The sequence below is a fragment of the Ornithorhynchus anatinus genome, chromosome X2 (assembly GCF_004115215.2).
Source record: "Ornithorhynchus anatinus isolate Pmale09 chromosome X2, mOrnAna1.pri.v4, whole genome shotgun sequence".
NCBI classification, from domain to species: domain Eukaryota; kingdom Metazoa; phylum Chordata; class Mammalia; order Monotremata; family Ornithorhynchidae; genus Ornithorhynchus; species Ornithorhynchus anatinus.
Genome location: NC_041750.1, coordinates 16368260 through 16499212, shown reverse-complemented (window position 1 = coordinate 16499212; position 130953 = coordinate 16368260). Strand labels below are relative to the sequence as shown.

Genomic DNA, 130953 nt, shown 5'->3' with positions numbered 1-130953 from the left:
AAATGGGGGAGACAGCAAAGCAAAACAGAACAAAAGAAAAACAAGACAACATCATCAAGATAAATAGAATCAAGGCATAAGTTCAGGTTGGTGAGTGGGTGAGCTGGAGTTGAGCAGGTCAGCAGAGTTGAGGAGTGAATGGAAGCAGATGTCTGGAAAGGTCATAAAGAACATCCACGTGGATGTTGATGTTAATAATAATGGTATTTGTTAAGCGTCTACTATGTGCCAAGCACTGTTCTAAGCGCTGGGGTAGATACAAGCTGCTTGTTCCGAAGGATCAGGGTAGAGGAAGAAAAGGAGAGAAGGATGGTGAGAAAAGACATCAAAATTGCTCCAATAATTGGAAGTGCAGCCAAGAGGGTGGTGTATGATGGTAACATATCAATCAATCAATCAATCAAACAATCAGTTATATTTATTGAGTGCTTACTCTGTGCAGAACACTGTACTAAGCTCTTGGAAGAGTACAATATAACAGAATTGGTAGACATGTTTCCTGCCCATGACATGCTTACAGTCTAGAGATGGAGACAGACATTAAAATAAATTACAGAGATGTACATAAGTTCTTAGGGTGGGGTGAATACAGGGGAAAAATCCAAGTACAAGGGTGACACAGAAGGTAGAAGGAGTAGGGAAAATGAGGGTTTAGTCGAGGAAGGCCTGATGAGAAAGTCTTAGCGGAGAACAGGGTTTGAGTGGGAAGATGAGGAGTTCTGTTTTGGACATGTGGAATTTAAGATGTTGGCAGGACAAACAAGTAGAAATGCCCTGAAGGCAGGGGAAAATACAAGACTGCAGAGATGAAGAAAAAAGCAGGGCTGGAGGTATAGATTTGGGAATCATCCACATAGAGATGAAAGTTGAAGCCATGGGAGTGAATGAGTTCTCCAAGGGAGTGGGTGTAGATGGAAAATAGGAGACCCAGAACTGAACCCTGAGAGGCACCCACGGTCCCCATGGGGGTGGAAAAAATAGGAGCCTGCAAAAAGACTGAGACTGTGCGACCAGAGAGATAGCAGGAGAAAAAGAAGAGGACAGTGTCAGTGAAACAAGGTTAGATATTTCAAGGAGAAGGAGGCATGGTCCACAGGGTCAAAGGAATTTGAGAGGTAGAGAAGGATTAGGATGAAGTAGAGGCTATTGGATTTGGCAAAAAGGAGATCATTGGTGACCTTTGAGAGGGCAGTTTCTGTGGAGTGAAGTGGGCGGAAGCCAGATTGGAGTGGGTCAAGGAGAGATTTGGATGCGAGGAAGTGGAGGTGTTGGGTGAAGACAATGCCCTCAAGGAGCTTTGGAGGAGAAAAATGGTAGGAAGGAGTTGGGGCGATGACTGGAGGGAGTCATGGGGTCAAGCAAAGGTTTTGTAGGCTAGGGGTTACATGAGGATGTTTGAAAGCAGTGGAGAAGAAGCCTTTGGAGAGTGAACAGTTGAAGATGGTGGTCCGGGAGGGAAGAAAGGAAAGGAGGGGCGAGTGTTTTGATAAAGTGTGAAGGGATGGGGTCGCAGGTGTTTTGAGAGGAGGCAGGAGATCTCTTGACGATACTGCTGGGAAAAAAATGGGAGATTCGAAGAAGGGGCTGGAGGAGGGAGGGATTGGAGAGGAACGGGGAGATTTTTGGGAGATCATGCCTGGGGCTTTCAATTTTATTAATAACGTGTGTGGCTAATTTATTTGAGTGAAATATTTGTCCAATTTGGTGACAGTAGCCTAGTTAGCTGTGTGAAAGAGTGGTATGCTAAGTGTAAACAGTCCTGAGTCCTAATGGTGTCCTCTAGTAATAATAATAACAATTGTGGTATTTGCTAAGCACTTACTATGTGCCAAGCACTGTTCTAAGCACTGGGATAGATACAAGGTAATCAGGCTGGACACAGTCCCTGTCCCACATGGGGCTCACAATCTTTAATCCCCATTTTGCAGATGAGGGAACCGAGGCACAGAGAAGTTATGACTTACCCAAGGTCACACAGCAGACATCTGGAAAAACTGGGATTAGAACCCACAACCTCAGACTCCCAGGCCTGTTCTCTGTAGAGGTGGATGATGAGGGCTTCCAAGGAAGTGAAAGGGAGGGATGGAAGTGGGGGGATGGCATGAGGAGGCACTGGGGGGGTGAGGATCAGGCCGACTCCTCCCTCTTTCCACTTGAGTTGGTCGGGGTGGGGGGTGGGCAAGGGACCCCCTCAGAAGAGAATGGTAGGGGACACTGAATTGTTTGGAGTGATCCATGTCTTGGTGCTTGACAGGAGGAGTGACAGGGTCACAATGGAGCGGGGATTCCATAAGCTACATTTAGAGTGGGTTGAGAGTAGAGGAAGGGAGAGGGCATCGTGCGAAGGATGGGGATGGGTTGGATGGAAGTAAGCAGATGGTGTGTGATGCTGAGGATAGGTAGTTTAAGAAATGATGAGGGATGCGGTCAGCAGAGGGGAGACATAGGGGAAGTCATGGTGCAGTTTCTGGACCCTGAAGGACCAAGTGATTGCAGCTTTCAATTCTCAGGACGGAGACAGTGCAGCTTCTCAATGTTCTACAGACTGTGAGGTACACTGCGAGTGGTGAGGTGGGGGGGTGGGAGAGGGAGACCTCCCCCAGTAGACTGTAAGCTCCTTGTGGGCAAGGATTATGCCTACCAACTCTTCTATTGTACTCTCCCAAACACTTAGCACAGTGCTATGTACACAATAAGTGCTCAATAAATACCACTGACTCCATTTCATTCAATTCCACTCCTTTCAATCGTATTTACTGAGGGCTTACTGTGTGCATAGCCCTGTACTAAACGCTTGGGAGAGTACAGTATAGCAATAAACAGACATAATGATTGGGAGGGAGTGTGTTCTAGTAGCTGCTTATGCCACCCCATTCCTATAATCTCCAGGCTGCCTGGGTAAATCAGACCCCCAAAAGGGGCTGGGACAGATGTGTTGGTGTCTGTGACCGTGGCCTGGGACTTCTTGAACTGGAAGTTGAAAGTTGGACCTGGGGTGAGGGAGTGATCTTGTTTAACAGAGAAAGACTCTTCCCTGGTATGGGCCTCCCTTCCACTCTCCCAGCCTGACTCCTGCCCTCCCTCCCACCCTCTCTTCCTCATCCAACCTGTCAAGGTTATTTGATTGAAATGTTTGTCCAAGGTGGTGACAGTAGCCTAGTTAGCTGTGTGGAAAAGTAATATGCTAGGTGTAAACAGACCTGAGCCCTAATGGTGTCCTTTCTTTCAGTCTGCTCCTTCCTGTCCACAACATTTTGGCAAAGACCTGTATTTCCTGAATCCTAGTGTTCAGACTCAGCTTCTCCCAGGACACTGTGAGGTTCAATTTAGTTGGGCTGGAGGTAGTCTGCCCTTTTAATATGGGAGAAAACCATTTAGCCTCACCTCAGACCCTCGCCCACACTCTTAAAACTTAAAACTCTTAAAACTTCCTGTGGGATGTCACCAGTTTCTGAAGTCCTATCCCTAGCAGTTCTACTGAATGATCAGGCAGTGGGCTTGCTCACTCCTGACCCCTTCAAATCCACCAGACCCCAGCTCTCCCCATCTCTCAAAGCCTTTCTGAAATCCCACCTCCTCCAGGAGGCCTTCTGCTTGCGATGAGGGACTTTTCCTCAGGTTTATTCAGCCCTGAGTAGGTGGAATTCTGTTCCCCTGGGGGAGAACTGCCTGGATAGCCCCATCCCATCCCCTAGACAGTTTATTTGTTGTATTTTCCTGGCACCGTTGAAATTGGGCCATCAGGACTTCACCCTGGGTGAGCAGGCCTGCCCTGTCCATCGGGCTTTCCAGTCTGCTCCTTTAGCAGCTGGACTAGGGGAGGGACAAGGCAGGAAACAGGACTGGACCTGGATCCCTCTGGTCCCACAAACAGCACTGCCTCCTGATGCCCCCGATGTGCTTCCTCTTCCGTTCACCATAGGGACATCCTTGTTAAAGGGTTTCCTGTCATCCAATCTAGCTTCCCTATTGCTAGTTATCCACTCACGCCCACAAACCAAGTGGCCCCTGGGGGCAGAACTCTGTACTTGTTGCTGGCGGGGATGGAGAGGAGGGGGAACGGAGAGGAGGGGGCTGGAAGGACCGGGCATAGAGAAGATGTGTGTGGTGGATGGCACCTGGTGGCCAGAAGGGCAGACGTATCCAGAGTCCCCAGCCTGAGAAGCTGAGGAGGGCAATTGATTAAAATGTGAGATGCCAACTGAGTCAGCCTGGGAACTTCTGGGCCTCTCTTTCCTCTTGCCACAGACATGGGGTAGAGTGAAAGCAGCCTCTGTCCTGTTGGCGAGGGGAAGGAGAATGGTTTGCTGCTACCAGCCCAGGTTCCTTGGCCCAGGATTCCCTGAGTCTCAAACATTCCCCTTGTTGCTCTCATCTCTTTACATCAGGGAGCAAGTGATAGACAGCAACTCCTTTGGTCTGGTGCTGTGTCTGTTACCACTTCTCTCCCCCGCGCCCTGAGCAGGGGCCGTCCAAAGCTTGGGGCTGGCCTGACGCTTAGCTTGCTCACCTCCTGGGGGCTGCGCTCCCCCTGCACCTTCACTCCTGCACATTCTTCAGCTCCTAGAAACCACCCAAAGCCCTTCCCTTCCCTTCCCTTCATTCCCCTGCACGCATTCAGACAAGCCAGAGACCTTCTCAGACCAACGCCAAGGCCAATGGAGTTTCTGCTCCCAGGACGGAGGGGCCGGCAGAGCACTGGCAAGGAAAACTTTCTGGAGAAAAGTGGGGTTTCCGCCTCTGCCCAAAGATGAGGATTGAGCTACCGAAATGGGAAAAGAACTACTTCCTTCCCAAGTGACCTCTCTATCCACCCAACTGTCCCACTATAGTGGGAGAAGAAGATATCGCCGGTGAGGGTTGTCAAGAGCTATTAATTAGCTACCAGGAAAGAATAAAAGGTTTCCGCCAATCCAAAAACCCGACAGTGCCTCCAGGCTGGGTGGAGGTCAGGAGTGGCGGAAACTGATCTGTGATCTGCCCTGTGATTAGTCACCAGTCTCTGCCATAAGTAGAAGGGCAGAGTAATGCTGCTGGGCCTCCCCTCTACTTACCTGGAGGACGGGCCCCTCCTTTCACCATTCCTCTGCTGCAAGGCACAGCCAGGGGTGTCCATCGGCAACAGGGCTGGGCTGGGGGCCTGCCAGGTGGATTCGGCCCCCATCCCGTGACCAGATAGAAAACTCCACTCTGAGTTCCCCGATCCAGGTGCCGGAATGGACTGGAAAATGCGTTCATCGTCACACGATTGGCTGCTTCTGTCTGGGACCCTAGTTGTAATCTTGGGCTTTGGTAAGTCTTCATTCTAAGGCTGTGGGAAGGGAAAATCCGATTCTTTGATTAAACAGGCCAACCAGCGGGTTAATATATGGGCTCGGTAACTGAACCAGTCACTGCAACGTAGGTCCTAAAGGAGATGCAGGGGCGGTGCGTGTGTGTTGTGGGGTGGGGGGGGGGGGGGCGGGGAGGAGGGAGGAATGGGGGGAGAGCCCTCCAGGATTGTTCCATTCTCGGTGCCCTAAGGTGTGGGCTTCTCCCAGCATACCACACGGAGAAAAACCAACGGGGAAGGCTCATTCGATCTCATCGGAAAAATATCAGAGGAGTGGGGAAAGGCCAGGGAAATGGCCTTAAAGGTCACAACTTTGTCAGAGCTTCGCTAATTACTGGTATTTCACTTGACAAAGCTTGCAAATTGCACTAGAAGAATTCAGTGCAATGAGAAGCAGCACACCCTAGTGGAAATGCATAGGCTTTGAAGTCAGGGGACCCACCTCTGCCCTTTGCTGTGTGCCCTTGGGCAAGTCACTTACTTCTCTGGGCCTCAGTTTCCTCATCTAAAAAATGAGGATTCAAAATCTGATCTCCCTTCCCCTTAGACTGGTGAGCCCCAAGTGGGACGACGTCTGCATCTGATCTGGTTATCTTCTATCTACCACAGTGTTTGGCACGTAGTAAATGCTTAATAAATATGACAACTACTATTCCTCAATGGAAAACTAATATTTTGTTTCCTGAAACCCCTTCGTAATGGGGATAATGACCAAAGAATAGGTGTGCTAGTTTCGCCTAGGGTCTCGGGATACGATTTTCATTTTAACATTTAAGCCTCAAGTCTAAAGGAGGAACATTATTAGCCAAGAATGCTACTTATGGATTGCACAATGGACCCTTGTATGTTGGTTGATGTAGGTTGAGAGGCTAGCTCTTTGCAGACCGTAAGTTTCTGCACCTGCCAGTTAAGATGTAGCTCAGTGATTCAACTCAGTCTAGTGAGTTAAGCTCGGCAGACAGGTTTGGACTTGCATGCAGATCCCCAACTCCACCACTTGTCTGCTATGTGACCTTGGGCAAGTCACTTGACTTCTCTGAGCCTCAGTAATCTCATCTGTAAAATGGGGATTGAGACCGTGAGCCACACATGGGACAGACTGTGTCCAATCCGATTTGTTTGTATCCACCCCAGCGCTTAGTACAGTGCCTGGCACACAGTAAGTGCTTAACAAGTACAATTATTGTAATTATTATTATTACCCCTGCTGGCAGCCTGGGGTGGGGGGGTAGGGAGGGCAGGGATCCTGTGGGGGATTGTTCAGCCATGGGGAGGGGTTTCTGGGCCCTGTTCATGGTTCCCCAGGATTCAAGGGGGCTACAGGGAGAGTGGATGGGGTGCAGCCCACTAAAGCCCCAGACTCATTTTGCAATTTCTCCACCCCTCTTCTGGGCAACCAAGACCACACCCTCGGTGGGATTTGTTAAGTGGCTACTATGTGCCAAGCAATGTGGGAAGCACTGGGGTAGATAGAGTACAATCAGATTGGACACAGTCCCTGTCCCCCTGAGGGCTCACAGTCTGAGGTGGAGGGAGAACGGATATTGAATATTTTATAGACAGGGAAACTGAGACACAGAGAAGTTAAGTCCCTTGCCCCAGGCCACAGAGCCATCAAGTGGCGTGGCCAGGATTAGAATCCAGGGCTCCTGACTCCCTGTCCTACCCTCTTTACACCAGGCCACACTCCTCTTTCATGGGCATAATTTAATCTGTTCAGGGTCAGCTTGCTCCCACTCGTCCGAGTGGCTTTGGGAGTCTCCGACTCCATGCATCCCCCCTCTAGACTGTAAGCTCTTTTTGGGCAGGGATCATGTCTACCAACTCTTCCAAGGGCTTAGTACAGTGCTCTGCTTCCACTAAGTGCTCGATAAATACCTTTGATTGATTGATTGATTCTCTAGTGCCTAGGTAATTGGGCAGGGTGACCCACCCAGACTCCAGCAAAAAGTTTGAATCCTGGGGTTGTGGGACTGCAATGGGAGCCCATGCCAGGAAGTGAAAGAGTCATTTAGAAATTACTTGCATTGTGGGTTCCAGCTCCAGTGGGGCTTATGGTTAGGATGCATTGTCTATGGAGTATAATGCTCAAAGGTAATATTTGCTGGGCTTGAATCAAAGTACATTTTTGAAAAGATCTACATCACCTTGTGACAGGGAGTGTGGGCTGAATTGTCCCCAAATAATGTTGCTATAATAAGGGACAGGTTAACCATTCTGCCTCCAGGTGGATCTACCTCATAAAGTTTCATCAGACAATTATTAACTCTGAATAAAGCCTACCCTGGGCCATTGCCCATAACCCCATAGGGCTACTGATGTTGCTCTGGGGAGTGTGAGCTGGGACATCAGAGAGGCCTGGCTTCTCTCCTTGGATCTGCTTTAAACTCTCTCCCAGAGTGGAACCTGGAGTCCATCTGGGCCTCTGTGCCTTTGTTCGAAGGGAAGAAGTGGAATTGGGGTCCATTTCTGGGAAAGCCAAGATCTGGCCCTTTGGAACTCAGGTGACCACCTGGATCTGTGGCTCTCTGTCCCCCAGCTCCTGGCTCCCAGCCAGATTTTGTCCTCACCCATCATAACAAAATGACTCTCCCAGCTTACTTCATTCTCCACCCCGGCCTTCCTCCCCCGAATCTGAAAATAAGTCAGTCCCCACCTATTCTAAGGTCAGACCTGCCTGTGCTAGAACGACACACTTCATTCAGCATGTCCACTCCCACTCACCAGCCCCTTTGGTCTTGAAGCCCTCAGATTTCAGAAGGATTTTCTGTGGCTCCCAGAATCAGTATCACTTGACCCTCAATAGGCAATCCAACGTCTCCCCCTCTCCCCCGGCTCCTTCCTGTCTGGGTTGGTATCTGAATCACTTCAGCCCCCATTACCTTGGACCATCCCGTTTGTACCCATCTCCAAAGAAGGAGATTCCATAGCCTCCCGTGGGAGCCTTTTCCGGAGGTGGGGGGGGGCCTTTCTCTCTCCCTCTCTCCTTCCTTCCTTCCCTCATTCCCTCCAGGGTCTGTGAACTGCCCTTTAGAGACAGGGATGAAGAAAAACTGGAGGCTTATTACCGTTAAAAGGGTCTTCTAGAGCATTTCATTCTTACAGTAGGAAAAGATTCAGTATCCCCAGGATACTGAAAGGAATTGGAAATTAGTAATCGTGACCAAAGTGAGAAACTGCCGCTGGCATGTAAAAATGATTCATCATGTCTGAATGGCTGAAGATGGGCAGGGTTGGGAAAGTATGTCCATTTGGCTGGGTCATTTTCTGAGTTGTCCCGAAGGGTCTGTCCTTCTGTGGGCTCAGGGTCTTTAAAATGCTAGTGAGAGGGCTATTCATGTTCCAGTTTGAAGTCATCCTCTGAGGGGTTTGACATAGATAGGCAGATGTTATGGGGCAGGCTAGAATCTTTCTCCTTTCTCTTGTCCAAACTTCCTTTATTTCTTCTGGAGCTAAGCCCAGTGCTAGAGTTAAGGTGGAGTGGGGGTGTCAGGGGTCAGATCAGCTTGTGCAAAGTTTCAGGATGACTTGATTCACACTCTACAGCTCCCTAGAGAAAAAGAAATATTTGCTCAGTGCTGCCTGAAACAATGTCCTGTTCTTCTGAATTTATCCTCACCTGGGCCTCCAAACAGGAAACTAGCCAGTGTGATTGATAGGGTGTCCACAGTTTCTGAAAACTGAGGAGTCCTTTCTCGCTCACCATGCATCACTGAAAACAGAGTTACACCCAAGATGGAGTGAGCTCAGTTTGCTGTTTGATGAAAGTCAAAGACGTTTCCATTATTATCCCCCAACTGGAGAAGGCCAAGAAGACGGCCCAAGGTCACCCAGAGAGCCAGGGGTCTAGAGCTCCAAGACTCTCGATTCCTCATCCATGATATCCACACATTTTTGCTGCTTCCTGAAGGTTCCTGATTTATCACTTCCTGATGCTTATCGGACCTGCATGCTTGAGGTTTTAGTGCACCTAGCATCCCCATTTCTGGAATTGGAGCCTGTGATAGATGCTGCAATAATAACCACTCTGATTAATAACAATAATAATACTAAGAATTATGGTATTTGTTAGGTACTTACTATGTGCAAAGCGCTGTTTTAATCACCAGGGTAGATAAAAGGTAATCAAGTTAGACACAGTCCCTCTTCCACAAGGGGCTCGCAGCCTAAGTAGGAGGGAGAACAGGTATTAAAATTCCTCTGCCACTTGTCTGCTGTGTGACTTTGGGCAAGTCACTTTACTTCTCTGGGCCTCAGTTACCTCATCTGTAAAATGGGGATTAAGACTGTGAGCCCCACTTGGGACAATCTGATTACCTTGTATCACCCCAGCGCTTAGAACAGTGCTTGGCACATAGTAAGCACTTAACAAATGCCATCATTATTATCATTTTACAGATAAGCAAGCTGAGTCATAGGGAAGTGAAGTGACTTGCCCAAGGTTGCACAGCAGGCAAGTGACAGAGCTGGGACTAAAACTCTGGTCCTCTGATTCCCAAGCCCATGCTCTTTCCCTTAGGTCACACAGCTCCAAAAATCTCTTGGAAGAAATTCTCTATTATTTTTAAGAATTTTACAGCCTACCAGAGAATGTCTTTTATTAGACTTGAAATTGGCAGCAATCAGGATTATCCTTAAACTAAATCCCAGAAAACTGAGGCACAGAGGAGCCAGGAACCATAATTGGCAATAACCCAATTAGCACTCATCATCTTCCATGCAGAGAAGCAGCATGGCTTAGTGGAAAGAGCGTGGGATTGGGAATCAGAAGACATGGGTTCTAATCCCAACTCTGCCACTCATCTGCTGTGTGACCTTGGGTAAGCCACTTAACTTCTCTGGGCCTCAGTTACCTCATCTGTAAAATTGGGACTGTGAGCCCCATGTGGGGCAACCTGATTACAGTCTCTTTCCCACATGGGGCTCACAGCCTAAATAGGAAGGAGAACAGGTAGTGAATCCCTATTTTAGAAGTGAGGGAACTGAGGCACCCAGAAGTTAAGTGACTTGTTCAAGGTCACCCCAGGAGGCAAGCGGCAGAGTCGGGATTAGAAATGAGGTTCCCTGACTTCCAGGCTCATGATCTCTCCAGTAGACCATGCTGCTATTCTGAGAGCTGGAAGTCTTCTCTAGAGGCCATCTTATCTATCCCCCTGCCTCCAAGTAGGTGAATATCCAGGGAGGAGAATGATGTGTCCAACTAGGACAGATGCCTGTCTGTTTTTATTCTGTAGAGATTTAGTCTTTAAATAGTCTGTTCCAGTGTTTTGTCAGCCTGGAAATTAAGAAGTTTTTCCATATGTCTAACTGAAATCTTTTCTGCTTTAATTTAAACCCATTTCCTCCTCTTCTGTCCTCAGAGGGTTTGGAGAATTTACAGATCGTTTTTAGAATAGTGCTTGACACAAAATAAAGCTAAACAAATTCAATAATAATAATACATTAAGTAACTATTAGTCTTCTCTTCTCCATATTACATAATCCCCAAACTCTTTAATCTTTCCCCCCGGACCTACTTTCTAACCCATGCTTGAGAATAAAGTCTTTCTACACTGGCAGAGAGGATTATTGTTTGGGAAAGAAAGGGTTAATGTTGAGATGGCCCTGATGGGGGCGGGGTGGGGGAGGAGGGACCATTTCTAAGGGAACGTACTCCCCCAACTAACAAAAGGATTGTATGTTCGGAGATGGCAATATTCCAAGACGATAATGAGATAGAACATCAACTGGAAATTGGCTAGAAGCCGGCAGCCAGAGGAGCGAAGTTGTCCATCCATTAGCTAACCTCGGCCCTTGCCCTAGCAACGAGACATGCGCAGTGGCAAAGGTGATGATTTGTAGGGATGAGAAGCTCATCATGCTGGCTCCAGCTAAATCAGTGCAGTGGATTATGTGGGCAGGGAAACAAGTGGCCAACATCACTCCACCCTCTGGGCAGGGGTCACAAAACAGTGGGAGACTAAATGTGAGCCTGAGAGCAGGACGGTGCTTTTTGCCCCCAGGCTCACTCGTTAAGGCCCTCTTGCTCCCCCCCCCCCCCCCCCCCCCCCCCGAGTGCACCAGGGTCCTACGTCTCTTTTGGTTTTGGGTCTTTTTTCAGAGGGGGGTGCTTTTCCGGGGAACAAGAGTCTGTGGGGACCCAGCCAATAAACTTAGGTTTATTGAAGGAGCGTTGGCTTAGTGGATAGAGCATGGACCTGGGAGTCAGAAGGACCTGGGTTCTAAACCCGGCTCTGCCACGTGTCTGTGGCGTGACCTAGGGCAACTCACTTAAATTCTCTGGGCCTCAGTTACCTCATCTGTAAAATGGGAAAAAAGTGTGAGCCCCATGTGGGACAACCTGATTACCCTGTATCTACATAAGATATCCTATATCTAAGTGCTTAGAACAGTGCTTAGCACATAGTAAGCGCTTAACAAATACCGTAATTATTATTATTATTTCACTTCACTGGGTCTCAGTTACCTCGTCTGTAAAATGGAGATTTAGAATGTGAGCCCCATATGTTTATTGTTGCATTCTACTTTTCCAAACGCTTAGTACAGTGCTCTGCACACAGTAAGCACTCCATAAATATGATTGAATGAATGAGTGTATGCAATATAACAGAGTTGGTAGACACATTTCCTGCCCATGAGGATCTTACAGTCTAGAGGAGTGACAGACATTGAAATAAATTATGGTTATGTAGTTAAGTGGTGTGGGGCAAAAACCCCTCGATCCCAAACTTGAACTCTTCCTCTGGATGTTCAGGTCAAGTTCCCTGCCTATGGGAATAGAGGAGGCAACGTAGGGGGTAATGGGAAAAGCAGGACAGTTTAGCTGAAACAGGAAAGATAAAAGGACCTCGGAGAATAATCACTTGTAGCCCTGGATTACAAGTATTCTCTCTGCAAAAGCAATACTGTTTTTTGACCTGCTGGAATCAAGGTGTCTTCTGCAGGAATCTCTGATTTGGGCTCATTTGAATCATTTGTCAAATTCCTCTCTTTCTGGGTGCTCTCCCTTCTCGAGTATCACACAGATACTGATTTGTGTTTAGCATTGAACTAATTGACTCAGCGACTCACCTTCCTTGGATGGGAAGTGATCATGGTGACATGCAGAAAATCCTCTCTGTCCCTGACGGAGGGCAACCCTTCCTTTAGCAAGGTTCACTAAGTGCCTTTGGGTACTGTAGATAACATTTTCTGGGTGGTGCTGTAAAAGCATTTGCTGTTTGCCTCTGTACACTTAATGTGAAGTCCTTAATGTCTTTCACAATCATTGCACTTGGGTGGGACTTTCACACTGAAAGTGTCAAAAAAACATTAAACAGCCCCCTCGGGATTAAGCGGACTGCTCCGAGACATGGTGTGGGACAGTAGCAAAGGCTGTAATCAGCCCCCACTCCTAATTCACCTTGTCAGCCTTTAGACCTGTCCTCTTGGGTCTACCACCCCCTTTGGGATATCACATTGTATCACTTGGACTTAATGCCCCCTTAATGGCACTCTGAATGTCTGGGGACTCTGTGCCTCCCAATTCCCATTTCTCTGCATCCCAAATGGCACCTTAGCCATTATGACAGTGGGCGGGTAGGCCTGGTGTGAGAACTCCTGAGGTCACTGGGGAGAGGGGTTGGATGGGTTGGGGGGGCTCAGGACCAGAAGGCTCGTTGTGGGCAGGGAATGTGCCCGTTATATTGTTGCACTGTACTCTCCCAAGGGCTTAGCACAGTGCTCTGCACACAGTAAGTGCTCAATAAATACAATTGACTGAGTACTGCAAGGAAGAAGGGAGACATGGCAGAGCTAGGATCTTACACCCTGTCAATCAATCAATCGATCATATTTGTTGAGCATTTACTGTGTGCAGAACACTGTAGTAAGCGCTTGGAAAAGAACAATACAACAGAATTAGCAGACACGTTCTGTGTCCCATGCTATATGCTTTGAACCTTGGCAACTGCTGTCCCTGCAAGACACCCTCTCTAGGATAAGCCCATCAGACCCTGCTTGGGCTTGGGGACCAGTTAACTTGGTCTTGCAAGCTCTGAGTTGGCTTCCAGGTTGCCTAAAAAACACCACCCTGAATTTTCTCTCCAGCCTTGCATTCCAAGAGCCTGTAATCCTTTAATGGGTCCTATCTCACTTGTCCTCCAATTGGCCCGTGGGGGAAGCACGGAGCAGAGATTCTTCTTCCCATTTGCCAGGTGCCAGGCAAAGCACAGAATGAAGAACTGATTTGTTCAACTGTCCACGTTTTAATCTGCAGCTGAATCAGGATTAGAGCACAGGTCTTGCAGGCCTCAGGGCTTTGTCTTTGAATTAGTACCTCTTTGGGTTACAGTGTGTTGAGAAGCGAGAGATCCTTGGTGAGAAGGGGCAGGGGATAGGACAGTGGGTCTCAGAGAGGTAGGAAGACCCATGGGTCTCCACCTCCCACATGACCATTTGGATGCCTCAGTTACCTCATCTGTAAAATGGGGATTAAGACTGTGAGTCCCATGTGGGACAGGGACTATATCCAACATGATTTACTTTTATCTACCCCAGTGCTTAGTACAGTGCCTGGCACATAGTAAATGCTTAACAAATACACCAATTATTATCTATTGTACTCTCCCAAGTGCTTAACACAGTGCTCCACACACAGTAAGCACTTAGTAAATACCATTAATTGAGCTGATGGCCTAGCCTGTGGTCTCTGATGCAATGCAGGACTCCTAGCTTCTTTCTCCAGTTCTGCCCTTCACTGAGTTGTGACCTCAGCCCTGACCCTCAGTCTCTCAGTCTGACCTCCTCTCCCTGTCCCTTCCTTCTCCACCCAAGTCAAGTGGCCACCCCATCAATCAATAAATTATCATGCGCTTACTGTGTGCAGAGCACTGTACTGAACACTTGGGAGAGTACAATACAACAGAGTTGGTAGACATGTACCCTACCTACAACGAGCTTACAGTTTAGAGTAGGTCTTGTCTTATGCCGTCGAGTCATTTCTGACCCATAGTGACGCCATGGACACATCTCTCCCAGAATGCCCCACCTCCACCTGCAATTGCTCTGGCAGTGGGTCCATAGAGTTTTCTTGATAAAAATACAGAAGTGGTTTACCATTACCTCCTTCCATGCAGTCAACTTGAGTCTCCACCCTTGACTCTCTCCCATGCTGCTGCTGCCCAGCACAGATGAGTTTTGACTTGTAGCAGATTGCCTTCCACTCGCTAGCCACTGCCCAAGCTAGGAATGGAATGGGTAGGCCTCTGCTTGTCTCTCCCTCCCATAGTCGGGACTGATAGAGTACTGGAAACTCTCCAAGTGCGATCCTGAAAGGGGCCTAAAGGAGGAGACAGACATTAATACAAATCATTTATAGGAATGACCTGGAGACTGGAAATGAAGAACCCCTTCAATCCCAGGTATTGCCAGGTGGTGGGAGGGGAGGAGGGGGACGGTGGCCTGGCAATGAACTTTCATTCCTGAGGGTGAAAGGCAGAGGCTTGTTATTCTGAAAGTATGAAAAGGCTGACCCCACCCTCTATTGGAAGTAGTGTTGTCTACCCTGCCATTTGTCAGGGTCTCTGAATACCCAGGTATGTATCAGGACTGGTTCCTGTTGACCCACTCGGGAACCCCGCCCTTTCTCTGAATCCCTTCAGACATTTGTCACTAGAATCTCAAGCAACACAGGCAAAAAGAGGTACTTATGCAGTAAAAGGAGGGGTAAACCCCAGTTTCTCCCATCCCTTCCAGCTGGTTTTAGCAAAGCCCACCCCCATTGGACATTCCCGGGCCAGAAAGTCACTCATCATATTAGACCTCAGGGTCAGCAGTGAGTGTTTTGAAATGCTATTTAAGTGCTTACTATGTTCTAAGCACTGGGAGAGACCCATATTAATCAGGTTGGATAGAGTCCCTGTCCCACATGGGGCTCAAAGTCTAAGCAGGAGGGAGAATAGGTATTGAATCCCCATTTTGCAGTCGAAGATCTTGAAGTTATCCTGATGATGTTGTCTTGTTTTTGTTCTGTTTTGCTTTGCTGTCTGTCTCACCCATTTAGACAGTGAGCCCGTCATTGGGCAAGGACTGTCTCTATCTGTTGCCGAATTGTACATTCCAAGTGCTTAGTACAGTGCTCTGCACATAGTAAGAGCTCAATAAATGCTATTGAATGAATGAATGAAGCACAGAGAAGTTGAGTGACTTGACTAAGGTCACCTAGGCAAATAGTGGTGCCAGGATTGGGGGGTGGGGTGGGGGGAAAGTCCTCCGTCTCCCAGGCCCATGCTTTCTCCATTAGGCCACGTTGCTTCTCATCTGCAGACTTCCCATCTGCAGTGAGTCTATCCACAGACTCATGGTTTCAGGATTGGAAGCAGCGTGGCTTAGTGGAAAGAGTCCAGACCAGGGAGTTAGAGGATCTGGGTTTTAAACCCAGCTCTGCCACTTTCCTGCTGTGTGACTTTGGCCAAGTCACTTAACTTCTCTGTGCCTCAGTTTTCTCAACTGCAAAATGAGGATTCAATACCTCTTCTTCCTCCTACTTAGACCGTGAGCCCCAGGTGGGACAGGGACTGTGTTCAAACTGATTAACTTGTATCTATCCTATTGCTTAGAATAGTACTTGACCTATAGTAAGCACTTAGATATTATTATTATTGTTGTTGTTCCCCAAATCAAAGGCCAAGTTGTTTGACAGAAATCTCACCTTCATTCCTGGGGCTTTCAACAAAACCTTTATTCACAACAGGCAGGGGTGCTCAGAGAAAACCACAAACAGGAAGCAACCATATTTGAGAATTCCTCTTAAACATTTCAGAGTGCCCATCCTGATATGGAAGGAGAACCCAAACTTTCTTCTTCCCAGTGCTAGATCTACGAGGCCAAGGTGAACCTCAGTTGGGGGGGGTAAGGAAGAGCAAAGGGAGCAAGTCAGGGCAATGTAGAGGGAGCGGGAGATGAGGAAAAGCGGGGCATAGTCTGGGAAGGCCTCTTGGAGATGTGCCTTCAATAAAGCTTTGAAGTGGGGGAGAGTAATTGTAGGATTTGAGGAGGGAGGCCATTCCAGGCCGGAGTCAGGACATGAGCTAGGGGTCAGAGGCGAGACAGATGAGATAGGGGCACAGTGAGAAGGTTAGCACTAGAGGAGCGAAGAATGTGGGCTGGGTTGTAGGAGAGAAGTGAGGTGAGGTAGGAGGGGGCAAGGTGATGGAGTGCTTTAAAGCCAATTCATTCAATCATATTTATTGAGCACTTACTGTGTGCAAAGCACTATACTAAGTACTTGGGAGAGAACAGTATAACAACAGACACATTCCTGTCCACAACGAGCTCACAGTCTAGAGGGGGAGACAGACATTAATATAAATAAGTGAATAAATTCATAAATTAAAGATATTTACATATAGGTGATGTGGAGATCATACCTGATGCTTTCAATTTTCTCAGTTAAGTAGGTGGCCAGGTCATAATGTGAAAGAGATGGGGGAGGCGGGGGGAAGAGGGTTTGAGGATGGAGTTAGATGTCCTAATGTTGCAGTGAGATGTCTGCAACACTTGGTGAGGACTATGGGAATGAGTGTCAGTAAGGATGGAGAAATAATTTTGCTGGGCAGAGTTAAAGCACACAATGATGAACTTGAGGTGGACAAGGTCGGTTCTGATATCTGGATTTCCCCCAGTAGCGCTCTGCAGCTTGTGCACAGGAACAAAGGAAGGTGGAGGTGATCCAGGGCTGTGGGTTAGTGATAGAAGATTGACGAAGGGATAGGGGAGTGAGTCAGTTGAGTACAGTAGAGACATTGTTGTTGAGGGCGTCAGTTTGGTTATCAAGGGAAGGAAGTTTGGGCATGGAGGCTAAATGAGGTATGATGTCTTGAGATATATCGGAGGTCTCTATGGGAGAAAAGGACAGATTTGCCAGGGGTAGGTGTGTTTGTGGGAGAGAAGTTTGGTGAAGAGGTTGTGTTCAGATAGAGGGATTTCAGAGACTTTATAGTGACTGGAGGTGATGAGATTGATTGTGTGTCCAAGTTGGTGAGTGGGTGAGCTGGGTGGGAGCAAGAGGTCAGTGGAGTTGAGGAGCGAAAGAGAGTGGGCAGCGTCATCAGATACATCTATGTGAACACTGAGATCCCCAAGGACCAATGTAAAGATGGGGAAAGAGAGAAGGAATGTGAGAAAGGATCAAAATGATTCAAAAAGTTGGAGGTGGGGCTTGGGGGAGGACGGTAGATGACCGTGATTAGTATCTGGAGTGGGAAGTAGAGGTGGATGATATAGGCTTCAAAGTAAGGGAAAGAGAGGGGTGGGGGAGGTGGAATGGTGCAAAAGCGACATTGGGGCATGAGAAGGAAGTCAACACCTCCTCCGTTCTTATTGAGTTTGGGGGTGTGGGAGAAGATGAGGCCCCCTCTGGAGAGTGCAGCAGGGGAGATCTTGTCATTTGTAGCCAGCCAATTTTCAGTGATGGCAAAGTGGAGCAGTGATTGGATCAGGAACAGGTCAAGGGTGAAGGGAAGCTTCCCCATGATGGAGTGGGGGTTCCACAGGCCACACTTGGCTGAAGCTGTGGAGGGGGTAGCAGGGGAGGGGACATCAGGAGGGGTGGGGTGAGCTTGGATGGTAGTGAGCTAATGGGGGCCTGCACAGGGGGAGGGTGATGAACGGCGGTGCTGGAACAGAATGATAGAGATGGGGATGGGGAGTGAGCTGGGGAGGGGAAGGAGAAGGGTGCTGGGAAGGGAGGATAGGGATGGGCTGATTGGAGGGTGGGGATTAAGGGATCACGTTGAGGTCAGATAATTTTAAGGGTTGTTGTTGAGGTTATCAACAGCAATAACTGCTTCATCTGATGGTTTCCTGAGTAAATCATTGAACTGTGTACAGGTCATGGGGTCCTTGAGAGTGAAGAGGTGAGTGTTTTAGAAATGATAATAATTGTGGTATTTGTTAAGCACTTACTATGTGCCAGGTACTGTACTAAGCACTGGAGTAGATATAAGTTTATCATGTCGGACACAGTCCCTGTCCCACATGGGGCTCACATTCTCAGTCCCCATTTTACAGATAAGGTAACTGAGGCCCAGAGAAGTGAAGTGACTTGCCCAAGGTCACATAGCAGACAAGTGGCACAGTCAGCATTAGTACACGCTCCGCTCCTCTGCCGCCCACCTCCTCACCGTCCCTCGGTCTCGCCTATCCCGCCGTCGACCCCTGGGCCACGTCCTCCCGCGGTCCTGGAACGCCCTCCCTCCTCACCTCCGCCAAACTGATTCTCTTTCCCTCTTCAAAACCCTACTTAAAACTCACCTCCTCCAAGAGGCCTTCCCAGACTGAGCTCCTCTTCTCCCTCTACTCCCTCTGCCACCCCCCCCTTTACCTCTCCGCAGCTAAACCCTCTTTTTCCCCTTTTCCCTCTGCTCCTCCACCTCTCCCTTCCCATCCCCACAGCACTGTACTCGTCTGCTCAACTGTATATATTTTCATTACCCTATTTATTTTGTTAATGAATTGTACATCGCCTTGATTCTATTTAGTTGCCATTGTTTTTACGAGATGTTCTTCCCCTTGACTCTATTTATTGCCATTGTTCTTGTCTGTCCGTCTCCCCCGATTAGACTGTAAGCCCGTCAAATGGCAGGGACTGTCTCTATCTGTTGCTGACTTGTTCATCCCAAGCGCTTAGTACAGTGCTCTGCACATAGTAAGCGCTCAATAAATACTATTGAATGAATGAATGAATGAATACACATAATCTTCTGACTCCCAAGACCCTGCTCTATCCACTACACCATGCTGCTGCTGCTTAGGAGTAAACCTGAGACTGGGTTCATGTAAGGGCAGACAGCTGTTGATATGTAAAAATCCTGGTCCTTGTCACCTGGGTGTCAGACAATCACACCTAATAATAATAATGGTACTTATCAAGTGCTTACTATGTGCCCAGCACTGTTCTAAGCACTGGGGTGGATATAAATTAATCAGGGTTGGACACAATCTCTGTCCCACATGGGACTTACACTCTTAATTCCCATTTTACAGATATATAACCGAGGCTCAGAGAAGTGAAGTGACTTGCCCAAGGTCACACAGCAGACAAGTGGTGGAGCTGGGATTAGAACCCAGATCCTTCTGACTTCCAGGCCCATGCTCTGGCTGCTCGGAGGAGAGATCTCAGTGTCCTTGGGCAGGTCTCAGTCTCGGGTGACGATCGATACTCCATGCCGGTTTGAGGTCGCTCAGAGAGATCTCAGTGTTCTCAGGCAGGTCTCTTAGCACAGGTATCGAATCCCCATTTCACAGATGAGGGAGGTGAAGCATAGAAAAGTTGAATGATTTGCCCAAGGTCACATAGAAGATGAGTGGAAGAGCCAGGATTAGAACCCAGGTCCTCTGACTCCCAGTCCTGTGCTCTTCCACTGGGCCACAATAATTCTTGATAATAATATAGTAATACCTTGGTTTTCTGTAGCACTTCTTTTCCCCAAAAGGCTCTCACAATAATTATTTTATTACTCACAACAACCCTGTGAGGTAAATAGGAAAGGCAGGTATTATCCCCATTTTGAAGATGAGGAAACAGATTAAGTTGACTTGCCCATAGTCACTCAGCAGGTAAATGGCACAGCTTAGACTCAAACCTGAGTCCTCTGGCTCCTAGATTGGTGCTCTCTCAATAATTACATCCTTTGCCTGTTTGAAGTCTGAGCACCTTGGTTATTGCAGGGCACCAATATGGCTTTTTCAAACCAGACCCAACAATTCAAGCCCAGTTATAAGAAGAGTTAAAGAACCTTGCTACTTGTATGAGCAAGGATGATGGAGCTAGTCTATGGAGTCTGGTGTATCACACAGTTGATGTTTTAACCTCTGTGTATGGGTCAGTGTATGATTTTGTGGGTTTCTTTTTGGGTGTGTTTAACAGAAGAGTCTAAAGAAATACACAACTAAGTAGGAAGAAAAATAGAAGAAAACAGATGGGTCTAGGAAAAGGAAAAATGGGAAATGAGAGATTGGAGGAAAGAAAAGATTGAGGAGGAAAAGGAAAAAAAATTGAAGAGCAAACTCAAAATGCATTCAAAACCGCAACTTGAAAATTGAGCACTTTCTTGTAGAGATTTCATCAGTAAGTTGTTCATTTAGCTGAGGAGGATGTATAGTACCATATTTAAGCGATTTTTTTTCTTCATCAGGCTCTGTCAGCACTGGGACAGGGTCTACAGTGACTTTGAGAACAGATGAATCAACTTCAAGAACAGAGAGCATGACTGAGCAATCAGCAAATGTGCACAGCAGTAGCACAAGTGCAATCTTAACATCAGCAAGCACATTCAGTCCGACAGAATCCTCTGCAATTAATTCAGGAACCACGCCGTCAAAACAAAGTGCATCTTCTGTCACGAGTGTGCCCTCAGAGGCAAATTCTGCAGCTTCATCAATTAATCCACCTCTCTCAAGTGGAACTGCGAGTACTAGTATAACTGATTCCACATTACATTCTGTGACCTCCAATGGTTCTGAAAAATCGGCTATAGCTGAAACTATTGTGGATGAATTAGGGTCTCCCAGTAAATCATCTCCCAGTACATCTACCAACACACTAGCCTTTTCTTCCACAACAGGCTCTCCTACCTCACGAGAACCTTCCTCAGCCCCTTCATTGGTTAACACCAACCCACTGGAAGCATCAACCCTACTGAGTGCTAGGATGACAACCCTCAAAACACCAGAAAGATCCTCAGTAATCACCACATCAGAAAGTGTATGGACAACAAGTTATTACACAACTACTAACAAAACACCCGCCCCTGGTGACACTAGTGTAAGAATTTCACCTACCACACACAACTCACGGAGTGTGAGGGCATCCTTGACAACTGTTCCTTTGTATTCACTCAGGCAAGCAATGACATCTGAGAGCAGCAGCCAAACTCCTGAGAAAAACAGCACTCAGGGACAACCAGGGAGCACTCAAGTAAGTCATACAATTACAAATCCTACATCCTCAAGCAATTCCAGCAGAAAAGAATCCCCTCCGACTACCCAGATGATAACACACTCCACACCAAATGCTCTGCTCACTGTAAGTGCAGCTTCAGACATAGCCCCTATAGGGCCATCTACAAGTCCTTCTGTCACATCTGAGTCCACACAAAATTGGGCGACCACTACTGAACCTCAGATATCAGTGGGGGATAGTACGAATCCACTTGAAACACGCTCTTCTATTACACCTGACAGCACTCCATCTGGGTCTTCTACAGCACATACCCCTACATCACCAGAAATGACCACAGCTCTTCCAACAGCCTCCTCCACCATACTGCAAACATCAACCATATCCAGCTCCTCACTGACAAACCTCATAACCACAGAGACATCTGCAGTAACCACCACTTTGGAGAGCACCTCCAATCCAATTGCTGATAAAACCACTGAAAAAATGCCTGGTAGGACTCATGTTTCCATTTCAGCTGCCACAGCTAGCTCAACCAGTGCAAATGTATCCTCAGCAAGTGTTCCATTAGAATCAGCCAGTCAAACTATGACATCTGGGAGCAGCAGTCCACTGTCTGTGACAAGGAGCACTATGGCACAATCAGGGACCAGTCACATAAATGTTAAAAGTGCAAATTCAACATCATCAAGTACTTCCAGTTTAACAGAATCCTCTCCGGACATCCATGTGATTACACACTCAATACCAGATACCCGTGTCACCAGAAGTGCAATTTCAGATGTCACTTCTGTAGTGCCATCCACAAGTCCTTCTGATCTACCTGTGTCCACACCATATGTGGTGGCCACTAGCAAATCACAGAAATTGGGGATGGCTGAAAGGACTCCAGTTAAAATACAATCTGCAATGACATCTAGCAGCCCTCCATTTGGGTCTTCCACTGCCTGTACCCCTAAATCACCAGACCTGGCCACAACCATTCCGAAATCCTTCTCCACCACATTGCACACATCAATCATATCCAGCTCTGCCCTGACTACCCACGTAACCACAGAGATGTCTGCAGTATCCTTGACTTCTGAGAGCACTTCCTATCCGGTTGCTAACACAACTGTTGAAAAAACGACAGCTACCCCTGCTAGCACTAGTGTTTCTATTTCAGCTTCCACAGATAGCTCAACCACTGCAACTCTTTCTTTGGAATCAGAGAGTCAAACAACAACTTCTGAGAGCAGCAGCCCACCATCTGTGGAAAAGAGCACCGTGGCACATTCAGCGATGACTCACATAATTGGCACTAGCGAATCTCAAAAATTGGTGACTACTGGTAAGATTCTCGGTGAAACAAGCTCTATTATTACACCTAGCAGCACTCCATTTAGGTCTTCCACAGCACGTGTTGCTACCTCACCAGAAGTGACCACAGCCCTTCAAACAGCCTCCTCCACCACATTGCAGACATCAACCATATTCAGCTCTGAGCTGACAAACGTCATAACCACGGAGACATCTGCATTATCTACCATTTCTGAGAGCACTTCCAATCCAGTTGCTGACACAACCATTGAAAAAATGGCACCTACTCCCAGTAGCACTCATGTTGCCATTTCAGCTTCCAAAGCTAGCTCAACGAGTGCAAGTGTATCTTCAGAAACTGTTCCTTTGGAATCAGCCAATCAAATGACATCTGGGAGCAGCCATCCATCATCTGTGATGAAGAGCACTATGGCACAATCAGGGACCACTCACATAACTCGTACAAGTGCAAATTCAACATCACCAAGCACTTCCAGTTTAACAGATTCCTCTCCAGTTACCCCGGTGATCACAGGGTTGATACCAGATACCTTTGTCACAGTCAGTGCAATTCTGGATATCACTTCTGTAGTGCCATATACAAGTCTTTCTGACCTATCTGTGTCCACAAAACACACGGTGGCCACTAGTAAATCACAGAAATCGGGGACGGCTGGTATGACTCCAGTTGAAACACAATTTTCTATGACAGCTAAAGGCACTCCATTTGGGTCTTCCACTGCCCATATCCTTACATCACCAGAAGTAACCACAACCATTCCAACATCCTCTTCCACCACATTGCAAACATCAACCATATCCAGCTCTGCCCTCGTGACCACAGAGACATCTGCAATATCCACCACTTCTGAGAGCACTGCCAATCCAGTTGCTGACACAACCACTGAAAAAATGACACCTAACCCCAGTAGCACTCATGTTGCCATTTCAGCTTCCAAAGCTAGCTCAACGAGTGCAAGTGTATCTTCAGAAACTGTTCCTTTGGAATCAACCAATCAAATGATGACATCTGGAAGCGGCCACCCATCATCTGTGATGAAGAGCACTATGGTACAGTCAAGGACCACTCACATAACTGATAAAGGTACAAATTCAACATCACCAAGCACTTCCAGTTTAACAGAATCTTCTCAGATTACCCCGGCGATCACAGGGTCGACACCAGATACCCTTGTCACTGTCAGTGCAATTCTGGACGTCACTTCTGTAACCCCATCTACTAGTCCCTCTGATGTACTTGTGTCCACACCGTATGTGGTTGCCACTAGCGAATCTCAGAAATCGGTGATGACTGGTACAACTGAGGATGAAACACGATCTTCTATTACCTCTACCAGCACTCCATTTGGTTCTTCCACATCACGTACCCCTACATCACTCGAAATGATCACAGCCATTCCAACAGCCTCCTCCACCATATTGCAAACATCAACGATATCCAGCTCTGAACTGACAAACCTCATAACCACAGAGATGTCTCCAGTATCCACCACTGCTGAGAGCACTTCCAATCTAGTTCCTGACACAACCACTAAAAAAATGACACCTACCCCTGGTAGCACCCGTGTTTCCGTTTCAGCTGCCACATTTAGCTCAACCAGTGCAACTGTATCCTCAGCAACTCTTCCTTTGGAATCAGCCAGTCAAACAGCGATATTTGGGAGCAGCAGCCCACCCTCTGTGGAAAAGAGCACTACAGTACAATCAGAAACTGCTCACATAGCTAGTACAAGTTCAAATTCCACATCACCAAGCACTTTCAGTATAATAGAATCCTCTCTGATCACCTCAATGATCACACACTCAACACCAGATAACTCTGTTGCCATCAATGCAATTCTGGACACCACTTCTGTCGTATCATCTACAAGTCCTTCTGACAAACCTGTATCCATATCATATTCTATAACCACTAGCGAATATCAAAAATCAGTGACTGTTGGTAAGACTCCAGGTGAAACAAGCTCTTCTATTACACAAGTCAGTGCTCCAATTGGGTCTTCCACTGTCCATCCCCCAACATCACCAGAAATGACCACAGCCATCCCAACAGCCTCCTCCACCATATTGCAAACATCCACCGTATCCAGCTCTGCCCTGACTACCCTCATAGCAACAGAGACATCTGCAGAAACCGCCACTTCTGAGAGAACCTCTAATCCAATTGCTGACACAACCACTGAAAAAACTACACCTAACCCTGGTAGCACTCATGTTTCCATTTCAGCCCCCCCAGCTAACTCAACCAATGCAAGTGTATCCTCAACAACACTTCCTTTGGAATCAGCCAGTCAAGCAACAACATCTGGGAGCAGCAGCCCATCATCTGTGGAAAAGAGCACTACGGCACAATCAGGGACCCCTCACATAACTAGTACAAGAGCAAATTCCACTTTGCCACGCACTTCCAGTATAACAGAATCCTCTCTGATTACCCCAGGGATCACACATTCAACACCACACACCCCTGTCACCATCAGTGCAATTTCAGGCATCATTTCCACTATACCATCTACAAGTCCTTCTGACAAACCTGCATCTAAATTGTATTCTGTGACCACTGGCGATTCTCAGAAATTGGTGACGGCTGCTACAACTCCAAGTGAAGCACGATCTTCTCTTCCAACTATCAGCACTCCATTTGGGCCTTCCACAGTTCGTCCCCCTACATCACCAGAACGGACCATAGTCCTTCCAACAGCCTCCAACATATTGCAAACATCAAACATATCCAGCTCAGCTCTGACTAACCTCATAACCACAGAGACGTCTGCAATAACCACCACTTCTGAGAGCACCTCCAAACTAATTGCTGACATAACCACTGAAAAAATTACACCTACCCCTGGTAGCACTCGTGTTTCCATTTCAGCTCCCCCAGCTACCTCAACCAATGCAAGTGTATCCTCAACAACACTTCCTTTGGAATCAGCCAGTCAAGCAACAACATCTGGGAGCAGCAGCCCACCATCTGTGGAAAAGAGCACTACGGCACAATCAGGGACCACTCACATAACTAGTACGAGTGAAAATTCTACGTCTCCAAATACTTCCAGTATAACAGAATCCTCTCCGATTACCCTGGTGATCACTCGCGCAACACCAGATTCCCTTTTCAGTGCAATTTCAGATATCATTTCCACTGCGCCATCTACAAGTCCTTCTGACCTACCTGTGTCCACACCATATGTGGTCGCTACTAGCAAATCTCAGAAATCAGTGACAATCTATGAGACTGTGGGTGAAACAAGCTCTTCTATTACACCTGTTAGTACTTCATTTGTGTCTTCCACATCGTCACCAAAAATGACCACAGCCCTTCCAACAGCCTCCTCCACCATATTGCAAATGTCAACCGTATCTAGCTCTGCTCTGACAAACCTCATAACCACAGAGACATCTGCAGTATCTGCTACTTCTGAAAGCACTTCCAATCCAGTTGCTGATACAACCACAGAAAGAACGACACCTACCCCTGATAGTCATATTTTCATTTCAGCTTCCACATTTAGCTCAACCAGTGCAAGTGTATCTTCAGCAACTGTTCCTTTGGAATCAGGCAGTCAAGCAATGACATCTGGGATCAGCAGCCCACCATCTTTGACAAAGAGCACTATGGCACAATCAGAGACCATTCATAGAACTAGTACAAGTGCAAATTCAACATCACCAAGCACTTTCAGTTCAACAGAATCCTCTCCGATTACCCCGGTGATCACACCCTCAACATCAGATACCCTTGTCACCGTCAGTGTAGTTTCAGACATCACTTCAGTAGCACCATCTATGAGTCCTTCCTCCATGCCTGTGTCCACACCTTATGAGGTGACCACTACTAAATCTCAGAAATCGTTGACAGCAGGTAAGACTCCAGTTGAAACACTCCCTATTACAAATATCAACACGTCATTTATTTCTGCCTCAGTACCTACCCCTACATCACCAGCAAAGACCACAGCCTTTCCAACAGCCTCCTCAATCACACTGCAAACATCAACAATATCAAGCTCTTCCCTGACTAACCTCATAACCACGGAGATGTCGGCAGTAACTGCCACTTCTGAGAGCATTTCCAATCCAACTGCTGACACTACCAATGAAAAAACCACACCTACCCCTGGTAGAACCCATGTTTCCATTTCAGCGTCCACAGCTAGTTCAACCAGTGCAAGTATATCCTCAGCAAATATTCCCTTGGAATCAGCCAGTCAAACTATGACATATGGGAGCATCAGCCCACCATCTATGAAAAAGAATACTGTGGCACAATCAGGGACCACTCACATAACTAGTACAAGTGCAAATTCAACATCGCCAAGTATTTCCAGTTTAACAGAATCCTCTCCTTTTATTCCAGTAATCACACACTCAACACCCGCTACCTTTTTCACTGTCAATGAAATTTCAGACATCCTTTCCATAGCACCATCTACAAGTTCTTCTGACAAACCTGCATCCACATTGTATTTGGTGACCACTAGCGAATCTCAGAAATTGGTGACTGATGGTAAAACTGCAGTTGAAACCCAATCTTCTATTACACCTATCAGCACTCCATTTGGGCCTTCCACAGCACCTAACACTACAGCACCAGAAACGACCACAGCCATTCCAACAGCCTCCTCCACCATATTGCAAACATCAACCATAACCAGCCCTGCCCTGACTACCCTTGTAGAAACAGAGACATCTGCAGAAACCGCCACTTCTGAGAGCACCTCTAATCCAAATGCTGACATGACCACTGAAAAAATGACACCTACCCCTGGTAGCACCTGTGTTTCTATTTCAGCTGCCACAGCTAGTTCAACCAGTGCAAGGTTATCCTCAGCAACTGTTCCTTTGGAATCAGCCAGTCTTATGGCAACATCTGGGAGCAGTAGCCCAACATCTGTTACAAAGGGCACCGTGGCACAATCAGGGACCACTCACATAGCTAGTACAAGTTCAAATTCCACATCACCAAGCACTTTCAGAATTACAGAATCTTCTCCAATTACCCCTGTGATCACACAGTTAACACCAAATAACTCTGTCACCGTCAGTGCAATTCTGGATAACACTTCTATAGTACCATCTTCAAGTCCTTCTGACAAACCTGTATCCATATCATATTCTGTGACCACTAGCGAATATCAAAAATCAGTGACTGCTGGTAAGACTCCAGGTGAAACAAGCTCTTCTATTACACCAGTCACCGCTCCATTTGAGTCTTCCACTGCCCGTACCCTTACATCACCGGAAATGACCCCAGCTCTTCCAAAAGCTTCCTTCACCATTCTGCAAACGTCAACCCAATCCAGCTCTGCTGTGACAAACCTTGTAACCCCAGAGGCATCTGCAGTAATTGTTACTTCTGAGAGCACTTCCAATCCGATTGCTGACACAATCACTGAAAAAATGACAATTACCTCTGGTAGCACTCGTGCTTCCATTTCAACTCCCACAGTTAGTTCAACCAGTGCAAGTGTATCTTCAGCAACTCTTTCTTTGGAATCAGCCAGTCAAATAATGACATCTGAGAGCCGCAGCCCACCATCTGTAGAAAAGAGCACCATGGCACAACCAGGGACCCCTCACATAGCTAGTACAAATGCAAATTCCACATCACCAAGCATTTCCGGTATAACAGAATCCTCTCTGATTACCTCGGTGATCACACGCTCAACACCGGCTAAGCTTGTCACTGTCAGTGCAATTCTGGACATCACTTCAGTAGCACCATCCACAAGTCCTTCTGTCAAACCTGCATCTACATCATATTCGGTGACCACTAGTGAATCTCAGAAATCAGTGACTTTTGGTACGACTACAGTTGAAACACAATCTTCTATTACACCTAGCAACACTCCATTTGACTCTTCCACTGCCCGTGCCCCTACATCACCAGAAATGATCTCAGCCCTCCCAACAGCCTCCTCCACCATATTGCAAACTTCAAACATATCCAGCTCAGTTCTGACTAACTTCGAAATCACCGAGACATCTGCAGTAACCACCACTTCGGAGAGCACCTCCAATCCAATTGCTGACACAACCATTGAAAAAACGACACCTACCCCTGGTAGCACTTGTGTTTCCATTTCAGCTTCCACAGAGAGCTCAACTAGTGCAAGTGTATCCTCAGCAATTGTTTCCTTGGAATCGACCAATCAAATGACATCTGGGAGCAGCAGCTCTGTGGAAAAGAGCACTACGGCACAACCAGAGACCACTCACATAACTAGTACAAGTGAAAATTCAACATCACCAATCACTTCCAGTATAACAGAATCTTCTCCGATAACCCTGGTGATCACACACTCAACACCAGATACTCTTGTCACTGCCAGTGCAATTTCGGACATCATTTCCACTGCGCCATCTACAAGTCCTTCTGACCTACCTGTGTCCACACCATATGTGGTGGCTATGAGCAAATCTCAGAAATCGGTGACAACTGGTATGCCTCTGAATGAAACCAGCTCTTCTCTTACACTTGTCAGCACTCCATTTGGGTCTTCCACAGCACGTACTCCTAAATCACCAGAGATGACCACAGGCTTTCCAATAGCCTCTTCCACCATAGTGCAAACATCAAGCACATCCAGCTCTGCCATGACAAACCTCGTAACCACAGAGACATCTTCAGTAACTGACACTTCTCAGATAATTTCTAATCCAAATGCTGATACAACTGCTGTAAAAACAACACCAACCCCTCGTAGAAATCATGTTTCCACTTCACCTTCCACAGCTAGCTCAAGCAGTGCAAGTGTATCCTCAGCAACTGTCCCTTTGGGATCAGCCAGTCAAAGAACAATATCCGAAGGCAGCAGCCCACCATCTTTTCAAAAGGGCACTATGGCACAATCAGAGACCACTCATACAACTAGTACAAATGCAAATTCAATATCACCAAGCATTTCCAGTTTAACACAATCCTCTTTGATTACCCCAGTGATCACACGCACGATACCAGGTAACCTTGTCACTGTCAGTGCAATTTCAGACATCATTTCTATAGTGCCATCAACAAGGCCTGACAAAACTGTTTCCACACTTTATTTGGTGACCACTAGCGAGTCTCAGAAATCAGTGACGGCTGGTATGACTCTGGATGAAACACGCTCTTCTATTGCACCTGCCAGTACTCCATTTGGGTCTTCCACAGCACATAGCCCTATGTCACCAGAAATGACCACAGCTTTTCCAACAGCCTCCTCCACCATATCGCAAACATCAATCATATCCAGTTCTGCCCTATTAAACCTTGCTATCACAGAGATAACTGCAGTACCTGCCATTTATGAGAGCACATCCAATCCAATTGTTGACACAACCAGTAACAAAACGACACCTACCGCTGCTAGCACTCGTGTTTCCATTTCAGCTGCCACTGCTAGCTCAACCAGTGTAAGTGCATCCTCAGCAACTCTTCCTTTGGAATCAGCCAGTCAGACAAAGACATCTGGGAGCAGCAGTCTACCATCTGTGACAAAGAGTGCTATTACACAATTAGGGACCCCTCACATAACTGATATAGGTACAAATTCAACATCAGCAAGCACTTCTAGTTTAAAAGAATCCTCTCCAATTACCCCAGTGATCGCACAATCAACACCAGATACCTCTGTCACCTTCAGTGAAATTCTGGACATCACTTCTGTAGCACCATCTACAAACCCTGCTGACACACCTGCGTCAACACCGAATTCAGTGACCACTAGCGAATCCCAGAAATCGGTCACTGCTGATACGACTCTAGCTGAAACACCCCCTTTTATAACACTGGTCAGGTCTTCCACTACACGTACTGCTACATCACCAGAAATGATCACAGCCCTCACAACAGATTCCACCATATTGCAAACATCAATCATATCCAGCTCTGCTCTGACAAACCTTGTAACCACAGAGATGTTTGCAGTATCCATGACTTCTGAGAGCACGTCCAATCCAGTTGCCAACACAACTGATGAAAAAATGACACCTACCCCTGGTAGCACTCGTATTTCTATTTCAGCTTCCACAGATAGCTCAAGCAGTGCAACTCTTTCTTTGGAATCATCAAGTCAAACAACAACATCTGAGAGCAGCAGCCCACCATCTGTGGAAAAGAGCACTGTGGCAAAATCAGAGATGACTCACATAATTGGTACAAGTGGAAATTCAACATCACCAACTTCTTCCAGTTTAACAGAATCCTCTCCGATTACCCAGGTGGTCACAAGCTGGACACCAGATACCCTTTCCACTGTCAGTGCAATTTCAGACATAATTTCTGGAGCGCCATCAGCAAGTCCTTCTGACACAGCTGGGTCCACACCTTTTGCGGTGACCACTAATGAATCTCAGAAATTGGTAATGGATGGTATGACTCCAGTTGCAACAAGCTCTTCTCTTACTCCTGTCAGCACTCCATTTGGGTCTTCCACAGCACGGACCCGTACATCATCAGAAATGACCACAGCCCTTCCAACAGCCTCCTCCACCACATTGCAAAGATCAACTATATTCAGCTCCTCCCTGACAAACCTCATAACCATAGAGACATCTGCAGTAACTGCCACTACTGAGAGCACCTCCAATCCAATTGCTGACACAACCACTGAGAAAACGACACCTACCCCTGATAGCACTCGTCTTTCCATTTCAGCTCCAATGGCTGGCTCAACCAGTGCAAGTGTAACCTCAGCAACTGTTCCGTTGGAATCAGCCAGTCAAACAATGACATCTGGAGGGGGCAGCCCAATGTCTGTGACAGAGAGTACTGTGGCACAATCAGAGCCTGCTAGCATAACCGGTACAAGTGCAATTTTAACATCACCAAGCACTTCCAGTTTAACAGAATCCTTTCCAATTACCCAAGTGATCACAAACTGGACAACAGATACCCTTGTCACCGTCAGTGCAGTTTCAGATATCACTTCTGAAGTGCCATCTACAAGTCCTTCTGACACACCTCTGTCCACACCATATGCAGCGACAACTAGCAAAGCTCAGAAATCAGCGATGGGTGGTATGACTCCAGGTGAAACCGCCTCTTCTCTTACTCCTGTCAGCACTCCATTTGGGTCTTCCACAGCACATACCCCTACATCACCAGAAATGACCACAGCCCTTCCAACAGCCTCCTCCACCACATTGCAAACATCAACCATATCCAGCTCCTCCCTGACAAACCTCATAACCATAGAGACATCTGCAGTAACTGCCACTACTGAGAGCACACCCAATCCAAATGCTGACTCAACCACTGAAAAAATGACACCTACCCCTGTTATCACCCGTGTTTTCATTTCAGCCTCCACAGCTAGCTCAACCAGTGCAAGTGTATCCACAGCAACTGTTCCTTTGGAATCAGCCAGTCTAACAGCGATACCTGGGAGCAGTAGCCCAACATCTGTTACAGAGAGCACCATGGCACAATCAGGGACCACTTACATAACTAGTACAAGTGAAAATTCAACATCACCAATCACTTCCAGTATAACAGAATCTTCTCCAATTACTCTGGTAATCACACGCTCATCACCAAATACCCTTGTCACCACCAGTGTGGTTTCAGACATTATTTCCATTGCACCATCTCAAAGTACTTCTGGCCTACCTGTGTCCACACCATATGTGGTGGATACTAGCAAATCTCAGAAATTGGTGACACCTGGTATGACTCCAGGTGAAACCAGCTCTTCTCTTACACCTATCAGCACTCCATTTGGGTCTTCCACAGCACATATCCCTACCTCACTAGAAATGACCACAGCCCTTCCAAAAGCCTCCTCCACCACACTGCGAACATCAACCATATCCAGCTCTGCCCTGACAAACCTCGAAATCACCGAGACATCTGCAGTAGCCACCACTTCCGCGAGTATATCAAATCCAGTTGCTGACAGAACCACTGACAAGACAACATCCACCGCTGCTGTCAGTTTTTCCATTTCAGCTGCCACAGACAGCTCAAGCAGTGCAAGTTCATCCTCAGCAACTATTCCTTTGGATTCTATCAGTGGAACAGCAATTTCTGGGAGCAGTAGCCCACCTCCTGTTACAAAGAGCACTAGGGGACAGTCAGTGACCCCTCACATTATTAGCACAAGTTCAAATTCAAAATCAACCACCACTTCCAATGTCACAGAATCCTCTATGGTAACGCAGGTGATAACACACTCAATACCAGATTCACTTTTCACTTTCAGTTCAGCTTCAGACACCCTTTTTGTTGCATCATCTATCAGTCCTTCTGACACACATGGGAAAGAGAGCACCAGTACAACTGGGCTCACACCGTATCAGGGGACCACTACTGAATCCCAGAAGTTGGTAACATCTCGTACTACTCCAGCTGAATCACAGTCTTTCAATAACCCTCTCAGCACTCCCTTCATGTCTTCTACAGCAGATGGCCCTACCTCACCGGAAATGACTACAGCCCCTCCATCAGCCTCTTCCACCATTTTGGAAACATCGACCACATCCAACTCTGCTTCGACAAACTTCATAACCACAGAGAAGACTATAGTTACCACTACTTCAGACAGGACATCCAATCCAATTGCCACCAAAACAACACTCCCCTCTGGTAGTACTAATGCTTCCATTTCAGCAGACTCAGATCGCACTAGCCGAGCAAGTGCATCCTCAGCAACTCTTTTTTGGGGTTCAACAAGTGAACAAATGACATCCACGAGCATCGGCCCACTTTCGGTCTCAGAGGTCACTACTAGACAAAGCGTGAACTCAGTACCACCAAGCATTTCCAGTGGATCGAAATCCTCTACAATTACACAGGTGATTTCCCACTCAGTGCCAAATACGCTTCTAAGCATCAGCTCAGCCTCGGTCACTGCTTCTTCCACCCCATCTACTAGCTCTTTTGACACTCTGGGAAATGAGAGTGCTGAAACAACTGAATCCATGCAGTATTCGGTGACCAGCAGTGAATCTCAGAGATCAGTGACAGCTGGTACGACTCCAGTTGAATCAAGATCTTCTAATATACCTGTCAGCGCTCCCTTTTCATTTTCTACAAAAGGTATCCCTACGTCACCAGAAATGACCACAGATCTCTCATTTACCTTATCCAGCTCAACCCCGACAAACCGCATAGCCACAGGGAAGTCTGCGGTGACAGGCATTTCTTGGAGTACTTCTACTGAAATTGCCAACACAACAACTGACAAAACAACCCCTTCCCCTGCTAATACCAGTGAATCCTTTACAGCTGACACAGACAGCACGAGCAATGCAGATACCTTTTCAGCAAGTGTTCTTTGGGGTTCAACCATTCAACCAACGATATCCATGAGCACCAGCCCCCCTTCGGTATCAGTGGTCACCACTGGACAATCAAGGACCACTCACATCATTCACAGAAGCTTCAACTCAACATCTGCAAGCATTTCCAGTGTCCCAGAATCCACTATGATTAGAAATGGGTTCACTAACTCAACACCAAATACACCTGTCAGCACCAATGGCACCTCAGAGACCTCTGTTGCAGCCTCATTTTCTACTCTTTCTGACACACTTGGAGAGAAGAGCACAGGTACAACTCTGTCCACGCAGCATTCTGTAACCTCCAGTGATCTTCAAAAATCGGTGACAGCTGGTACTATTCCAGTTGAATTGAGAACTCCTTATGCACCTGTCAGCACTCTCCTTGCGTCTCTTATGACAGGTACCCCTACCTCACCAAAAATAAGCACAGCCCATTCATCAGTCACCACCAGCCTAGGAGAGAGATCAACTGTATCTAATTCTTCCCCAATGAACTTTGTTACCACAGAGAAGTCTGAAGTAATCCCCACTTCTGAGGGCACATCACCTCTGATTCTTGACACAACTGACGAAACAACATCCATCCCTGGTAGCACTAGAGTTTCCGTTAGAGCTGACACAGACAGCACAAGCAGTGCAAGTGAATCCTCAGCAACTGTTCCTTTGGGTTCAACAAGTCAACCAATGACATCTGTGAGGCCCAGCCCAGTTTCAGGGTCACAAATCACCAATGAACAATCCACAGCCACTCACATCACTGATAGAACCATAAATGCACCATCACCAAGCACTTCTGATGGAACAAAACTGTCCGTGATTACCCCCTCGACACCAGATACGCTTGTCAGCATCAGCGTGATCTCAGCGACCATTCCTACAAGCTCATTTCTTCCTTCTGAAACATTTGGAACTGATGGCACTGATTCAACAGTGTCCATGCCTCATTCTCTGAGCTCCAGTGAACCTCAGAAATCGGTGATGGCTGCTACTGCTTCAACTGAGTCAGGCTCTCCAAATACCCTTGCCAGCACTCTCTGTGTGTTTAGCACAACAGGCATCCCTACCTCACTAAAACAGACTACATCCCCTTTATCAATCACCACCAGTCAACTGGAAAGCTCGACCTTATCTGGCTTTACCCTCTCAAACCTCAGAGGCACAGAGAAGTCTGCAATAGCCTTTGCTTCTGAGACCACAACAAATCCAATCACTGATAGAGTTGACAAAATAACATCCATTCCTGGTAGCATTAGTGTCTCCACTGCAGCCACCACAGACAGCTCAGGCAGTTCAAGTGCATCAGCCAGCCAACCGATGACCTCTGTGAGCATCAGTCCACCTCCTGTAACAGAAAGCACTACTGGACAATCAGGGGTCACTCACATTATCGATACAAGAGTAAATTCAACATCACCGAGCACCTCCAATGCAACAGAATCCTCTCCATTTACAGAGGTGATCACCCACTTAACACAAAATGAACTTGTCAGTACTGGTGCAACCTCAGAGACCCCTCCTGCAGCCTCATCTCCTCATCCTTATGATGTCTTTAGAAGTGAGATCACTGGCACGCCTGTGTCCACACCACATTCCATGACCACTGTTGAATCTCAGAAATCTGCAACCACTGGTACAACTCCTGTGGAATCAGGACCTCTGACTATATCTGACAGCACTGTCTCCGTGTCTTCTACAACAGATGCCCCTGCGTCACCAGAGCAGATTACAGCCCTTTCCTTAGTCACTACCAGCCTACGGGAAACATCAACCTTATCCAGCTCTACTCTGACAAACCCGGTAAACACAGAGAAGTCTACCGTAATCCTCACTTCTGAGAGCACATCAGCTGCAACTTCCAACTCAACTATTGTCAAAACTACACTTCTCCCTGGTAGCACTAGTCTCTCCATTACAGCTGTCACAGACAGCATTGGCAATAGAAGTTCGTCCTCACCACCTATTCTTTTGGGTTCAACCAATCGACCAATGACTTCTGAGAGCACCAGTCCATTGTTGGTATCAGAGATCACTACCAGACAATCAAGGACCACTCACATCATTGGCCAAAGTGTAAATTCAACATCCACAAGCACTTCCAGTGCTGCAGAATCCTCTGTAATTCCCCAGGTGATCACCCTATCAACTCAAAATGCACTTGGCGATATCAGTATGGCTTCAGAGACCACTCCTGCAACCTCTTCTCACAGTACTGAATCTGAGAATCCTAGTTCAACAATGTCTACGACAATTTTTGTGACCTCCAGTGATGATCATAAAATTGTGACGGCTGACAGTACCACATTTGAATCAGGGACTCCAAATACGTCTGCCCACATGCATTCTACATCCTTTGCAACGGGAGCCCCTACCTCATTGGAAGCCACCACAGCCCTTTCCTCAGCTACCACCAGCCGATTGGAAAAGTCCTCATCCAGCTCCACTCCTGCAACTTTTCTACCCACAGAGATGTCTGCGGTGACTGCCTCTTCGGTGAGCCTTTCGGCTGCAATTCCCAACACAACCATGGGCACAACAATACCTTTCCCTGAGAGCACGAGTGCCTCACTGACAGCTGCAAATTCCCCAACAGCTCCTCTAAGCACCTTGCCAGTTGGGACTGCAACGAGCAAGATAGAAGCATCCTCTTTTTCAACTGTTTCTGCAGTGTCATCATCCTCACCTTTGTCTCCCAACACAGGTAAATTCACCAATTTTTCATTTGTAGTGTTAAAACTTGAATTTTGTTATCTATTACCTTCTCTGAAATTTTTAAAGCATTCCAAATCCACTAAGAATTTCTACTAAAAACACCCTGCAAAGCTGACACTGATGAGAGTTGGTGAATCAGTTCAGAAAAGGTAGGTGCTTATATCAATTAATCAATTCATTCATTCATTCAATCGTATTTATTGAGTACTTACTGTGTGCAGAGCACTGTGCTAAGCGCTTGTAAAGTACAATTCAACAATGAAGAGAGACAATCCCTGCCCACACCGGGCTTACAGTCTAGAAGAGGAAAGACAGACATCAAAACAAGTAAACAGGCATTAGTATAAACAGAATTATAATAATAATAATTATGATGATGGTATTTGTTAAGCGATTACTATGTGCCAAGCACTGTTCTAAGCTCTGGAGTAGATACAAGGTAATCAGGTTGCCCCACATGGGGCTCACAGTCTTAATCCCCATTTTCCAGATGAGGTAACTGAGGCCCAGAGAAGTTAAGTGACTTGCCCAGAGTCACACAGCTGACAAGAGGCAGAGCCAGGATTAGAACCCACGACCTCTGACTCCAAAGTCCGTGTTCTTTCCATTAAGCCATGCTGCTTCTCTAAGAAGATATGTTATAGATATATACACGTCAAAACAAGTAAACAGGTATCAATATAAATAAATAGAATTACAGATATGTACATATATGCACAAGGGGTGGGGGTGGGGTAGAGCAAAGGGAACGAGTCAGGGTGACGCAGAGGGGAGGGGGAGCTGAGGAAAAGTGGGGCTTAGTTTCCACTTGGGAGTGTACAACAGAATTAGTAGAAATGATCCCTGCCCTCAAAGAGTTTACATTTTGGGCAGTGGCGGGGGTGAGATAGAGGAAAGAGGGATACTTCAGTAGATTACATATAGGAGGAGGTAATGGAGTGTATAAGATATGTTCATTCAGAATCAGCATGGCTCAGTGGAAAGAGTACGGGCTTGGGAGTCAGAGGTCATGGGTTCTAATTCTGGCTCTGCCACTTGTCAGCTGTGTGACTTTGGGCAAGTCACTTCGCTTCTCTGTGCTTCAGTTACCTCATCTGGAAAATGGGGATTAAGACTGTGAGCCCCACGTGGGGCAACCTGATTACCTTGTATCCCCCCAGTGCTTAGATCAGTGCTTGGCACATAGTAAGCACTGAACAAATACCATTAGTATTACTTTTTTATTATTCATTAGGGCTCAAGGCATTATGGGAACTTAAGTGCTTAGGTGGTATGGAAGTGTAGATATGGTGGTTGGGGGATATAGGGCAGATTGATAATCAATGAGTGGAATTGAGCATTTACTATGGGCAGAGCACTGTACTAAGCACTTGGAAAAGTATACAACAGAGTTGATAGATATTACCCTTGCCCACAAGGAGCTTACAGTCCACGGGGACAGACATTAAGAGAAATTATTGATAGAGGACATTTTAGAGCATAAGGATAAGTGCTGTGGGACTGGGTTTAGCATCAGTTTTAGCCACACAACCACTGATGTGACAAGAAATATCCTATTAAATATAGCTTCAAATTCAAAGGGCAGCTATGTAGGGGGAGCAGAGAAATTTGGACCCCACACTCATGTCGGATTTGCACGTTAAACCTCTGGTAGTCATCATTAGGACTGTGAGCCCCATGTAGGACATGGACTGGGTCAAACCTGATTAGATTGCATTTTTTTATGGTATTTGTTAAGCTCTTACTATGTGTCTTGCACTGGACTAAGTGCTGGGGCAGGTACAAGCTAGTCAGGTTGGAAACAGTCCATGTCCCACAAGGGGCTCACAGTCTTAATCTCCATTTTACAGTTGAGGTAACTGAGGCACAGAGAAGTTAAGAGACTTGCCCAAGGTCACACAGAAGAAAGTGGCAGAATGGAGATTAGAATCGAGGTTCTCTGACTCCCAGGCCCGTGCTCTTTCCATTAGGTCACGCTGCTTCTCTGCACCTGTAGCACTATGCTGCATCTCCCCTTGAAACCTCCTCCCAACATTCCCACCTCTGTGAATGACATCACCATCCTCCCAGAAGCCTAACTTCTCTGAAGTCTCCAACTTTAGTGTTATCCTTTACTCCTCCCTTTATTTCAACTCTCACATTCAAGCTGCTGCTCGATCCTGCCTGTTTTTGCTACATAACATTTCCCACATCTGTCCATTCCACTCCACCTTGACTGCTACCACCTTGGACCAAGCTCTAATTATACTGTGGCAAAACTGTTCTCTCAGCATCCCTGCCTCTAGGCTCTCTCCCCTTCAAATCTATACCACACACTACTGCTAAAGGTTTACCTTCCGGCAGAATTGTTTATCTCATTTCTCCTCCCTACGAAAGCCTCCAATGGCTTCCCATTTCCCTTCCCATCAAACAAAAAATCACAACCAGTTTCAAGGCTCTCCATCAACTTTCCCCATCTTTTCCCACCAACCCTCTTCTCCCGTTAATCTCCACTTCACTTCTTCCTTTCTGCCAAACCAACTTTCTCTACCTAACCTCCTGTTAAACTCTCCCACTCCTGTCCAATGGAGAGTGGGTATTTAATCCTCATTTTACAGATGAGGAAATGAGGCATAGGGAATTTAAGTGACTTGCCCGAGATCCCACCCGATAGGCAAGTGGCGAAGGCAGGATGAGAATCCGCATCTCATGACTCCCAATCCACTGGGCTGGGCTGCTTCTCATCTCTCATGTTTTCAGATTGGCATGCCAAGGTGTTCAGAAACACAGCTTAGAGGAGCAGGTGTCCTTTGGAGGAGGCTCTAGCTTGTGAAGGGTTTAGGAATAGTCTATTGTGAAGAGGTTTGGATGGGGTGGGACATATGTACTTGGTGCAATCACCCTGGGCAAACACTTGCCTTCTTTCTTCTCCAGGCACTGAGCCTGAAGTTGTTCCCGCTACAAGGATACCAGACCAGCAGCCAGGTGGGGGGAGTGACAATACCACATCTTCACCAAGCAGTACTCTGACTCCAACAGCAATTGTTTTCACCACAAGTAAGTGCCAGGTTTATTCCTTATCTCTCCAAACCCAGATAAACAGTGTTCCACGTCTAGAGAGAGGAGCTAGAAATATTTTAGTCCATCCTCATGTCTTCTCCACCTCAGTGAATGGAACCAGTTCCTGCCACTTGTTTTCCTCTATGTTCCTGAGGGAGGGAATAATCTGGAACCTCAAAAAACCTACAGGCACTATATGTCAATGTTTTTCTCCTGTCTTCCCCATTAGACTGAGAGCTCCTCAAGGGAAAGGATTGTGTCTTTTACTTGTTTGTCCACTGATTATCAATAGCATTGTTATTATTGCTAACATTTATTAAGCACTCACAGTATGCAAAGCACTGAACAGAGTACTCTAGTAATTATAAGAAAAACCATCCAGATGTGGTTGGGATGAGGAGAACACATTGGGGAAGACATACAAATAGGTGAAAGGACATGGGGCAAACCAAATGATAACACATGAAAATTCAACAATAAAAACTGTTTTTAAATTCAGCAATGAAAAATGCATCGGCTCCACAGTACTAGGAGGGAGCAGTCTTTGGGTATGTCACCCACTACTCTGGAAACAGTCCTTGGCTACATATTTCTCTATAACACCATGCACCTAGCAGGCCCTCAGTCCTGGGGATAAATGAATGAAGCTATAGCAGTAGGAATGGGGTTCCTGATCAGAAGGATACCTCAGCCTCCCCGCCCCCCCACCCAATCCATCATTAGGATTACCCTCCGAGATGAACCAACAGAGAACAGGAACCACATTTACAGCTGTGACATCCCTGTGACATCCCTGTTGTCCCCCCTCTAGATCATAGACTCGTTGTGGGCAGGGAATGTGTCTGTTTATTGTTATATTGTACTCTCCCAAGCACTTAGCACAGTGCTCTGCACACAGGGAAGCAGCGTGGCTCAGTGGAAAGAGCCTGGGCTTTGGAGTCAGAGGTCATGAGTTCGACTTCCGGCTCTGCCACTTGTCAGCTGTGTGACTGTGGGCAAGTCACTTAACTTCTCTGTGCCTCAGTTACCTCATCTGTAAAATGGGGATTAACTGTGAGCCTCATGTGGGACAACCTGATTACCCTGTATCTACCCCAGCACTTAGAACAGTGCTCTGCACATAGTAAGCGCTTAACAAATACCAAATACCAACAGTAAGCGCTTATTAATACGACTGAATGAATGAATGAATGAATGAACTGTAAGCAACTTGAGAGTAGAGAATATAATCACACCCTCAATCCCCAGAACCTCTCTCTATAGTCAATCATCCATTAAGTTTACTGAGTGTTTACTCTGTGTAGAATAGTGGGCTAAGTACTTGGGAGAGGTAACATTAATAGACACAATCCCTGCCCTCCAGGGATTATTTACAATTGTTACAATCTGGTGTGGGGCAGGGACAGTTACTAAAATAAATTACAGGTAGGGTGAAGCAACAGAGTTTAAAGACACATAAAAAAGTACTATGGGGGGGTGAGGACTCAAGTGTTTAGGTGAAGACAGAGGTGTGGGATGGAGGGTGATGGGGGGATGAGAAGATTAATCAAGGGAGGCCTCTTGGAGGAGATGTGATGTCAGAAAAGGTTTGAAGATGGGGAGAGCAGTGGCTTGCTGGATGTGGAGGGCGAGGGCATGAGTTCCAGGCAGGAGGGAGGGCGTGAGCAAGGGGTCATCAGAGAGAAATGAGAATGAGACACACTGAGTAGGTTGGAACAAAGTGTACAATCTGAGGTGTAGTGGGAGTGGAGAAAGTACTGGGGAGAAAACTGATTGATTGCCTTGATGTCAATTGTCAGTAGCTTAATGCAGAGAGTTATGGGCAACCTTCAGAGGGTTTTGAGGAATGGGAGATGTGTGCAAAAAGATGTTGGAGAAAAATGATCCAGGCAGAAGAATGAAGTGTGGAATGGAGAGGGGAGAGACTGGGCGCATGGAGGTCTGTGAGAGGGCTGATAATCAAATCGGGATATGATATGCGGCACCACTGGTAGCATAATACCTAAGTTCACCAACGTAGTTGAGAGGAGAACCAAAGTTGTCAACAGTGCGGGAGCCAAGTTGGACACAATCAGCCCTCGTTGGAGAGAAAACACAACTGAGAGCTCTTTCCTGATAGTTTTCTATACCAGAAACTACCCATCTGGTAGCCCCTTAGCCAAGACCACTCCTTTCCCGATTACAAGCGTGATAGGAACTACCATATTGTCCCATGTTTCCTCTTCCCTCTCTGATTCCACAAATGCAATAGGCACAAGAATTGGATCAGGGATCAGCACAGGTATACTTGGGACCACTGTGCCAGCTGAGTCCTCCCCTCCAATCAACTCTGCTCCCAAATCAGGGACAAAGTCTCTTGTTCCCTGTCTCTTACAGCAACTGAAAGCTCTTCTCTCCCCAAAGCAACTACAGGTATCACTCCGATGTCTACTCTGACCCCAACAAACAGCGCGGGACCGCATACAGGAGCAGGGATTAGCTCAACTGGCCTTCTACCCACTACTCTGAGGGACATCCCAAGTTCAGAAAGAGAGCCAGCTGTCTCCACTCCTAGAGAAGCTACAACTGTGACTGTGACTGTCAAAAGGACCAGCACATTTTCCCTGCTGACCGCGACCTGGCCCGACTCCTCGGCTGCCTCAAGTCCCCCTCCGGGTGGTGAGACCAGTCCAGCTACACCATCTGAGAACCTTTCTTCTCCAGGCAACACCACAAGAGAGGAAATGAGCCCAACTGCTCTTGTCAGCGCTACCCCATGGGAGAGCGTCACTTCTGCTGTTCCTCATGCAATGGGGACCCAACCAGCTGTCTCAGCATACAGGCCAACACCCAGAGCCCAGACAACACTCACAGGCCCCAGCAGCAGCAGCACTCCAGTACACTCTACCATTGAGTCTGGAACAGGCCCAGCTGCCCTGTCAGCCTTCACCCTAATACAGGAGACGAGTACAGTGGGCAGCCTCACAGAAGCACCGGTTACCAATCTGACCCCTTTAGCAACAGATGTCATCACTGCCCATAAGGCAGCATCTACTACAGGATCCAGCACAGACTTACAAGTTTCCAGTGCCACAAATATCCTGGCCACCAGACCTGGAACTGAGACCTCCTGGTCTCCCACCATGAACACTCCTCCAGATGAATCCTCCACACAAGGAACAGAAACAAGTTCAGTTTCCATTCGGATGGCAAGACAAATTACAGTGCCCAGCAGAACTGTATTATGGACTACCCCACTTCCAGACACCCCCGACAAGGGAGCAGAAACAAGCACACTTCCATTTGGGACTGAAATTACAACTAAAGGCCCCAGCACAGTTGTAATAGGAACTACATCTATTTTTGATAGCGCCCTCCCCAGAACGGAGACAGGTTCAGTTCCATTTCAGATCGAAACTACAACTGTAGTCCCCCACAGAAGTGCAACCAGAACCACACTCATTTCAGATGTCATCACCATGGGAGCCAGATACAGTTCCATTTCCTTTCTGAAGAAAAGTATGGCTACTGGTGCTAGTTCAGCTGTAACAGGAACTCAACCTTTTCCTCAAACCACAGGCAAGGAAGAAGAGAAAAACTCATTTCCAATATCAAATGAAAGTACAACGACATTCACCAGAACTGAAACAGGAACTAAGTCATTTCCAGACACCACTGACACAGGAGTAGGCTCAGATTCAGTTTCCTTTCTGACTGAAAGTACAACCACAGGTACAAGCAGGACTATATCAGATACGAAGCCCTTTCTTGACACCACAGGTACAGTAGTAGAGATGCTCTCCAATTCCGTTCTACCCGAAAGACTATCTACTAGTCAGCCTTTTACAGCGACTACATCTTTGCCTGACGCAGGAGCAGAGTTCGGTTCAGTTTCCGTTCCTCCTGAAAACCAGACGACAGACCTCAGTGGACCTGCAACAGGATCTACACCCATTTTAGGCAAAACAAGCTTGGGTTCAGAGAAGAGTTCAGTTCCACTTCTGACTGAAAGCACAAGTATAGCTCCCAGCAGTGTTCTAACACAAACAACACTTTTTCCTGACACCTCCAGCTCCATAGCTGATACAAGCTCAATTCCAGTTCTGACTGAGACTACAGAGGTCCACACCTGGCCTGTAAGAGGAACTACACCATTTTTAGTCACCGCTGGAATGGGATCAGTGATGAGTTCAGTTCCTCTTCTGACTGAAAGAACGACAGTCACTAGCAGGCGTGGTACAGAAACTACAAGCATCCCGGACACCACTGGCTTATGGGTAGAGTCAAGCTCATTTCCATATCTGATTGAAAGTTCAACTGCACCACCCAGGGTGGCTGGATATGATGGAACTACACACCTGCCTGACATTACCCACACAGGAGCAGGAGTAAGCTCAATTTCCTTTCGGACTGAAAGTGCAACTACAGTTCCTGTCGAGGTTGTGACAAGAAGTAGTTTCTTCACTGGCACTGGAACAGAAAAAAGTTCAGTCCCATTTTGGAGTGAAAGTGCAACTTCTATCCCCATTAAGGCTTTAACGAATACTACACCCTTTCAAGACACCACCGACAATGTTGCAAGGACAACCCCAGTTTCTGTTGGAACAGAAAGACCAAATACATTTCCCAGCTGGGGAACAACAGGAACTACACCCTTTATGGACACCATCCCTATGGGAGGAGAAACAAGTTCAGCTCCATTTCTAACTGACATTACAACTGAAGCACACAGCAGGCCGGTAACGAGAACCACACCCTTTCCGCACACCACTGGCAAGGGAGCCGAGACTAGTTCATTCTCCTTTCTGAGTGAAAGTAAAACAGCAGTCCCCAGCAGAGCGATAACAGAAACTACACTCCTTGTTCAGGACACCTTCATTGTGGGAACCAGATCAAGCTCAACTCCATTTCTGTTTGAAAGTTCAACGGCAGCCTCCAGCAGGGCTGTGATGGGAACTCAACCTTTTCCTGACACTGCCCACACAGGAACTGAGATACACTCAGCTTCCCTTCTGTCGTACAGTCCAACTTCAAGAACTAGCAGGGTAGTAAGTGAAAGTACACTTGTACCAGACACCGCCAGCACAAGAGCTGTGACAATTTCCACTTCAAGTCTGCCTGAAGAGCTGTCCACCAACCAGGCTGTCACGGCTACGACATCATTCTTCCCTGACACGGGAGCAGAGCTCAGTACAGTTTCAGTTCTGCCTGGAAGATGGACTACAGTCCCCGGAGGAGCTGCAACAGGAACTACACCCATTTCAAACAAAACAAGCTTGGGACCAGAGAAGAGTTCAGTTCCACTACTTTCTGAAAGTGCAAGTCCAGCTCCCAGCAGTGTTCTAACTCAAACGACACCTCTTCTTGACACCTCCGGCTCCGTAGCTGATACGAGCTCAATTCCAGTTTTGAATGAAATTACAACAGAAGTCCACACCAGGCCTATAACAGGAGCTACACGATTTTTCATCACCACTGGCATGGGATCAGAGACGAGTTCAGTTCCACTTCTGACTGAAAGAACGACAGTTATTAGCAGGGATGGTACAGAAACTGCAAGCATCCTTGATACCACTGGCATAGAAGTAAAGACTAGCTCAAGTCTATATCTGATTGAGAGTTCAACTGCACCCCCCAGGATGGCTGGATCTGATGGAACTACACCCTTGCCTGACACCAGCCACACAGGAGTAGGGATAAGCTCACATCTCTTTCTGACTGAAAATCCAGCTGTAGTACCTGCCAGCACTGTAACCGCAAACACATCCTTCCCTGCCATCACTGGCACTGGAACAGAAAAGAGCTCAGGTCCATTTCTGAATGAAAGTACAACCTCTGTCCCCACAAAGGCTATCACAGATACTAGACCTTTTCCAGATACTACACCCTTTTCAGCCACCTTCCCTTTAGGACCAGAAACAGGTTCAGCTCCATTTCTGACTGACATTACAACTGAAGCACACAGCCGGCCTGTAATGGGAACGACGCCCTTTCCGCAAACCACTGGCAAGGGAGCCAAGACTAGTTCATTCCCCTTTCTGAGTGAAAGTAAAACAACAGTTCCCAGCAGAGTGATAACAGAAACTACACTCCTCGTTCAGGACACCATCAGTGTGGGAACCAGCTCAAGCTCAACTCCATTTCTGTTTGAAAGTTCAACAGCAGCCTCAAGCGGGCCTGTGACGGGAACACAACCTTTTCCTGACACCACCCACACAGGAGCCGAGACACACTCAGTTTCCCTTTCGATGAACAGTCCAACTTCCAGGACCAGCAGGGTGGGAACAGAAACTACGCTCTTACCAGACACCACTGGCACAGGATTTGTGACAATCTCCATTTCCAGTCTGCCCCAAAAGCCTTCCACTAGCAAGGCTGTTACAGAGACTACATCCTTCCTTGACACGGGAGCAGAGCTCAGTTCAGCTTCCGTTCCACCTGAAAACCAGACTACCATCCCTAGCAGAGCTGCAACAGGAACTATACCCATTCCTGACAAAACAAGCTTGGGATCAGAGAAGAGTTCAGTTCCAATTCTGACTGAAAGTACAACTCCCAGCACTGTTGTAATGCAAACAACACCCTTTCCTGACACCTCCCGCTCCATAACTGATACAAGCTCAGTTCCAGTTCTGACTGAAATTACAGCTAAATTTCACACAAGGCCTGTAACAGGAACTACACCATTTTTAGCAAACACTGGCATGGGATCAGAGACAAATTCAGTTGCACTTCTGACTGAAAGAACAACAGTTACTAGCAGAGGTGGTACAGAAACTGCCAGCATTTCGGACACATTTCTGACTCAAAGTACAAGTACAGTCCTTAGCAAGGAATTCAATGAAACCACACCCTTTCCTGACACTTCCCCCTTCCTAGTGGGAACAAGTCCAGTTCCAGTTCTGATTGAAATGATAACAAATGCCCACAGCAGGAGGCCTGTAACGGGTCCCACAATCCTTTCTGACACCACCCATGTGTTATCGGCTGCTCCATCGCCTGCTGGTCCCAGTGGGGGAACTGTCACGGTCACAGGGTCTGCCCTGGCCACCCCCACAGAACCCACTACAGGTGCCCTGGGCCGTGGTACAGATTTAGAGAGTAGCCCAGTTGTGCCATCTTCCCCTGTGACCCATCTTCAAGATGAGACCTTAACCTCATCGGTCCCAAGGACATCAACTGATGCAAGCCTGGTGGCCTCCAGCCCTAGTTCGACAGCACATCCCGCTGAAAGCACAAGTGCAATGTTCACACTTAATATAATTGCCACCAGCCCAGTCACTACTCCCATCTCTAGGCTTGCTGAGTCCATGAGTGCCTCAGATTCCTCCACACCTGGAACAGAGACAAGTTCTACTACCCTCATTCCCACCACCTTGGTTGAGACTTCACTTGGGTCTTCTGCAGGAACAACGTTTGGCCAAACACCCTATTCCCTGTCAACTCCATCTCCAACGTCCCCGGTCCACTTCCCTGGTTCTGAGTCAGGGACAAGTCAGGTCACCCCTCCGACTACCATGCCAGGGATGGCCTCCAGGACAGTGGGCACCACCACCGACCTAGAGAAAAGCACAACTGACACTACCAGTGGAATCAACAATGCTGCTGAATCAGAAATCAGCCCAACTGTGATTCCAACACACACTCTTGCAGAAACAACCGTTCTCAGGACTGGCTTCTCTTCTACCTTTAATACTGTCCTGGTCACAAGTAAGATTCCATTAATGTCTTTGCCTTCCAGGTTTTACTTTTGATCTCAGTAGGATAGCCTCAACCTCTTCTCCATGTGCCTCCTTGAACCACTTCTCTTCATTTTTATGTATTTTTGTGTGAGCTGTTGAGAGTATATATAAAGGCCTGTGTGGTGAGAGTGAACAGACCCCACAAGCTCCATATCTCCCTGCCCTGGCCCCCACCAACCACTGGGAACAGTGAATTTCATTCACCAAGTTTGCTCAGCTTTGATGGAACTGTGGAATCCTCTGGATACTATTACTCTTTTTATGAGTTCCAAGGAAGTCAGGTTTCTGCCTCTTATCAGCTGTAAGCTCCAAATACAATATATTTTCAATTTTATGTGATGGTCCCCTGTCCCAGACCTCCTGGGTTCCCCTGACCCTCCTTCTTTCCCTAGTCCAGATGCACATCTTCCTTTCTCCACATCAAAACCCATTTTCCCAGATGCTCTTCTCAGGACATGTGCCCAGGTGCAACCTGAAAGCTTCAATTTAACAAGCATGATGTCCTCCAGCAGAACTTCTCACTGAGGAAGAATAAATTATTTTGGAGAGCCAAATAATGTGGGTTGGTTGACATGTGGTGCAGCGTGAGTGCTTATTTTCTGTCTCATCACAAAAAATGACTACTTTCCCCTCACTCTTTCAGGCACAGAGAATGTGGTTGTGCCCATCACAAAGATCCCAGACCAACAACCAGGTGTTGGGAATAACACCATCACATCCACACCAAATAGCGCTCCTTCTCCAACAACAATTGGCCTTAGCACAAGTATGTACAAGTCCATATTCATGTGGATGGAAATTGTTTTAATCAGTGATTGTCAAACACATTGGAAATTGCTTTTCATTTGACCACATGAAAATGGTATTGTTAGTAAGACCATGCCAACTTCTTTTACTCCTTCAGACTCTGGCTTATTTATTCCCAGCAAGGTTGGCTTCCATTGCCCCCAAGTGAAGTAGAGCAGTGGAGCCTCAGTTCCAACCTTCTGGCTTGCCTGGGTAGCTTCAGAGTCCAATTCTCTGCAAGCCCAAAGGTTGGGATCCAGGTTAGGCACAGGATAAAAAGTCTGGGAATTGCCAAGGATCAATTTCCCTCTGAATCTCAAGGCTTCTCCACACTCTTGTCTTTGGAAATCATGAGCAGAAATGAGACAAACACAGGTGAGATAAACATGGGAATTTATTTTAAAGTCTGTCTCCACCTGTAGACTTGTGGGCAAGGATTACTTCTTCCAAATCTATTGTGTTGTATTTTCCCAAGCACTTAGTACAGTGCTCTGCACACAGTAATTGCTCAATAAATGCCAATGATTGATGGATTGACACAAAGCACTACATATGTTTATACCACTGCTAAAATAGGGAGTTCCAACAGACTCTGGCTAAAGACCAACTCCCACACCTGCCTTGGCCAGTTAGCATTGTTCTGGGTGGGAAGAGACAGGAACTTTGACACAACCATCCAGAAACAAAACTGACTTTCATACACGACTGGGAATTCTCCTAGATGGGTCATAAGGTTGGAGAAATTGATACTGTATTATAACTCTCAACCTCCTGAAAATTGCACAAAATATGGGAGCAGGAGAATTTGTGGGAGAAAAGTCATTGTGAGACTTAGTTTTCTCATGTTTTAATCCACATATTAAATATTGTCATCTGTAGCCAAGGTACTTTGATAAGAATCTCCTTGGAGAGGCAAAGCTAGAATCAGCCCTCTCAGGGATAGACAGAGAGGAAGGTGGCGGGTGACGGAGTGGGGGGCTCAATCCTATATATTGAGCACCTACTGAGTGCAAGGGATGGAACTACCCACTTGGGAGAGTGCAACGAAAACAAGACACGCATTCCATTCCCTCAAAGAGCATACAGTCTAAGGGGGGAGAAAGGCAGACAGAAATGATTTACTAATTGTGGGAGCAAGAAGGAAAATAAAGTCAGAACAGAGAGCAGTCAGTGCAAATGCGTTAGGATGAACAAATTTGTTCCTTAAGGGTTGAGGATAGGATGAACCTACGGAAGTGCTGAGAGTAGCTGTTGGGGTGATGCAACTAGGGTCTGGTGAATTCATCAGGGAAGGCTCCGGGAAGAGATGGGATTTGTTAAAGCTGTGGCTGGATGGATTTTTGTGCAGGAAAGGAGTTCTAGGTTTGGGGAGTAACACAAGCTTATGTCCTCTTTTCTGCTCACAGGGCCGTATACATCAAGAACCATGGAGACTACTTTAGGACCCACCAAACATACCATCAGTACTCTGGGTCCCAAGACCGCTGCAGGACCCACATCTGTCCCTCCTCCTCCTCTTCCTCCTACTGCTACTACTATTATCACTCCAACTACTCCTAGGACTCCAGGTGAGACCTTCAGGGTCACCAGCTCTTCATCACTGGTCGCCTCAGTTCATTCGACTTCCTCTGCTCCACTTCAAACGACAGCTCCACAGGAGACCAGTGCCAGAAGAGAGACCAGTACAGGTTTATTGCATTCAACGCAGCCGGCACTCTCCACTTCCATAGGCACCAGTATGGAAACTAGGATAAGCACACTGGTCCCCTCTACTGCAATGACTGCGACTCGAACACCAGCCCTCACCCTGACTGTAAGGAGCACTAGGCCCACCTCAACTCCCATCGTAACTCCAGTTGAGACCACAATTACTCCTGGACTGAGCAAAGGCTCAGAGACCAGTTCGGTTGCTCCTCTGACCACTACTCCAGTTAAGACCCCCATCGATTCCACCACAACACAGAGCGCTGGTGAAGGAACCAAGCCATCCTCAGTGACACCGATGACCACAAATCCAGTCAATGGTAAGCACCAGTTAGTTCTTCATTTTATCTCCTAAAGCACTTTGGTTTTCTGGCATTCTAGGCTTTCCCTTCATTTACTTTAGAGAAGCAGCATGGTGTAGTGCAAAGAGCACGGGCTTGGGAGTCAGAGGTCGTGGGTCCTAATCCCGCCTCCCCCACGCATCTGCTGTGAGGCTTGGGCAAGTCACTTAACTTCTCTGTGCCTCAGTTCCTTCATCTGTAAAATGGGAATTAAGACTGTGAGCTCCACGTGGGACAACCTGATTACCTTGTATCTACCCCAGCGCTTAGAACAGTGCTTGGTACATAATAAGTGCTTAACAAATACCATCATTATTATTTACTGTGTACTTGGAACCAATTGCCTCAGTGGAAGTGACTGAACATGGAGCCAAGGAAACTATAGGTTTCTATTCCTTAATCAGATTTCTAGTTAACATGGTGATTCTGAGATGAAACAGCAAGAGGAGGAGTTTAATCAATAACAGTATATAGGCACATTTTCAGGTATTTATGAAGTGCTGACTATGTGCTGAGCACTGCACTAAGCATTGGAGTGGATACAAGCAAATTGGGTTGGGCACAGTTCCTGTCCTACATGGAGTTTACAGTGTTAATCCCCATTTTACAGAGGAGGTAACTGAGGCACAGAGAAGTTAATTGACTTGCCCAAGGTCACACAGCAGACAAGTGGTGTAGCTGAGATTAGAACTCAGATCCCTCTGACTCCCAGGCCCATACTCTATCAACTAGAGCACACTGAATAGCATCATGGGAGAAAACATTTCTGTTTGGGGAATCACCATGGATCAGGACTTCATTAAAACCGCAAAATCAACATTCACTATGTGGCAGCAAAGGCCAACTGTGAGGAAAAGCAGATGTGACTGATGCAACCTTTCACTGTTAACATGAACGGATGGGCACCATTTTCTGTCTCAAATATGATACATGTGTGACCAGACCTGGAGTGTTTCACCCTGAACTTCACCATTACCAACCTGCGCTACACAGCAGACATGGGGGTCCCAGGCTCCCAGAAATTCAACACTACAGAAAGAGTCCTGCAGCGTCTGGTGAGCCTCCCTAGTACCCCCGGCCCGGCCTTATGGCATCCCTCCCTCTGCCCATCGGGTTCATGTGCCATTTTCCCCAGCCTCTCACCAAGTCCTTTCCTCACCAGCTCGACCCTTTGTTCAAGAAGAGCAGCGTTGGCTCCAGTTTCTCTGGCTGCAAAGTGACCAGGCTGCGGTGAGAGTCCATGGGGCTGCGGGGGAATGTTGGGATGATCCTCATCAGTGGATCCCCCAGATGTTGAGATGATCCATGTCTGCCATTCTCAGGGACCCTGATCCCCACCTACCTCCCCCTGGGATGGTCCAGGGCTCATTCAGCCAACCATCGTAACACCTCTGCCTGTTTCTTCCACCCACTTCTAGTCTAGGTCAAATTCTGATGTTAGACTCTGCCCAGAGTCCACTCTAGTGACCCTGGGGCCTCCCAAAGGAAATTTTATCCTTGGTGTTTCAGGGTTGGGAATGACCTGTCCTAGGAGGGATCATTGTGCTCCCCACCAGGCCTCCATCTCAGAGTCATTATGTCTTGGGTCGTTTCAGTCTATGTTGGACCCAGACATACACAAACCTTCAGTGACCCTGGTCATTCTCAGAGTTGATGCTTCCTCTTTCTCAGGTCAGTGAAGAACGGAGCGGAAAGTGGGGTGGATGCCATCTGCACCTACAGGAAAGGCCACACCATTCCCAGATTGGACCAAGAGGAGATTTACCATGAGCTGAGAAGCCTGACGAGTGGGATCACCAGGCTGGGCCCCTACATCCTGGACAGGGACAGTCTCTACATCGATGGTGACCAGCCTCGTCTGGGAGGATTGGTGTCCCCCAACACCACTCTCTCTCTGCCAGTCTAGTCCACTCTTGGGGATAGTTTCCTTTGCTGATCTCCTCTGAGCCGCTTACCAATGCCCCCAGGCTTTTCCTTCAGTCCATGTACCAAGTGATCTATTTCTATGGCCACTGACAGCTCCAAATGCTAGTGGGAGGGGAAAGGAGTGGGAGCGGGTGTTGGAGCCAGACTGCCACCTGAAAATATACCCAATTAACCCTCTCTTCCATAACCCAGGAGTTTTATGGGTAGCACAATCTTACCCCTTGGAACCAACAACCTGTAATATCCTCCCCTCCCAATTTCTTCTTTCCCCAGTCCCAGTGCCCTCAGTTTCACTGTCATTTTGTCCTTTCAGGCTACAATGAACGAGCATCTGACCACCCCACGACCGGTAAGTATCGGGTGGTTGCATGGCTAACTGCTATTTTAACCAGAAGTATAACTCTCTTTTCTCGGGTCACTTTGAACCCATCTGGCCTAACCCCAAGATCAGGTTTCCAGGGGGTGGGGATTGGAAGGCTGAACAGGCTTACCACTGAGGGAAACGTCGTGTCACAGTGAATGAACATGGCAGTCATCCCCCTGCAAGGAGTGGACCGGCCCAGAAGGCCTCTGAAATGATCCCCTCTGGCCTAAGGGGAAGCCCTCAGGCAGTTTTGCCAAGCCCAGTGGAGGGGCACTGCAACCCAGCACTAAGCACAATGCATTGTACAAATTTACTAGAATGGGAGATCTACTAATGGGATGTAGGCTGCTCTCAGTTCTATAGAAATCCCTCCCCTCAAGGGTCAGATATCCTTTCCACAGCAGAGTGCCACTTTTAAGTAACACTGATGATTTATCTTTCTGCAGCTCCTGTGACATCCATGTCTAAAGCCAGGCCCTTGCCCACATCCACCATGTCTCCAACATCAACCCTCAGCATAAGTATGTTTCATTTCTGTTTTCATTTTGAAGGAATTATTAAGACAACTGGCTCCTTTGGGTGAAATTAGTAGTAGTAGTAATGGCATTTATTAAGCTCTTACCTTGTGCAGAGCACTGTACCAAGAACTGGTAAAGAATGTACAGGTGGAGAATTAGGCACAATCCCTGTCGGTCGGGGGGGACTCACAAATTAAAAATAAAAAGAAGAGATTGGTGGCAGAGGTATACGGAGAGAGGAAACAAAACATTAAGACAACATAAAGACAAAAAGTGAAAGATCAGTAGGGTGCTATGGCAGGAGGAGGAGAATTTCAGGCTTCCTCGCTGCTCAGGGTCCACAGTCACCACAATGGCCACATTGACTTTCACAGTAGCAACCACCACAGCCATTGCAGTGTTCTGTGGAGGCAGCTCGGTGCTGCAGCTCCTTTTCTTCATCCCACTGGAGTGGGGTGAGGCAGGTCAGTGTGGAGATTCCTCAGGATGTGGAGGAGAGCCAGTGTGGGAACCCGGGGAGGCAGAGTGGTGGTCCTGTAGAGGAGGTTGCCGAGGGCCCCAGGAGCCACGATGGGAAGGCAACGACCACTGTGTATTTGCATGACTGCGTGGTGGAGAGAGAGGCCCGAGGTGCGACGCATTAGGGACCAATCTTCTGTGAGCATCTCCCTGTGTGGAAGTTTCCTGGTCAGTCTGGTTAGTTTTCTAGTATTGTTGCTGCTTCCAAAGATGTCCAAACTACCTTTCCTCCCTGGTAGACAGTATGGCCTAGTGGAAAGGGAGAGCCTGGGTTTTAATCCCCACTCCGCTATTTGCTGTGTGACCTTAGGCAAGTCACTTTACTTCTCTGTGCCTCAGTTACCCCGTCTATAAAATGAGGATTAAGACTGTGAGCCCCACATGGATTGGACTATATCCAACCTGATTAGTTTGCATCTACCCCAGCACTTAGTACAGTTTCTGGCACGTAGTAAGTGCCTAACAAATATCATTTAAAAACAAATCCAAGATGAGGCTAACAGTCCTTCTACAGTTCTCTAAGGCAGGAATTGTAGAACCTAGATGCTACCACTTTCAGAGAGATGAAGCATAGAGAAAACAGGGACAACAGTTCGTTTCAAATCAGGTACCTTTGTTTCCACTCCTTTTGAGGAGGTTTCAGCCCGAGGCCACTGGTCCACTGATGAGGTGGAGAGCAGGCTGGGTATGGGTTTTGTATGAAAGGAGCCAGCCCTCTAGTACTGAGGTTAATTTAAGCCACCAATAGGTTGATGGTCATAAGCAAACCATTTTCCTCTATTCACATAGCAGTGGCAATTCTTTCTTCTTTCTGGGTGACTCGACGGGGAAATTGTAGCCTTTTCCTGCAATGAGAGTTATGAAGACAGTGTTCTTAATGGACGTTCACCAGGGGACAGGTTACCTGTGTGCTATTGGATCTATGGAGGTCAGGGTCTGTCCAACCAGGGCTGACATAAATGTGTTTAAAAAGGATGTCAGCCCAATGGGGTCCACAGCAAGCTTCACAGAGCAAGTGGGCCCAGGCCCAGCTCTTTCCTTCTGTGTCTGTGTCTCGAGAGAATGCAGGCATGCTTTTTGAGAATCACTGTTACTCTCCTGTACAGACTTGCAGAGTTTCACCTTGAACTTCACCATAACAAACCTGTACTATACGACAGACATGGGGGTCCTGGGCTCCCAGAAATTCAACATCACAGAAAGAGTCCTGCAGCATCTGGTGAGCATCCCTGATTCGCAGCAGCCCGGCCTTATGCTGCCCCTCCCTCTGTCCATCGGGTTCACGTGTTCTTCTCTCCAGCCTCTCACCAAGTCCTTTCCTCGCTAGCTCGACCCTTTGTTCAAGAAGAGCAGCATCGGCTCTGGCTACTCTGGCTGCAAAGTGACCAGGTTTCGGTGAGAGTTCACGGGGTTGTGGGGGAACATTGGGATGACCCTCGCCGATGGATCTCCCAGATGTTGGGATGATCCATATCTGCCACTTTCAGGGACCCTGATCCCCTGGGCTGGGCCAGGGCTAAGTCAGCCAGCCATCACCACACTTCTGCCTGTTTCCTCCACCCAATCCTAGTCTAGGTCAAATCTGCCAAGAGTCCACACCAGTGGCCTCGGGGACTCCCAAAGGAAATTTTATCCTTAGTGTTTCAGGGTTGGGAATGACCGGTCCTGGGAGGGATCAACGTGCTCCCCACCAGGCCTTCATCTCAGAGTCATTATGTCTTGGGTTGTTTCAGTCTATGTTGGACCCAAACATGCACAAACCTTCAGTGACCCTGGTCATTCTCACAGTTGATGCCTCTTTTGCAGGTCAGTGAAGAATGGGGCAGAAAGTGGTGTGGATGCCATCTGCACCTACAGGAAAGGCCTCGCCATCCCCAGATTGGACCGAGAGGAGGTTTACCGCGAGCTGAGCAGCCTGACGAGTGGGATCACCAAGCTGGGCCCCTACATCCTGGACAGGGACAGTGTCTATGTCAATGGTGACTGACCTTGTTCGGGAGGATTGGTGTCACACCAAACCACTCTCTGCCAGTCCAGCGAACTCACAAGGACTGTTTTATTTGGAGATCTCTCCCGAGTCACTCACTGATCCCTACCAGCTTCTCCCTCAAGCCTGTAGCCTGCAGCCTCCACAACTCTGCCTTTTCCATGGCCAATGAAAGTGGCAAATGCTAGTGTTGGGGGGAAGGGAGTGGGAGTGGGTGTTGGAAACCAGCTGCCAACAGAAAACGTGCCAGGATTTGGGACCAGCTCTCCCCATTAACCCTCTCTTCCATAACCCAGGGGTTTTATGGATAGCATGACCTGACCCCTTGGACCGAAGAACCTGTAGTACCCCCCCCCCCCCATTTCCCCTTACCCCAAATCCTAATGCCCTCAGTTTCAATACCACTTTTTCCTTTCAGGCTACAATGAACAGGCACTGGTCCACCTCACAACCGGTGAGTATGAGCTACTCTCAATGGCTGACTGGTGCCATATCCTCCAGTTTCTAGTGTAATTTTCTATTCCCGGGTCCCTATTCCTATGGCTCTGAGTTGATGGGGCCTGGGTCCTTCCTGACTCAGCTGATCCAGACCTCAAGATTAGATTTCCAAGGGGTGGGAATTGGAGGGTGACACTGACAACCCTCTGACCAAGAAAACATACTTGCCAATGAAACATGGTTTCACTGTGAATGAAAATAGCTGGGCATGCCTGCAGGTAGTGGTCCTTCCCAGAAGGCCTCTGAAATACTGCCCACTTGTGTAACAGGAAGTCCACAAGCAGTTTTGCCAAGGACAGTAGAGGGCAACCTCAGCCCAGCACTAAGCATGATGTATTGTGCAAGGTTCCTGGCGATGGGAGATTCCTAACAGATGGGATGTGGGCTTCATTCAGCTCTATTGAAGTCATTCCCCTCAAGAGTCTGATAAAAACAACTCCATGGCAAAGAACATTTTTATAATCATCATTGATGGACTATCTTTCAACAGCTTCTGTGTCATCCATGTCCAAAGCCACACCATTATCTACATCCACCATGTCTCCGACATCAATTCCAACCTCAAGTATGTTCTATTTCTGTTCTCATCTCAAAGAAAATGTTAAAACTGTTGGCTCCATTGGGGGGATGTGGAGAGCAGAGTGGATATGGGGTTTGTATGAAGAGGGACTATCTTGTAGAATCATTTTGAATATAAACCACCCCACAGCCTGACGGTCATGAGCGAACTCCATTTCCCTGTCTACATAGCAGTGAAAATTATTCTTCCAGATGAAAGCCCAAGGAGAACCCTGGTTGGGTCATCAACATGAGGTTGTAATTTTTTTTGAGAATGAATGCCCAGGGCAGCAACATGTTCATCTGGGGTCACCTTTCCCGTGCACTACTGGATCTATGGAGGTCAAGCTTGGACCTGCCAAGGCTGATATAGGCATGTTAAAGCAGGACAACAGCTCAGTGGGGTCCTCAATAAATTGGACAGAAAAAGTGAGCCCAGGCCTGGGGCTTTCCTTGCCTGTCTGTGTCTTGAGAGAATGCAGGCATGCTCTTTGAGAATCACTATCACTCTCCTGTACAGAATTAGAGAATTTCACCTTGAACTTCACCATAACCAATCTGCGCTACATGGAAGATATGGGGGTCCCGGGCTCCCAGAAATTCAACACCACAGAAAGAGTCCTACAGCGTTTGGTGAGCCTCCCCGATTCCCACCAGCCTTGCCTTGTGCTTCCCCTCTGTCTGTCCGTCGGGTTCACGGGCCCTTCTCCCCAGCCTCTCACCAAGTCCTTTCCTCACCAGCTCGACCCTTTGTTCAAGAAGAGCAGTGTCAGCTCTGGCTATTCTGGCTGCAAAGTGATCAGGCTACGGTGAGAGTCCGTGGGGCTGTGGGGGAACACTGGGATGACCCACTGATTCTGCAGCTGCTGTCTGACGTGCCAGGGCTCTTCACCAACTCACCCCAACCGACGCATCTCTTCTTTTCTAATTATATTGCTCACTTTGTTCTTCCCATGCCATCCTTCTACCTGTACTGCACACTCAAGTCTCCCACCTCCACCTCCTTGCTCCTGCTGTTCTCTCAGCCTTGATTCCTCCCTGCACCAAATCAGCTAGAATGTAGCTCTCCCCACATTCAAATCCTTCCTAAAATCCCACCTCCTCCACATGCCTTCCCTCATAAATTCCCAACATCCCAATCATATAAACCCATCAGCCATATCTAGCACTTATGGGCCGATTAAAACATCCTCAGCACCACTGGATTTACATTGATTCAATTTTACATATGTTTTTCATTTTGATTGCTCTTTTTGTAAATACTTTTAAGTTTTTCTCACTGGATTGTAGTCTCCTTGTGGTCAGGGAATATGTTATTTGCAGTTTGCCCTTCCCAACTGATTATTACAGTGAACTGCACCTGGAGGGCACACAGCAATTATTTCTACTATTACAAGAAATACTATTACTGCTATTTCTCTCTTCTTCCTTGGCTTTGCAAGTCCTCAAACAGCTAGAAAACATCATGCCTCAGTTTGTCCCCATCACCCTGCCGTCCCACCGGCTAAATTGCCACGGGGACTCCCAAAGGAAATTTCATCCTCTATGTTTCAGGGTTGGGAACAACCAATCTCAGGAGGGATCAATGTGCTCCCTACTCCAGTCCTCAATCTCAGACTCACCACGTTTGAGGCTGTTTTAGGTTAGGCTGGACCCAAACACCCAGATTTTGTCAGAGACACTGGTCATATTCACAGTTGTTGCCTCTTCCACAGATCAGTGAAGAGAGGGGCGGAAAGTGGTGTAGATGCCATCTGCACCTACAGGAAAGACCCCACTGTCTCCAGGTTGGACCGAGAGAAGGTTTACCGCGAGCTGAGCCACCTGACAAGTGGGATCACCAGGCTGGGTCCCTATGTCCTGGACAGGGACAGTCTCTACGTTAATGGTGACTGGCCTTGTTCGGGAGGTTTGGTGTCACCCTAACCACTTTCCCCCTGCCGTCCAGCCCTGCCACAGGAACCTTGCCCATCACTTCCTTGTTTAACTGAAGCCCATTAATGCCTCTAGGCCTCCTCCACTGTCTGTCTTCCTCCCAGCAGCCCCCCAAACTCTACCCTGTCCTGGGCAGAGGAGAGTGGGAAGGGCTGAGCAGGTTTGGGTTGAAGATGGAAGTGGCAGGGGCAGATAAGGCAGGAATGCCACCGAGAACATGTCAATGCCTGGAGTCCCCTCTACCATTAATCCTGTCTTCTCCTATCCAATAGTTTTCCCATCGATAGTGCTTAGGACTCTTGGATGTAAGATGTTGTAGCTTCCCGCTCCCCTTTTCGCCTGCCCCAAGTCCCATTGCCCTTGGTTTCATTGACATTTTCTCATTTCAGGTTACAATGAATGGACAACTGTCCATCCCACAACAGGTGAGTATTGGTGTTTTCATTGCCAATTGATAAATTCCATTGATGGATGGAGTGAAACTGTTTATTCCCAGGTCCCTTTTCCTATGGGTCTGACCAGATGTGGCTATGTGTCTTCTCCACTGCACTCTGTTCTGATTTCAACGTTATGCTTGCTAGACATGGGGGTTGGAGGGTGACCCTACCAACTGACTCACTGACCAGTGGAACCTGCTGCCCAGTGAGAGGCATGTGGTTTCACAGTGAATTTACATCTGGGCATCAATCAATCATTAAATTAATGGTATTTATTGAGCACTTACTATGTGCAGAGCCCTGTACTAAGCACTTGGGAGAGTACAGTACAACAGACTTGGTGGACATGATCTCTGCCCCAAACGAATTTACAGTCTAGAGGGGGAGATAGGCATAAATATAAATAAAATAATTTATAATTTAAAACTTAGTCATCACCTAGAGTATGGGCCGGTCTTGACCAACCCTAGATGAGTTTTTGCAGACTGGCTTCAAGTGAAGCCAGCACCCGCATTAGCTATGAAGAGTGAAAGGGCTGTTGACATCATGTAATACATGGTGCCCCCTAGTGCCCCCTAGTGCCCTTGGTGATGTCACATGGAATTTCCTCCAAAGAATCCAATGAAGCAATCCTGACATTGCTTCCATGAAAAAAATGATGGACTTTCATTGATGGACTATCTTTCTGCAGCTCCTGTGGCGCCAACGTCAAAATCCACATTCAGGTCCACAACCACACTGTCTCCAACACTAAGACCCAGCCCAAGTAGGTTCAATACCCGATCTCACCTCCAAGGAATCATGGACACCATTGAGGGTGGGGAAGGGTCGGATTCGTGAGGGGTTGGTATATAAAAGGCCAATCTTGGAGAAATGTTCTGAATATAATGTTCTGAATATAATGGGTCGGGGGGTGCTTTCCTGCCTTTATCCACCTTGTGCTGTAAATTCTTTCTTCTCTTCAGCAAAAACTCATTCAGAACCCTGATTATGCCAGAGGGGGAGTTGTAGTTTCTTTCTGGAACCAACACTCAGGGAGAAATGCTCTTTATGGAAGTTCACCTGGGAACCCTGTACCCATTTGGAACCAGAGCCATGGAGGTCAGGCTCCCTCCTGCCAGGGTCAGCGTAGGTGTGTTAAATCTGACTCCTGGACCTAGGTGCCAGCCCAGTGTGGTCAGCAGCAAGATGGACAGAGTGAGTGGGCCCAAGCTACTCTTTGAGAAACACTCTGATTCTCCCAAACAGACTTGGAGCATTTCTCCCTAAACTTCATCATGACCAACCTGCACTACACAGCAGACATGGGGGTCCCAGGCTCCCGGAAATTCAATACCACAGAAAAAGTCCTGCAGCGACTGGTGAGCCTACCAGATTCCCACTGGCCTGACCCTATGATGCCTCTGCCCGTTGGGTTTACGTGCCCTTCTCCCCAGCTTCTCAACAAGTCCTTTCCTTGGCAGCTCGACCCTTTGTTCAAGAAGAGCAGCATCGGGTCCGGCTACTCTGGCTGCAAAGTGACCAGGCTACGGTGAGAGACCACAGGGCTGAGGGGAAATGTTGGGATGATCCTCACCAATGGATCTCCTGGATGTTGGGATGATCCAAGTCTGCCACTTTCAAGGACACTTACCCCCACCCACCTCCCCGGCTGTGTCAAGCCTCTCCCAGCAAGGCATCTTCATGCCTCAATCTGTTTCTCCCACTCCGACCTATTTTTGGCAAATCATGTTGTTTCAGTCCTCCCAGAGTCCACCCTGCTGGTCATGGGGCCTCCCAAAGGAAATTTTATCTTTGAGGTTTTAGGGTTTGGAACGGCCAGTCCCAGAATGGACCAATGTGCTCCCCAGCAGCCCTCCTTCTCAGAGTCACTATGTCTGGGGCCGTTTGGGTCTATATCAGATCCAGACATGCACAAACTTTCAGTGACCCTGATCATTCTCACAGTTGTTGCCTCTTTCCCAGGTCGGTGAAGAACGGGGTGGAAAGTGGGGTGGATGCCGTCTGCACCTACAGCAAAAGCTCCCCCACCCCCAGATTGGACCGAGAGGAAGTTTACCATGAGTTGAGCCACTTGACCAGTGGGATCACCAGGCTGGGCCCCTACATCTTGGACAAGGACAGTCTCTACGTCAATGGTGACCAGCCTTGTTTGGGAGGATCAGTGTCTCCCAAGGCACTTTCCCTCTACCGTCCAGCCCTGCTATGGGACCTGTTCCTTTAGCTGATTCCTTCTGTACCTGTCTGAGGCCCATGGGTCACTCTAGGCCTCTCCCTCTGTCTGTTTCCCAGCAGCCCTCACACCCCTTCCTTATCCCAGGGGGAGGAGAGTGGAAAAGATTGAAAGGGCTTAGGGTTGGTTGATGGAAGTGGCAGGGGAAGATAAGAGAGGGATGCCTCCTGAGGAGACGGCAGTGCCTGGGGCCACCCTCTATAGCTAACCCTATCTTCTCATCCCATCTAATTCACCCACCAATTCTGTCAGTCTCAGTGGCCCTAAGATGCTGTAGCTTCCAGCTCCCATCTTCACCTCTCACAAAATCCCTGTGCCCTCAGTTTCATTCAGTCATCTTTTCATTCAGTCATATTTATTGAGCGCTTACTGTATGCAGAGCACTGTGCTAAGTGCTTGATAATAATGGTACCTGTTAAGCACTTACTATTCACTGCTATACACAAGCACTGTTCTAAGCGCTGGGGTAGTCACAAGGTAATCAGGTTGTCCCACATGGGGATCACAATTTTAATCCCCATTTTACAGATGAGGCAACTGAGACCCAGAAATGTTAAGTGGCTTGCCCAAGGTCACACAGCAGCCAAGTGGCAGAGGCAGAATTAGAACCCATGTCCTCTGACTCCCAAGCCTGTGCTCTTTCCACTAAGCCACGCTGCTTCTCATTACCACTTTGTCCTTTCAGGCTACAATGAACGGGCAGCTGTTCATCCCACAATGGGTGAGTATTGGTGATCTTATGACCAACTGATATTTTGGTCTTGAGTGAACCTGAATAGATTTTTGACTTTTTCTTTTAGGGTCTTTGTTAAGCTCTTCATATATGCCAAGCACTTCTTTTAAGTGCTGGATTAAATACGAGATAATCAGGTGGGACACAGCCCCTGGGCCAGGCAGGGTCGAGAAGCAGTATTTTCTAATAGATAGAGCACAGACCCGACAGTCAAAAAGACTGTATTCTTATCCTGGCTCCCCCACTTCTCTGCTCTGTGACCTTGGGCAAGTCACTTAACGTCTCTGTGACTCAGTTTCCTCATCCATAAAATGGGGATTAAGAGTTGGGGCCTCATGTGGGACATGGACTGTGTCTAACTTGATTATCTTGTATCTACTCCAGTGCTCAGTGCAGTGACTGCCACAAAGTAAGCTCTTAACAAATTCCATTTAAAAAACAAAGGAATATTGGTGCCTCCCCGAGGTGGCATGCAAATTCCATCTGAAGGGTCTAATTGAGCAAACCTTCTCTGGTTCTCCTTTCAATGATTAAAAAAAGCACCTTTGTTTTGGAATATCTTTCTGCAGCTCCTGTGGCATCTACGTTAAAATCCACTTCCAGATCAACAACCACACTGTCTTCAAAATCAAGCCCCAGCCCAAGTAGGTTCACGTCCCTTTCTCGCCTCCAGAGACAATTTAAGAGTACTGGTTGCACTGAGAGAGGGGGAGAGTATGGTGGGGGAGAGACACCAACAGCTCGATGGTCCGGAATATGCCTTATTTCCCATACCTCATAGTGGTGAATTCTCTTTCCTCTTCTTGGAGAATCCCCATTAAGAACCCCGGTCAGCACATCACAGCGAAGTTGTAGCTTCTTGGAACAAGCATTACGGGTAGCAGTGCTGGGAGGAGAAGTTCTCTATGGGATCTCTCTCCCCAAGGCTCCCTGAGCTTGGAGGTTGGGCTCTGTATAGCCAGGGGCCTGGGGAGAGTTTCATAATTATCGTAATATTTGTTAAGCATTTCCTATGTGCCAGGCACTGTACTGAGCACTGGGGTAGATATAAACAAATTGGGTTGGACATGGTCCCTGTCCGACATGGGGCTTAATGTGACCGAAATGCCAGCCCAACAGAGTCCCTGACAAGATGGACCGAATGAGTTAGGCCCCAGGCTGGATCCATCCTTCCCCGTTTGTTTCTCAGGAGTTTGTAGGCATACTCTCAAAGAATCACTGTTACTCTCTGTACAGATTTGGAGTATTTTACATTGAACTTCACCATTACCAACCTGCGCTACACAGCAGGCATGGGGGTCCCCAGCTCCTGGAAATTCAACACCTCAGAAAGAGTCCTGCAGCGTCTGGTGAGCCTCCCTGATTCCCACTGGCCCGGACCTATGCCTCCCCTCCTTCTTCCTGTGGGGTTCACGTGCCCTTCTCCCCAGCCTCTCACCAAGTCCTTTCCTCACCAGCTCGACCCTTTGTTCAAGAAGAGCAGCATCGGCTCCAGCTACTCTGGCTGCAAAGTGACCAGGCTGCGGTGAGAGTCCACGGGGCTGCGGGGGAAAGTTGGGATGATCCACTCTTCTCGATGCTGCTGTCTGTCATGCCGGGGCTCTCCACCAACTTACCTCAACTGATGCATCTCTTCTCTTCTCCTGCTACTGCTTACTTGGTTCCTCCCATGCCAACCTTCTACTTGCACTGTATGCTCAATTCTCCTGCCTCCATGCCCTTGCTCATGCTATTCCCTGGGCATTGATTCCTCCCCCAACCACATCGGATTGATGTAGCGCTCCTCACATTCAAATCCTTCCTAAAATCTCACCTCCTCCAACATGACTTCCCTCATGAATTCCCAACATTCCAAATCTTAGAATTCCACCAGCCAACTCTATCATTCATTGGACGACTTAAACTCATCAGCAGCACCAATGGATATGCACTTATTGAAATGTATGTTCAAGTTTTTATTTTGATTATTCTGTTCATAAATACTTTTAGATTAATCTCCCTCATTGCAGGTAGGGAATAATTCACTTGTTGTTGGCAGTTCCCAACAACTGGTACAGTGGATTGTACCTACTGGGTCCACAACAAATGTTGTTACTAATATTGCTATTTCTCTCCTCCTTGACTGTGCAAGGACTCAACCAGCCCAAAAGCATTGTTGCCTCAAACTGTCCCTGCCACCCTGGCATCCTGCCAGCAAAATTACCACAAGTCTTCCCCAAAGGAATTTCATCCTCAATGTGTCAGAGTTGGAAACGGCCGGTCTCAGGAGAGAATGATGTGCTTCCAAATTGCTGCAGATCTGAGTGGCCACTTCTGCAGCTGTTTTGGATTCTGCCAGACCCAGCCACCCAGAATACTTCAAAGACCCCGTTCATTCTCACAGTTGATGCCTCTTTCGCAGGTCGGTGAAGAACAGGGCAGAAAGTGGGGTGGATGCCATCTGTACCTACAGGAAAGGCCCTACCATCCCCAGAATGGACCAAGAGAAGGTTTACCGCGAGCTGAGCCACCTGACGAGTGGGATCACCAGGCTGGGCCCTTACGTCCTGGACAGGGACAGTCTCTATATCAATGGTGACCGGCCTGATTCGCGAGGATTGGCGTACCCCAAACCACTTTCCCTCTGCCTTCCAGCCCTGCTAGGGGAACGTTTCCCTTTGCTGATCATGTCCATATCTGTCTGAAGCCCACCAATCCCACTGGGCTTCTCTCATTGTTTGTCTGGCAGCAGCCCCCACAACTCCTCCCTCTTCTAGGGAGTTGAGCGTAGGAAAGGCTGAGCCAGTTTGGGTTGGGCATGGAAGTGGGAGGAGTGAGATAAGGGAGGATGGCCATCTGAGAATGTGGGACTGCCTAGGGCCCTCTCTACCTTCCCCTCTGCCCTGTCTTCTCCTATCAAATGATTCCCCCAGTGAGAGTGCCCAAACCATTGGGCCTTAAGATGCTGTAGTTTCCCACTCCCATTTTTGCCTCTCCCCAAATCCCATTGCCCTCACTTTCATTGCCACTTTGTCATTTCAGGATACAATGAATGGATACCTATCCTTCCCACGATGGGTGAGTTTTGATGATCTAATGGATGCTTGATATTGTCATCTGAATGAAACTTTCTGTTATTGGGTCTCCTTTTCCCAGTAGTTCTGATCTCACTTGGCTATGTGTCTTCCCCACTACACTCCAATCTGACTTCAGAATTATGATTTCTAGATGTTGAGGCTGATGGGTGAATCTAGCAATGGACTCTCAACCAATTGAACCTGTTGTCCAGTGAAGGGAACCCGATTTCACAGTATGGAACATGGCTGGGCATCACCTAGAATATGGGCCAGTTTGGATGGCCCTAAATGGTATTACGTGAACTGGCATAGAGGGAATCCACCACCCATATTAGCCATGAAGAGTGGAAGGGCTGTTGACACTATGCATTATCCAAGGATTCATATTCCATGTCTTCAACTACCATCTTTATGTGAATGATTCCCAAATATACATCTCTAGCCCAGATCTTTCTCCTTCTCTGCCATATTGTATTTCCTCCTGTCTTCAGGACATCTTTATTTGGATGTCCCCACTGATACCTCAAACTTAACATGTCTAAAACAGAACTCCTCACAGTCTCACCCAAACCCCACCCTCACTCTGACTTTCCCATCACTGTAGACAGCACCACCTCCCTCCCTGTTTCACAAGCCTGTAACCTTGACATTGTTCTCAACTCATCTCTCTCATTCAACCCACATATTCAATCTGCCACCAGATCCTGTCAATTCAGTCTTCACCCAACACTGCTAAAATCTATCCTTTCCTATCCATCCAAACTGCTACATTAATCCAAGCCCTTCTCTTATCTCACCTTGATTACTGCATCTGACTTTTCTGCCTCCTGTTTCTCCCCTTTCCAGTCCATACTTCATTCTGTTGCCTGGATCAATTTGCTACAAAACCATTCAGTCCACGTACCCCTACTCCTCAAGAGCCTTCACTGGTTGCCTATCCACTTCTGCATGAAACAGAAACTATTGGCTTTAAAGCATTCAGTCACTTTGCTACCTCCTATCATACCTTACTGATTTCCTACTACAAACCAACCCACACACTTTGCTCTGCTAATGCCAGTCTACTCACTGGACCTCGATCGCCTCTATCTCGCTGCTGACCTTCTCACCCATTTCCTGCCTTTGGCCTGGAACTCTTCATGTATGAAGGACCATCACTCTCCCCAACTTCAAAGCCTTATTAAAATCAAATCTCCTCCAAGAAGCCCTCCCTGACTAAGTCCTCATTCCCTCTACTCCTTCTCCCTTCTGTATCACCCTTGCATTTGAATTTGCACCGTTTATTCACCCCACCCTCAGCCCCACACACTTATGTGAATATCCATAATTTATTTATATTAATGTCTGTCTCTCCCTCCAGATTTTAAACTTCCTATAGCCATGAATCGTGTCTACCAACTCTGTTATGTTGTACTAAGTGCTTAGTATGGTTTTCTAAACCCAGTAAGCGCTCAATAAATATGATTGATTGATACTTTTGCCTCTAATGATGGCATGTGGAATTCCCTTCAAAGGATTCAGTAAAGCAAACCTGACCTAGCTCGGCATTCCATGACAAAATGGCACTTTTGTTTTCACTGATGGACTATCTTTCTGCAGCTCCTGTGGTGCCGATGTTAAAATACACATCCAGGTCCACGACCACACTTTCTCCCACATCAAGCCCCAGGTCAAGTAGGTTCACTTCCTGTTCTCACCTCCAGAGTAATTTAAGAGTACTGGCTATACTGAGGGATGGGGAGAGTGCGATGGGTGTGGGGCTTGTATAAAAAGGATCTGTTCTGGAGAATCACTCTGAATATAAAATACCAACAGCTTGATGGTTCGGATTGTACTTTATTTTCTGAATTCATATGGAAGTGGATACACTTTTCTCTCTTTAGGGAAAGTCATGAAGAATCCTGATTAGTGCAGCACTGTGAGGTTGTAGCTTCTTCTTGAAATGAGCACTCAGGGTACCAGTGCTGGGTGGGAAAGTTGTCTATGGGATCTCTTTCCCCAAGGCTCCCCAAGCTTGGAGGTTAGGTTCTGTACAGCTGGGGATCTGTGGGGTGTTTAATGTGACCAGAATGCCAGCCCAGTGGAGTTTTTGGCAAGTTGGACAGATTGAATTAGGCCCCAGGCCGGGTCCCTTTTTCCCCATCTGTGCCTCAGGAGTTTGAAGGTATACTCTCAAAGAATCACTGTTACTTTCTATACAGACTTGCAAAGTTTCACCTTGAACTTCACTATAAGCAACCTGCACTACATGACAGATATGGGGGTCCCAGGCTCCCGTAAATTCAACACCACAGAAAGAGTACTGCAGCGTCTGGTGAGCCTCCCCGATTCCCACCATCCTGGCCCTATGCCTCCCCTCCCTCTGCCCGTCGGGTTCACATGTCCTTCTCCCCAGTCTCTCACCAAGTCCTTCTCTTGCCAGTTTGACTCTTTGTTCCAGAAGAGCAGCGTCGGCTCCGGCTATTCTGGCTGCAAAGTGATCAGGCTGCGGTGAGAGTACACGGGGTTGCGGGGGAATGTTGAGATGATCCACTGATCCCGTCGTTGCTATCTGTCAGGCCAGAACTCTCCAACAACTCACTCCACCTGACATAGCTCTTCTCTACTTTTGCTATTGCTCACTTTGTTCCTCCCATGCCAACCTTCTAGCTGTACTGCATGCTCAAGTCACCCACCTCCATCTCCTTTGCTCACACTGTTCTCCCAGTATCGATTCCTCCCCTCACCAAATCAGATAGATTGTTGCTCTCCCCACATTCAAATCCTTCCTAAAACCCCACCTCCTCCAACATACCTTCCCTCATGAATTCCGAACATCCCAAGTCATATAAACCCATCAGCCATTTCTAGTATCTATGAACCGACTTAAACTCACCCTCAGCGCCGATGGATGTTCTTTTACTTAATTGTACATTCATTTTTTTAAAATTATGATTCCTCTGTTTGTAAATGATTTTAGGTTAATCTCCCTCATTAGACTGCACTTTCCTTGCAGGCAGGGGATATGGCACCTGCCTTTGCATTTCCTTATTATTACAGTGGGTTGCACCTAGTGGGACATAATAAATGCTACAACTTCTATTGTTACATTTACAACTACTATTACTTCTCTGCATCTCCTCCTTGTCTGTAAAATGTTTCTTCCAGCCAAACAATAGCATGGATCAGTCTGTCCCTGCCACCCTGGCATCCCGCTGACTAAACTGCCAAGGGTCCTCCTTAAGGGAATTTCATGCTTGGTGTTTCAAGGTTAGGAATTTACAGTCCTGGGAGGGATCAGTGTGCTCCTCACCAGCCCTCCATCTCAGAATGGTCACCTCTGGGGCTGTTTTGGGTTATGCAGCGCCCATATACCCAGAATCTGGGGGTGATCTTAGTCATTCTCACAGTTGATGTCTCTTCCGCAGGTCGATGAAGAACAGGGTGGAAAGTGGGGTGGATGCCATCTGCACCTACAGAAAAGGCCCCACCATCCCCAGATTTGACCGAGAGAAGGTTTACCGTGAGCTGAGCCGCCTGACGAGTGGAATCACCAGGATGGGCCCTTATGTCCTGGACATAGACAGTCTCTACGTCAATGGTGACCGGCCTGGTTCAGGAGGATTGGTTCCCCCCAAATCACTTTCCCTGTGCATTCCAGTCTGCTCATGGGACCTGTTCCCTTTGCCATTCTCACCTGTATGTCCTGAAACATGCACTGGTCACTTCCGGTCCTTCCCCACTGTTTGCATCCAGGCAGCCCCTCAGCTCCTCCATCTCGGCTGATGAGAAGGTCCAGCTGAAGGGGCAGGAGAGGGTGAACAGGGGTGCATCTTCACCAGGCTGCCAGTTTTTACTATGTCAGCTTCTGGCCCTACCTGCCCCATTTCACCCTCTCCTCCCAGATCCGGCATCTCTTCCTCCAGAGGGGCCAGTTCCCCAGAACCCAAGATCAGAGAGCACCCTGTTTCCCCTTTCTCCTTTTCCAAACACCCAGGTGCCTCACTTTCATTTCTGCTCTGTCCTTTCAGACTACAATGAATGGACAGCCTTCCGCCCTACGACCAGTGAGTATTGGGAGATCACATGGCCAACTGATATTTTGTTCTTAAGTGACAATGCCTGTCCCTGGATCCCCACTCCCTGGGCTAGACCTGACAGGTCCAGATACACCCTTGTCCTTGTTGCATCCAGTTCTCCAGCTCTTGTCTCCCAGTGGTGGGGAGTGGTGTTGATGCCACCCCCTGCCCCCCATAAGATGGAGACCATGCTTGTCAATGAAGGGAATATGGTTTGCCATTGAAGGCACATGGCTGTGCAGGGGGTTTCAACCACCCCACTTGGCCTATGGATTTTGCCCACTGGCCTCTGGGGGAGCCCAGATTCAGCTCAGCTAAACCAAGTATAGGGCCAGTTCAGCCAGTCTCAAACATTCCGTGTTCTGCAGTGACCAGCTCCCCCAGCGATGGAATAAAAGATACCCTCCATTCTCTGGAGCTCCCCCGACCTCCACAGCTCCAATAAGAAAGCCCTGACTGTGATCTTGATCTCACAGACAAATGGCATTTTACTTATCAAAGATGAACTCCATTCCTCTGGACTAGTCATAACAGCGCCTAGGGCAGACCCACCTCTGGAGCACCCCAGCCTCAAGCTTGTGCTTCCCAACAATGAGGGCCACAGATGATGTCAGTGACTCCCTGACAGGCAGATCATGCTTGCCATTATGGAGAATATGGTTTCACTCTAAGTGTTCACGGCTGTGCTTCCTGATCTCTCCTATTCTTTTTGCAAATGCCCTGAAGGTAGAGGTCCACTGCCCGTACCACAAGTGTTTCCTGGGAATCTTCTCCTGCAGCTGCCTTTTTACCATTTCCAAATTTCTTGCTTTGTCTTCACTGTGGAATGAATTTGTAGGGTGCAATCTTTCCTGGGAGTTCCAGGCCTCTTCCTAAGTTATTTTCCTTGGCTATGCAGCAAATTCAGCAAAAATATGTCCAGAAATGATGTCTGGCTCAAAAATGTTCTGCGCATGCCCAGATAGTCACTTCTACCACGTAGACTCCCCTCATTCCAGGGGAGTGAGCCCTTTTTCCACATTTCTTTGCTTCTTCCGATGCAGGCTCTTGTCCTTCTGAGAGAGACAGAGACACTGGCTCTAGAGGGTCTGTGTGCTGGCAACCCTTCTGAATGGCGCGGATGTGGGAAATGTACCCCCTCAGGGAGACAACACTCAATCAAATTCATTAAGCACTGTGTGCAGGTCACTGTACTGTACTGGGAGAGTACAACACAACAATATAACAGACACATTCCCTGCCCTCAGCAAGCTTACAGTCTAGAGGGGGAGATAGGCATTAATATAAATATATAACTTATTTATGAGCTATGATTGAGGCCTGCTCCTGGTGTTAGCAAGTGATCTAACCACCCCTGTGTCCCCCAGTTAAGCAGTACAGCCTTCAAATAGAGTTCTGGATCTTTTAGCCAAGTCTCCATTCTGGCCTGAGTGATAACTTGGGAAACCTGTGAGCCCCAGGTGGGTCAAGGACTGTATCTGATCTGACTGTATTGTATCCACCCCAAGGCTTAGTATAGTGCTTGGCACCTAGTCAGGGCTTAACAGGTACCGCAATTATTAGAAAACATTTTGTATTGGTGAAGCAGCGTGGCTCAGTGGAAAGAGCACGGGCTTTGGAGTCAGGGCTCATGAGTTCGAATCCCAGCTCTGCCACTTGTCGGCTGTGTGACTGTGGGCAAGTCACTTAACTTCTCCGTGCCTCAGTTCCCTCATCTGTAAAATGGGGATTAAGACTGTGAGCCCCACGTGGGACAACCTGATTCCCCTATGTCTACCCCAGCGCTTAGAACAGTGCTCGGCACATAGTAAGCGCTTAACAAATACCAACATTATTATTATTATTATTATTATTGGTGAGTTCTTCAATATTAAAGTTTCAAAATGTTGCCTAAGCATTAGTTATCTGAGTTATAGTAATGAAGAGATGAATATTATAAGCCCCATGTGGGGTACAGGGACTGTGTCTGAGCTGATTAACTTGTATCAACCCCAGTTTTTCGATCAGTGCTTGACAGATACAATAAGTGCTTAACAAATATAATTATAATAATGACAATACTACTACTACTACTACTAATAGTTACACAAGCTCTGAAGCTCTTGTACATCTGGAGCAGAGTTTTATAAGCACTGCTGACAGACATTTCCGACCCTCAATCCCCAGTGCATGGGCTAAGGTTGCAGCCTGCAGCTTTTCTATCCTTCCCATTTTAAGAACTTGTTCAGTCCATTTTGTAGCCAGAACCACATTTCACAAATTCATTCATTCATTCAATAGTATTTATTGAGCGCTTACTATGTGCAGAGCACTGTACTAAGCACTTGGAGTGTACAATTCGACAACAGATAGAGACAATCCCTGCCCACTGATGGGCTTACAGTCTAATCGGGGGAGACAGACAGACAAAAACAATAGCAGTAAATAGAACTGGTTCCCAACCTTCCCCTTGTCCCCATCCAGCTGCTTACACTCAGTTCCTTTCCTTTCAGACTATCCTCCCAATAGGATTGGGGAAGTGACAGAGAACTCTGGTGAGTTTTACAGAAGCTACTGTGCTTGTCCTGAAATCTCGAAAAGAAATCCTACCCAGTCCCAACCCCTCTCTCCCCAGCCCCTTTCCCTCCCTGGCCATATCCCCAGCCCCCATTGCTCCCCACAGTGTTCTAACTCTTGCCCCTCTTCCCCTTACATCCCGAGACCCTGATCTGCTGCTCCCTAATGTCTGCTGTTTCCCTAGACCTGTCTTTTTGGGCCATCATCCTCATTTGCCTGGCTGCCCTCCTGGGGCTGATTATCATCTTATTTTGCTGCTTCCTGGTGAGTTTGCCCTGTGGAAAGTTGAGGTGGCCAAGGGACTGGATAACATCCCCAAGACAAATGATCCTTGGCCACAGAGAGGGTCTGGGGTCCTAACCAAATCAGAATCAGAGAAGAGGCTGTCATGGATGGGGCACAGATTCCCTCACAGCAGTCACCTTGGGTCCCGGGCCTCTTTCCAGTTTAAGGATCTGTAGAGCGCTTGGCACAGAGTTTCCCACACTGGGGAAGTGCTGTTGGTATCACACCTTCCTCTCTTCACCACGGAACCACCCACACTGTCCTTTTTTAGCCACACAACAGTCCTCTGATGTACCCTGTGGTCTCACGGCACTCTTCACTCTCTCACCCAAAGGCAGTGGTGGCAGGATTTGGGCTATGGAGAAAGGGAGAAAGAAGGAAAACACCTTCCTTCTATTAACCTAGGAGGAGGTGGTAATATGGAGGTACTGGGCACTCCAAGTACTGGTAATTGAAGGAGAGAGGTGGAAGGGAAGAGCAGGAAGCAGTGATGGCACTAACCAAGTCAAAAAAGCTCTGAGCTCTATGCCCTTCCTCAGAATTAGTCAATTCAATCCATCAGTGGTATTTATTGAGAGTGGCCTGGGGGACAAGCACTCTACTAGGCACTTGCAAGAGAACAGTACAGTAGAGCGGGTAGTCACAGTGCCCGCTCTTAAACAACTTACGGTCTAATATTCCTATAGCTCTTATGTGGGGGACCCAGCCCTACATGAAGTGAGACAAGCTTAGCAAATGGTCCCCAGGGCCCAAACCGAGTCTTGGCATCCCTGACCCTGGTTGGGGCGGAGGGGAAATGGAGGAACTTCATTACTCCTCTACCCAGGTCGCCCTGTGTCTGCAGAAGAAGGAAGGCAGTTATCAAGTCCACCAGATCCAGCAGCAGGATATGGGCTGTTACTTTCCTCACTTGGATATGAGAAAAATGTAGTGAGAGGCTCCCAAGAACAGCGGACCTCTAGAAGCTTCCTCTTTCCCACCACCCGGAGTCCCAAACCCCTGAAAAACACTTTAACTCTGTCGCGACATCTTCTTTACTGCTTTGTAACCAAAGGATGCCTGATATATTTAAAACAAGAAAATTAACTTATTCCTGAAAATGACTCTTGGAGTTTTTTCTTGATGAGAATCCACCTAGACTGCAGTTTGTCTTCTAATTCCACCCCAGTGACAAGTTACAGAGATATGAGTAGTGGGAGCCCAGCTGACTGCAAGGTCCCTCCCAAAGGGTGGCAGTCAGAAGCTCCCTCTCACTTCCACCAAAACTACCACTAGTACTTCTGATGTAGGTTCCCTACGACTAATGACTAGGAACATCTCTGAGTGCCTAGATTCTAGGTCAGATTCTAACAACCTCGAGATACAGGCCTATTATGCCACTCTGCCAGGCACAGTCATTCATTCATTCAATCGTATTTATTAAGAGCTTACTGTGTGAAAAGTACCATACTAAGCTCTTGGGAGAGTGCAATATAAGAGTAAATAGACACATTCCCTGCCCACATCCACCTCCAGGGACAACTTCAGAGGGAAAGTCAAGTGAGCTGTGACTTCAGGACAGCCCACAGCAGGGATGGCCGTGTGCAGCCTGATTTTCCCAAATGGTGGCTGAGGAGGATCTTTCGAAGGCGGTGGCCAAAAGGGGCCTTTCACCGATGATAGCCACACAGGTACAATGTCAGAGGGGATAGAGTGTGGAGCTGTACAAAGGCAGAGGGGAGCGGGAATGGTTGTATAGCTGACAATGATGCAATCTGGCCCAGAGGGCTCCTAGCCCCATAGGCATCCCCATTTCCCTCTCTCTAGGGAGACCCTATCATAGGAGCTTTCCAAAGTGTATGTATTTACCTTCAGGGCCAGCCAGGCTGTTTCTTCCCATCTCCCAGGGTCTACTCTCTCTGGCTGACCCTGAGCATGGAGACTGCCATCAGCTGCATGAGGAGAGCCTAGGCAGGGGGTGGGAGAGTTACTGACTCTGCATTCCGTTACAATCAATCAATCATATTTATTGAGCACTTACTGTTTATAGAACACTGGGCGAGTAAATACAACAGAATTAGTAGACATGTTCCCTGCCCACAAGGAGCTCACAGTCTAAAGGGGGAGACAGACATTAATATAAGTAAATTATGGATATGTACATAAGTGCTGTGAGACTGAGGATGGGGTGAATACCAAATGCTTGAAAGGTACAGATCCAAGTGTAATCCTCTACAGTCCCTCCCCACCTCCAGTCCCATTATGTGAGATCATATTCATTCATTCATTCATTCATTCATTCAATAGTATTTATTGAGCGCTTACTATGTGCAGAGCACTGTACTAAGCGCTTGGAATGAACAAGTCGGCAACAGATAGAGACAGTCCCTGCCGTTTGACGGGCTTACGGTCTAATCGGGGGAGACAGACAGACAAGAACAATGGCAATAAATAGAGTCAAGGGGAAGAACATCTCATAAAAACAATGGCAACTAAATAGAATCAAGGCGATGAACATTTCATTAACAAAATAAATAGGGTAATGAAAATATATACAGTTGAGCAGACGAGTACAGTGCTGAGGGGATGGGAAGGGAGAGGGGGAAGAGCAGAGGGAAATGGGGGAAAAGAGGGTTAAGCTGCGGAGAGGTGAAGGGGGGGCGGTAGAGGGAGTAGAGGGAGAAGGGGAGCTCAGTCTGGGAAGGCCTCTTGGAGGAGGTGAGTTTTAAGTAGGGTTTTGAAGAGGGGAAGAGAATTAGTTTGGCGGAGGCGAGGAGGGAGGGCGTTCCAGGACCACGGGAGGACGTGACCCAGGGGTCGACGGCGGGATAGGTGAGACCGAGGGACGGTGAGGAGGTGGGCGGCAGAGGAGCAGAGTGTGCGGGGTGGGCAGTAGAAAGACAGAAGGGAGGAGAGGTAGGAAGGGGCAAGGTGATGTAGAGCCTTGAAGCCTAGAGTGAGGAGTTTTTGTTTGGAGTGGAGGTTGATAGGCAACCACTGGAGGTGTTTAAGAAGGGGAGTGACATGCCCAGATCATAGCTAGGAGCCCTAGCTCTCTGCCTCATCTGGGCTTACATTTCGCTGGCTGAGAGGAGTAAATCATACTGAGCTCCTTATTTTTCCTCCCCCCGCACCCAATTCAATCTTGCAGTCACCCTAGCTCTGGACAGCCGGAGCCCTGCTGTAGAAGTTGGTTGAGCCCTGAACAGGAATCTTTGAGTGACTTTTGGTGAAAGGGACTCTTGGGGGAAGATGCTGTGAGATGAAGCTCATTCATTCATTCATTCATTCATTCGATCATACTTATTGAGCACTTACTGTGTGCAGAGCACTGTACTAAGCTCTTGGAAAGTACAAATCGGCAACAGAGACAATCCCTACCAAACAACGGGCTCACAGTCTAGAAGCGGGGAGACAGACAACAAAACAAAACAAGTAGACGGGCATCAATAGCATCAGAATAAATGAATAGAATTATAGATATATACACATCATTTATAAAATAAATAGAATAACAAATATGTAAATATATACACAAGGGCTGTGGGGCAGGGAGCGGGGTAGAGCAGAAGGAGGGAGTCGGGGCGATTGGGAGGGGAGGAGGAGTGGAAGCAAAGGGGAGCTCAGTCTGGGAAGTCTGAAGTATAAAAAGGAAGAGTGGGGAAGAGTAGAGGTGTGGCACGATGTAATGATGTCATATGTGGCATTATGCTGAAATGATAATAATACTAATAGTGGTATTTGTTAAGCGCTTACTATGTGCCAAGCACTGTACTAAGCGCTGGGGTGGATACAAGCAAATAGGGTTGGATACAGTCCTGGTCCCACATAGGGCTCACAGTTTCAATCCCCATTTTACAGATGAGATTAACTGAGGCCCAGAGAAGTGAAGTGACTTGCCCAAGGTCACACAGCAGACAGGTGGCAGAGCCGGGATTAGAACTCATGACCTTCTGACTCCCAGGACTGTGCTCTAACCACTAGGCCATGCTGCTGTGTGTGTGGTATGACATGTATGCTCAGCGTAAGGTGGTGGCATCATGTGTCAGGTGAGGGGGTAGCACATTTGACTCTTGCCTTATAGTGGCAGAATAACTAGCCAAAGCTCATTCAATTTATTGAGTGCTTATTAAGCGCTTGGGAGAGTACATTACAACAGAGTTGGTAGACACGTTCCCTGCCCACAAGCTTGCAGTCTATAGCTCAATTGCAACCCTGAGTGTTAGATTCCTCCTTTTGTCTGCCAGCACTTCCAGATCCTCGTCCCTGTCCCAACTACTCCATCTTCTGTTGTAAGAACGCGAACGGAAGAACACGACATATTCCCTGTCCTCAAGGAACTTACATCTAATGGAAGGAAAGAAATACACAAACAAATAAACATAAAACACAAGTGACAGTGTCATTTATATAGAGAAAGCAATTAGTTGTCTCTAGGCCACTGCAAAGCGTGACCTATCAGAGCAGCAAAGTGCTCACTTGAGCACTTCAGAAACTATCTCTTTCCTGTGGAGCTATGGAAAGCTAGCCCCACCCCTCTAAGGTTTGTAACCTCAGCCCTGCTACCTGCCCACTTCCGGACACCTTGACGTTGGTCATTCCAGTCATATGTGCATCCATAAGTGGATTCCACTAGTTAGCCCAATTAGACTGTCCCCAGCCCCTAGGTTTGAGATTTTATCCCTCTGCTTCTAGATTGTAAACTCGTTGTGGGCAGGGATTGTGTCTACCAACCCCGTTATGCTGTACACTCCCAAGCACTTAGTACAGCGCTCCGCAGACAGTAAACACTCAATAATATCATTGATTGACTGATTAGAGCACTAGCTGTTGCCCAGAGTGCAAGGAGGAGACAGGGATAAACCCTCCAGCAGCCGCTTGTGGTGCAACATTGACACCTAGCGGTAGGAAGGGAAACTCTAGTGGATATTTGACACACCCTGCACCCCCTCCCCCCATTTCCCACCCCCACCCCCACCCCCACTTTCTAGCCAGTGGCTTTGCTCTCCCCTCCCTGAAATCCCCAGCTTTTAGACTTGGACTCTCTAGAACCTTTCCCACAACTCCCTTCCCCTCCTGGAACTGGAGAGGCTCCCGGTGTCCCAGTCCCCCGTGACTGGAACGGGTTCCTGCTCCAACTCTCGTTCCTGCTTTTAGAGGTGGGATCAGAGGGTCAGAGCAGGTATGTGGGGGTTTAGATTAAGAAAGTAGAAGCTCTCTTTGAGCAAAAACTTTGTATGGAACAAGAAACAAGGAGGCAAAAGAGAAAACAATGCCAGAGGCTGCAAACATTAAACATTACTTAGACTGTGAGGCCCATGTGTGATTGTGTCCAACCTGATTGTCTTGTATCCACCCCAGTGTTTAGAAAAGTGCTTGACAGATAGTAAGTACTTAATAAATGCCATAGTAATAATAATAATAATGATACTATAATAATAACACAACCAGGGGCAGCCTTCTGCATGCCCAATGTGACTAGGACCCATATTAGTCTTTTCAGACACAAACGCTCTCACAGGTGAACTTCACTGTCATACATACGTACATGAGGGGTGGGAGGGAAGAGGGTTGAGGAGACGGGATAAGAGTGAGAGAGATCTAACGGCTCTCCACCAGCTAGCGCTCTCTCTCTCTCCCTCTCTTTTTCTCTCTCACATCTACTCTTCTACACCCCAGCATGCATTCTTTGATTCTTCCAAGCTATGCTTACTGTACCTCACTCATGAGACTCCCTTCTTCCTTTAGATCCACCTAATTGGATCTCTCCCCCGTCTTTAAAAGCTTAAAATGTCACCTCCTCCAGGTGGCATTCCCTGATTAATCCCTACTTTCTTGTTCATATCATACAATCAGCTAGCTTAGAGACTAAGCCTTAGTCTTAGTTACTTTTTGTCTAAAGCAGAACTCCTCATCTTTCCCCCAAACTCACTCCTACTCCTAACTTTTCCATCTCAGTCAATAATACCACTTTCCTCCCTGATCCAGAAGCCCACAACCTCAGTATCATCAAATCCTCCCTGTCTTTCAACTCTCACATTGAACTTACTGCTAAATCCTGCCTGTTCTCCTTATACAACATCTCCTTTATTTGCCCCTTCCTCTGTAAGGAAACTACTACCTGTTAGAAGCTCTGGTCTTGGTCCTGTTAGACTATTGCATTAGCCTTCACTCTAGTCTCAGAGCCTCCAGGCACTACCCTGCCTCCATTCTCCCCCCTCCCCCGGCCAACACCCTGCTCTCCAATCTATACCACACACTCCTGCACAGATCATCTTCCTAAAGTATCACGCAGCTTATCTCTCTCCCCTCCTCAAAACCCTCCACTGGCTCCCTGTGTGATGTGTCAAAGAAAAACCCTTCACATTCAGCTTCAAGGTTCCCAATCATCTAGTTCCAACTTTCCTAACTGCTTTCTTCACCCGTTATTCCCTGATTTCTGGTCTTCATTCTTCCCAAGCCAACCTTCTAACCATACCTCGCTCTCGACTTTCTGGCCTCCGTCCCCTCATTCACCCTGTTTCCCTGGCTTGGAAGTCCTCTCTCCCCAAATCCTACAGAACACAGCTCTCCCCATATTTCAAGCCCTCCTAAATTCCAACCTCTTTAAACATGTCATCCCCAATTAATGTCCAGCACCGTTAACTGCTGAAGCCCTTCAAGCCACTTTATCAGTTAATGGTATTTATTGGTTCACCTGTCTCCCCCTGTAGACTGTTAGCTACTTGGGCCCAGGGATCACATCTACCAGAAAGAGCAGGGGCCTGGGAGTCAGAGGATCTAGGTTCTAATTCCGGCTCTCCCACTTGTCTGCTGTGTAATCTTAGGCAAGTCACTTTGCTTCTCTCTGCCTCAGTTACCTCATCTGTAAAATGGGGATTAAGCCTGTGGGCTCCACATAGGACAACCTGATTACTATGTATCTACCCCAGTGCTTAGAACAGTGCTTGGCACATAGTAAGTGCTTAACAAATACCATCATTATTTCTATTATTATTATTCTCTGGGCCTCGGTTACCTCATCTGTAAAATGGGGATTAAGACTGAGAGCCCCATGTGGGACAGGGACTGTGTCCAACCTGATTAGCTTATATCTAGCCCAGCGTTTAAGACTGTGCTCGACACACAATAAGTGCTTAATGAGTACCATTATTACTTTCCCAAATGTTTAGTTCAGTGCTCTGAAGACATTAAATGCTCAATAAATACAACTGATTGATAATTGATTGATTGGTATTGACTGTTTACTGTGTGCAGAAGACTGCACTAAGCACTTGGGAGAGTACAATACGAAAGAGTAGATAGACATGATCCTTTCCTTCAAGGAGCTAACAGTCTACACGGGGAGACAGTCAATAAAATAAATGACATAAGCAGCAGAGTACATAAGTACTGTGGGGTGAATGTCAAAATGTTTACAGGGCACAGGCCCAAATGCATAGGCAACACAGAGGGGAGAGGGAATAGGGGAAATGAAGGCTTGGGGGGAAGGCCCCCTCTTTGTGGAGCAATTTGTGTCCCCTTGTCAAAGCCATTAACTCTCGCAGGATAGTGATGGTGCTCTTCTGTTGAACATTTCCAAGCACCTATAACAGTGTTCTGCCCACCGTAGGCATTTGCACAAGGCAGGTATTCAGAATAGTACCCTGTACACAGTTATTATTATTAAGTGCCGTAGAATCGTTTCCAATTCACAGTGATTCCATGGATCTACTTTGTCCAGAATGTCCTGCCCTCTGCCATAATCTGCAACCTTTCTAATGGTTCTTCCATTTCAACTCTTTCAACTATTGCATACAATAGTTGAGTTTGATGATGATGAGACAATAATGGTGGGATTGGGTGGGAAAGAGCACTCTCCCTCTGCCCCAAGGTGGATGCTGCCCCATGGCTCCTTGCTAGATGGCTAAGTGGATCTAGGCCCCGGGGAGATGCCTGGGAATGGGTTTTCCATTTGATCCCAACAGGATTCCCCAGTCTCCTAGGGAGTGGGGGTCTATCGGAAGCCCTCAGTGGACCAGGCATTGCTTACCCCTATGCCCTTAGCCCCTCCGTCCCCCAATCTCCTCTGCCTGCTGATGTCCAGCTTTGGGAGGAGGAGGAGTTCTAGCTTGGAAGTCTGGCTGGGGTGGAGGGAGACATAGGCTTAGACTGTAAGCCCGTCAAACGGCAGGGACTGTCTCTATCTGTTGCCGACTTGTTCATTCCAAGCGCTTAGTACAGTGCTCTGCACATAGTAAGCGCTCAATACTATTGAATAAATGAACATAGGCATGATCACCTGCAAGGCAAGTGAGGTTGAGCACGTATGTCTATGCCCACGGAGCAGTCAGCAAGCAGTCGGCAGCCACATGCATTCAATCGTATTTATCGAGCACTTACTGTGTGCAGAACACTGTACTGAGTGCTTGGGAGAGTACAATGTAATAATGAACAGACATATTCCCTGCCCACATTGAGCTTAACAGTCTAGAGGGGGAGACAGACAGTAATATAAATAATCTACCAAGGTCCGTCAGCTTCCTGATTGAAGGCCTGTGGAGGGTGGGGACAGGAATCTGGGAGCAATAAAATGGATCCAAGATGGAGTTTTAGGACCCTAAGCCTATCAGGGGATCGCTGGGGCCTCTCTCTCTCCTGCCCTCAAGGCACCGAGGAGGAGGTTCACACCCCGGAAGAACTGGGCTCTCTCTCGGCAGACTCAGGTGCTGAGGTGGGGGAAATTATAAGTGGGGAACCAGAAAACACTAGTTTATATTGGAAAGTTCCCAGGGGGACACTGGCTGCCAAGGGAGTCATCAAGGGTGATGAGCGCCCTTGAAGGTGGGGACAGACAGACAAATCATTCCCTGCAGGAGAGATGGATGGATTTAAAGCACAGGAACTGTGTGGCTTAGTGAAAAGAGCACGGGTCTGGGAGTCAGAGGTCGTGGGTTCTAATCCCGGCTTCACCACTTGTCTGCTGTGTGACCTTGGGCAAGTCACTTAACTTCTCTGTGCCTCAGTTACCTCAACAGTAAAAATGGGGATTAAAAACTGTGAGCCCCACATGGGACAATCTGATTACCCTATATCTACCCCAGCGCTCAGAACAGTGGTCAGCACATAGTAAGAGCTTAACAAATACCATAATCATTATTATTATTAGGAGGATTAGGAAAAAAACCCTTCGCACAGGAGGAAATTGGCAATTATTTTCCCTGAGTGAGAGTTTCCTTGTGTAGGGGAAGTACGTCTCTGGGTGCAGAAGAGGAGACCACAACATGGTTTTTCCGAAAACAGCAGCGAGGTTCCTGCAAAAGCTGCAGAAACATGGCCCCGCCTAGAAAGATGATGAAGGGGATGAGAATGATGAAGACAATGAGGATGAGGAGGATGAAGATGAGGAGGATGAAGATGACCCTGAGTCCGTGGCTTTGGGAGCATGGGTATCTAGAAGCTTTGGTCCCCCAGCACTCCTTTTGGACTGGACCAGGTTTCAGAAGGGACCTGGGCCATCTTGGATCAGGACTGGGCCAAACACCTCTCTCTAGTCCTGGGCAACAGGTTCTCAAGCTGACTCAATGTGGCAACAGAGTGTTTCCCCTGAAACTTTCCAGAGGAAATCGGTTATCTGCAGAGGAAGGAAAACTCACAGCTCAAGGGCGGCACCTCAAGGGGAGGGAGTTTGCGGCTGGGCCACCCACTGCATCCTGAGTGACGAGAATGGCAGTTCCCTTGCCCCCTCAGAACCAGGACAAACAGAGGGAGAGGCTGGTGGAACAAAGCACTGTTCCCTGCCTGGACTTCAGATGCTTCCTCCCCTGACTTCTCCTCATCCCTCACTTCCCCCAGCCCCTGCTGGGCCAAAGGGACTTCTCTCCAGCTAGGAAGGGGCTCAAGAAGTTCAAACAAGATAGAGTCAGCCACAGACCCAAATCCTGGTGCTTCAAGCCCAGTCTGCCATGTTTTGGCCCAACCTGAGCCCCATTTACCCAGAATACCAGTCCACTGAGCTTAGCTTGAAAATGGGCCCGTCAGCCAACGTGGCTCAGTGGAAAGAGCCTGGGCTTGGAAGTCAGAGGTCATGGATTCAAATCCCAGTTCAGCCGCTTCTCAGCTGTGTGACTTTGGGCAAGTCACTTAACTTCTCTGTGACTCAGTTACCTCATCTGTAAAATGGGGATTAGGACTGTGAGCCCCATGTCGGACATCCTGATCACTCTGTATCCTCCCCAGCACTTAGAACAGTGCTTTGCACATAGTAAGCACTTAAATGCAATAATTATTATTATCATCATTATTATTATTATTATTAAGAAGACCTGCCCGAACCCTCTTAACCCTACTTCCCCTATTTCTCCCTTCCCAGGTAAAAAACCCATGGTTATCCTGAGGATTTCTCAGAATATTATCAGTGAGTCAGTCAATAATATTTATTGTGTGCAGAGTGGGTGAATACAATATAACAATGACACATTCCCTGCCCACAACAGACTAACAGTCTAGAAGGGGAGACAGATAACATAAATAAATAAAATTACAGATATATACATAAATGCTATGGGGCTGGGAGGGAGGTGAATAAAGGGAACGCATCAAGGCGGCACAGAAGGGAGTGGAAGAAGAAGAAAGGAGGGCTTAATCGGGCAAGGCCTCTTGGAGGAGATGTGCCTTCAATAAGGCTTTGAAGGTGGGGAGAGCGATTGTCGGATATGAAGAAGGAAGGTGTTCCAGGCCAGAGGCAGGACATGGGTAAGAGGTTAGCTACGAGATAGACGAGATTGAGGTACAGTGAGCAGTTTAGCATTAGAGGAACAAAGTATGCCGGCTGGGTTTTAGTAGCAGAATAGTGAGGTGAGATAGGAGGGGGCAAGGTGATTGAGTGTTTTAAAGCCTCTCGTTCTTGTCCTCTTGTTCTTTCAAATGCCACCTGTCTTCCATTTCCAACAGGGGGAATCTTCATGCCTGTTCTTGTATTTTCCAAGGCAGGAGATTCACAAGCCTCTTGCAGTCACCTGGTTTAGTGCCTAAAATGTCTAGTTCCTTCTTATGCCCACCCAAATTTTCTCTTGCTGCAATTTAAGGCTGTTCCCTCATATTCATCATCCTCAACAGCAACGTCTCCAAATTGATTGATTGAATGCTTACTATGTGCAAAGTGCTGTCACCTCCCCCATAAGCACTTTTATACAAATTTTTAACTCAATTACTTCCCCTACCTGTCATTTATATTAGTGTCTGTCTTCCCCTCTACCAAGCCCTAGCTGACTCTATTTTGGGAGTGACTCTTGAGCTCATTTTGCCCTCAGCTGAATATTCACTTATTGATAAGACCGTCACGTTGATGCGTTTGTTGATAGAGTCAAATATCAAAGTGCCACTGCGATAGACATCATTTATATCTTCCTTTCCCATTCCCCTCTACTCTCATCTTCATGTCTGGCATTCTATGATAGAAGGAAATGGAATTGGTTCTCGCATGATTGGCTCTTCCCAGAGTCTTGTTGGTTGCTTCCTACTACTGTATCTTGTGCTCTTTTTCAAGAACTCTACAACCACCTGCTTGCTTCTGTTTGTAGTGTTGTATTGGAGTTCTGCTTTCCAACCTCAAGACACTATCTCTGGGGGCCTAGATGGTGGTATGTGGGGAAGACTCCCATGGCCAAAGTGGCATTGCTTCTGGACATTTGATGACCAAAGGAGCCCCTATGGCCCGTGGCTACTCTGGGCATCGCTGAGAAGTCAGAGGCCGCAGAGAGCCCCAATCAGCTCCAAAGCAACCAAAACCCATCGGGAAGCTGCAAATCCCCCAGGCTCAAGCCCCAAAGCCACACAGATGCTAAATTCTCAAGTCCTCCCTCTATTGTCCACCTCCAGTTTTTCATCTTCTATTCAGAAGTATAAGATTGATAAAACAGGCCCAGTGCCTTCTCAGCTAAATCCTAGCCCAGCTCAACAATGCAGGGCTAGGGCAGCACCCTAGCTAGCCCTCATTTTTCTAGGAACTGGGCCCCATGAGACCTAACCTGACTTTGGGGGCTTAAGCACATACAATGGCAACCTTGGGAGTTAGAGTAGATTATGGACAGAATCCCTCAGATTTCTCCCAGTTATCGAAGGACTCCTGGGTCTAGTGGAGATCCTCTATGCACAGATTTAATAGAGAGCTGTCACAGATGGGGGTTCATCAAGATTTGTTTGTCACTTCCAAGACTGTGGGTTGACCTGTTCAGTCCACTGTGGTCACCAACCATGTATGAGTCTCAACCCCATCCTAGCTAACACACATTCATCATCAATGGTATTTGTTGAGTGATTACTATGTGCAGAGCACTGTACTAAGCCCTTGGAAGAGTACAGTATAACAGAGTTGATGGACAGGTTCCCTGCCCACAGCAAGCCTACAGTCTAGAGGAGGTGGGGGATATTAATACAGACCTTCAGTGAAATCTGGTTATGACATCTTCTTTGCATCTAATATCACATGCAATAGAGGCTCAGCAAATCTCCTAAAACTGGTGCTATTTTATCTTGGTTACAGCATCTAATGCTAAAGCATCATTCTTATCCATTAGAGAAGTAGCATGGCTTAGTAGAGAAGCAGCATGGTTTAGTGCCGAGAGGCCAGGCTCGGGAATCAGAGGTCGTGGGTTCTAATCCTGGCTCCGTCTCTTGTCTGCTGTGTGACCTTGGGCAAGTTACTTAACTTCTCTGGGCCTCAGTTACCTCATCTGTAAAATGGGAATTAAGACTGTGAGCCCCACGTGGGACAACCTACTTACCTTGTATCTACCCCAGAGCTTAGAACAGTGCTTGGCAAATAGTACTCGTTTAACAAATAACATAATTATTAGTGGATAAGCACTTAATGTACATATCCATAGTTTATTTATATCAATGTCTGTCTCCCCCTTTAGGCTGTAAGCCCCTTGTGGGAAGAGAATGTTTCTACCAAGTCTGTTATATTGTATTCTTCCAAGTGCTTAGTACAGTGCTCTGCACTCAGTAAGCAGTCACTAAATATGGTTGATTGATTGACTGAACGATTGATAAGTGGCAGCATAGCCCTGGCTCTCCCTCACCACTGGATCAGTGAGCCTCGAGGCCAGGGACCCCTGCTATCCTACCCCTGGGTCATCCGGGGGCTCTGCTCCTGACCTGCCTTCCCCAAGTGGGCTGGGGAAGGACTCCAGGAGAAGCAACACTGTCAGTACGAATTTTACAACGCCGGGAATGTGACTATTGGACACTGACAATGCTCCCTGTGTTCACTGATCATAATTGAAGAAGATGCCGTTGATGGTGAGATTCACCTTTGAGTGTGTGTGTGTGTGTGTGTGTGTGTGTGTGTGTGTGTGTGACTGAAAAGGCCAATGTGGTACCCACAATCCTGGCCACATTATGCACATAAAAAAGGCTGTCACGTGTTGCCATGTTTAATATTTGCTGCGCTTAGCTCTGTCTTCTTCTTTACATGTCTCTTGGCCTAGTAGAAAGAGCACAGGCCTGGGTGTCAGAGGACCTGGGCTCTAAACCCAGCTCTGCCACTTGTCTGCTGTGTGACCTTGGGCAAGTCACTTACCTTATATGAGCCTCAGTTTCCTCATCCGTAAAATGGAAAGACAATATCTATTCTCCCTCCTACTGTAAACTGTGAGCTCCTGTGGGGAAGGAATTGTGTCTGACCTGATTAACTTGTGTCTACTGCAGCACTATAAGCTGGGATAGGTAGAGTATATAGTAAGCATACAGTAAGCACTAAACTAATAGCATAAAATAACATAAACATTTGCTTGAAGAGAGTCACTTCTTTCCTGATGTCATTTACTCTCAGTTTTCATTTGGGATGCAGCATTGTCTGAGGCTTCGTTTTACTATAGCCTTAAAACTGTTCCTTCTGTCCATCCTTAGGGAAAGGAACCAAAACATGGCTTTCTCAACCACAGTGTTCTTGAGCTCTTATTTGTTCATCATTGTTCTTGTGTTCTGTTGTTTTGTCCTATGAATTTCAATCTTTCCTTCTGAGCTCATCGCAACCTCCTAGTATCCATCCTTGATTGTGAATCCACTGGAACATGTCTTATTTATCCTTTATTGTATACTTCTCCAGAACTTAGTACAATCTCTGCACAAAAAAGGTGTTCGGTAAGTGTCAATGAATGAATAAATAAAAGAAAAATTTCCAAAGCGATTGTAATATGCCCTCCAGAGACCAAGATCCATCCAGGGTCAGCAAGGGCCCATTTCAACTCAGGGAAAGAAAGAGGTGGCAAAGATATAGAGAAACCTTAGAGGACAATGCTTAGCTGAAATTCTGCTGGCCACGATCCCCAGGAATTAGAAAAGATCTAGCTCAATCTCGATTTTCCAAAGTGTTAATCTGGCCACCCACCAGTTAATCTGGTCAAAACTGAGATTTCAGTTGGACTTGCTACAAGATGGTGGAAAAATCTTGATGCCTGGTGCCCCAAAGAGGGAATGGTGGAAAGTTTATGTGGGATCTTCTGCATTCATTTATAATTATATGAATGTCTCAGACCCTTCAGCAGGGTTATAGAAAGAAGCGGGTTATGGGGAAGACTAGAACGATCTGATGGGGAAGTGTAGGTCAAGGATCATGCTGTCGGGTTGGAGAATAGCTGAGGTTAATCAGGGAACATTCCCTCTAGAATGTAAGCTCTTTATGGGCTGGGAACGTGTCCACCAACTCTGTTGTACTGTACTCTCCCAAGCATTTAGTACAGTGCTCTGCACACAGTAAGTGCTCAATAAATACCACAGATTGACTGATTCCTAGAAGAAATGGCCCTGGATCTAAGACATTAAAGGAGCGGAGAATTGTGGTATGTCATGCAGTCAGTCAGCCAGTCAGTGGTATGTACTGAGCGCTTACTGTGTGCACGGCACTGTACTAAACACTTGGGGCAGTACACTATAACAATAAACAGACATATTCCCTGCCCTCAACTAGATTACAGTCTAGAAGACGAGCTCTACAAAAAGGAAAAGAAAGACAGAGCCAAATTGCTCACAGTCTCGGAGGTGGGATGGGGGAGTCCTGAATGTGAGGGGCAACAAGTAGACCAGCTGAGCTGGACCAGATGTTGCAAGCTGGGATGAAATGGGGAATGGCTGTTGATGGGTTGGGGCACCTGGTGGAGACCCCTGAGGGGTGGCAGTCAGCAGGTCGAGTCAGATCCTGAGGGCTTTGTGCAACAGTCTTGAGGTTGAAGGAGTGAGTAGAGAAGGAGATTCTGGGACAGAAGCTACTGCAGAGGGGAAGACTAGGGTGGGAGTCTGGAAGGTGAGCAAGAAGGAGGTTACTGTGCCATCCAGCTGTGAGGTGACCAGGGCCTGGATGTGGGACTTGGAGATGGGTGGACAGAAGCCATATCGTGGAGAAAAGGAAGTAACTGAAAAGTGATCATATGTGGGGTGAGCAGGTTTGGGTTTTGCAAGTGAGTAGGTTGGTAGGGCTACCTTCAGTCAGAGTCACCTCTAGCCCCATAGTTCCTTCCTCCCCAGAGCGAGAACCTCCCACTCCCTGGGTGGCCAGCTAACCTGAACTTTCACGGGCCATCATAGGGAAGAGTGAGGTTTGGGGAGGGGTTAAGATACAGAAGCCTGCCAGTTGATTGAGTCCATGCTGCAGACCAGATCTAGGCCACCAGTTGAGTTCTGGAAGTTGTTCTGCTTTTCGCATGGCAGCTCTTAGATGGCTCCGGGCTTTCCATAGGTACAATAAGCCACTCCCTGCAGGTCCACAGCAAAGTTTCAGAGCTGGTTAGGAACTGTCCCAGCCTAATGTGCAGTTGCTTCTGGGAATCAATTTGCTGTCCAGGGACTGGCCACATCTGCTCTGGGAGCAGAGTGAAAGACAGTGTAGCAGTGAGCAGTGGTTGAGAAGTCTGTGGCCTCTGGATTTGGCCCTGAGGAGAGGTTGGTTTCAGGTAGCTTTGGAAGAGAGGGCCTGTTCATTCAAGTGGCAAGGGCGGAGAGGGAAAGAGGGGAGACACCTGCCCAATTGTAGAGACCAGGGAGAAAGTTGGAGAGGAAGTGGAGGTCAAAAGAATGGACTGAACAGCATGTGCGGCAAGGGTTTATTCCAAGTTTAACAGGGACAAGGGACTCAAGGGAGAAAGAGACAGAAACTGGAAGACACTGGAAGGAAAGTAATTAGGATGGCCATTGATGTCATTCACAAGTACCGTACTCCCTTGTGCCCAACAAAAGAGGATGGTGTATGTTACATTGTATATGGCTCACGTTAGTGATGATGTCATAAGGAACCTCTTGTGGAAATTTGCAGAAGCTAGAGTTTGTCTCTGGGAGAAGCCCTGATCCCTACCCTTGTTCCTTAGACTTAGACTGTGAACTCCAAGTGGAACAGGAGGTGTGTCCAACCTGATAATCTTGTATCTATTCCAGCGTTTAGAAGAGTGCTCGGCACATAGTAAGCACTTGATACATTATTATTATTAGTAGTAGAATTCTTTTGATTATTTCTGAGCCATTGTGTTCTCCGTCTAACTTCCTGTAAGTAATCAAGAATGAGGTTATTGTCATCCAGCTGTGAGGTGTCCAGAGCCTGGACGTGAGATTTGGAGATGGGGTTGGCCGGACACAAGCAATATCATGGAGAAAAGGAAGCAACCAAAAAAGGTAGGGACATGAGGGACTAGTCAGGGAAAGCCTCTTGGAGGAAATTCGATTTTAGAAGGACTTTGACGGTGGGAAGAGTGGTGGTTTGTCAGATATGAAGGGGGAATATTGATAAGGAGGTTGCTTCCTAGCCACATGATTTGGCGTCAGGAGCTGGGGCAGAGCATTTAATGTTGAATAAATGCCAGCTAGGTTGGACATTTAAAATCAAAACACTGTATATAGAGGCATCTGGCATAATATTCATACAGGAGAGGGGACGGAGCAAATACAAAACAGGTTGTCCTGTATAAAACTTGATGAATGGCCACCTAAAGGCAGCAGAGACTGGGCCATGGACTGAAACATCAGGAGAGCTAGGTTCTAATCCCGGTTCTGCCACTTGCTGCTGCGTGACTTTGGGGCAAGTCACTTAACATCTTTGGGTCTCAGTTTCCTCATCTGTAAAAATGGGGATAAGATACCTGTTCACCCCGGCACCCCCCTTTAGACTGTGACCCCTATGTGGGACCAGGCACTAGGTCTGATCTGCTTACTTTGCATCTACCACTGCGCTTAGTACAGTGCTTAGCACCTGGAGCTTAACAAATCCATCATTCTTATTATTGAATTTACTGCACTTTCCGCACCTGGCGAGCTGCCTCTTGGGTCCAAACCGAGTAAAAATGTTTTCATTTGACCACTAGACGGCAGCATCACAAAAGTCCAAATTCATTTCTATTTCTCCTGTCTAATCGCAGGTCGCTGGGTGGCTAAATTCATTCAATAGTATTTATTGAGCGCTTACTACGTGCAGAACACTGTACTAAGCGCTTGGCATGTACAATTCGGCATTAGATAGAGACAATCCCTGCCCAATGACGGGCTCACAGTCTAATCATCCAATAAACCGGTGTGGCAGGAAATTTATCTCTGTAAATTCGTTATGGGCAGAGAACGTGTCTATTAATTCTGTTGTATTGTACTCTCCTAAGCGCTTAGTACAGTGCTGTGCACATAGGAAGCGCTCAATAAGTACCATCGATTGATTGATTGAAACCCAAAGCAGAGGGGAATCGATCAGAGAGCAGTTTGGGAATCCTGGACTAGGCTGGAATCCCAGGACTTCCTGGGGATATCTGAGCAGTCGAAAATTCCAAAGCCAAGGGATGAGGCTGGGAAAAAAAGCACCAAAAAACAAACCTGAGAGAGCTCACAAGTGGGGGGAGTGGGGCGATCCACTAGGGACAAATAGAGGGAACAGTCGAGGCAGGTAGAGGTACAGATAGCTCATTCCTAAAGCAGAAAATGCCCATTTAAAAGAACTATTTCTGCCCTACCCCATTGGCCAGACAACCTGGCCAGGATAGGGCCCTGACTGACTCCAAGAATCTCTGACGAATGCTCCCAGAGTGTGAGAGTGAGCCCAGGTTTGGGAATCAGAGGAGCTGGGTTCAAATCCTGGCTCCACCACTTGTATGCTAAGATCACTTAACTTTTCTGTGCCTCAGTTACCTCATCTGTAAAATGGGGGTTAAGACCGTGAGCCCTATGTGGGACAGGGACCATGTCCAACCTGATTATCTCGTTATCTACCCTAGCGCTTAGTACAGTGTCTGGACATACTAAGCACTTAACAAATGCTACTATCATTATTACTATTACTATTATTATTATTATTGTGGCCATTTGTCCGGTTTTATACATGACAGTCCAATGTTCAGCTGCTCTGTCTCTTGACCAGCACCTGGAACAGGTACTATAAACCAAGCTGGTTTTTCTCAATCAATACTCCATTATGAGCACTGTACTAAGCACTTGGGAGAATACAATACAACAGAATGAATAGACAAGTTCTCTGCCCATAATGTATTTTCGCACATAGATACAATTGAGTGAATGAAATGTGGGTTCTGATATGGAGCTTCCAGAGTTAGAACTGATCCCCCAACTTGTGGAGGCAAGAAGAAATGGGAGATTCCAGAGGAGATGAGAGATCGAGGTTAGCAAAGAGAGATCCGGGAGGGCATCTGCCCAGAGATGGTTGTTGAAGGCATGGGATCAGGTTAACAACTAAAACTTGATAGCACTAGCCCTCTCATTCTGGACAGCCACTATAATGACTTTCTAATCGCACTTTAGGACTTGTGGATTTCCCCCAGTTGAGAGCTTCTGAGTCCCCACCTACTAGAGGAACCTGCTTTGGCCACTGTGTGATACAGATCAACTGCTACAATTCTGGGCTTTCTTTCTCTTATGCCCTAGCCATCCTCCACGTAGCTTCTGTCAAGTGCGGCCTGTGGAATCCCCACTCCATCATGGGGAAGCTTACCTTAATCATTGACCTGTCCCTGACCCAGTCACTGCTCCTCCTCGCCACCACTGAAACCTGGCTCTCCTCCGATGCCACAGTCTCCCCTCCACTCTCCCCAGAGTGGAGGGGAGGGAGGACTCATCTTCTCCCACTCCCCAAGACTCACTGGGAAAGGGGGAAGAGTCGGCTTCCTTCTTGCTCCTCAGTGCCACTTTTGCACCATTCCACCTCTCCCATCCCTCTCTTTCTCTTCCTTTGAGGCCCGTATCATCCTCCTCTATCACCCAATCCAATTACTTACTAGTCATGGTCATCTACCAACTTCAAGGTGCCTCCTCCAACTTTCTAAACCACTTTGATCTTTTTCTCACATTCCTTCTCTCATTCTCCATCCTTATATTGACCCTTGAGGACTTCAATATCCACGTAGTTGTACCCTATGACCCTTCCACTATCCATCTCCTCTCACTCCTCTATTCCAATGACCTACTGCTACACCCCACCACACACGCTCACCAACCTGGACACTCACTTGATCTTATACTCTCTAGTCACTATACAATCTCTACCCTCACCAATTCTGAAATTCTTCGATCAGACCACAACCTCCTCACTTGCTCTCTCTCCCATACACCCACCCTCACCAAATCTGTCCTGTTCCCCCACAGAGACTTCCTTTCTTTTGACCCCTCCCCCCCAATATTCTATAGCCATCCTGCCCCATTTAATCTCCATACCCAAACTAGTTTCTCTTGATTCACAAATCGATTCCCTCATCACCACCCTCTCCAGTGAACTCAACTTCCTTGCTCCCCTGTCCCTCCACCGATCTTGTACCACTAACCCGCAACCCTGGATCACTTCCACAGTATGCTTCCCCCACTCCTGTGCCCGAGCTGCGGAACGCTGCTGGAGGAAGTCTAGACTCCTCTCTGAACTTGTCCATGGTAAATTAATTCTTATCTGCTTCAGTTTGTCCCTCTCCACTGCCCGGCAACAATATTTCTCCTTCCTAATTCACTCCCATATCCACTGCCCCCACCAGCTGTTTCAGGTATTTAACTCCCTCCTCAAACCTCCTATCCCCCAGCTCCCACCATCTCTTTCTCAAAATTGGAGCTATCAGGCATGATCTCCTTAAAATCTCCCCTGCTCTTCTCCATTCCCCACTCCTTGTCCACCTTCTTTTGACTCTCCCAGTAACTCAAGAAGAGATCTCTCATCTCCTTTCTAAATCTACCCCCCGACCTGTGTTTTTGACTTCATCCCTTAGTACCTTTTTAAAACACTCAGCCACTCCCTCCTTCCCTCCTTGATTGCCATCTTCAACCTTTCACTTTCCAGTCACTTCTTCCCCACTGCTCTCAAACATGCTTATGTATCTCCTAAAAAACCCTTTTAACCCCACAGCTCCCTCCAGTTATCGCCCTATTTCCCTACCATTCTTCCCCAAACTTCCTGAGAGAGCTTGTTACACCCACTGTTTCCATTTCCTCTCTTCCAATTCTCTCTTTGATCCCCTTCAATCTGGTTTCTTTCCCTTCCACTCCATGGAAACATCCCTCTCTAAGGTAACCGATGACTTTCTTCTCACAAAATCTAATGGCCTCTACTCTAGCCTAACCCTTCTAGATCTCTCAGCTGCCTTCGGCACTGTAGACCACCCCCTCCTCTTTGAAACTTTATACAGCCTCGGCTTCACTGACACTCTCCTCTCTTGGGTCTGCTCCTCTGTCTCTGACCACTCTCTGTAAATCTCTTTTGCCAGGCTCCTCCTCTGCCTCCCACCCTTGGACAGTGAGGGGCCCTCAGGGTTCAGTTCTAGGTCCCCATCTATTCTTCATCTACACCTTGGGGAACTCATTTGCTCCCACAGCTTCAACTGCCATCTCTATGCTGATGATACCCAAATCCACTCTCCTTCTCTGCAGTCTCACATTTCCTCTTGCCTTTAGGACGTCTCTACCTGGATGTCCTGCCGACACCTCATACTTAACATGTCTGAAAAATAATTCTTTATCTTCCCACCCAAACCCTGTCCTCCCCCATCTGTCTTTTTACTGTAGATAATACCACTATCCTCTCTGTCTCAGAGGCCCATAATCTTGGTGTTGTCCTTGGTTCATCTCTCATTCAGCTGACATTTGATCTGTTACCAAATCCTGTCGGTTCTTCCTTCACAACATTGCTAAAATCTGCCCTTTCCTCTCCATCCAAACTGTTGCCATGCTGACCCAAGTACTTATCCTATCCTGCCTTGACTTCTGCATTTGCCTCCTTACTGACCTTCCTGCCTCCACTCCCCATTCCCCATTTCAATCTGTACTTCACTCCGCTGCATGGATCATTTTTCTAAAAAACATTCAGTCCTTGTCTCCCCCCTGCAATGGTTGCCCATTCACCTCCGCATCAAACCTTACCATTGGCTTTAAATCACTCAATCAGCCCGCCTCCTCCTACCTCACCTCATGGATCTCCTACTACTGCACAGCCCACACACTTTGCTCCTCTAGCTCCAGCTTACTCACTGTGCCCCTGATCTCATCTATCTCACCGCCAACCCCTTTCCCACATCCTCCCCCTAGTCTGGAACTCCTTCCCTCTCCATATACACCAGACCACTACTCTCCCCACCTTCAAATTGTATTCAAAACATTATCAAGGTCACACCTCCTCCAAGAGGGCTTCTCCGATTAAGCCCTTTTTTCCTCGGTTTGCTCTCCCTTCTGTGTCATCTATGCACTTAGATCTTTGGACGTTTGATATTCACCCTACCCCCCCCAGCCCCACAGCATTTATATAAATACCTTTAATTATATATTACAAAATACCCATTTGTATTAATGTTTGTCTCTCCTCTAGACTGTGAGCTCATCATGGGCAGGGAATGTGCCTCCTAATTCTGTTCAATTGTACTCCCCCAAGCGCTTAATACAGTGCTCTGCAAATAGTAAATGCTCAGTAAATACTACTGATTGATTGATTGATGTCTGGCCCAGTAAGATCCAGGACTAGGTGTCTACTGTGTACAGAACTCTACATGTGGAACCTAAAGTGTGTCTAGTACAAACCTGGGTCAATGCAAATGACTTGGAATACTAATTATGGTGGTATTTGTTAAGCAGTACTATATGTCAAGATTTGTAGAGTTAATCAGGTTGGACACAGGCCCTTTCCCACAAGGGGGCTCATGGTCTAATTAGGTGGTAGAACAGGCATTGAATCTCCATTTTATAGATGGGGAAATTGAGGTCCAGAGAAGGTACATGACTTGCCCAAGGTCACACAGCAGGCAGGTGGTAGAGCTGGGATTAGAACCCAGGTCATCTTAATCCCAGTCCTGGTCTCTTTCCACTAGGTACCCTACTTCTCTATCAGCCCCAGCAGCCTCTAGCAGACCCTGAGAATTCAAACAGGATTGAGGCTTTCAGAAACCTGCACTGTGACATGCAATTGAAATGAAGGCATGAGGGACAGGTGGTAGGATGGTAAAGTGGAAGAGATCTAGGGCTATGCTGACTGCCACCAAACCAAGAACATCGATGTACATATCACCACAGCACCTCTGAAGAGTCAATATGGCTCCAGTTTCAACACAGACAAAAGGTAATCTTGATGAGAAGCAAGAACATTTCAGAGTTCTCCTTGACACATCTTTTACCCTAAAAGAGGAGGCCCTGTAAAACTTTCCAGCATGTGAAGACCCAGCACTTGTCCCCCCTATCGGGGAAGTCAGAGGGGCAGTCAGAGCCGTGAGAAACAGAAAAGCACCCGGCCTGGCTGGCGTACCTGCTGGGATCTAGAAGCATGGAGGGATCTCATCTTGCCTAAGCATTTACATGAGCTCTTTCTCAGCAGATGAAACACCGAGGAAATGTCACTGGTTCTCAAAGATGCCGCCATCATCTCCATCTTCGAGAAGAAAGGTGAAAGATCAGATTGTAATGATTATCGAGGCATATCTTCACTCTCCACTGCCGGTAAGATCACAGCCAGAGTCCTCCTGGGTCAGCTATCACAGAGTAGCTTTGCCCGAACACTCTCAGAATCACCATGTGACTTCAGACTAGAGGGGGAGTGATCTTCATTCACTGAAGATGCAGAAAAAGTGCAGAGGACAGCTCCAGGACTTCTACACCGGTTTTAGTGACTTTGTGCAATTATTTGATGCCATCGGTAGATCTGGGCTCTGGAAATGACTTTTCAAACTTGACCCTGGAAAGTTCCTCCAGGTCCTGAGACTACTTCCTTATGGCCTGGGTGACCGAGGTCAGAGCCAAGCTGGAATATGCAACAAGAGACCTGGATTCAAGTACAGGGATAGGCCTCAGTTCCTCCGGGTAACCCCTGAAAGTCCTAGAGAGAGTCATTCAAGAATTACTGCATCTAAGCTCCAGACATGTTCCCTTCCCACCAGTCTCTAATAGTCCTGGTCTCACAGCTACTCTGAGTGGGACACATGAAGAGAATGAATGACAGCAATTGCTCACTTGATACAAGGAGAGCTGAAATTGAGAAACTGAAGGGAGGGAAGGCAGAGGAGATGTTTTAAGGATATGGTAAAACAAAGTCTCAGCCAACGTTACATCCCAGCTAAAATCTAGAAAGTAATATTGCTGAGGAAAGAGCAAATGTGGCACTTGCTATTAAGAAACTAGTGTCGTTTTTTTTTAAGCAAAAGCTTTTGAATGAATGAGAGGAAAGGAGGCAAGAGGGATAACAGCGTCAGGCTCTGCAAACACTAAATACAACACAACAAGGGACAGCCTTTTTGCATGCCCAATATGTCCAGGACAGTGGGTTCCTGTCACCTGTCACTCAGGGACAGGTTCATTTGGGAATCGGTGTGGTGACAGAGAGAGAGAGATGGGGGACAGAAAGGCTGAGTGCTATACAAAATTTATCCCGTGAGGCGAATTGTTCGATCACTCTGGAGGTGGCGAAATGAACTTCCCCTTTGGGAGGCTCCTTTAGGGAGGAATACGATTATTCGATGGTATTAGAGCTTCCCTATTGGGAGGAACATACTTATGCGGTACCTGCGTGTGGCGAAACACCTAGGTCCCACCCACGAATGCTTCTCACCTTGGAGGAATCCATTTATGTGTTACACACTTGTGGCCTAGTGCCCTAGCTTCCAGCTCCACGAGAGTTCAGCGGGTCATTAATCCATCCCACGGCTCCTTGCTTGGTGCAGGCAGAGGGGGCATCCCACGCTCTGGGCAGAGGTGACCCGCAGCTGGCTGCTGCAAGTCTCAATCCACTACCCAGAAGGTCAGAGGCCAAGGGTATTTATTACCTGTGCTCCTTGGCCATTCCAGCTTCCGGCCTCAGTTTATCCAATCTCATCCCTTCCCCCTCCTCCATAGCTTATTTGATTGACACAGGGGCGAGGGGCACCTATGTTGCCCGCCAGCACCCCCTTCCTTCCTCCATACCTTATTTGGTCAGCATGGAGTTGGGGACACCTATATCCACTCCCAACCCCCATACCTTATTTGGTCAGCACAGAGGTGAGGGATACTGTATTAAGTGTCTACTGTGTGCACTGTACTAGGCACCTAATGAGTCCGGTGCAGTGTACTGACCCCCTCTTCTTAATGGAGAACCGGACAGAGTACCTACCATTTGCAGAGCACTGTATTCCATGCCGAAAGTGTTCAGTGCACTTTGCTGAGGGGTTCCTTTATACAGCGCACTGAATTTTCTGGTTACTGTGTACAGAGAACCATGAGGGCAGGGATCGTGGCCACCTACTATGAAAAGCATTTAGTGCAGTGTGGTGCACACAGTAGGTGCTCAATAAGTACCAAGGACTTGCAAGGGGGCCTACTCCATACAGATTAATCTCTCTTTTTCCTGACTCCATTTCCCTGCTGCAACGTCCATGAACTTGGAGAAGCAGCATGGCGTAGTGGATAGAGCTTGGGTCTGGGGGTCCGAAGGTCAGTGGTTCTAATCCCACTCTGCCACTTGTCTGCTGTGTGACCTTGGACAAGTCACTTCACTTCTTTGGGCCTCAGTTATCTCATCTGTAAAATGGGGATTAAGACCGTGAGCTCTGTGTGGGAACAGGGATTGGGTCCAACCTGATTACTTTGTATTTACCCCAGCACTTAGAACAGTGCCTAGCACATAGTAAGTGCTTAACAAACATTCATCATCATTATTATTATTAGTATTATCTGTGACTTTTGGACATTTGACATTAGCCCCATCTTTAACCCCATAGCACTTATCTGTAAATCATACATTATAAATCATTTACTTATCTTAATGTCTGTCTCCCGCTCGAGACTGTAAGTGCATTGCGAGCACAGAACATCCACCCAAACTGTTACACCGTACTGCTTAGTACGGTGCTCTGCACACAGTAAGCGCTCTGTAAATACAATTGAATGAATAAGCCCTCAATAAATACCACTGATGGATGACGGATCCTCTGTGCAGAGCGGTCAACTGTGAGTGCCTACTGTTTACAGAGCACTGCAGTAGTATCTAAACTGTGCAGAGCTCTATACTGAGTACATTTCGTGTACATTGCTCTGCAGTGAGCACCTATCTGTTGCCGAATTGTACATTCCAAGTGCTTAGTACAGTGCTCTGCACATAGTAAGCGCTCAATAAATACTATTGAATGAATGAGACAGCGGAGCAGCAAGCAGCTAAATGGGAGGAAAGATGAGTGGGGTGAACGGCCCATCTCCTTCTGGGTCCACCCTCATTCCCCTCATTCCTCTCATTCATCTCTCCTTCGTTCCTTGAACCTTTCAGGCTCGGCGGCAAGTGGCTCTCAGCTCCACCTCTGGCTCAGCTCAGGAAGAGGAGGTAGGAAAAGGGGAAGAACCAAGGGGCCAGCTTCCCACAGACACTATCCCAGTCTCATTCTTTTTCCCAGGATTCTGTGGCTCAGCCAGGGCCTACCCTGCCACCACCAGCTATGGCGAAGCAGGACTAACGATTAATATATGGTGAACTTTGTGGACACTCAGCCCATCTTGGCTCCAAACAATGTCCAGCTGGGGATCCTGCCAGAGCCCCTGAGCTCAGCCCTGGGCCTTCCATCAAACAGCCTCTTCCCAAACTCCACTTGGCAGCTACCCTTTGGCATTCCCTACAGCAGGAACCGGAGGCTTGGGTGTTGCTCCCAGCCACCACCCCTTTGGCCCAAGGAATGTTTCCCCTGGATCCTCCAATCTGCACCTGGCTTCCCATCGCCAGAGCCCTCACCTCTACTTCCTTCCCTTTCCCTCCTCTTAGCCATTTCCTTGACAGTTATCTGGGATAGCCATTCGTTGTCTGATACTCCAGAGCACTACAGTGCCTGACAACTTCAGAAAAGGGCTCTCACCATACTGTGGGGGCAAGTGGGCAAGAAAGGATGTTGGAGGGTTGACAGGATGACTTAAGGAACTGTTCTTCTACTCTACTATTTCCCCTATCCCTAATATATTCTCCCTGTAGACTGTAAGCTTCCTCTGAGCGGGGACAACTCTGTTGTGTTGAACTTTCCCAAGTGCTTAGTCCAGTGTTCTGTGAAAATAAAGAGCTCAATAAATACCATTGATTGATTGAGTGATTGACAGGTTGGTAGGAGAAAGCCTAAGGTGATGGAATAGTGAAGACGATAAAATGGTTTAAATAATAATAATAATAAGATTGATAATATCTGTAGTTTTGATTAATTACTTACCAAGAGCCAAGCATTGTACTGAATGCCAGAGTAGATACAAGATCATCAGGCTGGACACAGTCCCCATCTCTCATGGGACTCACAGGCTATGTAGGAGGGAGAACAGGAATTGAATCCCCATTCGGCATATGAGGAAACAGAAATACAGAGAAGTTAAGTGACTGGCCCACTGTCACACAGCGGGCAAGCGGCAGGACCGAGATCAGAACCCAGGCCCCCGCTGCTTCTGTCTCAAACCTAACTGGATAAGCAGCACCCGGGTAACCGCATAACTCAATCTGGTTCATGGCAGTGAAGGAAGGGCTCTGTCCTGGCCATTCCCAGAGGCTGGTTTGCTCCCCAAGCCCGCCCTGGGGCCATGATGTAGACTCCTGGGCCAGGGAGGTCTCAAGAGAGTCTAAGGTTAGGCCAGTTAGGGGTTGCCAGTGAAAGTAAGTGGGACTGGGCCAGTCCATGCATCTCCCTTCTTGGCTGTCTCGGGAGTTACCTCTGGTGACCTGCAGTGACCACATCCTCTCTCACTGTCTTTACCTATTTGCCACTGAGCACCCCCCCCTCCACACCCCCACCTCACTGGCTGAAACCCTGCTCGGCTCCACTCTTAACCTCAAGTGGAGGCCCTGGAGGCTGGGTCCTGGGAGCCTGGGGAGGGGTGGGGGGCGGGGGGCAGCCTGCTCACTGGCCTTTGATGTGTTTCAGGGGCTGCTCCACCCTGCTGTCCTGGAGTCAGAGGAAATGAACATGAGAAGGTGTGAAGCTGAGGGGCTGGGGGACTCCCTGGGAGGCCCATGAAGCCTCCTACCTTGTTCTGTGCAAACGCAGGGCTCAGAGTGGGCCGGGGAGCCGTGTGGTTAGCATGTTTGTGCTTCCTCGGTTTGGGGACGTGATCTGTACCTCGGACACGCCGAACCGCAGCCCGCTCTGCTCCCTCTCAAATCAGACAAACAGGCCACCCTTCCCTCCTCTGAGCCCCACAGCCCCCTCTGCTCCACTCTGATGTTGCTGCTGCTCCTGCTGCTGCTGCTATTGGAAAGTGTCCCCTCTTCCCACAGTGCTGGGACTGACCAGGGTCCCCGGGGCACCAGGCGACCTCTGGAGACGTCACCTGGTGTGGTGCGCCTTTCCTTCCCCTCCCCGGGGCACCAGGCAACCTCTGGAGACGTTGCCAGGTGTGGTGCGCCTTTCCCTCCCCTCCAGTGAGATGGCTGTCAGGAAGCTGGGCCCTGCAGTGGGCAGGGTCAAAGTGTCTTGGTGACAGGGACTCGGGCCCCCTTTCCTGACCATCACTCACTTGGGAGCAGAAGATGTTGCTAAAGAACTTTGAGATTCACAGTAAAGGAGAGCAGAATAAGGGCAAAAATCCATTAGTTTCCCATCTTAACAGCCTCAGCCACCCCCCTTCCCCCCCACCGTCCCCCCAGTGGGCCCCTAATTCATGATAATAATAAGTGCGGAATTTGTTAAGTGCTTACTGTGGGCCAAGCAAGTTATTCAGTGCTGGGGAAGACATGAGAAAATGGGGTGGGACACAGTACCTGTCTCACATGGGGCTCACGGTCTAAGGGGGAGAGAGAACAGGGATTGAATATCCTTTTTTGCAGGTGCACAGAGAGGCATTTTACTTAGGCCCAGAGAAGTGGGGCGACCAGCCCAAGGTCACCCAGCCGGTAAGAAGGAGACCCAGGTTTAGGAACCAGGTCTTCTGACTCCCAGCCCCAAGCTCTTTCCACTAGACAGTGCTACTTTTTAATTCAAGCCTGTGCCCTGCACTCTCGTGAGCGTGAGCCCTCAGCCTCAGCCTCACTATTGCCCTAAATGGTTCAACATGAAGTTAGCATACTTACCATTATATGTCTCGCAGCATTGTGCCACGAAGAAATCAGACTAAACAGCCAATGGTCACCCCATCTCCCTGAGGCATCTTGGTGGCAACTACTCTACAGCTGCCTACCAGCTCCTCCTCCTTTTCCTTCTCCTCTTCCTCCTCGCACTCTTCCTCCTTCTTATCATACCCCTGGGATTTTTTTCAGCTCAGCATGGCATCCTGCTAAAAGCCAGGGGTGGGGGCTGGCCAAATTGCTTAGCCGCCTCGGGCAGCGGACTCAATTGGGGCGTCCTCTCTCACTCCCCTGCCTGATCTGGAAGGAAGAGTTGGGACAGCCCTGGAAGAGCTGGGGGAGGGCCATTTTCCCATTCAATAAATGGAGTCGACAGCCGGGGCCAAGGTATGCAGTTCAAACCCCAATCTGCAGGCCCTGGTCCCTTGACAAGGCAGTAAGAACTGCAAGGTCCCCCACTAGGTGAGGATAGCCTAGCCTCCCACAGTATGTCACCACTAAACCCACCTGGCGGGACTCTGAGTAAGAGCTAGGAGAAGAAATGACAAGTTGTGGTCTTCACTAGAACTGCTAACCTCAGCCCTGCCAGTGGGGGAGGGGAAATTGGATAGGATTTGTGCTCTCTGGGAATAGTAACAAGCCCTCCTGGGCCCTGGTCATTAGGGCTGCCCTCCTTGCCCAGAGCCTGAAGCATGGGGGATGGCACCAGCCAGGACAGGCCCCTTCAGGCTCGCTGTTAGGCTCCCGTGACCGTGACACTGACACTGACAGGAGCCCAGGGAGAACGGCGCTTCTAAAAGGCGAGGCACCTCCAGCCCGAGGGCCCCAGCAGAGGTGACTCACCAAACAGACCAGGTGGAGCAGCCCAAATCTGACCTAACCTCGGAAGGAGCCCCGCCTCTCCTATACAGCTGAAGTCCCTCCTCCTCCTCCTCCTCCTTCTCTTCCCCATTCTCCTTCTCCTCCTCCTCCTCCTTCTCCTTCTCTTCATTTTCCTCCTCCTCCATTTATTTTCCTCCTCCTCTTCCTCCTCCTCTTCCTCTCTGCCCTTCTTCAATCCACTCTCTAGTTCTTTTGATTCCTTCTCCTCCTTGTCCCTCCATCAAACTCTACCCCTGGATCACCCCTCAGCAAACTTTATCCTCTCCTACACTGGCACAGCTGAGCATGACTTTGGGAAAAATCTGAACACCAGGTTTCCTAGACTGTGAGCCTTATGCCCGACCTGATTATCTCGATTCTACCCCAGAGCTTACCCCAGTGGTTACAACATAGTAAGTACTTACAAATACCACCGTAATTAAGTTCGCTTCTCCCATTCTAAACTTACCCTTCTGGGCTGTAGCCCTACCCTTTTATCTAAATTCATTACGCTCTGCATTTGACTTCCTTTCCAATAGTCTGCAGCCTCATATTTCCTCCTGCCTTCAGAACATCTTTACTTGGCTGTCCTGTGGACACCTCAAACATAACATGGACCAAACAGAACTCCTCATCTTCCTCCCGAAACCCTGTCCTCCCCAAGACTTTCCTATCATCATAGACAACCCCACCATCCTTCCTGTCGCACAGACCCGTAACCTTGGCATTATCCTCGACTCATCTTTCTCATTCAATCCATGTATTCAATCTGTCACTAAATCCTGTCAGTTATATCTTCACAACATCGCTAAAATCCACCCTTTCCTCTCCATCCAAACTGCTACTACTCTGATCCATATGTCGCTTCAACTACTCCATCGGTCTCCTCACTGACCTCCCAGCCTCCTGTCTCTTCTCACTCCAGTCCTTACTTCACTCTGCTGCCTGGATCACTTTTCGAAAAAAACATTCAGTCCACATTCCCCCAGTTCTCAAGAACCTCCAGTGGTTGCCCATCCTCCTCCGCATGAAACAGAAACTCTTTACCATTGGCTTTAAAACAATTCAATCAGCTTGCCCCTTCCTATCTTACTTTGCTGATTTCCTATTACAACCCAGCCCACACACTCCTCAACACCAACCTCTTCACTGTACCTTGATCTCATCTGTCTTGCCAATAATTCCTTGCCCACGTCCTCCCTGTGGCCTGGAGCTCCTTCTCCCTTCATATCTCACAGATCACCGCTCTCCCCACCTTCAAAGCCTTATTAAAATCACGTCTCCTCCACGAGGCCTTCCCCGACTAAGCCCTCATTTTCCCTACTCCCTCTCCCTTCTGCATCACCCTTACTCTTGGATCTGTACCCTTTATTCACCCCACCCTCAGCCCCACAGCACTTATGTACATATCTGAAGTGAATTGTAATGTCTGCCTACCCCCTCTAGACTCTAAGCTCCTGGTGGGGAGGGAATGGGTCTTCCAGCTCTGTTTTACTCCCCCAAGTGCTCTGCACACAGTAAGCACTCAATACTGTTGATGGATTTATTAATTAATTGATAGTCCCCAACAACTTTTAACTACCACCCCGAAGCCTCCCACAGCCTCCACCTCCTCTCTCTGCAAAACCCTAATGGCCTCACTGACTCTTTTGCTCCCCTGTCACTGTTCTCACTAGACTATAAATGCCTTGAGGGCATGATGGTGTCTAACAATTCTATTATCCTGTCCTCTCCCAAATGTTTAGTACAGGGCTCCGCACACAGTAAGTGCTCAAAAGATGTTATCAATTGATTGATTGGTTGATCGATTGGTCCTCCTTCCCAGCTGTCTCCCAAGAGGCAATCTCCCACCCGCTCTTCAGGTTTAACCTCTCCACCTGGGCCTTGGACCCCACCTTCTCTCACCTCTTAAAAATGCTCGCTCCCACCCTTTTTCCATCTCTCACTGTCATCTGCCACCTCTCATTCTTCCTCTGACTCTTTCCCCACTGGCTTCAAACAAGCCCAAATCTCCCCCTGAAAATTCTGTCCCTTGACCCTGCCACTCCCTCCGGCTATAAGCCCATATCCTGCTCCTTCCCAAACTCCTTAAATGGAGTCGACACAACCACTGCCCCCATTTCCTCCCCACAGACTCTCTTTTCAACACCCTGCAATCTGATTGTCGCTCTCTTCATTCTACCAAGGCTGCACTAACCAAGGTCTTCAGTGATCTCCCTTGAGCTAAATCCCAGAGACTCTACCCAATCTTCCTTCACTGCCTTTGACACTGTTGATGACTCCCTCCAAGAATCTATCTCTGGCTTGGGCTTTACAGGTTTCTCCCGATTCTCAATCAATCCATCAATCAGTGGTACTTATTTTTTTAAGGTACTTGCTAAGCGCTTACTATGTGCCAGGCACTGTTCTAATCGCTGGGGTAGATACAAGGTAATCAGGTTGGACATAGTCCCTGTCCCACATGGGGCTCACAGCCTTAACCCCCATTTTACAGATGAAGGAACTGAGGCACAGAGAAGTTAAGTGGCTTGCCCAAGGTCACACAGCAGACAAGGGGCTGAGCCGGGATTGGAACCCAGGTCCTTCTGGCTCCCAGGCCTATGTTCTATCCACTAGGGCATGCTGCATCCCATATTATTTGCTGAGCCCTTACTGTAGGCAGAGCACTGTACTAAGCGCTTGGGAGAGTACAATATAACAGAGTTGGTAGACCCATTCTCTGCCCACAAGAAGCTTGCAGTCTACAGAGGAAGACAGACATTAAAATAAATTACAGCTATGTACACAAGTGTTGTGAGACTGAGGATGAGGTGATAAAGGGCACAAAGCCCCGTGCAAGGATAACGCAGAAGGGAGAAGGAGTAGGGGAAATGAGTGCTTAGTTGGGGAAGGCCTCTTGGAGGAGATGTGATTTCAATAAGACTTTGAAGGTGGAGAGAGTGATTGTCTGTCGGAAATGAAGGGGGAGGGAGTTCCAGGCAGAGGCAGGACGTGGGCGAGGGGTCAGTGGAGAGATAGGCGAGATCAACGTTCAGTGAGTAGGCTGGTGTTAAAGGAGCAAAGTGAATATGCTGGGTGCTCAACCTAACCTTCTCAGTTTTCCTTGCTGGCTCTTTCTTCTCCCCTTACCTGTGAGGATCCCACAAGGCTCTATTCTGGGTCCCTTACCCTTCTCATTTTACACTCACTCTCTAGGGGAATTCATAGGCTCCCGAGTCTTCAACTACTGCCTCTATGTGGCTGATTCCCAAATCTACATCTCTAGCCCTGTCCAACCTTAACTCCTTTACAATGTTGCATTTCTTCCTGCCTCGGGGACATCTCCTTCTATGCTATCTAACAATACCTTAAACTCGGTAGGTCAAAAATGAAACTCTTCATTTTCTTTCCTAAATCCACTCCTCCTCCTCCCCTTTTCACCACTGTCGACCACGCCACCATCCTCCACAGTCCCAGAAACTCAGCCTTGGTGTCATCTTAGACTCCTCTCTGTCATTTACCACATTCAGATGATCTTTAAATTCTGGTGGTTCTTCCACTACTCTAGATCAGTAATGTACTGTATTTCGATATTACTATCACCATCGTTGGTGCAAGCCCTCATCACTTCCCAGGTGGATTACTGGAACAGTTTTCTTATTGGTCTCCCCAGCCCAAACCACCCCTCACTTTAGCTCCCCAGTTCTCTCCACATCAAGCAAGAACTCCATTTGCTCTCCTCCTCTTAACTATCCATTCTCTTCATTCCTCCCAAGCTAATGTGCTCCCCGAGCCTCACTCGACTCTCCTGCCTCCAACTTCTCCTGCCTCTATCCTTCCAGGCAGGAGGAAAGGTGTGAGTTCCTGCTTAGAACTCCTCCCTGCTTCAAATCCACCAGGCCACAGCTCTCCCCAAATTTAAAGCCTTCTTTCCTGACTAATCTCCACTTGCCCAGGTCATGTAAACCCCATACCTTTGCCTTTAACATTTGTGCTTATCCACCCACCTTTAGCACTTAGGTATATTTCTGTGCCCTTATATATTTATCCATTTATCTTCCCAGACACCTCCTATCTACAGCTTCATCTCTCTTCTTTCTCCTGTTCCAGCTATTTTCTTCCGCTGGGTTTCTGACTCCCCCATTTGATTGCAGGGCCTTTGTCTCTTCCTTTCATTGTCCTCTCCTAAGGATTTAGAATAGTGCTCTGTGCACAATAGATGCTCAGTAAATACCACTGATTGATTGACTGACAGTAGCACAAATATGTCAGGATGACACAACAAAATAAATAATTGATTATTCAAATAAATATGCTTAGATTTATAAGTACCAAGGATTGAAACATGAATAAATTCTGAGTCTGATTGGGAGATATCACTCTACTTCTCAAAATACTCCAGTGACTTCCTATTTCTCCTTTCATCAAACCCAAAGTCCTAAATGTTGGGTTCAAATTGTATGCTTACTTACTTCTCCCACTACACCCCAGTAAACACTCTTCACTCCTACCAGGTTCACAGTTTCCACTGCATAGCATGTATGGCATCGCCATCTCTGACACTTTAGTTGGGCCTTTTCCCTGCAGAAAACTCCCTCTCTCCACAAACCAGTCAAATCCCCTCCCTCCCCACCTGCAAACCCCTCCTAAAAACTCGTGTCTTCCAGAAGGCATTCCTTCCTCCTCATGTCATCCCATTTGCCACACTTAACCCTCCAGGATTTGCCTGTTTATTTATAAATACCACTGATAGATTTTATTCTAATGTCTATGTTCCCCTGTAGACTGTAAGTTCCTTGTGGTCAGGGACCCTGTCTACTAACTCTCCCAAGTGCTTAGTACTGTGCTCTGCACACAGTAAGCACTCAATACCGTTGATTATTTGTTTATTGATTTGCTTGTTCTATTTTTTATTACTTCTATCTGCTCTTACTCTGATACCTATTATATGTATGATGATTTGTGCCTGCTCGTCTCTCCCTTTGAATCAATAAACACCATTGATCATTTGTTTATTGATCTGCTTCTATTTTTTATCACTTCTACCTGCTCTTACCCTGATACCTGCTCTTACTCTGAGTGTATAACAATTTGTGCCTGTTTCCTTCTCCCTTTAAAGTGTAAGTCAAGGTCCTTGCCTTTTACTTCCGTTGTAAGTTCCCAAATGTCCAGTACAGTGCACTGCACACAGTAGGGGCAGAAAAAATGCTGCTGCTACTGATGATGATGGTTATGGTGATGGTGGTGATGATGATGTTGATGATGATGATGATAAATTGGTCCCACTCTTCTACCTACCACCCCTTCCCAGATGGTAGATCAATATCTTGTTGCATGAACTGAGAGCCTGCTATGAGACTGGAGCTGCATCCGACCCGATGAACTTGTATCTACACCATCACTTAGAACAGTGCTTGACACATAGTAGTGTGGCTCAGTGGAAAGAGCCTGGGCTTTGGAGTCAGAGGTCATGGGTTTGACTCCTGGCTCTGCCACTTGTCAGCTGTGTGACTGTGGGCAAGTCACTTAACTTCTCTGTGCCTCAGTTACCTCATCTGTAAAATGGGGATTAATTGTGAGCCTCACATGGGACAACCTGATTACCCTGTATCTACCCCAGCGCTTAGAACAGTGCTCTGCACATAGTAAGCGCTTAACAAATACCAACATTATTATAGTAAGCGCTTAACAATGATTATTATTATTATTATTATTATCATTATTAGTCCCAGGACCCAACCAATCCCCAATCCAGCCCCAGCCCAAACTCAGACCCACTCTGACACCAATCCAGACTAGCCCTAGCCCTAACTCATTTCTAATCTCAACTCCATCAGGGCCAGGCCCAGTCCCAGCCCCAGCCCCAGCCACGGCACATCGGAGAATTAAGACTGGGATCCATTGTGGAGAAAATGTGGGAAAATATTTTTGGTGTAAGATACCCAGACGTTTACCTCTGTTTGCTTTGGTGTTTTTGTTTGTTTGTTTGTTTTTAGTGGTATTCATTAAGCTCTTACTGTGTGCCAGGCACTATACTCAGTACTGGGGTAGATACAAGTTAATCAGTCCCTGTTCCACACGGGGCTCATAGTCTCAACTCCCATTTGACGGATGAGGTAACTGAGGAACAGAGAAGTGAAGTGTCTTGCCCAAGATCACACAGCAGATAAGGATTAGAACCCAGCTCCCTCTGACTCTCAGGCCCATATTCTATCCACTAGGCCCCTGATTCTCTTTGGTCGTGTGGTGGAGAACTGACCTTAGAAGGGGCTGAGGAAAGCGAACTGGGCTTTTTTCTATAAGCTCCTGGAGGTGGAGTCAGGTCTACGTAAGACACATACTGACAGGCCCCAAATCCATCCTCATAGTTTCCATCATCCCCACTGCCACTCAATAATCGATCACTCCATCCATTGTATTTATTGAGCACCCATTTTGTCCAGAGCACTATACTAAGCCCTGAGAAATCCACAGGTAGGAGGAGGTAATAATGCATAAAGAAGCCAACACAAGTACTACAGTTCCAGTCCGATCTGAAAGAATGAACCAAACCAGGAATGTGGGAAGAGACTAAATCAATCAATCAGTAGTATTTATTGAGAGCTTACTGTGTGCAGAGCACTATGTACTAAACACTTGGGGGAGTACGAAACAACATAATTAGCAGAAAAGAAAGTTCCCTTTCCGTAATGAGCGTAACTCCTCATCTTTCCTCCCAAAACCTCACCTCCACCCATCTTTCAGCCAACTGATGCGTCAATCAATGGTATTTACTGAGTGCTCACTGTGTGCAGAGCTGATCCCACCATCCTGCCCGTCTCTCAAGCCTGTAAACTTGACATTATCCTTTCTTTTGACACCCATATTCGGGCAGTCAACAACTCCTGCCAATTCTTCCACCCCAGCATTTCCAGAATCCCTTCAAACCCTTAAGACCATAGCTTTTCCCATCTTCAAAGTCCTTCTGAAATCACCTCTCCTCCAGAAGGCCTTCCCTGATTTATCTCTAATCTTTCCACCTTATATCCCCCAACGGCCACTTCAGCGTTTCCATGACACACCTAAACACTCAAGTATTCCCAACCCCTCACAGCACTTATGTCTATATCTTAAGAAGACCATTGTTTCCCCCTACTTTTAAGTAATTTTATTGTCTGTCTCCCCCACCAGATTGTAAACTCCTGGGAGGCCAGGATTGTATCTACCAAGTCTATTGTACTCTACCAATATAATGCTTACTATAATGCTCTGTACAGAGTAAGAGTTCAGTAAATATGACTGATGAATTGAGGAAATGCAGGAGTCTGGAAAGCAGGAGTGCAGGAGTTTGGAAATCTGGGGCCAGAACTGCTGGCTTCTGGACCCAAGGCAGGAGACCTCCCTGTTCCTTTAGGTTCCTCCTGAAGCTTCTGTACACACATGCTCTCCCTGCCAGGACAGCTGGGATGATTACTGCTGCGTGGGCAGGTGGCATGGGCCGTGGGGTACTGCACCTACGATGGTCACTGGCCTGGGCAGACTTAATTAAGCGTAACTGTGCCAGGGCATATACTCGGGAAACAGATCCAGTGACGGAGCAGGGGCCAAAGGCCATAAGTGGCATGAAATCAAGAGATGACAAGCAAAATAATAAGCATCTGTTACTGTTGAGTCATATAGGCACTTTTGAAAACACTTCTGCAGGAAGGTGGGGCAGGGAGCAGGGAAGCGGGAGGGATGGCCTAGGGGTGGGAAGAAGCAAGACCACCTCATCCTGTCCAGGAAGCTTATTGGATTCTTCAGAAGTTCCAAATTTGAGCCTCTGCTCCTCAACCCCACCTTCCATCCCAGGGTTAAAGGTCTGGGTAGATGCCCCCCGCCCCTGCCTTCCCCAACATCTCAGTCATTTGAAACTCTCGGCAGCCTGGCTCTGCCCAGGATTACTTTGCTGGCACCAAAGGGAGAGGATGTGGCCAGCAAGGCCTGCAGAGATTGGAGGCCCCTCCTCCCTCCAACATGTCCTGGGCTGTGGTTGATCGAGACATGCCATAGCGACGACTGGGCTGGTTTGGGCTTCTTGGAACTGGTCCCATGGGGGCTGTCGAGAGCACAGGACCCCCCACCCTTCCTCAGAGCCTCGGGGGCCGGGACCACATCTTCTACCTGCAGGACCTGTTGTTGTTTGTGGCCCAGCACTTCTGTTCAACCCACACCAGCACATCCCTGGGGCCGACCCTTGTCTGATTCCCCCCCCGCCTTCGGGGCTCATCACCGTCCCCAACTTACCATCTGGGTGGGACTTCAGCAGGTCGGGGCAACTTGCCCCATGGACCCTTCTCCGATCCTCACCCCGACCCCCACCCCCAGGGCCCGTGCCCCTCTCAGAACAAACAAGGGAACGGCAGCCCTGGGGACTAGAGCAAGCTCATATCACAAGCCCCCATCCCCCTCTCCCAGCCAACTCGCTACTGTAAATTCTGAGAAACCGAGTCATCGTGGTCGCCCTCCTCACCCTTTCCCCCGCCCTCCTCCCCCCCTCCCCCCACCCTCCCTAGCTGATTCCTGACCCCACAGCCCTGGTCTTTGCTCAACTACAGTAGCTCACCGCGGGGGCTTCCTGTCTTAGTCACTCGTAGAAGGGAAGCCGAGACCCCCTCTGCTCAAACCTGCTCCCAGCCCCGATAGCCAGGGCCTCTGGATTCGCTCGTAGGGTCAGGGGAGCTGCCCTTCAGACAGAGGGAGGGAGGAGAGACATTCAGACAGCCGAGGAGAAGAAGGAGACAACTGGATGGCGAGGGAGTAGTGGGAGATGGGAGGAAGGCCAAGGGAGGAGGGGGGAGATAGGTAACGGAGGAGACGGCGGACGAGAGAGGTGGTTGGCCAGTGAAAAATGAGGGCCAGCTAGTCGGGCAGGCAAAAAAACAGAGAACGAGTTAGAGAGGTCCATCCTTCTGTGCCAGAGCTGCCTGCGGGTAATGGAGCCAAAAGTCTATTATCCACTGACCCTTGAAACCTACCTGGTGGCATTTCTCGACTGTAATCTATGCTGGAAGAAGGAAAATAAAGTACCCCGAGTTTGCCCAGAGACAGCAAGATGTGCATTCACAGAGATGAGTACGATAAAGGGAAGAATTCAGTCCAGGTTAAGGTTCCCGCCCTCTATTTCCCCTCCCCGCCATCCCTGGACCCACTTATAAATGATGCATCAGTTTTTAATGAGCAAAAAGGGGAGTACAGTACGAACTGTAAGAAATGTGTTACCACAAATATGTGAAGCATGCTGGAGATTTCGATAAGAGACCAAATCAAGTGTTTCTGGAATAGTCAAAGGGAATATAGGGAAGTCATAAGAAATAACCACGAGTTAGTGGAGAGAGGGGGGAACGTGAACGTGTACAACCAAAAGGTGCGTAAAAATTCCGACCCACTCGGGCCCATCAGAGGCAATGAGTCTCTCCAATAAAATGCCGGTCTGGAAGGAAAGTAAGTTTATGCTCCTTGCCTGGGGCCTAGGGACCTGGCAGGAGCTTTAAGTCCAGGGTCTCGGGACCCTGAGGTCTTCTCCATCCGCAAAACTGGGACGGCTCATCAGGAGCCAGGGCTATCCCACTGAACAACACTGTCTGGAGAAGGAGGAGGAGGATGAGGAGGGGGCAGCAAATGCCCCCTTCTCTACTTAGAGTGGATGCTGCTGTCATTCGTAGCAGCCCAACAAGGGTGGAGGAAAGAGGCACCGTGCGATGGAGCCCCTGATTTTTCCAATCCTTCTCAAGAATGGAGAGGTTAGGTGACTCCCCCAGAGTCACCCAGCAGGTGTCAGGAGTGGCGGTGGGAGTAAAGCCCAAGTTTTCTGACCCCCCAAGTCCCACGGGAAGCAGCGTGGCTCAGTGGAAAGAGCCCGGGCTTGGGAGTCAGAGGTCATGGGTTCTAATCCCAGCTCCACCACTTGTCAGCTGTGTGACTTCGGGCGAGTCACTTCACTTCCCTGTGCCTCAGTTACCTAATCTGTAAAATGGGGATGAAGACTGTGATCCCCATGTGGGACAACCTGATCACATTGTATCCCCCCAGCGCTTAGAACAGTGCTTTGCACATAGTAAACGCTTAACAAATGCCATCATCACCATCATTATTATTATTAATGCATCATTGCTTCCCTCAAGCCTCCAGAGATTTAGAGCTCAGCTGTGAGACCGGGGGACCTCCTGAGCTTCCCTGAATGTGCGTGCCGCTTAGAGGAAAGACACCCGAACCCACGACAATCACACACACATAAACACACACACATACACAAGCACACTCTGCCTCCCCACCGCCCTCTGACAACCCATCAAAGGCGCCTGCAGGCGGCTCTCGGCAGATGCTATCTGCATCTGAGAGGGGCCGGTCAGTGGAGGCGGAGGTGGAGGGGCCCCGGAGAGCACAGGCGGGTGACCAGGCCTAGCGGGCCGGCACCCAGCCACGGGAGATGCTATCAGTCTGGCCCCGCTCCCACACTGGGCTTAGCCAGTCACCCCGAGGGGCGGATGTGAGGAGGTCAGACAGAGATGGACTGGAGGGGGAGAGAGAGAGAACGCAGGGTGGAGAGCAGATGAGCCCGGCATGAGGGACGCCCCCCTTCCCCTCTCCCCGGGAATGGCTCTGAAGGCTGTGAAAGGCTTTGGGGGACCAAGTGGCTGCGAGTGGGGGGCGGGGAAGGGTGTGGAGGAGGGGCTCTCCCTACCACTGGGCAGATAAAAACAGCGGGGGCCCTTGAGCTTCTGCCAAGGTAAAGGGTCATAGAGCAGGACAGTTTTGGCTGGCAGAAGGGGTTTGGGCAAAACTCAGGCATTCCCCCCTGGGGGTCAGTTTCCCGTGGGCAGGAAATGACTAGGGATCAGAGGCCTGAGGGCAGGACCTCAGGCTTCCTATTGGAAGGGGGTTAGTGCCCGGTATGTCGGCCCCCACCAGGGTCCGACTGAGGCTGAAAACGGACTCTGGTTGGAACTGGAGACTGCATAAGGCGCCCGCCAGCCGTGGCACCTCCTCCTTCACCTTCTAGTCTTTCCCCTTCTCTCGCCTTCTAAGCACGGGGCAGCAGAAAGAGACCGGAGCTGGGGGCCAGCGGCCTGGGGCTGGCCTCACCCTGGCTCTCTCCCGGCCCGTTACAGTCGGCAGGCTCAAAGGCAGGGGAGAGTGGAAAGAAAGCGGTGCTGTCGCTGCTGCCCCTCTGCAGCCAGGAGATGACTACCCTTATAAGCGCCAAGGAATTGGCTAACCTGGTCCCAGTGGCGGTTGGGGGAAGGGGGAAGGAGGGAAGAATTTGCCTTCACCCCTCCCCCCCGCCTCCCAGCCTCTGTGGACTCAGGTTGCAACCAACACACAGGGTGTGTATCTTTAAAATTCCTCACTCGTGTTCACACAATACACACACTCACACTAACGCACACACCCGCATACACCCCCACACCCCCACACACAAACACTTTCCACACCACAGATCCTCTCTTCCGCCTGCAACCTTCCCCTGTGCCCCACCCTCCTTTTGGGGGACCTGAAAAGTTTACCGCCTCTGCCTCCTTCTTGACACAAATGGCAATAATGTGTCGGTTCAAAAGATAGGCTAAATCTGCGCTGGGCCGTGAACGAATCCACGGCGTGGGAGACTCGCGAGATGTGAGATGAGAGAAATGCCTGGAGGGGAGAAAGCAATTAGGGGAGGCAGAATGAGGGGTTTTTGCAGCCACTGCCATGCAGCTGGCTAGCAGAGAGGGCAAGAGAGGCAAGTGGGGTGGTGGGGGGTGGGGGTTGTGTCCCCAGTGCAGAAAAGCTGAGACATAATCCCCGCCATGGCGGCTTCTCGGCTGGAAACCTGCATTTACCTTCGACGTCAACAAAGCCCCTAGCGAGGAACCACTGACTCTTCCTTGTCACTGGGAAGGCTTAAAACCCATTTATGCCACACTACATATACATACACACACGCTTCTGCACACACGCATCTATACCATATACACTGTATACATGTAGGTACATATAGGTAATCATAGATATACACATATATGTATACTATATATATACGTATATTGTGTGTGTGATGGCGGTGGGGGGGAGGTTGCGTGCACAGTAGATGTAGTTCACTTGCCAAGTGGACCGCTGAGTGTGCTCAGTATGGACAGGCTCTCGAGCCAGTTTCCATGCACGTTCCACAAGGATAGACCCTTTAAAGTGAGTCTCGGGCACATTCAGTCACCCCAAGCTTACCAAGCCAGGTTCTCTTAGAGGAACGGAGGGAAGGGAAGTGGAGGCTCTGGATTAAACCATCCCCTCCAGATTTCCGAAGAGGCACAGGTTTGGAAGTGTCAATTATCTGGCATTCTTGGCTACTCCAGGGACGAGGCAGAAACTCAATGGTCCTATCTGCTTTGGATAGGGGTTAATTTGCTTGATGTCCACAATCTGCAGGGGACAAATTTCAGGCACTGCATTAAGCCAGCTCTTCCCGGGAGAGCCCCAAGCATGTTGGGCACCATTTCTAGATCCATGAGCCACCGGCCCCACCCCAGCACCTGCCCCGGGAAGCCTAACGTCCACCCACCTGCCTCACGGTGAGCTTCACCCACTGTGCTTGGGGCCGGGTTCTCTGCCAGTCCCTGGATCCATGCTTGGTGATGCTGGTTTGGTTGGGGGCTTTTGGTTCTTACATGCTTTCATCCTCTCCGGGTATCATGGCACAAGAGAGACGAAAGGAATTGGGGAGGAGGGAAAAAGGGAGGAAAAAAACGGAGGGAGTTAAACCCCTCTGGGCTGGAAAGAATCAAGACAAGCAATACCATAATATCAGGAAAGTTAACACTTCTGTGAGCATCATTGGTTTCGAGGGTGACCAGTCCTGTGAGAGGATAAGGAAGAGATTCTACCTTCTTCGACTACCGTTTGGGTTCCTATGCTAGATCGAGTTGATAGCTGTGCTTTTGAAAAGGCTAATCTTATTTCCACAGGGGATAGTCATAGAGTTACATCTTGAAGGCAGAAGCCCATTTCCAGGTTTGCTCCATTTCCAGTTTTGCTACATTTCCTCTCCTGAAGTGGAAAAGGGCGACTGGAAGAGAGAGCTGTGAAATATCAATCAGATATTCTCCCAGACAGTGAGGGAGCATGCAGGAGGGCACAATGATAGGGTCAAATAGCCAGGCAAAGGTTACAGCCCAGTTCCAAATGACAGTTCTCCATTTCTTGATCCCTTTATGGTTCAAGTGACAATGGAGGAAGCCATGAGGGTCCAGGGCAAGTTTTGGAAATGAGCAGACCTGGCCAAATGGTCTTCCGCAGCCAAGATCCAACTGACTTTCACCTCAGGCTAGAAAGGATCTTCAGAGGTCACCTAGTCCATCCTCCTGCATCCAGCTGGGCTCGGCCTAAACCATTCCTGGGAGATGGCTTTCCGGTCTGTGGTGAAAGACCTTCATGGCAGGAGGTACCACAACAACCCTTGGTAGGTCAGGAGATTCTTCCAGACATCTAATCCAAATCCTTCCTGCTGCAGTTTTAGACAGTTTATTCTAGTTCAGTAGAAAAGGAGAAGAGTCTTTTCCCAGGGCTCGTTACTGCCTCAAGATGGTGGGGTGGAGAGGGGGTGGGAGGAGAAGGGGCAGGGGGCAGCCACAGATATCCTTGGGTTGATGGGGAAACCCAGCAGATAGAAACTGGGCTTTCATCCCATCTAAAGCAGTTCAAAAATATTTTCAAAGAGAAAAGGAAGATTGCTAAGGATGGGGAGCAGCAAGCTTGGCTCATCAGCTGGATGAGAGAAGGGTTACACCTTTGGTGGGTTCTCCTCAGGAATGGACTGAGGCCTAGGGAGGGGCTGAAGAGAAGCAGCTGAACCTGCAAGTGAGTCAAGTGGGCAGATCAGCTGGAGACCCTGGGCTGCTGGAAAACTGGCAGGGAGGATCACAGGAAGAGTTCGCTGTACCTTGGGAACCTAGTCAAATGCTGCCAGCTCCTCCTTTTCCAAACTCCCCAGTGATCAAAGGGCAAGCCAAGCCAAGCCAAGCCAAGATGGCTGCCCTTCCTGTGGCCCTCTCCTACAGGTCCCAGTCATCCTCTCTCCCACCTGAGGGTTCTCAGAGGGTGTCTGTCTGATTGTCCTCCCAGCCTCCAGGAGCTTTCGACTTAATCCTGAGTTTGTGGGGCAGGGCAGAGGGAGCCCGCAGCTTGGGCTCGGCCTCCGAGGGGCAGGGGGATCCAGGAGGAAGAAGCAAAGGGCAGGCCTTGGACATCGGCTGTCTGGGCTGATCCTCTAAGGCCCGTCTCCCACCACCCTTCCCCTGCCCGGGACCCCCAGGAGGCCACACCCCCCACCAGTGTGCACTGTCCAGCAAGGGAATGTGGCTGGGGCACCTGTCCAGGGAGTGGGAGCTAAGGTAAGCAGAGGGGCGGGAGGCGTGAAAAGCAGAGTCCAGACCCTTTGGGGAGGAAGCAGTCAGTGTCGGGGGGGGGCCTGGGGGGGCCAGATCCATCAGCTTGCCAGAGCCCAGGCAGCCTCGGGCCAGGGCAACGTCCCTGTAGACCCACTCGGCTGCATCTGCCATCAGCCCCGGCCGGGGCTGGAAGAAGCAGCTGTCCCGGGGGAGGGTCTCTGCCTCGGGGAAGGGGGGGCCAGACCAAGGTTGGCCTCCCTGCAGCAGGTCCTGGATGGCCTGGGCCTGCTGGAGGTAGGCCCCAGGGCTAAGCAGGCCAAAGTGGAGTTTCAAGGTGAGCAGCTCAGCCCGGAGCAGCGTGTTCTCCTCGAGCAGGGCAGCCAGCCGGCTCTCCATGGCGACGTCGTTGAGCCGCCTCTTCTCCCGCGACCTCTTGGCGGCTTCATTATTCTTCCGTCGCTTCTCCCAATAGGTGGTGTCCTTCTTCTCATCGGGCATGAACTCCCGCTTGCGGCGGGCCGATGGGCCCCCCTTGCCCCGCTGCACCCTGCTCTTGCCCTGAGAGAAGTTCAGGTCACCCACGAGGCCCAGGAAACCCTCCATTATGATGGCACCGGCTGCCAGGACCTGAGCAAGGCAAATGAAACCTGTGTTACCTCCCTCCCAGCTCCCTTTCTAAGGCTCCCACAGCCGTCCTACATCTTCTCCTGCCCCAGGTCTCTTTCCCCTAGGAAATGTCCCAGGGCAAGGCTGACTTGGCACAAGCTGGGTGGTCCACACCTCCCCAGTTCCAGGTTTCTCCGGGCCAAGGGCCACTTTGGCCCCTAGCAAGTGAGGTAGGTGAGAGGCTGCCACCGTGCCGATAGAGAAGTCCCTCTGCACCCTCTGGGACTAACAGCCCAGCAGACGTCAGGACAAGCCGGGCATGTGCCCCGGGCATGCCTCTTGCCCTATGCATGGGCCGCCTTGCCCTCCTGGAAGTGAGGTTAAGCTGAGCCAGCTGATGAGCTGGGTACTGGTCGCCCCCTCCTGGGGCCTGAATCAGGACAGGTCTGGCTGCAGATTTTCCACCCTTGGCAGAGTCTAGGGCATTGGGCTGCCCTTTGGGGCCAACCTGGCCAGGCGCCTTATTAACAACTGAGAGGCTTCTGGGGGCTCCTGCCCCTGAAGAAGTTCCTCGCTGGCGAACACTGGGTGGCTGCGAGAAAGGAGCGGCTTTTCCCGGGTAGCACTGAAGAAGACGGGGCAGCAGGAGCGATCTAAATTAGACCTTGGGGGAACTTCCCAGCAGGAGGACAGTGTTCTAGGCCGCCATTGGAGGCTGTAAGAACCAAGCCAGCGGTGGTCTGAGGGGGCTAGCTGAGGAGCCCGGGGAAGGACTAGATGACCTCTCCAGATCCCATCTCACCGGGTATTAGCTGCTCTAGAAGCTAGTGATTGTTGTCCCCCTGAGAAGAGGGAGGAAGGACAGAAACTTCCCACCTAGCCTCGACTTTTCCAACCCACAAGGTCGCTCTTGCTGAGTATAGCCCCATGGCTCTACGTGCCCCCAGCTCCTGCCCCAGCGCCTGGTCTTGCCCCCTTTCAGGCCAAGCCTAGGGGAGAGGAGTGTGTTAGAGAGCTGCTACCCTTCTGGTGGGAGCACTGTGGTGGCCCCCTTACACTGGCAGCCTGGGCCCCAGGGTACCGAAAAGCAACAGAAGTGGAACTTTCCATCCTTGGTGGCACCCACGTCTCTACTCAGTGGCTCCCTGCACCCACGCACCTGCACCTCCTCTTCCAAGCTGTGAGATGGAAGTGGAGTGGGGCGACGGATGCAAGGAATTTGGGGGCTGAGAAGTCTGGCTTGGTAATGCCAACGTCTTGAGGCGGCAACCACCCAAAGGTCATTGCTCTGTTGGCAGGCAGGGCTGGGCTTCCAATGTCACCCTCCCCTCCCCCGCCCCACTGCCTTTGCCCGTTGCTTTCTCCCTAGGGCCTTTGTAAAGTGAAGTAAACTTGGTTTTACAACTACCATATTTCTGCAGAGAATTCTCAGGCTCCCGACCAAGTGCCCAGTTTCCTGTGGATTGGCAGGCGGGATGAGCCCCCAGACCCCCACTGGCCAAAGGCTCTATAGAACAACGCCAACTTCCTGGTTGTGCCATCCTCTCTCTCAGGCACTTCGGCATGCTTGGGAACTGTGCAATTTTAACTCTAGTTCTCCATGGTATACTTGATCATTAGGCAAGGGCAGGGATCCCTTCCACCACTTCTGTGGAAAGAACCCCCATCACCTGGCATGGGGCCAGCACCCAGTAGGTGCTCAGAACTGTGCTCTTCACCCAGTAGGAACTCAAAAATGCTGATAGGGAGGTTAGGGATTAGGATGATTTGCTCAGCTCCTGTCCTCTCTCAGAGTTGCCTAGCTTGAGGGTAAGAGACCTAGACCTCCACTGGGAACACCTTACGGTTTGGGGATGGCTCAGCCAGGTAGGAATCGGGAAGGCTTCACCTACAAGGGACTGGATTTCCAGCTGTCCCGGGGTCCGTGAGTTCAGTCCACAGATGAGTCAGCTGCCACTTGGCATGCAAGCCACGGCGCTGCCAGGGCTCTGGAGCGGGGTGGGTGGCGGTGCTGCTCACACCCTCTGAGATCCAGTCTGGTCGGCCCTGCCGAGAGAGAACAAGACGTGGGAAGCAGTGTGGGTTAGTGGAAAGAGCACAGGCCTGGGAGTCAGAGGACCTGAGTGCTAATCCTGGCCCTGCCATTTGTCTGCTGTGTGACCCCGAGCAGGTCACTGAACTACTCTGTGCCTCAGTTGCCTCATCTGTAAAATGGAGATTAAATCTCCCATCTCTGACTTAGACAGTGAGCCCCATGTGGGAGAGGGACTGTGTCCAACCTGATTACTTTGATTACCCCAGCATTTAGAGCAGTGCTTGACACCTAGGAAGTGCTTAACAAATATCATAATTATTATTGTTTTATTATTATTATTATCATTGATAAGACATGGGGACAGGGAAGACTGGCTGCTCCTCTCACTTCCTGTGGCCATAGGCCCAGGCTTGAGCCTAGAGGCAGAGAAGAACGGAAGTTCCAGGAGGCTTGGATGGGGGAGGCTGGGGAGAGGGGGCAGGCAAGGTGCTTTGTGCTTCCGGCCCAGGGCGTCCAACACGAGTCTCAGACTATTTGGCTTAGGCCTGCAGACTGGTTTCAGAACTGGCCCAAGTAATTGACTCAGAAGTCAGAGGAGTTCATTTGCATATTAAGCATCAAATGTCAGAAAACATAGAAATCCCCTTAGCTCATTCCTTCCCTTGCAAATACCTCTGAGTCTTCCCCCCCCCCGCCACACACAGCATTTTCCTTCCCCCCGGTTCTTTTCAGCACGGATCAGGTAGAGCTGGCCCAACCTTGAAAACTCTCAGACTGCACTCGACCTGGAGAGGGTCATCTGCCAGCAGGTGGGGGACTGAGAGCTAGAGGGAGGTGGAGGGAGGAAGGTGCAGACCCCTATGCCAACCCAGAGCAGGAATAGCACAAATGGACCAGGGCCCTGAGAGGAAGAGGGGTAGACAAGTACTTAATGATTATAACAATAATAATAATAAAGATGGTATTCATTAAGCACTTACTGCGTTCCAGGCACTGTACTAAGTGCTGGGATTTCTGCACAACTGCCCGTCACTGCCCTTTGTAGCTGTGGCAGGACCTGCAGACTGCCCACATCACACGCTGCCCTGGCAGCATTTGCTCCTCCATGGACTCTGTGCACAAGACTGCCACCCCACCCAGCTACCTACCTACCTCTGCCCACAGGAACTGGAGGGGCACCTCAGTCACACACTTTCTGCAGCCTGGGCTTTCGGGTCTCAAGTCAAAGGCATGCCCACTCTGCTCTTGGGGGCAGCTAAGCTGAAGGCGAGGTGAGGTTCTCTCTCCCTGGGCCTCCCGAGGGAGGGCATTCTAACCCGGGCTAGCTGGACAACCCCGACCTTGCCTGGTCTCTGCATATCTCCCCCTTCCTCCTCTCTGCAGTGAGCGGGGCTACAGCCCTGTAGCAAAAAAGTATCAGGCTGCGGTGCATCAGTGCTAAGTAATAGAGACTCATTTGGAGGCTAGTCTGCAGATCTGAGCATCCCCAGTGACTGCTAGTTCCTGTAACGCCATCCCCTCTCCCTACCCCTCTTTGCCCAGGGCACTCAGCTCATCTGGTTGGCAGCCTCCGGGTGGGCAATGACTGGTTGAGATCCCTCTCGATTCTAGCGGTGCTTCCAGCTGAGACACTGTAAAAATAGGAGCGTTCCCAGAGCAGAGAGGGCAGGGGTCATGCCTTTCACTCTTTCAAACGTCCTCCCAGGGGGTTCTTCCCTGAATCAGCATTGATAAAGACGAATGAGCCCAGTTAACCATCTTTTCTCAACAAGTGCCTGGGCATTTTCTGAAGCCAGGCCGAACAATCTGCTACTCACTTTAATGTCCTGTGAGCCCCAAACATAGGACCCTTGCATGTGTCCATCAATCAACCGATCAATCGATCGGTGGATGGTACTGATTCATTCCATTGAATTTATTGAGCACTTACTGTGTGCGAAGCACTGTACTAAGCAGTTGGGAGAGTACAATACAAGAGTTAACAGTGACATTCCCTGCCCACAATGAGCTCACAGTCTAGAGTGGGGGGAGACAGACATCAATACAAAAAAATAAAATTACAAATATGTACATATGTGCTTATTGAGTGCTGACTGTGTGCAGAACACTGTACTAAGCACGTGGGAGTGTACAGTGCAAAAGAGTTGGTTAACACGATCCCTGCCCTCAAGGAGTGTACTGTCTAGTGGGGGAGACAGACATTCAAATAAATCACAGGTAGAGGAAGCAATCGAGTAAAACGATATGTACCGAAGTGCTGTGGGGCTGTCTGTTTCCATGTCACGGCTCTGCGTATGTATCTCTGTATGTTTTCATGTGTGTCTGGGCGGACATACCTGTGACGACATGTCTGATTGTGCCTGGGACTGGGCCCACGTGTCCGGGATCCCCATATGAATCTGGGAATGTATTTGTGAACGTGTATGTATGTTTGTTTCAGAATGAGCCCCGTGTGTCTCTGCGTATGACTCTGCATGTGTTAAGGGTCCTGCAACCAGGAGCCCATGTACCTGCGAATCCCAATGTCCGTGATACTGTCCATGCCAGTATCTGTGTCTGCTCTTGGGCAAAGCCAGGTATCTACCCAGGAAGCTGTGCCCTGAGTCGTCTGGTCAGAATGAAATGATAAGACCATCACCGGGACCCTGGGAACTGTAGTCCTGGATTCTCCTCCCTCAGTTGTTGAGAAATTTAACTTCGAATTCTTCCCTCCCTTCTCCCACCGCTTCTACCCTAGGCTCGGGGTGGGGTTTGGGGGTGGGGGGGTCAGCATTGCAGCGGGCTCAGGTCAGGTCCCAAGTGCTGAGGAGGGGAAAAGGGGGGCTCTCATCACTGTACTTTCCTGCTAGTTGAAAGCAGCACCACTCTGGTGTCGGCTGTTATCTCTTTCACAGGAACTGTTTCAGTGGAGATGGGGGAGGTGATAGTTTATTTAGAGAATACAGCATCTGAGAAGCTGGTTGGTTTGCCTTCCTGTGGTCAGAGATCAGTCTCTTCATTTACTGTTTGCTGGTTTTTAGCTGTATTTGGGGGCAGGAGGGGGGAGGGTAGAGGGGACTGAAGATCAGGGAAAACTCCCCCCTTCTGTGTTTCCCCAGTCTAGCCTGGGCTAGGTTAGTAAGGACTGCTCGGGTTGAGGACTTCTGCCGCCTCTTGAAAATGAGGTCCAGGCTCCCTTTCCATCGTGCTCGGATCTGGAGCGGGCCCAATCACTCCGTGGTCCTGAGGCTGGGACTGAGGGCAGCCAGGAAAGGGCAGGTCAGATGTTTTCAGACTTTAGTCCCGCCAAACGTAGGCCCGATCCCTCGGACCCTTCTCATTAACTGCTTTAAAGGGGAGCTGACCAGCTAGACCAGATGAGGAGAAGGTGCTGACTGCTGTCCAATCTCTGAGGTCCTGTGCACACCCCAGCGGGGCACACAGGCCAAGCCCGCTGGGCTCCTGCCACCAACCAGAACAGCTTCGGGAAGCCCTGGAGGGCCTGGACCAGGAGGGCCCATTTCCGTCCAGCCAGCCTCACCTCTGCCTCTGTTAGTTGCCCTTTCATGGAGCCAGGGGCAAGAACAAAACTGAAAACGGGTCCCAATCAAAGTTTAGGGCTTCTCTCCAGGAAACTCACTCACTCACTCACTCACTCGCTCACTCCTCCCTCTGACAGTCAGTTGCTGATAAGAGAGGTCAAAGCACTCTGCTGTCTGCAGACATTTAGTGGACAAACCAAATTGATAGCTGCCGCCTGGGAGGAGGGCTGAGGGCTCAGTGGTGCTGAGCTCCCCGGGGCAATAGCAGGGCAGAGGGGTACAGGGTTGGCTGGGTAGAAAAGCCCCAAGTGCTCTGTCAGTCTGGAGGACATGCTGACATCACAGTTCCTGGGGCCGGCTCTGCGGCGGGCCCAGTGGTATGTCACTTGGCTGAGGTTCTCCTGTCTACCCGGTGCTCTCTCTGCAAGTGCTGGACTAGCACCCCGCCCAATGCAGCCCACCGCACTCCTCTTCGGCCAAGGCTACTGACTCCTCTTCTCTCTTATTGTCTTATTTTGCACTTCACTCCAGGAGGAAAGCCTTCTGGGGAGAAATCCAACAGAATTCTCCAGACTCCGTGATTCCCCTCCCCCCTCCCTCAGTGCAGTCAGGGGAGACCTACGGTCTTGTAATTTTTCTGGTATCTTCTCATTTGCCAGGATCCAGCGGGCCCCCCTCCAGAAATGGGGCTAAAGAGAGCGGCCACCTCTGGCATGCTTTATCCTGCCTTCTGTCTGTCTCTTGGGGGCAGGCTTGGGAGCCCAAGGCTGGGAGGGAGATCCTCAGGAGCTCAGTTCTATCCATCAATCCATCTGTGGTTTCTGTTGAGCTCTTACTCTGGGCAGATCACTGGACTAAATTGCCAGGGAGAGTTCGGCAGAGTAAGTAGATGCGATCCCTGCCCTCAAGGAGTTTACCATCTAGCGGAGGAGCTTAGACCTTTTGGGGAAAGGAAGTTAAGAGTTGCCCTTGGGATCGGAGTGGAGTAAGGATCCAATATTGTTTTGTACTACTATGGCCTTCTTTCTAGCCAGAGAGTGGGATGCATGGGGCTTTAGGAAATGGAGGAGATAAAAACATGTTTGAGAACTGATACAGGCTAACCAAAACCCCAGAATTAGTTCAAACAAAATCCCCGAGGCAGGAAGATTGCAAAGCTGCTTGCCGCTCTTAACTGAGCAATTACATATGGAAAAATCTTCACTACAGGGTTTAGCAGTGACCCCCCCCCCCAACCAGAGTAATCAGGCAGAGTGTGGTTTCCCCTCCCTCTTTCCTGTTTTTCTTTTCTTTCTTTCTTTGTGTGTCTTCTAAGCTCCAATCCCTGTATTATGTGGTTTCACAAAATTGTGACTCAAAAACCTTCACTGTAGGTGGCTGTTTTCCTCCAGGGTGAAGGCCAGGCAATCTGGGCAAATTTACATCGCTCCTTTTTACCCTCTGAAATCACATTTTTGAACGACGGAGTTGCCCCCGAGACCCCAGCCTGTGCTGGGCTAGGGAACAGGTGGAGTCCCATCTAGGCATTTCCACAGCTCTTAGTCATCTCCAAGGACTGTGCTAGTCTGCACTGTGTTGCCTCTCTCCCCCTGTCCTGGTGATCTGAGTCCCCCAAACAAAGAAATTGACTCTACAAGCCATAGTCCCTGCCTGCCAGACCCTGCCATTTCAGAGAAAGCAAAAGAATGGAGCCATCCTGCCTGAAAGGATTCAGGCGCAGTCCGACTGAGAGGCGGGGGATGGACAAGATGACTTCTGCTAAGGACAGGAGGGAGAGGGAAGTCTCCAACCAGGTTGCGATTCAGTCTTTGATAGGAAAACTGGTCCTCAGAGACCCCCACCAAAAAACTTTGGCCCCATGAGCTACAGCCCCGTGGTCAGCCATTCCACCCCCACACCATGATCTTGGACTGAGCTGGGGAAGCAAGCACCACAGGGATCTTTTCAAAACTCCAGCGGGTGACCGATGAACCCAGGGCTCAGCTTCAATCATTTTGAAGTCATGGCAGCCTTTCCCTGAATCAGCAGCACGGTTGAACAGCCCGTAGAGATCTCCCCCAGGCATCGGAAAGCCTCCTGACGACCTTGGGGTTGATGCCAAAGGACAGGGTACAGGTGGGGACAGGAGCAGGGCTGGGCTGGCAGGGCAGGACAGGGCAAAACTGCTAATCCAGCCAAGCAAAGAGGTGAGGAGGGCTGTGGGACCTAGAATCCTGCTTCCTGTCTCAGGACTGGGGGGAAGCAATGGTTGCTTTGCTGAAGTGGCAAAGAAATCAGTTTGGGGGCAAGAAAACCAGAGTCCCGGCCCCAGTCTGCTATGGATCAAAACCCCACCATTGGCTCTGGAATAAATCTGGAATCCTGGGGCAGGGATGACCCTGGTCCAGGGTGCCCCCCTCTCCCCATCCCCATCCAGGCTAACCTAGGTCCGGACTCACCTCCTCAGTGCTGGTCTTCAGTGGGGAGGCAGGCGGTGGAGGAGCCAAAACACTGGACTCACTTTGGGAATTCACTGCCCCTTTCCAGGATCTTCAAGAGCGACTGAGCCTTACTCAGGGAGGGTTTTTTCCTTGTTTCCAGTTAAGAAACACCAGACCACTGTCAATGTCATCCAGTGTCAGACCCATGGTCCGCCTAGTCCAGGATCTGCCTCCGACAGTAGCAACAAGATGCTTGGAGACACCATGTGACGGTTGCCTTCCCGGATAACCATCCTCATGGTTTGCGATATGCCATCGAACATCTCTAACTCAGCCATGAGTTCATCCAAACCCCTCCGGAACCTACTGATCTTTTGGGGCTATTTGGCTCTCCTAGGCTTACCACCCACTGGGTGAAGAAATGTTTCCTGCCATTTGGGGGATATGGTGAACAACAAGTCTAAATTTCCCCTGGCTCAACTTTTGATCATGTCCTCTCTCAGTCTAGCATGAGAATATCGGGACAGAGGCAGTGCCTGACCTGAGAATAATAATTGTATTGGTTAAGTACTTACTCTGTGCCAGGCACTGTCCTGAGCATTGGGGTAGATACGCGGTAATCGGGTTGGACACAGTCCCTGTCCCACATAAGACTCACGGTCTTAATTCCCATTTTATAGATGAGGGAACCGAGGCAAAGAGAAGTGAAGTGACTTGTCCAAGGTCCCACAGTAGACAAGTGGCAGAACCAGAATTAGAACCCGGGACCTTCTGACCCCCAGGCCCGTGCTGTAACCACGAGGCCATGCTGCTTCTCCCTGATAAACTTGTACCTTCCCCAGTGCTTAGTGTAGTGTGTGGCACAGAGTAAGTGCTTAACAAATGCCACGATTATTATTTATTTTATTCACTAACACACCTCCCTCCCATGGATCATCCTGGTTACCCTCTCTGCACCATTTTAGTTTACTTTTTAGAAAATAAACAGGCTGAGAAGTCTTACCATGAAGAGCCGTTCCTCCCCTGGAACGGTCCGCTCTACTGCAAGCTCCCAGTTGGGTGGTCAGGGGACAGCGTGACCACCTCCTGAGGCTTTTGTGGAGGAAGCAGGAGGAGAGGACAACCACTGAGATCTCCATCCCTTCAACTCCTGACTTCAAACTTCAACTCCTGACAGACCTCTGTTCCTTGAGGTCTCTGGGCTTTCCCAGTGAAAAGAATAGTGCTGGCTTGCCATGTTCTAAGTTGTTTCCCCTGACATTGTTCAGACAGGAGAGCCGTCTGAAGCTCTGCTCCCCCAAATCCCCTCTCCATTCCACTCCTTTAAAGGCCAAAAAAGTCAACAGCAGCAGCAGATGGGATGTACGTGTGAGTGTCTGTGAGTGTGTGCGTGAGTGCGTATGCGTGTGTGTGTAAATGTGTGTGCATATGCGTGTGCGTGTCTGTGTGTGATTGCGTTTGGGACTTTGACTCTATGTGGTGCTGTGTATGTGTTTAATTCTTGTTGCTCACACAGTCTCTCTCTTTCACTCATTCACTTTTAGGGGGTTCCCTCTCCTTTTTCCTTTTGAAAAGCCCTGAGACGTCAGCAGGGCTCATTAAATCATTTCTAGTTTCAGGTTTTCCCCGTGTGCTTTGCTTTTTCTTTTCTGGCTTGACATCCTCACCAGCCCGAAGTTGCTGAGAACTCATCTCTCCTTATTTCGGAGAGATTGAGATTCTCTGAGAGAGGTTTCCCTTTTAGTCACCATCACAGGAAACACGGTTGCTTTTGAAGACTTGATGAAGCTGCTGGATCTTTTCACACCTTTGCTTTTGCCCCTCCCAGTTCAGCCGGATCAGTCTCCCCACCCAGAGCGAGTAGCAGTTCTTCAGAACTAGGATTTCACCAGGTGTTACCCACAGAGTGGCACACTCTCACCAGAGCCCACGAGAACCAACCAAAGCCATCCCACTCTGGGTTCTCGTATAGAGAGATTTCCCAAAGGGGAGACATAACTCTGAGACAGAAATCCCTCCAATCGATCAATCGACCAATCAGTGGTATTTATTGAGTGCTTACTGTGTGCGGAGCACTGCAGAAGTGCTTGGGAGAGTACAGTATAAACAGAGTTGGGAGACAGGTTCTCTGCCCCCTTTACCGTGGATCTTGGTCAAAATTCAAGAGGAGAAGGCTTCTGGACTGTCTTCCCAACCTTCCATTCTCCTCACAAACCTTTGTTTCCCCAAACTTTAGTCAGACAGTTTTACCTAACACTCTACCCACCCTCCCCGGCACTCCCTCTCCTCAAAGCAGATCTGACTCTGACCTTCGGTGGGTTTAGGTGAGAATTTTGTCTTTATTTCCCAGGTCCTCTCTTTTTTTGCTCATCATTCCCACAGCCACTGACCTAGGCCAGGCCCTCCCTATCACAACAGTCGCCTTACTAGACTTTCTGGCTACCTCTTCTCCCCGCTCACAATCCTACACATTGAAGCAAGACTCTTCTTTCAGGGTTGATCTGGCTATGCACCACTCCTTTCAGAAGCTCCCAATGATTCCCAACTGCTTCTAGAATCAAATTAAATCAAATCAAATAAATCAAATCAAATCAAATCCTGACCATCCCTTTCATCATTGATCATCATCAATGGTATTTATTGAGCCCTTACTGTGTGCAGAGCACTGTACTAAGCGCTTGAGATAGAACAATATAACAGAGTTGGTAGACACGTTCCCTGCCCATAACGAGCTCAAAGTGTAGAGGGGGAGACAGGCATTATTATGAATGAATAATTCATGATAGCTAATTTAAAGATCTATTACATAAGTGTTGTGGGGCCGAGGGTGGGGCAAATATCAAATGCCCAAAGGTCACAGATCGGAGTGCATTGATGACGCAGAAGGGAGAGGGAGCCGGGGAAAATAGGCTTAATCGGGGAAGGTTTCTTGGAAGAGATGTGACCTTTCAAGGCTCCTCCCTTACCAAACTTCCCCTATACCCCTCAGCTCACGCTCTCTGCTCCAGCCAGCCATCCCTACACAGGACTCTCCCACCTCCACGCCATCGGTCACACCCCTCCCTCCGCCACGCCACCTCTGTATTCCCCACTCCTCTTGACAGACTGCTCCTCCCTGCCTTTAAAATCCTGTTCAAGACTCACCTCCTCCAGGAAGTCTTCACTGGCTCCAGTCACAAGCAACCCAGTGAGCTCTAGTGGAAATGTCTGAATCGCTGAGGTTGGTTCTGGATGTGTCTGGGTCTGTCCTGCCTCCTTGTACGCAGGGGTTTGGCCTACTCCTTCATCTGCCCCTTCCCCTGGCACCTAGAACACAACTCTGCCCTCATTGGGTGCTCAATTTTCACCGACTGGCTGGCTGATTGCCTGCTCTCTTCACCTGTACTGGGGTGAGAAGGGTCCTTTCTGTGCTTGCCCCTTCTCCCGTCAAGGGTTCCTGGGAAAATGAGGGAGAAAGAGTCAGCCCAGCCTCGGGGACTGAACAGCGTGATTTGCCCCAGAATAAAATCAAGGACTATGACAGTACCTGTTGTGCCCGGGGCAGCTGCTTATGAAGATTACCCTGAGGTTAGTATATATGCAATCTCCGGAAAGATAGCCATCTCTATTACACATGAGAGTTGCGGAACTTCCTCCAAACACCTATACCCAGGAATCGATGCCATTTCTCTCCTTAGTCCAAGGCCTCATGCTGAAGCGAGAGCTGGCGCTTCGGGGGGTCAGGGAGGTGTTTCCCCACCTGGCCGACTGGTCATGCAGTTAACCCCCACCCTCTGCCTCCACCCACCTAAATTTAACTCATCCTATCACCATCGAGGCAGGACAGACCCAGTTGCAACCAGAACCAACCTCAGTGATTCAGCCTCATTAAGGGAGGGGCAAGAAGCCACTCCAGCCCCTTAGAAGGGGTTCCTAAAGCGAACTGCTATCCCCCCTGCTGTGATCTCAACCCATTTCCTCCATCCGGTCCTTAGCAGCGATGGAGACCAGCTGGTCTGCATGGTTTCCCTTTATAGACTTGAGGCCTGTAATGAATTTCCTACTTTCAGCGGCCTCCCTCATCATCATGTCGACTTACTGAAAGGGAATCGGGCAGTGACCTGGAGATCGGACACCTAGGCCTCCTCTGTCACCGACCGACTGACTCTCTGGGATCCAAGGGTGACCCTTTGGCCTTTATAAACCTTAGTTTCCCCATCTGTGAAATAGGGACGGAGCAATTAGAGGATGCTGTAGGATGCAAAGAAGTGTTTAGCTCCTTAAAGCAGGACTGGGCAAGTAATGTGACTATCATCCCAGAGCGGTTTCCCTCAGTGCATTCTGGAGGCATTGGATTCTGAGACCTTCTGAGAAACTCCAAGCGGCATCAGACCCATAACCTCATTTCTCCTCGGGACTCCTAACTGGGGAGGAGAGGAGAAACTGAGGCCCTCAGAGGAGACACTACCTGGGGACTGGCAGAAAGACAGCGGAGCCTGCACCAGAAGCCAAAAGGGCCCTGACCCTCAGAAGGTGGCTGGGCAGAACAGGAGAGACCACTCAAGAAGACAAAGGTGCCCAAGTCAGGGTGGAGCCAGACGATTGGGATTAGGTGTGAGCTCCATGTGGGACGTGATTATCTTGTATCTACCCCAGGGCTTAGAACAGTGCTTGGCACATAGTGAACGCTTAACAAATACCACAATTATTATCATTATGATTATTATCATTATTATTATTGGGAAATGAAAGGAACAGAATGCCTGATGGGCAATAAAGGGGCTGAGAAAGTTGCTGGGTTTCAACAGAAGCTTTCCCCTCCAAGGGCTCTCAACCGGTAAGCGCAGAGCCCCCAACTCGGACAGTGCCCCTGGGCATTAGGGCAGGCTTGGGTGTCGTTGACATGCTGCACTCAGATTAGAAAATCAAACTGGAGAGCTGAGAGATCAAGAAAACTTCGCACAGCAAAAGGGCCTTCTGTGTTCTTTCTCTCTCTCTCTGCATTGTCTCCCTAGCTTAATGGCCAAGACATTCATTTAAATAAAGCAATCAGACCTAGCAGTGGGAACAAAAAAATGTCACTGAAGGTTGGAAACTGAATATCAAATTGGCTCCTGAGGGGTGATTTCGATCTTTCCAATGACATTTTCGGTATCACTTTTTTTCCTTGAGAAGCGGATCCTGCCATCCGCACTGCCATATCTCACACATTTACATCCCTGTTGAGTAGATCTTCCTTTTTGCTCTCATTTAGAGAGGGACTTAACTGAGACCCAGAGAAAACATTCATCAGACCATGAGAGCAATGTCATAATTGGCTCCAGACCAGTGGTCAGTACACCCCACCCAGGTTCTGTCTTCAGTAGTGGCACCCGGAAGCACCACGTGATGGCCGCCTGCATACCTCTATAGCCTTTGTTAGGAATGAGGCATGGAACATCCCTAACTTTTCCTCTCTACCTCCTGAACATTCCTTCTCACAAGCCATTGTGGACATTCATCTGTGACTTTGTCCACACCCCTCTTCTGCACCACTTCCAGTAGGAAAAAATTCCATATGCTTACCAGCCTATAGGGTGAAGAAGTGCCTTCTTTTGTCTGTTTTGAATCTATCACCTTCAACCATTAATGGGCGTCCCCTCATCCTGGTGTTGTGGGATGTGGTGAACAGTAATTGTGTGATCTCCTTATACAACTACTGGGTTTCTATGCGGCTGGACACCTAGAGACCCAGAGGTGTAGCAACTCCTTTCAGATGCCCAGATAAGCATGGGCACTTACTCATACAAATACCCCAGGATTTGGGGCCCCTCCCTCACCAGTACACACCTGTTTTTGCCCCTATTCCACTCTATCTTCTGTTTTGGTCTTGGTGATGCCTGGAGCCCAAGCTTCCTGCCCTCTGCCTGGTTCACAGAGGGGCCAGCTAGGGCAGAGTTGGAAGAACAAACAGCCGTACTGATAACGGAGAAATGCTGGCAAGATGCGTCATGTAGGGTGATAACATCTTACATTGGAAGAACACACTACACCTTGCCTTTCAAAACAGCCCCAGCTCTGACCCTCCACTCTCTGGAGAGACTCCAGAGGTCCAAGCCACCACCAAAACCACGGCTGACCTAAGGAGCCGCACACAAGTTGGGAGGTTCAAAGCTGAAATGGTGGGGAGAAGGGGTGCCAGGTGGCTGAAGGGAGAGAATCAAGTAACAGTTGTGGTATTTGTTAAGTGCTACTATGTGCCAAGCAATGTACTAAGCAGTGGGGTAGACAAGATAACCAGAAAAGGCACAGGCCCTGTCCAACATGTGTCTCACAGTCTAAGTAGGAGGGAGAACAGATACCGACCTCCCATTTTACAGATGAGAAAAATGAGGCTCAGAGAAGTTGAGGGACTTGCCCAAGGTCACACAGCCAGCAAGTGGTGGAGCTGGAACTAGTACCCAGGACCTCTGACTCCCACGTCTGTGCTCTTTCCACTAGACTTGCCGCTCATATCTAACGGCCCACCTCTCTTCCCACCTTCAGAGCCCTACCAAAGTCATACTTCCTCCAAGAGGTCTTCCCTGACTAGACCGTCATTTCTCCTACTCACCCTCCCTTCTGTGTTTCCTCTACACCTGGATCTGTACTCCTTAAGAAACTTGATACTCACCCCCCTCCAAGCTTTTATTCACAAATCCTTATATTCTCCCATTCCCCTAACAGTAATTCATTTTAGTGTCTGTCCCCCCCAATCTAAACTGTAGGCTCCTTGTGGGCAGCGACGGTGTCTATCAACTCTACTGTTTTGTTCTCTCCCAAGTGCCCACTATAGTGCTTGGCACATAGTAAGCACTTAATAAATGCCATCAAATGACTGATTCCTTCTCTGGTAAGGAGCCCCTGGGCAAATGCCAGACAGGCA

General features: G+C 48.5%; 2 protein-coding genes and 1 non-coding gene across 3 annotated transcripts; 1 reads left to right on the top strand and 2 right to left on the bottom strand.

The window, feature by feature from the left end:
• Window positions 1-14512: 14512 nt before the first annotated feature.
• On the bottom strand, window positions 14513-14650 carry LOC114807518. Its single transcript, XR_003755578.1, has one exon. It is a non-coding gene; the product is annotated as a small nucleolar RNA SNORA7 (small nucleolar RNA).
• Window positions 14651-20826: 6176 nt separating this feature from the next.
• Window positions 20827-72910, top strand: LOC103166476 (mucin-16-like). Its single transcript, XM_029052369.2, has 45 exons — window positions 20827-20843; window positions 20900-21398; window positions 21557-21701; window positions 23284-23336; window positions 24185-24290; window positions 25249-33612; window positions 35105-35159; window positions 35557-35654; window positions 35985-36063; window positions 36169-36347; window positions 41982-47294; window positions 47970-48092; window positions 49519-50136; window positions 51100-51212; window positions 51320-51387; window positions 51829-52001; window positions 52397-52432; window positions 52894-52968; window positions 54591-54703; window positions 54812-54879; window positions 55291-55463; window positions 55890-55925; window positions 56460-56534; window positions 57048-57160; window positions 57269-57336; window positions 58243-58415; window positions 58852-58887; window positions 59591-59665; window positions 60148-60260; window positions 60363-60430; window positions 60865-61037; window positions 61818-61853; window positions 62435-62509; window positions 63102-63214; window positions 63323-63390; window positions 64267-64439; window positions 64887-64922; window positions 66521-66595; window positions 67123-67235; window positions 67344-67411; window positions 68329-68501; window positions 68932-68967; window positions 71472-71513; window positions 71720-71799; window positions 72647-72910. The coding sequence occupies exons 1-45, from the start codon at window positions 20827-20829 to the stop codon at window positions 72749-72751; spliced, it is 18591 nt and encodes a 6196-aa protein (XP_028908202.2). The 3' UTR covers window positions 72752-72910.
• Window positions 72911-115191: 42281 nt separating this feature from the next.
• On the bottom strand, window positions 115192-116109 carry LOC120638106 (NFIL3 like protein-like). The gene has a single exon (XM_039910575.1). The coding sequence runs from the start codon at window positions 116089-116091 to the stop codon at window positions 115192-115194; it is 900 nt and encodes a 299-aa protein (XP_039766509.1). The 5' UTR covers window positions 116092-116109.
• Between the last annotated feature and the right edge of the window lie 14844 nt (window positions 116110-130953).

Bases quoted from the DNA above. Each gene is read 5' to 3' on its own strand.
- LOC103166476 (XM_029052369.2), top strand. The intron at 47,295-47,969 runs GTAAGATTCCAT...TCACTCTTTCAG, and splicing joins TAATACTGTCCTGGTCACAA to GCACAGAGAATGTGGTTGTG. The intron at 71,800-72,646 runs GTGAGTTTGCCC...TCCTCTACCCAG, and splicing joins TCTTATTTTGCTGCTTCCTG to GTCGCCCTGTGTCTGCAGAA.
- LOC120638106 (XM_039910575.1), bottom strand. From the start codon at position 116,091: ATGGAGGGTTTCCTGGGCCTCGTGGGTGACCTGAACTTCTCTCAGGGC.